We start from the raw sequence: 130,805 nt of genomic DNA on the forward strand, positions 1-130,805 counted from the left end.
CTTGTGCAGCCCAGCAAACACACAGGCCAAGAGTGTGCTCTCCTCCAGTCAACAAAGACGAGCTCACTCCAGTTCTCTGGGCTTGCGGCTGAGGAGACACTAAGCGTGTGAACAGCATGAGGCGTATTAATTAATATGACGGTGTGTGGATGGCAGCGGCTGTTATTAGAAACTCCCCCCTCACTCACCCACCTTGGCTTCGTGGATCAGTCTGGGGCAGTCTGATGCCCTCTCTGGGCCTCGACTTTCCCATCTGAAAAGTGGGCGGGGGTAGAGATTAAGAGTCTAATGTTTGGGCGTGTGGGTCCATAGGAACCTTCCAGCACTGAAGGAGAGAATGTGGAATGGTGCAGCCATGCCAGAGAGGGAGTCGGAATTTCTTAGAGTAGACAGAGACACGCCCTCTGAGACAGCAAGTGTGTTCCAAAGTGTATACCCCCAGTAAATTCTTGCATAAGTCCACGCACACGGATGTTCACGGCACAGCTGCTTGTGGTCAAGGGAACAGGAGGCCCCCCAAGATGGAGGGGTGAAATGCAGACAACGCGTGCCATGGAATACCACGCAGCAGTTGGAAGCGACGATGTGGCAGCTTTGGTCAGGGTCCTGCTGGTTATCCCTCGTCCCCGTGTCTCTGCACGTCAGTGGGCTTCCATCTGCCAGTGCTGCATTTTATTGCCCGTGGGTTTTCTATTCCTGTTGGAGCCTATTTGCCACCCACACATGGCTGCCACCCACTGCCGGGGTCGCCCTCGACCAATGGCCGGCAGGAGTTGGTATGTAACAACCGCAGTTCGGGAGGGATAACTCCGAAGTGCTGGTTGTATCCCATCTCCCCAGTGCGGTAAAGCTCCAAGTGCCCCCCGGGACAGCTGGCTTCATGGCACACTCTTAACTGGCTGCCTCTCCTCCCAGCTCACTTCCTTCCCCCTGTTAAACTACTTACGCCCAAGTCCCCCTCTCAGGATCTGCCTCTAGGGGACTCAAACCAACACAAACGGAATAGGAGTGCACCCAGCAACATGGATTGACCCTAAAAACATTACGCTTAGAGCCCAAAGTGGGAGGAGGCAGAATGCAACTTAGGAAACTACGCCATTTACATAAATGCAAAACACACACATACTGAACAATATCGATTTTGCAAAAATACCTCCAAACAAAAAGATACATGTTAAATAATTAAAATGGTCACAGATTGGGAGGAGTTAGCTAATGGACAGGGTGTTTGTAAGAGACACAGCATCTGTGTGTGATTTAGAAAAAGGTGCCCCCTCTGGGTAGAGGGAGAACTTTTGGATAGTGTAAGGCTTGATGGGCTGAGAGAGTGAATGAATGAATGAATGAATGAAACAAAACATGAGAGGGGCCTTGCGTGGACCAGTGATGATGACGTGCCATGCAGACTGAGAGTGTTAAAGCTCTGTTTAAGCACTAATATTTATTCTAGGGTTTGGGGTTTCTACTTCCAGAACTTGTTAGGGCAACCCCTCCCCACCGGTTATTAGGGTCCCCCATTGCATCACCAGGCTGAAGGGGGTCTGGTGGCCTGGGGTCTGAACACAGGACCGGCTCCCTGGCTGGGGGCGCACCTTCGCCAGCCCGTTTCTCTCCCTCCCGGCAGTCTCCACTAACCTTGCCCGTTGACCCCTAGGTCACCGACGCTCCCTGATGGTGGGCAGCGTGTGGGCGGCTCTGGTGCTCTCCCTGATCTGCATCTTGGCCCTCAGCCTCGTCTCCCCCGCCTGGTTCCAGAGCCCCACCTTCTCCTTTGGCGTCCTCACTGCTCCCGGCCCCAGGGTGACCGCTGGAACCAGAGCTGAGGGATCTTCAGGTCCCTGGACCATCTTCCAGACTTCGCCTGGAAGGTGAGGTCTGGGCTCATCAATTCACTGGGACCTCGGGGACACTATCAAACACACCAGAGCAAAAAAATGCCAAGTTCTGGTCCCCCCCCAGCCCCTGGCCACCACACCGGAGGCTCTGACTCTGTAGGTGTGGGGTGGGGTCTGGCTATCTGCATTTTTGCAAACACCCAGGATGATTCTGAAAGCTGCCAGCCCACACAGTGCCTTTGTACAAATTAGGAAAATGTGCCCCTTCTTCAGGACACCATACTGCCATCTGCTGGAAGATTACTGTAATCAATATGCAAATCTATGACAATCCCAATTCCTTCCTAGAGTCGTGCAGTGTACAACCTGCACACACCTACGCGGCCACCCCTAAGCATTGCTAGGTTTGAAAACCACAGCTAAGGTGTTGAAAGTCTCTGTTACGATGCACATTACCAAATTCAACAACGGGGACAGTGGGTCAGAACTCTCAGTCCAGCACCTCTAAGGAAGATCATACGGCCTTCAAAATGGGTAATTACAAAGGTGCCTCTCCCGGTGATGCTACCATACAGCAGGTACCCAATAAAGGCAGGGTGTGGTGGCCGCAGATCTAGATCCTAATTCTGGCTTCACAGCCTAATCAACCCCTTGGACCTCAGCTTGTTTACAGGTAAAATGGGGATGATAATAGCACAGACCTCATGGGGTTTCTGTTCAATAAGCAGAAGGAGGTGCGCCCGCCCCCACCCCAGTCAGCACCCTCCCTCCTCTCTCTTCCTGGCAGGTCTCGGCTGCGATGCTCCTTGGAGGCTGGCTCCTGCTGGCCTTCACTGCAATTCTCCTCCTGGCCTGGGCCCTGGCCCCTAAAGAGCTGTGCCCAAGGAGGGGCAGTGGCCCAACACCGGAGGTGCAGGCAGCAGCAGGTAAATCCACTGTCACGTAGCAAGCTTTTCAGACATGTTTGTAGAATGAATGAATGAATGAACAAACCTGTGAGCAGAGTCTGCCCTCCTGCATTGAATCTCAGAGATCAACCCTAGGATTGTAGACTATTCCTGGTCCTTTAGCAAGCCAGAAATGGTGGGGGAGGGAATGGCATCCTTAACATCACCTCTCCTGCCCTTAGCTAAACCCAGTGATAATAGTCTGTCCCCCTTTATTTCTCTCTCCTCCATCCACTTTGCATCATCTTTACCAGGACCACCAAACACAGTTGGGCAGGTTGTGCACTGCACAAGGGTGCCCAGCTGTGGGCTAAGAGATGCCGAAATCTAGCCTATGCTACACTTGCTAAGCCCTGAAACTGCAGGGCTGCATCTGCCCAGAGGGGTTGCTTTTCTGTAATTCACACATAGGCTCTGGATGGTCTAGTCCAGCCCTTGACTGCAACCCGCCTCGAATTCATTCTCTACCATCTCTCCCCTGCATTAGAGTAATAACCACCTCACGTGTCCCCCTGCTGCCACCTTTGCCCCCTAGAGCCTGTTTGCCCCACACTGGCCAAACAGGTCTTATTAAAACTGAAATCAGATCACACCACTCAGACCGGCTTATCCACCCTCCAGTGACTTTTTGTCACACTCAGAGTAAAGTTCAAACTCCTTGCCGTGGCCGATGGGGCTCCGCCTGATTAAGCCCTCACTCCCTCACCAGCCTCATCTCTTACCCCTCGGCCAGGCTCAGTGTGCTCCAGCCACGCTGGCTCTGTGTACACAGGCTCGTATACACCAAGCTCATTTCCTCTGCCTGGAATTCACTTTCACGGATCCTCACGCGTCTCGCTCCCCCACTTCCTTAAGAACTCTGCTCAAACGTCACTGCCTCGGTGAGGTCTTCCGTGACCTCGGGGTGAGGGAGCGTCCCTCCCCTTAGATTCGCCTCCCTCCTACCTTGCTTTCTATCTTCCACAGCACTCACTCACCTGAAATATCTTCTCTGCCCGCTTGGTTATTGTCTGTGTCTCTCCACTAGAACGTCAGCTCAGGAGGGCCAGGCAGGTCTGCCTCAACATCCCCAGCACCCAGCACAGTGCTTTGCACACAATGGATGCTCGCTAAATGTTTGCTGAACCAGTGGATGGAGATACAGTCCTTGTTCTAGGCTTGCAGTGTCTGGTGGGGGTGGGGTGCGTCAGGCAGTTACAACTCAATGGATATTTGACACGACAGGGATGAGCACAGCATGCAAGGAAAAACTCCAGGAGGTACCTGACTCAGTGTGTGGAGGGTGTTAAGGAGGGCTTCCTGGAGGAGGCATCACCTGAGCTGAGTCTGGAAGCATGAATGGGAGTTAGCCAAATGTAGAAGGGCATTTCAGATAATGGGAACATCAGGGGCAAGGGCATGGAGACAAGAGAGCAAGGCATGTCCAGGGAACTGCAAGGAGACCAGTGTGGCTGGAGGGTAGCAAGGGGGGCTGGGGGTCATGTGACTCTCCTGCAGTGAGAGTGCCTAAGGTGAGGAGGTGTGCAGTTCATTTCCTTAGTGTCATTAGTGTCCACCACAGCACCTCCAACAGCTTTGATGAATGAATGCACGGATGGATGGGTGGGTTGGTGAATGGACGAATGAGTGGGTGGGTAAGTGAGTGGATGAACTGATGGATGGATCAATGGATATATTAGTGGATGGATGGATGGAGGGATGAAGGGATGGATGGAGGGATGGAGGGATGGAAGGAGGGATGGACGGATGGATGGATAGAGGGATGGATGGATGGATGGATGGATGGATGGATGGATGGACAGAGGGATGGATGGATGGATGCATGCATGGATGGATGGGTAGAAGGATGGATGGATGGATGGATGGGTGGATGGGTGGATGGATGTGTGGATGGGTGGGTGGGTGGGTGGATGGGTGAGTGGGTAGATGGGTGGGTGGGTGGTTGGACAGGAGGGTGGATGGGTGGTTGGACAGGAGGGTGGATGAGTGAGTCCTGGGATGGAAGGTTAGCCCAGAGCCCTTGACTGACACACTGATTCTCCTTCCCGCTGTCTCCAGCCATCGCCACCATTGTGGGCCTGCTGGTTTTCCCAATCAGCCTGGCCTCCCCATTCGCCAAGGAAGCCTGCAGAACCTCCTCCATGTACCGTGGTGGGCAGTGCCACCTGGGCTGGGGCTATGTGACCACCATCCTCAACACAGTCCTGGCCAGCCTCCTGCCTGTGATTGGGCGGCCCCACATGACCAAGGTCCAGGGGAGGACCATCCTCTTCTCCAGCGACACTGAGAGAATCATCCTTGTGCCAGAAATAAGCAAATAGAAATTTCCTAGGAGGAGCAAAAAAAGCCCACAGTAGAGTTGAATGAAATCACCACATACCCAGGTTCAAATCTCATCCCTGCTACTTCCTTGCTGTGTGACCTCAGGCAAGCCACTTCCCCTCTCTGGACCTCAGTGTATTCTTCTGTAAAATGGGGTGAAATAATGCCTTCCTCATAGGGTTGTTAGGAGAATTAACTTGGGATGCTGTATGTAAATACAGCGCTTAGCACAATGATAGGCATACAGTATTCAATAACCTTTAGCTACTCTTATTATAATCCCTGCCTCACAGGACTGTGGTGACAATGAAATCTATTCATGAAAAGTGCCTGGGCAATTCTGAGTCCGTGGCTGTCACTCAAATACTACATCTCTTAATGGGCATGTGCATCTTCTCTCTCTCTTCCCTCCCTTTTTGTAAATCCTTCTCTCTTGGAGAATTCGAAAATGATTCGATATTTAATGAGTGTCCACTGTGTACAAGAGTTTGGCCAGGTTGGGGGGGATGGAGGGACAGGCGTTAAGGACCTGTCTCACCCCTCTATGTAAATAATCCCACTGATGTGGAAACTTCACTGTTACTCGGGGCACACGAGACCCTTTACGATCCAGTCCCAACCTCTCTCTTCGGCCTCTTGCTCGTCACCCGCCCAACCCCTGTGCCTCTCCCTCCAGCCACACTGAATTCTGAGCCGCAGTAGGTCTCTTCATACCTCCACCCCTTTGCACACGCTGCTCCCTCTGCCGGGGATGATTCTGTTGCTCTGCCTATCACGACCCATTGCCCTTCTTCGAGGGCAGCGCCCTAATCTTCCCCTGGGAAATGACCCTAGCAACTCTCTGGCCACCACAGGCTTTAAGATGGACAAATGAGCCCTTCCAGTCAATCGGGCCTGGTTGGAAGGATTGGTTTAGAGATGGGCATGGGACCTGTGTAAGCCAGCGTGGAGGAGAGTGGAACCATTAGATGGACAGAGGTGGAGCTCTAAGGATTTCATTTGAACACCTGGATCCAGCCATGCCTGCTCCTCTACCTATAGAAGACATGGTCACAGGCAGCCCCAGGTGACAACTCTCTAGCTTGGCTGCCCCAGAGGAAAGAGTGAACTTCTCCTTCCTCTCTTGGTATATAGAATCTGATTGGCCAGGACTGAGTCATGTGCCCACCCTGGGGGGAGAGCCATGTCAGCAGTCTCCCTAGAAGGCCACAGTCATAATGTAGGAAATACAGTTCCCTAGAAGATGGGAGAAGGTGTTGGTACTAGAACGGGGGAAGGACGCTGGGCAGGCAAAACCATTCGATACCCAACTCTCTCTTTAAGGGAAGCTTTATTATCCCCATTTCACAGAAGTGAAAACTGAAGCTCAGAGAGGTAAAGTCACTAGCCCAAGGCTGCACAGCCAATCAGCAGCAGAGCTGGAATTTGAACTCAGCTCTGTCAGACGCTAGGGTGGAGGAAAAATAACACCTGGGTTTGCTCCCTCTGCCCCCACCCAGCTCATCTTGATCAAACTCTTTTGGCTTTAAATGTTCAACCACGAATATCCATCAATAACTCCCAGGAGCCATTCTGTTATTTTGAAAACACACAGATCACAGAGAACACAGCTTGCATTCATCTTTCGGAAGGAACAATAATGACAACTTGACGCTATTTTTTTAAAAGTAATAAAATCATGGAATAAAGTAATAGACCACCTCAACGCGTCTGCCTCGTGGGGGAAGATTCCTTGAGCCCCAGTAGTATCCCAATGCAAAAAGCGGATGCCATCAAGTAGAAGTCCACACTCAGCCCGCACGGCACCCACTCGACCTTGAGATGTGCCGTCTCCTCTGTAATCACCTCACAATGGCCCCCAACTCCCTTCAGTTTCTCCTTGGACTGTTTCAGCAGCGCCAAAGGGAGCAATTCTCCAGCCTGTAAAGCAGCCCCATTTACAGAAGAGTCTGTCTTTGACAAGAGACGGCGGGCTCTCTCCATCTTATTTTCTCTCCATCAGAACAAAAGGAGTCCATTGTGTGCACGGAGCCCTGCTCCTACAAAGGCTGGAAATCACTGAGCCCACGAGTCTGAATAACGATAACCAGGAAGATACTGGAGGATTCCTGCACAGCGTCCCAGTGTAATGGAAAGTCCCCAGGGAACCACATGGTCCGGTGGGTCATCTGAATTCTGCCAGGGTTGACTTAGCAATGGACTGGCAAGCTGGCACTTCAGAAAGGATCCAATTGTGCTGCTCTAGAGGCTACTCCCGTCCCGGGCTCAAGCTCTCCATGTGCCCAGCGGCTTAAAAGCTGGAAGTACAGGGACCTGGGAGACCTTTGCTGACTCAGCAGAATCAGACGCAAATTGCCGAGTCAGCGTGGGTTTGCTCCTGCCAAGAGCTGACGGCCTCACCACACCTAACTCCAGTGTTCCTCCGTCACCGCCAAGAGGGCTCGGAGCTCGCCCCTTCCCGAGCCCTCCTCCAGGAGCCATCTCTTAGGTTTCAAAGACTCACCCGAGAACCTGAGCTAGGGAGATGATGGAAACTCAGGGAAACTGAGGTCCCAACCAGGAAATCATCCCCAGTAATGCTGAGGAGCAGAGGGTCCCAGTGAAAGAGGGGCCAGGACTGAATTCACAACCAAGGGAGGCATTATGATCCCCAGTTCACAGAAGTGAAAATGAAGGCTCAGAGAGGTAAAGTCACGTGCCCAAGGCCACACAGCCAGGAAATGGCAGATCTGGGATCCTAAATCATTGCTCCCCAAACATGTGGACGGAGATGTAGGACATGACTTTAATTGGTGCAGTGAGAAAGCCATCCTTGTTTCTATTCTCCTTTAAGTCCTCCAAGAAGAAAGTCTCGTTTGGTGCTAACATGACTTTAACGCCTCCCAAACCCTTGCAACATCCCTTCTTAACAATGAGAGAGCAGGCTTCAGGCTCAAATCCTTCAGCGGGAAATAGTATTTTGGTAAAATAATATTTATTTTTTACAATTATCTTCTGTTTATGCAAATGATGCTAGCTTTCCATAAGTTTGAAGTTTAAAAAGTGCATTGATTTAAAGAAAACTATTACAGATATAATAGTACAGATGGTGCACAGATAAGGTCACAGCCTTTTTTTTTTTTCTTTTTGTGAGGAAGATCAGCCCTGAGCTAACATCCGCGCTAATCCTCCTCTTTTTGCTGAGGAAGACCGGCTCTGAGCTAACATCTATTGCCAATCCTCCTCCTTTTTTTTTTCTCCCCAAAGCCCCAGTAGATAGTTGTATGTCATAGCTGCACATCCTTCTAGTTGCTGTATGTGGGACGCGGCCTCAGCATGGCCAGAGAAGTAGTGCCTCGGTGCGCGCCCGGGATCCGAACCCGGGCCACCAGTAGCAGAGCGCACGCACTTAACCGCTAAGCCGCGGGGCTGGCCCAAGGTCAGTCTTAAAGGTGGACTGCAGGTGACTTGAGTTTGTCAAAGGAGATGCTGTCATAAAACATGGGGAGAAGACTCGCTGGTTGACGGGTCTAATGTCTCTTCATCTTAAGAGTATCTGTTGAAAAGGAAAGAAATCTAAACGGCTTCCTCCCGCTGTTCTTGACTGTATCCTCACCTCCCTTCTCCTGGGCAGCTGGGACCTCAGGCCTGGGAGGGAAGGAGGGACGGGGAAGAAGCAAGACGGAACAAGATGGCATAAACGGCTGCCAGCCCTTCTGAAACGGGATGGTGGGGCCTCCCAAACTCTTCTCACGAGAAGTGCTTCTCACTTGCCCCAGGGCCTCTCCATAAGCCACAGGGAAATCTCTAGATGAAAAGAAAAGGGAGCATGCTTTCCAAGAGACATGGCAGAGCAGCCAGGAGGGCCTTCACACTGCAGTCTTGTTCTGAATAGGAACAGCACGATTCGGGTAGAAAACCTGGACACAGAAAATGCTGGGGGAGGAGGAGGAGTCCATAGCGACGACTGTGTGTTCGATACACACGGAAACAGAGACCACTTCTCCCTCCCCGCACTGAGTCATGAAAATGTGCCTAGGGATCTGAGATCCATCTTGTCACATCCAGGCAAAGTACAAGTGCACGTGTTTAGGAAAGGCTTTACAAAAGCCAAAATAGTCTCTGAGGATTTTTTTCCCCATAAAATACATTGTCAATTACCATAAGTCAATAGTGCATGTAACCAGGCATTTGTGCACACATAACAGGAACGCGGGCATTGCCCAGGTCTGGCGGTGCCAGGTGGCTGCAAGCAATAGCGGGCCCTCTGGGAGGAGAGCCACATGTGCCAAGCTACGGCTGGAGTCGGAGGAATGAGCCTGGGGACTCCAGATGACAGCTGGAACGTCGGAACTGGTCTTTGCTCTCAGAAGCTCCCCCCCGGAAGAAGCAGACCTTCCCACTACGAGAGCCCCCATCTGGGCTGGCAGAAGGCAAATCCCCAAGTGCCCACTGCTGTGTGGCTTCAGACTTACCTCTGCTGGGAATCTTCCAAGAATGCGGTGACCAGGCTCCCCCAGGCCACCAAGGCCACCTGCAAACTCCTCCTCTATTTTGCTGGTTATTTGGAAACTAACTTTTTCTATATAAAACCTGAAGTTCTGATGGCTGCTCATTAGATTAAATCAAGCTTTGCCTCCATAGCAGAAAACCAGAAGCTTCCCTCAGCCCGAGATTAGAGGCTGCTGGGGGTGGAGATGCACGCGAGGCCCCCATTGCCCATTGACTATGCTTCAGAACGGCAGCCATGAGTGGGAACCACGGGTGTTGAGGGAGAAAGCTGGTGGTCTCCGGGAACATTAGGGGTGAGATGGGCTATCTCAGCAGTGAGGACGCAGTGAGGCATCAACTGAGAGGTCTACTCCCAGTCCACTGGCTGACCATCTGGGGACCCCTCTTGTGCACGGACCTCGGGGTACATGGTAGACAGTTTGCAAAAATGGCCTCAATTATTTCCTGCCTGTATCCACATCCCTTTTCAAAGCCTCCCATCAAGTGGTGGAGTCTATTTCCCCATCCTTTGAATCTGAGCTCAGCCATCTGACTTACTCTGACCAACAGAATGGGGCAGAAATGACTTTATGCCAGCTCCCAGCCTGGGTCTCAAGAGCATCGCACACTGCTGCTTGCTTTCTTGGAAACTGCCATCACGGCCATGGAAACAAGCCTGAGCTAGCCTGTTGGAGGACGAGAGCCACGTGGCCCAGTTTCCCCCACTGGCCTAGCCAACAGCCAGCCAACAGTCAGAAGCAGAGTTGTGTAGCTGGCCATCAGCTGACCACAGACACAGGAAGAAGTCTGGTTGAGACCAGAAGAATCTCCCAGCTGAACCCAGCCCATATTGTTGACCCACAGAATCACAAGCTAAATAAATGGCTGTTGAAAGCCACTAAGTTTCAGGTGGTTTGTTACGCAGCATTATTCATGGTAACAGCTAACTGATACACTGGGTGAGAAGTGATTCACCTGCTTTGAACTTTCTGGGGAAAGACCAGGTAGCCATCATGAGACTCTGTCCCCATCTGGGTAAGGGTCAGTGGGGTGGGGTTGGGAGGACACAGTCTTCAGAAGCGAACATTTCTTTCTTTCAAATTAAAAAAATCCCCACAACACAGAAACAAAAAAATAACCCAGATTCACACATTTCTCTGTTTATATATTTTTTCTCTATATATACACACAACTTTTCAGGAAACAATTACAAGATATGTTGGCAACACCGAGAAAAAGAGGGCACTCCACAGACCGAACAACACCTACGCATTCGATTCCAGGACACGAGGACGCACACGATGTACGGGGACCTGGATAAGCACAGGAAGCCACATAAAGAGGAGTTATTCCAAATCACAACCACGGACGCTCTCTGGAACACCACGAGAGGAGGCGGAGAAGAGATCTTGTGCGGTACTGTGTGACTAGTCTGTCAAAAAAATAAATAAGAATCGGAAAGTCTAGGACCTGGGTCTTACTAAAATAACGTCCTCTGTCAGGAACAGCTGAGTGGCAAAATAAACTTTTATCTGGAGGGGGCTTTTGCACGTGTTTCGCCATCTTGGGAAGTTGGGGGACCAGGGCGAGGAGACACACTCTCACGGAGCGCTCTTCGGAAGCAGGAGCCATCTAGGCTTCGTCCATCCCACCCCAGAGGCCCCACCTGGCGGAAGTTGGGGGTTCAGATGCAGCTGAAGGCGCTGTGACTGAGAGAAGAGCCTTCACAAGTATGCAGGGCGGGGATTTCTCCTGAGGACTAACGCGCTCCTTGTGCAAATACTTCAAGGTGCTTCTCCTCCCCTCTCCCGAATCCCACCTGCCATTCTTGGGAAGAGCACGCCTCCCTGACTCTGTTTCTCCCGATTCTGGTGCATTCTCAGAACAGAAGAGTTGGCAGGACTGCTCCACTGGGAGGACAGGTAGGCAGGGTGACTAGCAGACTTAGGGTCTGTCTGTGGACTGGGGACTCTTTGTGTGAAGACGCGGAGGGGACGGTTTCCTCCCCTAGCCGTGACCCTGGCGCCAGTTCATCAGCACACGTTTCTCAAGGAAAACACACACCACGCTCGACCCTGGCTGACCTCTATCCTCCTTTTCCTCCTTTGTCCTGAGTGAGCAAGGGCACTTAGGGAAAGCCAGCCTCCCTGACCAAGTGGCTGTCACCAACACACACCTTCCAAGCTTCTGGAGCACCTGACCCACTGTGTGGAAGGAGAGGCGAGGTCTTCCCCAGGAAGAGAGGAAGGGGATGCGGACTCTCCTTGCCCAGGGGGCTCTGGGCAGGACTGAGGAGAGCCTCAGACTATGGCACCTTCCAGACACTTCTCCAGTTCCATCGTCCATGCAGGGAGATGCCTTTCTTGAAAAGAAGAAAAGAAGTCTCTCCTGGGGTCAGGCGGAGGAGAAAACAATGAGAGAATACGACAGATGGAATCCTGGACCCTAAGAGAGATGTGTGCAGGACTCTCGTGTGCCTTCTCCAAAGGGGGAGAAGCCTCAGGACACAGGTGGCTTAGGTATAAAGAGAGCGGGGCGGGAGATATTTGTAGCCCCCTCTAAGCCAGTGGTTCTCACATGGGGGGCATTTGGCAATGTCTGGAGACATTTTGAGTTGTCAAGACTCGGGTGGGGGATGTGCTGGCATCTAGTGGTCGAGGCCAGGGATGCTGTTCAACATCCTGCAACGCACAGGACAGCCTCTCTCAAAAAAAGAGTTACCCAACCCACATGTCAATAGTGCTGAGGGGCAGAAACCCTGCTCCCAGCCAATCTTCCAGCCATGTTCTGGAACATCTCCGAAGGCCCCTTTCAGTGGACAGAGGTAGCCCCACAGACCTCTCCTACACCAATTTCCAAAAAAATTCCCTCCCGAAGTCTCACCTGACGGGACAGTGTGGAGGGATGGGGGAGAGAAGAAGAGAGAGGAGACCATTCCGGAAGCCACGAACGAAGATGTTTCCTCTGTCCACCAACAACCCCCAACTCCCACAAGGGAGGGATCCAGACTTGGGCGATCTTTGGTCAAACAGGAAAACATAAGGCTGAACTGAAGGGGCAACCCCTCGACCCCACCTGCCTGGCGGCCAAAGTCGGGGCAGTTTCCTTTTGCACAGAAGTCCACGCTCAGGAACAAACGCCAGGAGCTCGCTCCCGGGGCGGCCGGGGGGCAAAGCGGGCAGGACAGGTGGGCGGCGCTCGGCTGACGCTGCCTGGTGAGGTGGCCCTCACTTGTTCTCAATTAGAGTCTGCACCTTGCACACCAGGTCCCGGGCCAGCTTCAGGATCTGCTTGGTGTTGTGTCGCTCGGCCATTTCTGAAAGAGCAGAAGGCAGCATCTCAGGAGCCTTGTTCTGTGTCCCTCTTTGGATCCACATCCAGCTCCAGAGGGGTCTCTGGGGCATCCCCATCATCATCATCTGGCATCATCCCCAGGACGGCTCTGGAAGCGGAGACCTCGGGAAAGGTCTGCCCCTCTAGACCTCAGTTTCCTCATCTGTAAAATGGGAACCATAACAGTACCCACTTCACAAGGTTACTGTGAGATCAAACGAGATGATGTGCTTAAAAAATGTTAGGTCTTCCCAACCTCCTCCTGTAAACACAATGACTGGGAACCTTTTAAGAAAGCAATGCCGGGCATATGGTAGATGCTTAAAGGTATGAAAGGAAGGAAGCAACAGAAGGAGAGAGGAGTGGTGGGGAGGAGAGAAAGCAAAAAGAATAATTTTATCAAGAGCCACACAAAATGATCAGATCTTTAAAGCAGAATAATCCTAAACCTAGACATTTATCATCAAGAAATCATTTAGTAGAGGAAAAGGCACTAAGACCATGGTTTCCAAACTGGGTGCCAAGGTACCCCAGAGTGCCACTGGGAACTCATAGGAATTGGGAGGGAAACACGGGAATACTCCACATCTGTGGAGCACCACACAAACTGCCAGCATGAATGAGTTCACAAATGGCACTCATTTCTATCACTGACTTTATATCTTTGCAACGCTAGGTTTTCAGCAAGCAGCTGCTGTGATACTCAGAAGCAAGTACCACGTGAAAACCACTGCGGAGCAGGAAATGCAGGTGGTGGTGTCCGATCTGACCCAAGGTTTGAGAAGCTGTGCAAAGGTCAACAGGTGCACACCTCCCGTTAGTAATTGCAGTTATTTAAAAACGAAATAAAAATATTATTTTCTTTTGACTTATCTGTATAATTTTTTCAAATGGCACTGTGGAACTTAATAAAAGACACCTTAACTAAATTGGAGTCAGAAGGCCTGTAGGGGGAGCTCTCACACCCCATCACACATCATCAATTACACCAAACAGGAAGGGTGGGACACTTGCATCTTAGGAAGTAAAATTGCTTTACTGCTGAAGGACGATTTCTCTCCCCACCTGGCAACAGCCCAGCCAATGAGAAGCTGTTGCTGCCCTGAACTGTTACTTTCCCCCAATGGACCTTCCTTTAGAACAGCCCCTCCCTACTCCCCTTTTTCTCTATAAAAACAGCTCCTCTCCTTTATTTTCTGGATTTGCCTATGGTTTGCCATAGCACGTAAATCTGAAACTGCAATTCTTTTGGCTATTCTGGAATAAATTTATTTTTAGATAAAATAACAGGTAAATTTGTTTTTTAAGTTGACACTACTATTGTTAGGATACAAATACTTATTAAGTGGTTTGGACCTAACTACTTACTGAATGGAACTTCCCACCTGGGGTGCTGTGAAAATTTTTCAGACACTAGAGGTGCCATGAACTGAGAAAGTTTGAGAACCTCTACACTGAGATGGGAATGGCTCTGGCTTCTCAATCACACCCTCAAACTGAAAACAACCTAGATGCCCACCAATAGGGGATGCTTCAGGAAGTTAGGGATAGTCACTTGAGGTATATTCTGTCTTAAAAAATGATTACAGGGGCCGGCCCCATGGCATAGTGGTTAAGTGCGTGTGCTTCGATGCTGGCGGCCTGGGTTCGGATCCCGGATGCGCACCAATGCACTGCTTGGCAGGCCATGCTGTGGCGGCGTCCCACATAAAGTGGAGGAAGATCGGCATGGATGTTAGCTCAGGGCCAGTCTTCCTCAGGAAAAAGAGGAGGATTGGCATTAGGTTAGCTCAGAGCTGATCTTCCTCACACACACACAAAAAAATGATTACATGGCAGACAGTTTTTAAAATATTAAGTGGAAAAAAAACAATACAACTGGATTCTGTGATGGTAACAACATAAAAATATACACAAATGTGGAAAAGATTGGATGGAAAAAATTTTTTTAATTTAAAGATTTTTAAATTGAATTAAAATTTTTTTCCAGGGTGAGGTCACAGGTGGCTTTTTCTAAAAACCTTCTTTAGTTTTTAACATTCTTTAAATAGTAATAATAGTAGCAATAGTTTCCAGCTGTGGGACTCCTCATATGGGCCAGGTGTCACGTGATGGGCTGAGTCACGTTGGCTCATTTAATCCTCCTGACAGCTCTGTGAGGGTGCTGGTGTTAGCACCATTTTATCCCTAAGGAAGCTGAAGCCCAGAGACATGAAGTCACTTGAAGTGACTTGAAGTCACATGAAGTCAGCTCTCGAGTGGCAGAGCTGGGGTCAGAATCCACATCTGTCTGATTTCAAAAGCTGTGCCTTTTTCATGGCACGTCAACTGCCTTCCTGTGTCTGCTTTTCCCGCGCATGTCAACCCTCGGAAGTAGACACTGTCACCCCGTTTCACAGATGAGGAAGTGGACGTTTAGAGAGAGGGGAAGTGACTTGTCCGTGGGCACAGCCGGTTAGCGGCAGAGCTAGGGTCTGACCTCGACCTTGATTTCAACACCCATGCTCCTTCTGCCAGATCCCCGAGAAAAACGCATCCTCAGCATTACAAGATATCAACTCATCCATCTGGAAATAGCCGCAAGAAGCGGGCAGAACCCCCCTGCACCCCTTCACTGTGCATCCATCTCAGTGAGTCTCCACCCGCCCCTGGGCCCCAGGAAGGACCCTTCCAGAAGCCTGCACCCCTCAGACGAGACCCTGATGATGTGGGTACCATTAAAGAATTTGATGATGTCTGTGAAATCCATGTTGTTCTCCAGGATGATGTCACGGTAGACCTCCACCAGAGCCAGCGCGATGAACAGGACGTAGTGGGCGGACGAGACGTGCTTGGCTGCCCAGATGGTCTCCCAGACGGAGAAGACGTCATCATAGATGAGTTCTGCCGAGACACCAACACACACACGGATGTGGAGGGTTAGCCACAGAGCTCACGGAGCTCTGGGAAAATCCCAGGCCAGCTGTGCTCTGAGCTCGTGTCCTGGTGTGGCGAACAGAGCTCAGGCCAGGAGGCAGGAGACCTGGACTCTGTCACCTCACCATCAGAAGCCTCAGTTTTCCCCATCTGTAGAACAGGCTATGCAAACCAGGTGGGTTCTCAGTTTCCAGCTCTGGCATTCTCGAAAAGTAGAGGAAGTGAACACGTACAGGCTTGGTTTACACTGGCCTGCCCCTGCCCTGCCTCTTAACCAGGGTTCCCCTCCCTCCCTGCACCCTCCAGCTCCTTTAGCACCCAGGGGGGTATCTCCCCTTCCCTCTGCACACAGACAGAGCTGGCTGCCACCTCTGGGTCTAGGAAAGAGATAGAACGGAGCTATGGTTAAGAGCAAGGCTCCTTATGTCCAATAAACCCAGTCTGAATCCAGCTCCATCACTTATCAGCAAGGCGACCCTGGGCTAGCTACTTCCCCTCCATAAGTCTCTCCCTTTCCTCGTCTGTAAGTGGGGTAATGCCGACAGAAGTAAAGAACTAAAGAGACAACACATAGACACAGCCCAGCACAGTGCCTGGCACTTAATAAACACCTCCACACATGTTAGATATTATTATTAGCATCACCCCAAATTTGCACAATAGCAATGTAGTGTGTTGTACGTCATTTCTAAGTGACTGTGAAACACGCTCCATGGGCTTCCGAGTTCTTGCTCTGATAAGCAGCCTAATAGAATGGAAGGGAACTGGGCTTGGGAGGGAGACAGAGGGGGGCTCAGATCCTGGCTCTACTATCCCTAGCTCTGAATTTAATTCTTCTCAGCCTTAGTTTCCTCATCTGTAGAATGGGGACTGTAACAATACCTACTGCATAGTGTCGTTGCAAGGTAAGGTAGGTGAACTGATCGTTAGAACTCAATAAACGGGTGCTACTCTCTTCTGCTGGCTTTGCTCCAACACCCCCCAGCCTCACCTCCATGGTTTCTTTTCCCCTGAGGTTCAGCTGCAAAGAGGCTGGGAACAAGGCCCCAGTTTGAAGTCTGTACCTCGCTTGAAATCCAGCAGGAACCAGCGGTAGCAGAAGTAGAAGTGCGTGTAGTCCCCGTTCTGATGCATCAGCTCAAAGAGCTCCGAGTCCAGGATCTGTCAGGGGGAGGAAAGGTAGGCATCAGCTTCCTGGGAAGGGCCTGACCAGAGGGGACAGCTGAATACATGAGGGCACATCACCACACCAGACACCATACGCACAGCCCTTAACAAGCAGGTGGAGTCAAAAAACGGGCGAGGGATTTGAAGTGGAAATCAGCCTAGCTCAACCCAACTCAGTCGTTTCCCCAAAGAAGATATGCAAATGGCCAACAGGCACAGGAGAGATGCTCAACATCACTAATCATTCGGGAAGTGCAAATCAAAACCACAACGAGAGACCGCTTCCCACCCCCTAGCATGGCTATAACGAAAATGACAGACAACACAGTGTTGGCGAGGATGTAAAGAAACTGGAATCCTCATGTGTTGCTGGTGGGGATGTAAAATTGTGCAGGTGCAATTACACTCCTACTATGTCCCTAAAGAGAAATGAGAACACGTCCACATCAAAACTAGTACATAAATGTGCACAGCAGCATTATCTATAGTAGCCAAAAAGTGGAAAGAACCCAAAGGTCCTTCAACAGATGAATGGATAAACAAAATGTGGTATATCCACGCGATGGAAAATTACTTGGCAACAAAAAGAAATTATGTACTGATACATCCTACAACATGGATGAACCTTGAAAACAATACGCTGAATGAAAGAAGCTAGACACAAAAGGACAAAGATGGCATGATTCCATTTATATGAAATGTCCAGGTAAATCTATAGAGACAGAAGGTAGATTAGTAGTTGTTGAGGGCTGGGGAGAGGGAGTGACGTGAATGGGTATGGGGTTTCACTTTGGGGTGACAAAAACGTTCCGAAATTAGATAGTGATGATGGTCTCACAACTCTGAATATTCTAAAAACCACTGAATTGTACATTTAAAAAGGGTGAATTTTACAGTATGTGAATTATATCTCAATAAAGGTGTGTGTGTGTGAAATATATGCAAACATTACCTTGAGGAAAAGGACCAATACAATCCAACATCCTTTTAAGGGTGAGGGCCATGTCTTGTTCCTTGTTGTAGTCACAGTGCCTGGACTGAGTAAATGCTGAGTGAGAATGAATCTAGTCGAGTTGATTTGAGTTGTTAAGTTTGAGATGAATTGAGTTTTTTTACTTCAATTCAGAGGGTGAGTTGAATTGATTTTTGAGTTGAATTCAGCTGGGCTGAGTTGGGTTGAATGGAGTCAAGCAGGACTGAGTTACTGAGTTTAGTTAAACTAGGTTTGGATACGAAGTTGACTTGACGTCCACTGGGCTGAGCTGGAATAAGTTATATTTTGAGTAGGACTGGGTCATACCTGGATGAGTGACCTCATGTTGGCAAAGTGCGTGTCCATGGCGCCTCCGTGGGGGAAGTTCTGGTTCATCCTCTTCATGAGCTCCGTGAAGCAGCTGAAGGCAAGGGCCTCTGGGGAAAGAGCATGGGAGAAGCAGTCAACTCTGCCACTGCCCAAGGAGCCCGCTCCCAGGGTGATGGGCTAAGGCCTGGAGCTGGTTCACCAAGTCCACAGCCAAATGAGAAACATAAGGACAATGAAGTGCCAGGGCATTCCACTTTGAGGGATGGACTCCAATCAAATTAATTACATACTTCCCACCTTAGAGGTGTTCAAATATCCTTGCTTATAGAAAATGATGGTGACAGCAGATGCTCTTTCTCAAAGACCTCTATTTGCTATAATAACAAGTTGACAATGTTTTCTTGGTCACAAACTTTTTTCTTCTTTTTTGAAATTCTACTGGGTCATGAAATTCTCAAATCTGGGAACCACTGTATTCAAACAGCAATTGTCAATACTGGAAGGGCGCTTATAGGCATTATGCAAAGAAAGGGTCAAATAACATTGGGAAATGCTGTTTAGTGAGTCACTACATATATTAAGAAAGTAAAGGCTCTGAGAAGTCCTGTAATATGAGGTCCTGCTTCATATTATTTAACCCAGTGTTTAAAAAACTTTATTTGAAAATGGTACCTTTTCTTCCCTTAACATCTGGTAACTTTGGGGAACGCTACACAAGACTGGAAGGTTTCCAAGCCACAGTAGGATCTCATTCTCTCTCTTTTTTTTTTTTTTTTGAGATTTTGTTTTTTAGAACAATTTAGATTTACAGAAAAATTGAGAAGAGAGTAGAGAGAGTTTCCACATACCCCACACCCAGTTTCCCCTATTACTAACTTCTTACATTAGTATGGTACAGGTGTTACAATTAATGACCCACGGATGATACATTATTAACTAAGGTCCATAGTTTTCACCTAATGTCTCTTTTCCGTTCCAAGAACCGATCCAGGATAACACAATACACATAACGTGTCATGTTTCTTTCCATATATGTCATACAGTTTCCCCTACTTTCCTTGTTTTTGATGACCTTAACAGTTTTGAAGAGTACTTGTCAGGCATTCTATAGGAAGCCTCTCTACTGGAATTCATCTGATGTTTTTCTCATGGTAAGATTGGGATTATGGGTTATTGGGAGAAAGACCACATAGGTAACGTGCCATTCTAATCACATCAGATCAAGGGTAGATACTACCAACGGGATTTATGGTTGTTGATGTTGACCTTGGTCACGGGGCCGAGCCAGGGTTCGTGAGGTTTCTCCTCTGTATACGTTCTCTCATCCTCCACGTGCTTCTGTCCTGAACTTACGGGAAGGAAGTCATTATGCACAGCCAGGTCTAAAGAGTAGGGAGTTATGCTCCTCATTTTTAACAGCCTTATTGAGATTCACGTACAATAAAATTCATCCCTTTAAATGTACAACTCAGTGATTTTAGTGTATTCACAGTTGTGCAGAAATCATCACTGTTTTATTTCAGAACAGTCTCATCACCCCCAAAAGAAACCCCCGTATACATCAGCAGTATTACCCATTTCCCTCGCCCCAGTCCCGGTCAACCACTAGTCTACTTTCCGTCTCTGCAGAGTTGCCTGTTCTGGACATTTCATATAAATGGAATCACACAATGCGTGGTCTTTTGTGCCCGGCTTCTTTCACTTAGCATAGTGTTTTCAAAGTTCATCCACACTGTAGCTGTATCAGATCATTTTTTTTTTTTGCAAAATAATATTCCATTATATGGATCTACCACATTTTTTATACATTCATCCACTGATGGACATTTGGGTTGTTTCTACTTTTTGGCTATTATGAATAATGCTCTTATGAACATTCATGTACAAGCATTTGTAGGAACACATGTTTTCATTTCTCTTGGGAATATACCTACAAATGGAACTGCTGTGTCATATGGTAACTCCGTGTTTAACATTATGAGGAACTACCAAACTGTTTTCCAAAGTGGCTGAACCATTTTACAATCCCACTAGCAACATATGAGGGCTCTGATTTCTCCATATCCTCACTAACACTTGTTAGTTTCTGTTGTTTTGATTCTAGCCATCTTAGTGGATATGCAGTGCTATCTCACTGTGGTTTTGATTTGCACTTCCCTAATGACTAAAGATGTTGAGCATCTTTTAATGTGCTTATTGGCCACTTGTATATCTTCTATTTGATTGAGAAGTGTCTATTCAAACCTTTTGCCCATTTTTAATTAGATCCTTTATCTTTTAATTGTTGAATTGTGAGAGTTCTTTATATATTGTGGATACAAGTCCCCTATTATATATGTGATTTGCAAATATCTTCTTCCATTCTTTGGGTTCTCTTTATTTTCCTTATGGTGTCTTTTGAAGCACAAAAGTTTTTAATTTTGATGAAGCCTGATTTATCTATTTTTAATTTTGTCACTTTATGCTTTTGATGTCACATCTAAGAAACCATTGTCTAGTCCAAGGTCACAAAGATTTATGCCTACATTTCTTTTCTAATAATTTTATAGTTTTAGCTCTTACATTTAGGTCTATGGTCCATTTTGAGTTAGTATTTTTGTATATAGTGTGAAGTAGGAGCCCAACTTTGATCTTGTATATGTGGTTATCTGGTTGTTTCAGTATCATATGTTGAAAAGACTATTCTTTCCTGAGAGTTGAAATGTCTTGGCATATTGTCAAAGTCAACTGACCATAAATGTAAGGGCTTATTTCTGGACTCTCAATTCTGTTGCATTGATCTACATGTCTATCCTTATGGAAGTACCACGTCTTGATTCCTGTAACTCTGTAGTAGGTTTTGAAATGGGGAAGAGTGTGTCCTTTAACTTTTTTGCTTTTTCAAAATTGATTTGGCTTTTCTTGGTCCCTTGAATTTCCATATAAATTTTAGGGTCAGCTTGTCAATTTTTGCAAAAAAAAAAAGGCAGCTGAGATTTTGATAGGTATTGCATGGAATCTAGGGCAATTTGGAGAGTATTGCCATCTTAACAATACTAGGTCCTCTGACCCAAGAACATGAGATCTTTCCATTTATTTAGATCTTTAATTTCTTTCAATGATGTTTTGTAGTTTTTAGAGTAAAATTCTTGCACTTCTTGGGTTAAATTTATTCATAAGTATTTTCTTCTTTTAGATGCTACTGTCAATGGAATTGCTCTCCTAATTTCATTTTTGGGTTGTTCATTGAAGTTGTATAGAAATACAATGACTTGTACATAGACCTCGTATCCCGCAACCTTGCTGAACTTGTTTATTAGTTCTAATGTATATATATATATATTTTTGTGTGTGTGTGTGAGGAAGATCAGCCCTGAGCTAACATCCGTGCCAATCCTCCTCTTTTTGCTGAGGAAGACCGGCTCTGAGCTAACATCTATTGCCAATCCTCCTCCTTTTATTCCCCCAAAGCCCCAGTAGATAGTTGTATGTCATAGTTGCACATCCTTCTAGTTGCTGTATGTGGGACGTGGCCTCAGCACGGCCGGAGAAGCGGTGCGTCGGTGCGCGCCCGGGATCCGAACCCGGGCCGCCAGTAGCGGAGCGTGCGCACTTAACCGCTAAGCCATGGGGCTGGCTCTCTAATATGTTTTTTTGATTCCTTAGGATTTTCTATTGGCAAGATCATGTCATCTGCAAATAGAGATGGTTTTACTTCCTTTCCAATCTGGATGTCTTTTCTTTCTTTTTCTTCCTTAAGTGCCCTGGCTAGAACCTTCTGTGACAAAGGTGGACATCCTTGTCTTATTCCTGGGCTTAGGGGGAAAGCATTCAGTCTTTCACCGTTGAGTATGAACTAGCTGTAGGTTTCTCATAGATGCCTTTTATCATGTGGAGGAAGTTTACTTCTAGTCCTAGTTTGTTGAGCGTTTTTATCATGAAAGGGTGTTGAATTTTGTGACATGCCATTTCCTTGTCAATTGAGATGATCATGTGGTTTCTATCCTTTATTCTATTAATGTGGTTAATTACACTCACTGATTTTCATACATTGAACCAGCCTTGCATTCCTGGGATAAATCCTATTTGGTCAGGGTATATAATCCTTTTTACATCTTGCTGGATTCAGTTTGCTAGTATTTTGTTGAGGAGTTTTCCCTTTATATTCATAAAGGATATTGGTCTATAGTTCACTTTTCTTGTGATGTCTTTGTCTAGTATTGGTATCAGGGTACCAATGGGTCCTCATATAATGACTGGCCTCACAGAATGAGTTGGGATGTGTTCCCTCCTGTTTTATTTTTGGAAGAGTTTGTAAAGAATTGGTATTAATTCTCCTTCATGTGTTTGGTAGAATTCACCAGTGAAGACCTCAGGATCTGAGTTTTTTTTTGTTCTCATTCATGTTTGTATAATCAGTGGCCAGCAAAGACCTGGCTGGGTGCTGGGCACCTGTAAATAAGTGCTGGCCAACATGGAACATGAGGACTTTCTATTTCACCAAGACCTTGATGTGTTCATCAGACAGGTCTTCTGAGCACCTGCACGGACCCATTCTGAGGAATCACAAAGTAAGGTTGATCCCCCCTCCTCTGCAGTAGGAAGGAAACTGCACCCCCAGCCCTGGTGGGAGGAGGACACACTCACCATCATCCAGAATGACCAGCAGTGGAGCCAGGAGGTCACACATGCCCTGGACATAGCCGATCTCAATGTGTTGCCAGATGTAGCTAAGAGGAGACACAAGGGGTCCAGTGATGGCACCCACGACCTGCCTCTCCCACCCACTTCTCCTTTCCCTCCACCCTGGTTCACTCACTCCCTCAACCTCCTGCCTGTATCGCCATCCCCAGTCTCACTCTTCCATCATCCTACGCTCAGCCACCAGGATGGCCTTCCTAAAGTCCAGCTCAAGGAGGCCACTGCATGTTCAAACACCTTCACAGGCTCCCCACTGTGTGACAGGACAATGTTCAAACTCCTTAACCGGGGGTACACGGCATCCATACTCTCCTCTCAATCCATCTTCACAGCTTTACCCATCACTTCCCAGTACTTCTTCCTCTCCGGCCACACTGAGGTGTTTACCTTTGTACAAATAAAGCAACATTCATGTCCCTGTGTTTTTGCCCTAGCAGTTCCCTCTGTCTGGAATTCCCATCTGCCCCTTAATAATAATAGCTATTATTTACTGAGCATTTACTCTATGCTTAGCCTACTCTACAAGTATTGCATCATTTAATTCTCAAAATATTATTATCCCATTTCACAGATGAAGAGACTGAGGCACAGAGAGATAAGTGACATGCATCAAGTCATATACCTAATAATAAATGGCAGGGGCAGGATTTGAAACCAGGCAGCCTAACCCCAGGGTATGTGCTCCTAACCTGTATGCCAAATGGTTTCTTCACTTTCTCCTAATTTTGCCAAAGTCCAACTTGAAGGTCACCACCTCTGTGAGGCCTTCCATGATTTCTCCTGATGCCATAACCAGGCAAAAGTCAGTCTATCTTTCCTTCTGCCTTAGCATTTTTTCATTTTAGTGTAACATACTATATTAAAGTTAATTGTATTTGTATCTCCTAGACTAAATTTTGAGAGGCAGAGATTGCCTGGGAGACTGTAAGACAGAATAGTAAAGAGATGGTGTTTACTAAGAAGAATGAGGTAGACTGGGGGTTGGCAAACCTTTTCTGGGAGGTCCAGATAATTATTTTCAGCTTTGTAGGCTCTATGTTCTCTGTCTCAAGTACTCAACTCTGCTGCACCAATCGGAGATGATGTGCAAACAAATGGACATGGCTGGGTGCTAATAAAACTTTATTTACAAAAACAGGCCCGTGGGCCGTAGTCGTAGTTTGTGAACCCCCGAGTTAGAGTAGCCTGGAAGGATGCCCAGGATGTATTGCTGAGTGGAAAAAGCTGCTTGTAGAAAAACAGTTTATAGTGTCATCCCACACAGGTAAAAATTAAAAACAATATCAAAACGTGCATTCATATTATATTATGCAATATATATTATATAATATACTATCTATTATGTTTTATATATATATCATATATATACAGATGGCTTGGGAAGATAGTCATTAAATTGTTAGCAGGAGTCTCTTCTTCTGGGTGAGTGGCATTAATGAGTGGATATGGAAGAAGCTTCTCTTTACACCTTATAAACCTCTGATTTCCTTGGTTGATTCAGATTTTTAAGAAGCATGGGTTAGTATCATATTTTAAGAAATAAAATATTTAGCATTTAATGAAAAGTAATACGTAGAACCAGATCTTGGCTTAAAGAAATAAAGCACAGATTCTAGAGCCCGAGAGACGTGGGTATGAGTTCCCCCTTGGCCGCTGCCCAGCTGGGGGACTCTGAGCGAGGCGTGGAACCCCCCGAGCCTCCATTTCCTCACCTGTGAAAGGGGGTGATACTTGCTTCATAGGGGTGTTGTGAGGACAAAGTGGAATGATGTTAGAAAAGGGCTCGGGATAGTGCCTGGTATGCAGTCAGTGCTTAATAAATGTTCTCTACCATTACCATTACTATGATTGCTCTATTCTCGTCAGCGTGGGCTGGAAGAAGATTCACGGTGGGCATGGTGCCAGCTGCAGAGGCTGCAGTCCCAGCTGGCCCCCTGCAGCCCCCAGCTCTGCCGCCTCTGCCATCCCCTCCAGCCCCAGGGCCCCGCCCCGGCCACCTGCACATGACGTTGCGCAGCTTCTCCAGGTTGGCGGGCGTGAAGTACCAGTAGTTGCGATCGCACCTCTGCACGTCCTTCTCGATGCGGTGCAGGTTCACCGTGTACAGGTCCAGCAGCTCCGGCTGTGGGCCCCGGGAGGGGAGGAAAGAACAGTTACACCCCAACGCCTCCAGAAATGCTCTCTCCTCCTCCTCACCCCCTCCTGTCCTCACTGAAAAGAGCGGCCTCTACCCGAACCAGTCGGGTGTTTAATGTTGTCGTCATCATTGTGTTCTGAGAAAACCTCTTTCACTTTGCAGGATGAAAATTCTTTTTATGTTTTTCCTTTATACAACAAAACAATCCTATGAGGTGCACAGAATTATTATCCCCATTTTACAGATGAAGAAAGTAAGAGAGAGTTAAAACTGTGGCTGGAAGGGCATCCTTCTCTGCTGGAAACTGGACGAGAAGAATGGAAGAATTGAACAGAAGTCCAGTTCTGGCAACAGGCTGGACAGGGCGCCTTGACCCAACAGTCCTGATGAAATGGCTCTACGATGGGGCAAGAAAATAAGGAACATTTAAAGGACAAAACTTGACCCAGAAAGGCAAGAAAATACCAAAGCTGGCTTTCGCCTTGAGGGAAGCTGCCAAATAGGGATTTCATGGTTGTGGTGCCCCCCTCCCAAGTAAGGAGTCTAAGAGGACTTTCCCACATTAAGGCAGAGCCCCAAAGAGCCACACCCCAGCAAGGGAAACCTAGAAAAAAAGACTCACATCCTGGGGTCTCAAGAGCAATTGCCCGTCTTGAATACATGTGCCAAATTAAGTGTAAAAGGTATCTCCCTGGATAACTAACAGCCTCAAATCAGGTTTATAACTTACGTAGGTTGATAACCAAAATTCTTACCACCTAGGCAGTCTGAAAGAGCAGAGAATTTATTTTACAGTGATCTCAGGTTGGTTATGCCCTTGGTTACTAGGAAGAAGCAGAAGAAAACTCTCTCTTGAGGAATCTGCCTTCCACCTGGGCCTCAAATAATGCAACAAAGTTCCAAGATATATGAGCTCAAGTTAAAAAATCACAAAACACTCAGAGAAAGACGTGGATAAACACCAGAGAGCAGAATCAGATCCACAAGGGCTTCAGGTATTAGAATGATCAGGAATGGAATATAAAATGTTATGTTTAACATTTTAAAGGAATAAAAAAAGAGATTAAAAATAGAGAGCAAGAGACTATAAAACAATCAAGCAACCATTTTATAGCATATTTGAGGAAAAGCCAAATAAAACTTTAAAAAACATATTGAAAACTTACTAGAGACCTGTGACAGGAAATCAGACACTACCAAAGAGAGAATTAGTGAATTGAAAAGAGACCTAAAGAAACTACCCAGAATCTAGCACAGAGGGACGAAGAGATGACAAAATGAAAGAGAAGCAATATACGTGGAGGATAGCGTGAGAAGATCTAACAAACATTTAACCAGAGCTACAGGAGAGAAAAAATTCGGAAGTAGCAACAGCTGAATAAAGAATACATGGGAATTTTTCAGAACTTACTAAATACACCAGTTTGCAGATGCATAAAGCCCAACAAACCACTAGTCTGAAAATAGAAAAAGAAATCCCCACCTAGACACATAATGACATACAATACCAAAAAGAGAATCTTAAAAGTAGCCAAACAGAAAAGCAGACGTCTTTAAAGGGATGACAATTAGATAGACGCCTGACTTCTTGACAGCAGCAATGAAATTCAGAGGATAATGGAATCCTATTCAAAGTACCGAGAGAAAATAACTAATCTAGAATTGCATATTCAGTGAAAATATCTTTCAAGAATGAAGGCAAAATGGAGGCCTCTCAAGACAGACACAAAATAAGAGAGACCTTGCTAAAGAGAATTCTAAGGAACGTAGTCCACACAGAAAGACAGTTATCTCAGACAAGAGCCTGAGACGTAAGAACGAATGACAAACAAAAAGTGTGAAGGCTACTGAGGTATGTGCTCCATGTAAACAAGGGAGTAAACTAAGAAACAGAGAGACGTGAGATATAGGAAACAGGAGAAAAGCAAAAGTAACCTCAAGATGATGATGGAGAATGACCTACAACAGCTTTCCATCAGGTTACACGGGCTGGGGAAGGCCAGAGGCTCCTGGAGGGAATTCTTTAGACACACAAAATGAGTAGAAAACCCGAGGTGTCTGCGTGTTTCACAAGAGACTTAGAAAACTGGCCAAGAGTTTGCAAGGGGTGAATTCATGATATATTTATAGCAAACTAAGAAAAAGAAAACAGACAAGAAAATGCAAACACATATAGGAAAACAATTGCTTTGCAGGAAAGAAAAAATAAATACAGCTTACTCCACAGTGTATACATTATATCATTATACTAATGTAAACACCGAATAGTCATTTAACTAAAATTATTATAACTATGTAGGATGGACGGAGATTGGGAAGGTTTCACTCGTGTGGTGAGGGCATGGTGGTGGGGGAAGGAAGAAGACTAAACCCTCGTCTCTCATAGTGGGGAGTCAATAGATAATGTCTAAAACTGAAGAAAAACGAAAAAAGATCAAGAAATAGCAATACGAGTATGTTATTTACAGACATGGGGTCAACACCAGATAATCTGGGTAACTGCTGTTGCCTCTGGGGGGCTAAATGGGAGTAGGGGGGGCAGACACCTTCTGGTTTTCGTATCCAGCCTTGTCTGAGTGTTTGACTCATTAAACTGTGGGCATGTTTATCTTCAACAGTAATAGCAAGTTCTTGAAAAGAAAATGGACACACGACACCTGGCTCAGAAAACGTCCCTTTTAGCTGACACCCTTTGGCTTGAATTTTTTGGCAAGAAAGTAAATTCGAATACTTAAAAGATACTGGACCCAAGCGTAAAGCAAGATGCTCTTCATCAAGGCTCCAGTGATCAAGTGCTCACTCTGTGCCAGGCACAGACGATCTGACTCACTAATTCTGAAAACAACACAGGAAGGAAGGTACTAGATGGGTGGAAACTGAGGCTTGGAAACATAGTGACATGCTTAAGCTGGGATTTGAACCCAGGACTGTCTGACTACAAAGCCTGTGTTCTTTAAGTATCATATTATCTTCTCTCCCAAATGGGTTTCTATGGTGTATTCCCCGTGATGGAGAAAACGCCGTGAACCAGAGGTCGTTCTGGGTAACTGAGGTTTATGGGACACCCCCACCCTCCCGCCGCTACAGAAAACTGAGTGGAGGAGAGTCCTGTGACTCACGGAGTAAGTGACGCCGCTAGAAGACACGGGGGATGCTTCGTTGTTGGCAGAAGTGGTCACGGCCAGAGAAGCCAGGGCAGGGAAGAGGCTCTCCATCTCAGGCTCCTCTGAGAGGTCGTCTTCACCATCCACCTGGCTACGCTTCTCCACCTCGCTGCCCGCCCAGCCCTCCATGGCGGCGCCCTCCTTTTCAGGCAGGGCCACGTCCATGCTGCCAGTGACGGACATGAACTCGTCCATGCTCTCGTTGGCGAGCAGGTCGCTCTCCAGGCTGTCCTGCACGGCCAGCTCCTCGCGGTGGGCCTCGTCCCGGGAAGTGGTGGCCTCGCTGCTCTGCCCGTCATCCACGCTGCTGTCCCTCGGTCGAACCATTAGGGGGGCGCTTCGCTGGGCATCCATGACACTGTCTTCCGTGCTCAGGCTGGGCTCCGAGTGCTCTGAGAGGCCCGAGGAGAAGTTGTGGGAGGAAGGATGGCCGGAGTCGGGGGAACAGGTGCCATTCACCAGGTTCCCATTGGGGATCTTGGGCTGTTTCTCCTCCAACCTGCCTTCTGCCTCCACCTGCTCCACCTCGTCCACAGACTCAAACACCTGAAGACAAAGTGCACAAAGACAGATGGACTAGGATGTCCACTGTGGTGCTGTCTCCAGCAGTAACCTAAATATCCATCAACAATGGATTGGTTCAAGCACGGAACACGCATGCAGTGGAATACTATATAGTCAGTAAAAAGAGTGAGGCAGACAAGGTAAAATACATGCTCCCATTTGTGAAAAATAAAAAAGTGACCTATATGCATGGAAAGGCATAGAATAATCCAGAAAGAACCTAAGAAGCACTGCAGTTGGCTCTGAGGAAGGGATACTAGGGAATTGAAGTGGGGGAAGAATATCTTTCATCATACAAAATTATGAGCACGTAATTCTTTTAAAGGAAAAAAATTAGTTAACAACATAAGAAAGAGGCTAAGAAAAGCATCCATGTGGTTGACTCTTATGGATCAATTTTCAAAAGTAGTTAGATGTATATGAAATATTATAGAAAAGCCTCCAGGACACATCTCAAAGATTTATTTGTGGTCCTCTGTGTCTTTAGGCCATATTCCATCAAGGACAGAACGTATAAGACCATATTCCAAGGTCACTTGAAATATTTCTTCTGTATGGTTACATCACCGACCTAATTTACTGTTAGTTTCATGTGTTTCTGGTTTTTATTTAAATTTCTTTTTGATTAAATGGCTTTAAATTATTTAAAAACTTTACCTAACTTAAGTCAAAACTAGAAAACAAAGTATATTCAGGGAAATGTAGCTTCTTTCCCTGCCTGTCTCCTCCCCGCAGGTAACCATTTCAATTAGTTTCTGGTCTGTCCTTCCACTGTTTTTGAAAATAGAGGCAAATATATGCACATATTAGTATTTCCTCTTTTTACACAAAAAGTGACATAGTATGCACATTTTTTGCACTTTGCTTTTTTCTTTAATACTGAGCGAGACAGAGTTAACATTTCTTTTCACTGAATGAAATGGCAAGTTGTTGAACAATACATATGATGGCATTTATTTAAAAAATTTAAAAAGACTATCGAACATTGCAATATATCTTCTACATACTCTCCACATATTTCACTGAATGTAAAGGCATACAGAAGGGTCTGGAAGGATAGACAGCAACTGATGATAGCAGTTATTTCTGGGGAGGGCAAGTGGGGTTTAGGGGTGGTAAAAGCCAAATTTAGCTTTCTCAGCAATATTTTAATATTTTTATGGGGGAATAGATTCATATATTACTTGTGTAACTAAAAACTCCATTTTTGATGCTAGTATAAAGAGCTAAAACAAATAAACCACCAGTGACCAGCAGAGGATGGACTTGCGCTCTCTTTACTCCAGGGTAGAGGTGGGGGGATGGGTGGGGAGGGGTGGGGCCTCCGGAGGGTCACCTGTGTGCCGCTGCTGGAGTCGCTCTGCAGGCGGATGTTCTGGCGGCCCGAACTGCAGCTCTGGGAGGACTGAGAGAAAAGGGCAGGAGGGAGCGGGTGAGGCCGCAGCCCTGCTCAGGGTCCCTGCGCACAGCTCAGGAGGGGCTGCGGGGTGGGAGTCAGCAAGTGTGATCGTAGCTCTCGTCCTGACCTGGGCAAGGCCCCTCTCAGGGCCTCAGCTCCCTATCTGTACAATGAAAGGGGGGGACTCACTCCCCGCTCCCTGGAGCCTCCTCCGAGGCCACCACCCACCGGGCCCCCCACCTCCCACCCATGTAACTAGCGAACCCCCATAAGTGCTCGGTACTTGAGACTTCCTGCTAATATTTTAGTTCAGCTCCGGGTGACTGGTGGCGCTATGGTCCGATTTTTTCTCCCTTCTCTTTTTGCCCTGTAACTTCTAGTTCCTGCCTACGCTGGTGCTAGGCTTACCCATGTGACCCGTTTCATCCAGTGGGATGTGAGCAAACTCAACAGGGCAGAGGCTTAAAAAGCACTTGTGCATTTCCCCTTTCTCTCTTTATGATCTGCTTCCACTACGAGAACACGCCCAGGCTCCCCTGCTGGATGGTGAGAAACATGGAGTGGAGCCGGGTCACCCCAGACGTGTGAGAGAGCCCAGCAAAGACCTACAAACCCTTTAGTCCACCCGCTGCTGACAGCAGGCACAAGAGTGAGCGGAACTGCCCGGGTGACGCACAGACTCATGAGTAACATAAATGTTCATTGTTGGAAGTCATTGACCTTTGGGGTTGTTTGTTACGCAGTATTATTGTGGCAACTGCTGACTGATACATCACTGGGGATGAGAATTAACTTTCTTCTGAGCTCCTGCTGTGGGGTGCTAAACTGGAGGCTCTGTGAGGACAGACATGGCTGACTTGGTCACTGAAGCATTCCTGACATTCCGGGACATTCCTGACAGTACCCGGCACACAGTCCACATATTGAGGACGTGGTTCTCAGCAAGCATTTGTCGCATAAATGAAAGTCTGATGCTGAATGCTTAATACATAGTATCTCGTTTGAGCTGCACACAAATCTCCCCTATACAAATGATTGTTCCCATTTTATAGATGAGGAAACCGAGGCCCAGAAGTAAAGTTGCTGGCTTGAGGCCCCAGAGCTAGGAAACGGTGGGGCTGGAGGTCGAACTCAGGTCTGTCTGACTCCTAAGTCTGGCTCTACTGAAAAGCTAGGGGTGAGATGTTGTCCCAAGGCCCCAGACACCCAGCCTTCACCCAGCAGACCCTGGTCTTCCCGGCCCCCCTTGGCCCCTGGGGTGAGCTGCCCATTACCTCATTGCTGATGGTGGAGTCCCGGTGCATCATGCGGTGCAGGTGGCTGTCCAGGCTGGCCCCCGACGAGCATTTGGCCAGGGCCGCCGCATGCGACTCCCTCTCCCTCTGCCGCACGATCGCCTCGCAGCCCAGCCACTCGGCCATGGTCTGTGCGTAGCAGGCGTGAATCTGCTCGTCCACCTGCCAGGGCAGATGCAAGGTCACCCAAAGTGCCGGGACCCCTGCGGAGGGCCAGCCCAACCCGGAAGAGGGTGGCTGTGACCTGGGACCCTGAGCCCTGGACACTCACCCAACATTCATGGAGTCATATCCAACAAACATTAACTGAGCACCTACTGTGTGCCAGGCACTGGCTAGGCCCTGGGGACACACAAATGTGAGCAAGGCTACTTCTTTTTTTTTTTTTTTGTGAGGAACATCAGCCCTGAGCTAACATCTATTGCCAATCCTCCTCCTTATTTCCCCCAAAGCCCCAGTATATAGTTGTATGTCATAGTTGCACATGCTGCTAGCTGCTGTCTATGGGACATGGCCTCAGCATGGCCGGACAAGCGGTAGGTTGGTGCGCGCCAGGGATCTGAACCCGGGCCACCAGTAGTGGAGCGCGCGCACTTAACCGCTAAGCCACAGGGCCGGCCCCCAAGGCTACTTCTTTCTTTCAATTTTTCCTTCCTTCCTATCTTCTTCTTTTATTCATTCATTCATTCATTCATGCATTCATTCAAATATTTGTTGAGCCTCTACCCTGTGCCAGGCAATGTACTAAACCATAGGGATACTGAAGTGGGAAGACTGATTCCTTCCTTTATTACCTCCCTTTTCCTCTTCCTCATTCATTCATTCATCCACTTGCTCATTTAATTTAATAAGTACCTACTATGTGCTGGGCACCAAGCTAGGCAGATGGGGCACAAGATGAGCAAGATGCTCCATTCGTCCATCCATCACTCACCAAACTGAGGGCCCCCCACATGCCTAACACGGGGCCAGGAGCTGAGGACATGACGATGAATGAAACTGACCCCTTCCTTTACTTACTGCAATGGCTTTACAGAAGAGCCACAGATTTCAAGCTTTTTCCTTGTGGGATATCGGTAGAGAGGTGGGGAGCTCACCTTGTTTCTGTGTGACACAGCCCAGGAAACTGAGGTGCTGAATCTTCCAGACCTCTGGGCACGAGTGGGGCAGACAAGCTGATTGGAGGATGTGGAGGGGCAGGAAGGCGAAGATAGAGGGCAGGGAGCTTGCCCCCGCCAGGGTTGGGAGGGGCGAGGAATCCTTTAGCTACTCAGGGCTTCCAGAGAGAGAGTCTGAGGCCTCCCTGCCCAAGGGCCTGTCCTGAGGGGCTCCCTCCCACCGACCTCCAAAGACCCATCGCAGCCCACCTCCCCATTCCCACTGCCACCTGAGGCAGACGACCCTCCTTCCCGGGGCTTGCTTGTCCCAGCCTGGCCCCTCCTATCCATCCACCACTCAGCAGCCTTCCTCCTTGCTTCCTCTCCAGCCCCACCTCTCACTGCTGCCCCCCAACCCTAGTCCTTTATGTTCTAGCCACCCACATCACCGTGCCCTCCCGCCCCTCCCCAACAAATGCACACACACTGCAGCATGCAAGTGTCTTCTCTAGGGCTTTGCTCCTGCCGTCCCCTCTGCCTGGAAGCCCTTCCTCACCCTCCCCGCCTGGAAAGCAATCCCTTCAAAGAATTCAGGTAGCCTTCTGCCTCCTATGTGCCCTTACAGCCCTGGGTTTGCCTCCATCTGACTTTGCACAACCCCCACTAAACCTCACCTAATGCACCTCTGAGTCCCCAGTCCCTAGCACAGGGCCCGGCACACCAAAATTCTCAGTTACTATCTACCCAGGAGCCCACCAGGTGTGGGGTGGCATGGAGGGGCCTCATGCTGGTACCAAGATGATTTTAGACAGTTCGCTGGCACGAGGCCTCATCATATGGACCCACAGTGTGAGACGCACTTTCAACTCTCCTTCAACTCTTCTGATTACACCAGGGAGGAAGGGCCAGTCTGGTGCTACTGTGTGTGTAACCCCTTCTTAACACTATATATATATATATATACACACACACATATATATACACAATACACTCTCCCTTTTTAGCAAAGAGAGACCAGGCTTCAGGCAGGCTGCAGGATCTAGGCAGAACTGAATTATATCACTCTGTCGTATTCTATTTATTTTTATAGTTTCCTTCTATTATGGCAAGTCATATTGGTTTTCCAGTGATGGCAGGGATATAAAATATCTTTTTAAGGGGCCAGCCCAGGGTGTAGTGGTTAAGTTCACGCACACTGCTTTGGCGGCCCAGGGTTCGCAGGTTCAGATCCTGGGCATGGACCTACACACCACTTATCAAGCCATGCTGTGGCAGGCGTCTCACATATAAAGTGGAGGAAGATGGGCACGGATGTTAGCCCAGGGCCAGTCTTCCTCAGCAAAAAGAGGAGGCTTGGCAACAGCTGTTAGCTCAGGGCTAACCTTCCTCACACACACACACACACAAAATTTAAAAAAAAATCTCTTTTTAAATAAGTTATATACATTTTTACTTAATCAACTTAAGGACAAATATTTAGTAAATAATAGCACAGGTGGTACACAGACATTAAGTGTAAAATACCACCGGATTTTGAAAACTTAGTATGAATAAAAGAATGTAAAATATCTCACTAATAATTTTTATATCGACTACATGCTGAAATGGTAATATGTTGCATATATTGGGCTGAATAAAATATACTATTAAAATTAATTTTACCTTGATTAAATGACATATAACTACACACACACACACATACAAACATACACCCGCACACGAGCAGATGCAAATACTGGCAAAATTCTAGTAAAGTCTGTAGTATAGCTAGTGGTACCATGGCAGTGTTAACGTCCTGGTTTTGGTTATGCACTTTAGTTATATAAGATGTTTCCACAGGGGAAGCTGGGTGACAGGTACACAAGATCTCTGTATTATTTGTGCAACTTCTTGTGAACTTATAATTATTGCAAAATAAAAAATCTAAAAATATTAATTGCTTCTGTTTCTGTTTACTTTTTTTTGTGTGTGAGGAAGATCAGCCCTGAGCTAACATCTGCCATCAATTCTCCTCTTTTTTTGCTAAGGTGCTTGGCCCTGGGCTAACACCCGTGCCCACCTTCCTCCACTTTATATGGGACGCCGCCACAGCATGGCTTGACAAGCGGTGCGTCTGTGCGTGCCCGGGATCCAAACCAGCGAATCTCGGGCCGCTGAAGCAGAGCACGTGAACTTAACCGCTACACCACTGGGCCGGCCCCTCTGTTTACTTTTTAAAATGTGACTACTAACACATTTAAAATTACATATGTACTACAGTCATCAAGACAGTGTGGCACTAGCTGAAGATTACCTATTACAGTGTGGTATTTGATCAAGGGAACAGAACGGAGAACCCAGAAATAGACACATTAATATGCCCAACTGATTTGTAACAAAGAAGCAAAAGCAATTCCATGGGGGAAGGATAGCCTGGAGCAACTAGACGTCCACAGGCAGAAAAATGAACCTGGACCTAAATGACACACTAGATAACAAAAGTGAACTCAAGATGGATCGCAGACTTAAATGTAAAATGTAAAATGGTAACATTTTAGAAAAAAATTGGAGCAAATCTTCAGGATCTAGGGCTAGCCAAAAAGTTCTTAGACTTGACACCAAAAGCATAATCCACGAGGGAAAATTGATAAACTGAACCTCATCAAAAATTTAAAAATTTGGGGGCCGGCTTGGTGGCGCAAGTGGTTGGGTGTGCGCGCTCCGCTGTGGCGGCCTGGGGTTTGCCAGTTGGGATCCCGGGCGTGCACCAATGCACCGCTCGTCGGGCCATGCTGTGGCAGCGTCCCATATAAAGTGGAGGAAGATGGGCACAGATGTTAGCCCAGGGCCAGTCTTCCTCAGCAAAAAAAAAAAAAAAAAAGAGGAGGATTGGCAGACGTTAGCTCAGGGCCGATCTTCCTCACAAAAAAAAAAAAATTAAAAATTTGTTCTGTAGAAGACCCTATTAAGAAGATGACAAGACAAGGAACAGACTGGGAGAAAATATTTGCAAACCACGTATCCAACAAAGAATGAACATCTAGAGTCTATAAAGAACTCTCAAACTCAACAGGAAAAAAACAACCAATGCAGGTAGAAAATGGACAGAAGACGTGAGCTCACATTTCAGTGAAGATACGCAGATGGCAAGTAAGCGCGAGAAAAGACGTTCAATATCACCAGCCCTTTGGGAAATGTAAATTAAAACCACAGTGAAAAGTCAATTACACACCTGTCTGAGTGGTTAACATAAAAAATAGTGACAACATCAAACTCTGGTGAGGATGCAGGAGCGGATCACTCATACATCGCTGGTGGGAATATAAAATGGTACAGCCACCGCAAACGTTTGGCAGTTTCTTATAGAACCAAGCATGTGACCACCATATGACCCAGCAACTGCACCCTCGAGCACTGATCCCAGAGAAATGAGAACTTATGCTCACATGAAAACCTGTACATGAATGTTCACTGCAGCTTTATTTATAAGAGCCAAAAACCTGGAAACAATCCACCTATCCACCAACAACAGGTGAATAGTTAAACAAACCGTGGTGCACCCATACCTTGGAGCACCACTCAGCCATAAAAAGGAATCAAATATTGACAACTTGGATGGATTGCCAGAGATTTATGCAGAGCGGAAAAAGTCCATCCCCAAAGCTGACATATTGTATGATTCCATTTATACAATATTGTCGAAATGATTAAATTATAGGAGTGGAGACTAGATTAGTGGTTGCTAGGAGTTAGGGACAGGGAGGGAGGTGGGCGTGGCTTATAAAAGGCCAACATGAGGACCCTCATAGCACTGGAAATGTTCACTGTGTCAACTGTGGTGATGATATACCAACTTACACCTGTAATAAAATTGTAGCGAACTAAATACACACACACGCACACACACACACGAGTACAAGTAAAACGGGAAGTCTGAATAATATTGGTATATGGCGCCAATGTCAATACCCCCGTTGTGATATTGACCTATAGTTTTGCAAGATCTTACCACTAGGGGAAACTAGATAAAGGAGACATGAGATCTTTCTGCATTACTTTTTATAACTGCATGTGAATCTATAATTATCTTAAAGTAAAAAGCTCATTACAAAAAACGACGCCTGTGGCTTGTGTTGTATTTCTCTTGGACAGCGCTGTCCTCCAACTTCCTGGCTCCCCCACACCTCCCTGCCCACCTTGGTTCACCACGGGACCAGAGCCCAGCCCCGCCAACCTCGAGAGTACTTTGTTGCTTAAGACCCCACTGGCCAGCGAGGGTGACCAACCTCCTTCCTTTCTGTTTCTGTCATCCCGAACTGGTAGTGGCCCAGGAGGAAGGGCCACACGGCCTTGCGGATCTCAGGCTGGATGCCCCCGTAGTAGATGAGGCGCAGCAACTCCTGCTCCTCGTAACTCTGTGGTAGGTGGGAGGAAGCAAAGGGTTTGGTCAACAGAAAATCGGGGGGGCGGGGACTCTGACCCAGCAGTTCTGCTTTTCAGACCTAGCCCTCAGAGATCCTTGAGTGAGTGAGCAAAACCACATATACCTGGATATCCATTGCAGCATCATACGAAACAGAAAAAACCCAGGAACCCCCCAACTGTCCACTGGGGGAACAACGCATCCCTACATGGAAATGCCACACAGAGAGGAAAAATGGTGGGAGGGGCATCGATGAGAACCCACACAAAAAGATGGTCAATGTGTATTAAGTCAAAAAAAAAAGGTTGCAGAGCATGTCTAGCGTGAACTCATTTTTGTAAAAAACAAAGAAAAGAAAGGCCAGGATATATTGAATTAACATTTCAACTTAATTTTTAGTCAATTTTGTGTAGCGTGCTTGTTTGGGAATATTATCTTGAAGTTATTAATCTTGACTCAGCTCTAAGAAAATTGTTTTAAGGCACGTCGATCAAAAATGAACATTTCCAGCTGGTTCTTCATACACTAATAATTTTTGTGCACACGAGGATGACTTTAACAACTGTTTGCTGTATTGCAGAATAGATTTGTCCTCTTTTTTAAAATTCATTTTCAGGTAAAGGCTTTGCAGTTACCATTAGTCAGACTGGGTGTCCTATCTGTACGTACGTATGTGTGTGTGTGCGTGCGTGCGCGGAAAGGGCCAGTGGCTGCTGGACGGCTACTCTGAAGAGCACTGGGGTCCTGTGTGCTCTCCCCTCTTTATTTCACATTCCAGAATTAAAAGCATATTTCACATTTTGATGCTAGTCTTAGATGCACCCAACCACAATGGCAAAATCAGCCATTCTTTCACCCCTATTGGGAATTTTGATTTGCATTATATAGACATCCTCGTCAAAGCTGTTTAAAAATCAGAGAACTCTTTGTGGCTGAGGCTTCAAACTCTGCATCAAAAATCCACTTCCTCTCCTCCCAGAGCCCACAGCTGGACTCCATTTCCCAGCCTCCTTTGCAGTCAGGTGTGGTCATGTGACTGGGTTCTGGCCAATGGGATGTGAGAGGAAGTGATGTAAGCCATTTCCAGGCCAGGTCTTTACAGAAGCAGGTGTACTCCCTTCCCACTCTCCATTTCCCCTCTGCTGGCTGGAAGCAGATGACCACGAGGCCCTGGAGGATGTGGGGCCACAAGACTGAATGACCTTTGAACCTCTGGAGGGAGGAGAGAGGTCCACTCACCAGGAATGCCCGCCCAGGACTGTTAAGTGAGCAAGAAATACATGCCATGGTATCAAGCAACTGAAATAGCGGGGACTATCTGTTACTGCAGCTCAGTCTACCCTAATACAACAAAGCAACCACGAAGGGTGAAAACGTGGCCAAACAGGTTGTGAGAGGGTTGCAAAAGCGTGAGATGAAAAATACTCGTTTTTGACTAATTTATTGTTTCAACCAACTTGTCCTTAGACTAGTACCTCCCAAATTGGGGAGATCACCAGAAGCCCTTGGGGGGACTTGCAAAAAAATGCAAATTGTTGGGTTCCACTCCCAGAGACGCTAAATCAGTAAAGCTGGAGGGAGCCCAGAAGTCTCTGAATCTTTTGAATTCCTCCAGAAACTTGCCCTCTCACAGACCGACAGGATTATGAACACGATGATCTTTTGAGAAAGTGAGCTGGCATATCTACTTAAATTTTAAATGCACATCAATCAATTTTCTTTCTAGGAATCTACCCTCGAAATAAAAGCACTAGTACAGAAAGGCATGTGCTTATAAAGATGTCGACCGCAGCACTGTTTGAATAATTAAAAAAAGAAAAGAGCCCAGATGTCTATCATTAGGGGAAGATTTGAATAAATTATGGTCCACTCATATATGAGATGCTAAGGTTCTTACATTCAATATTTCACCTAGAGATTTGAAAGATGTCCTTGATATAAAAGTAAGTTGGCCACTTAAATTACAAATATAACATAGCCTCATTTAAAAAAATACGAGTTATAGATATAGATATATCTACAACTGTATAGTTGTAGGAAATGTATGGCAGGGTCTACCCCAAACTGATACTATTTTTTATCTCAGGGGATCAGGGAAGCAGAGAGATAATATTAAAAAATTTTTTATTCTATACATTTGCATTCTCCACTCTTTGAATTTTTATAGTAAGTGTTCATTCCTTCTGTAATTTAGAAAAACAACTATTTTTGGCAAAAAACTAAAACAACCCTTCTACTTGGACAGGTTTGGGAACCAGTTTGTTTTACCCACCAAGTCCCTGGTGTTCCCAGATTAATTACAGGATAGCACCTTCCGCCAACGTGGGGAAGTCAGCCCGACCCAGGTGCTCCCCAGTGTGGCCCTCTCCAGGGCCTGGCCAGAAAGGCACCCAGCTGACTGAGCCACTAGATTTAACCAGTATGGAGGGAACAGGTATCTCCTCTGAAGGCCTGCTCTTGGCAGCAGGTAAACTAGTGTTTCTCAAAGTGGGTTCTGCCTTCCACCAGCCATGGGAGGTACTTTTCCAACAAAGGTCCCTGTAGCCAAATACATTGGGGGGAATGGTCCATATGCTCTCCACATTACCCCAATTTCTTGACAGCGACAAGCATATTAGCATAGCCAAGTTTCTGACAAGTCCTGCAGCATACAGAAAGCTATTTAACCTTGTATCCCAAACTATTTGATGATGAAATTTTTATCAAACATAAACATTTTCCTTCCAGGGACATTTGCATTCTTAGAAATCCATCTCCAGGTGAAAAATCTAATGGTAGAATTCTCAGGCCCTACGACAGAGATGGGACAAAGAGTTTTGAACAGTGGTGGGGTTTTCTTGGTCCAGCTGCCCCCCTCTCACTTAGCTTCTCTTGTCATTCTAAGTACATAGTTTCAACTGGACTGTGAATTCCTTCTGGCTGAGGACTCACAGTACCTCCTGCAGGACTGAGCATACAGCTGGTGCCTAATAAATGCTTAGTGACTGCTTCTTTCTTTCCTCCTTCCAGGTGAGCATATGTATTTTCCATCCTCTTTGATCTGCACCCCAATGGGCAGAAGCAGACAGTGGGTTTTGGAACACTCAAGAAGAGGAGGGGGCCTTCAAGGATGTCACAACATCCTTGAGTCCCCACAAGCAGGTGGGTCTGTTCTTCAGATGATAAGATGCCCCCCACCCCCTGCAGCGGGGCCAGGCCAGGCCAAGCCAAGCCTTACCGTGCTGTCCTGAAGGTACTGCTCCCAGATCCCGGCCGTCAGCCCGTGTCCAGCATCGCAGGGCACGTCTGGAGACACGATCATGTGATTGACCAGGGCAGACAGGTGGGTCCTCACGGTGGAGAGGTGTCTGCAGTAGGCAAGCCCTGCCCGCGGAGGGGGGACAGTGTCATCGTCCACCACCCAACACCCCTCGCCCTGTCTCACGGAGGCTCCAAAGTGCTGTCCTGTTTGTGATCTTATTGAAGCCTCAATGACCCAATGAACTCTCGTCATCTCCCTTTTCCAGACATGGAAGGTGAAGCTCCAAGGGTGAAGTCACCTGCTGGCTTATATCCTAATAGCTGTGACCCTGCGGAAGTCCTATCACCTTTCTCAGCCTTGGTCAGGGTGACGCCACCTCCTCTGCTGGAAGCCAAGGCACTAAGTTCACAGGCTGGAGGCAGAGGAGGGGCAGGCAGGGAGGGGCTGGTGACTCTGGGCTCACGTGCCTCTGGCGCCTCCAGTCCACGTGGAGGAAGAGAGCAGGAGAGGTGGATGACTCTTGTTAGCTGCAGCTGGGTAAAGAAGCCCCGCCAAGTCAGGAACCAGGAGATGCACCCGGTCTGCTCTCAAAGATGGCCCTGCACTCTTACAGGAATGCCCGCCTGCCTGCCACCCTTCTCCCGCTCCACTGTCAGCACCTGAGGGCACAGCACCTGGCACACAGGAGGCACTCAGCAAATACCACCTGTGTTTGCCCTGACCATGCCCCTTCCCTCTGGCTCTCCCCTGTCGTCTCATTCACAACTCCCAGAGAGGACTCTGGACCTTGTGGAGCCTGAAGACTCATCCTACCAACCATGGGGATAATGGTGATGATGATGATGACAATGATGGTGATGATGACGACGACAGTGATGATGCTATAATAGCTAACATATCTACAGCACATACTAAGTGGCAGGGAGCTGTTCCCAGAGCTTACAAAACTTAACTCACTTAATTCTCACCACAATCCTATGGAGCAGGGACTCTTATCATACTCTTATCTATAAGATGGGGAAACTGAGGCGCAGACTGCTTTCATCACTTGCCCAGATCACATCGCTGGGAATTATGGAGTTGGGGTTTGAACCTGAGCCACCCGGCTCCAGAACCTGGGCTCTCAACCACCACCAGGGATGAGCCACGTTGCGGGACGACATCACTCAAGACCCATCTTGGTCCCCTCCCCTGCCTCCAAGAGGCTCTCCACTTGCGTTCCAGAAATACTTCCCAATGCCTGCTCCATGCCAGGCCCTGTGTCAGGCACTGAGGATGGGTGGTGACAGAACAGATAAAAACCTGGCTCTTGAGGGGCTCACCCTCTCCCTGCCTCTCCAGGTACTCAGGGAAATGACCTGCACTGTTTCGCAAGCCCATGCAGGATCTATTAACACTTTTCTAGAATCCCTGAAAATACACATGTTATATCTCCCCCATCTAGGCTGAGAGGCTGGGGAAATAAAACCTGTTAAGAATCAGTACAACAAAGTGGAAAAAACAGAGCCTTTGCAGTCAGGCAGGCCTGGGGTTGAGTCCCAGGTCTGCTGGTTATTAGCTGTGTGACCTTGGGCAAGTCACTTCACCTCTCTGTGCCTTAGTTTCCTCATTTGTTAAATGGAAATAGTCAGAGTCCCTGTATGATGAACTTAATTTTTAAGTTCTTGGGAAGGGATCAGCCACTTTATTCTTCTGCTTCTGTCCACGGGAGAAGGGAACTGGCACTTAATGAGCACCTACGACATGCAATGCTAGGGGCTTCATAAATGCTTCTCATTCAATCCTGAAAACAGACCCTCTGTGCTGGGGATGAGATGTTGATTAAATCTCACCCCTGCCACCAAGGAGGCCCATTGTTCACTGCCCTCTCTTAGGGCTGAGGGATACAATTTATCGTCAATCTGTAGATGAGGAAATTGAGGCTCCGAGAAGTTAACATAACTTCACCAAGAGTAGACATCTAGGAAATAGAGCAGCAGGGGTCCAAATGCCAGAGCCAGGCCCCTTCCCCTGATAGTGCTCGCATACAGTAGGCACTCAATAAATGCTCCCTGGAGACCACAATGGCAAATAAGGCCAATACGCACATCCATAGAAGGCTCTGGAGAGGATCTGGTACTTCATATTGTCACAGAGCAGCTTCAGGGGGGCCCTGCGAGTGGGGGAAGAAGCAGACACTTAGAACAGACCCACACGCAGTCCTGGTTTCCTGGAGAGGAGCACAATCCGTTATCTCCAGGGAGGAGACTAAAACCAGCCAGGCAAGGGGACTGGGGAGGTATTGTTTCTACCCATACAGCATCACCGCCCCTTCCGCTATTAGCTTGAGAGTCACCCCCTCCCCAACCCTCTGTCCCTATGGTTTGGGTGGCTTATTCTACCTAGTACCTGACTCAATCATAGTGATTGGGTCAGAGGTGGTCATGTGACCCAACCTGGGCCAATGAGAATCAGCCCTGGGACTTTTGTTGAAACTACTGAGACACATACACTCTTTTTTCTGCTTGAGTTTCTAAGCCGGTGGAATACAGGGCAGTGGCTGCTGGATCCATTTTTGCCACTGCATAGGAAGGGTCTGCCTGAGAATGAAACCATCACAGAGGAAAGCAGAGCCAAGAGCAGAGAAACAGAGACATTCCTGTTTTGAGCATCTGGATCCAGCCATGCCTGAAGCCACTGCACCTCTGGACTTCTCAGTTCTGTCAAGAGATTTTCTTTTTTACTTGAACCAGCTTGAAGTGGGTTTCCCTCGCTTGCAGGAAGAGTTCTGACTTCTAAAGTGACCCAATTGAACCAAACTGAGCCAAACCAGGATTCAGAGTCTGGCTGACTACAAAGTAGGTGATGCCCTAGAACTTCTCCTTGCGTGGGAATTTTGGGGGGCTTTTATGGCTGAAAGAGGAGGGAGGATTAAGGCTCCAGCACTGTTGGAGAAAACAAAGACTGCTGAAGGGAGTGTTGTACATTCTTGCAAAGACCGGGGGCGGGGGGGAATATCTGCATATATATTCTCAAGATGTCCCAGGGGACAGCCAGGAAAATCCAGGGAGACAGAGGAGGAGGCGTGGCTGAAGTCCTCCAGTTATGCACATGGACGCATTAAACATTAAAGTCGCCCTCTTTGTGCCCTCAGATTCGTGAGGCTCAGGCTGGCTCAGATTACATAAGAACAGCATCACAGTGACAGCTGTCCCACTGTGGACTTGGCTATCTGTAAGTGACGGGCTACCTCCTATCGCTACAGGCGTGTAACCAGATGCTATGAGAGGGGGTACTATGTTAGAACAGAATTTTTCAATGGTCTTTGGACCACCAGCCCAAGAATCACTTGGAATTTCTCCAACACGTGGATTCTCCAGCTCTGCACAGACCTGCTCAATCAGGACCCCTAGGAGGTAGTCCAGGAACCAGTAGGGTTTGCTCCCTCCCTCAGGTGATTCTGATGCACATTAAAATACGAGACTCTCCAATTACATCAGTGCTTCTTAAACTTAAAAGTACACGCAGGATCTTGGGATCTTGTTGACTGCAGATTCGCTTCAGTAGGTCTGGGACGAGGGACTCAGGGTCTGCTCAGGTGATGATCTTGCTGGTCCACAGCCCACACGCTGAAAGCCAGGGCTTAGCTGACTTCAAAATTTTGGTGCCAGCCCCCACCCCTTGCACTCCTATGACTGGACCACCCAATGGGACAGAGGCCCAGCAAGTTTAAAAGGACTCCATTCTCCCAGGCCAGGCTGGGCTGCATTAGTGGAAAACAAGCCCAGTCTCATCAATTGTCTCAGTGGTTCTGAAGAGACAAAAGCTCTATGGGCAAGGAGAGAGACGAGCTGGGGATTTAACTTTATACAGTAAAATAATAAGTGTAATCTAGTGAACATTACACATGCTGGCCACTTTAAACCATTCTTTGATTTGTCATTACAGTAGCTATATGAAGTAAGCATTAGTATCCCCATTTGGTGGAGAGGCAAACTGAGGCATGTATATTAAGTAATGTTTCTGGTTTCTGCCTTCCAGGAGCATGGTAGATTGCATTTCCTGGCGCCTTGTGGGTGAGGCCAATGAGTTGTGAGTAGAAATGACATGTGCCATTTTGGGACTGGAGCATTTAATTGTTGGGCCAAGTCCCTCCAGAGCTGCTGTTCTCTCTGTCACTGTGACTGGCAACATTCAAGATGGCAGCCATCAGCTTAATGTGGAGAAAGCAGAGCCCCCAGCTGACCCATGATAGACACATAGCATGCGTGATAAATAACCCTTTGTTGTAATGAGCCACTGAGATTTTAGGCCTGTTTGTTACTGCGACATAACGTTGTTTATCCTGACTGATACATGTAAGGAAGCCCCAACAGCTAGGACTTCACAGGACCTGGATTTAACCCAGACCTGCATGATTCCACAGCCTCTGTTCACTCTTCTGAATTCAGTGCAGGGCAAGAAATGGGTATCTCTAAATCTTTGGTAAATCCTTCAGGTCCCTCCTTCCACAGCTCAAGCCCCTCATACCTCTCATGGTTGCAGCCGTTGGTTGAGCCACCATCGCCTGAGCCGCTCTGTGAACAGGATGAGCAGGAGGATTTCCGGGGGCTGGGTTGCCATAGAGATGGCAGGTTGCTCACGGAGACATCCATCAGGTCCTGGGGGACTGTGGAGGACAGAAGGGGCAGAGGAAGAGCCCTGGTTAGGCCTATGTGGGTCACAGAAACCTCTCCCCAAAGCAAGCAGCTCACTCCCAGGCCAGCACAGGGAGAGAGAAAGACCCCAGATGTCACAGTGGGAAACAGTGACCACAAATCATTGTCCGACCCAGGTCTTTAAACCCACCTGTTCCAATGAAAGCCACCACCAAGATTTGGGACCCCCAGCAGATGGGAAGAGCTGATGACAGCCGAAGAGAGAGGGAGAGAACAGAGAGAAACCAGAGCCAGGAAAACAGGCCCAATCCCAGAGTAGGAGGCCAAGCCTCACCATGTTGTCATTCAGTTGTCCTCCTAGGAGTTTGGCAGGAAAGAAGGGGACTCTTTCTCTGGGTGAGAGAGTCTCTGGTGGTGAGACAGAGGGGAGCCCGACTCCACAGGTGAGGCAGGGAACCCAAGGGCAAGAGACCCAGTGGAGTTCTCCTGATGGGGTCAGGGGACACCTGCACTGTCCGTGGTCCTGAGCCCTACAGCTGCTCCACCAAGCAGGTCTCAAACACATTGGTGAGCCCCCAGAATCATGTTGGGGGCTTGTTAGAAAGCCGTATGCCTGTATCCCACCCCTGACCTACTAAATTAAAACCTCCCGGAGATACAGCCCTTGAGTCTGTATTTCAAAAACAACTTGGAGATAGCAGTCATGTTCAAGAACCAAGAGGATACGACTGATCTCCCAACTCTTGGGCATTGGTGACTCCTGGTCAACTGCCCCCAGGATACAGCATTTATAGTGTCCCTAATTGTTTTCTTGCCCAGCTCCATGGGAAGCACAGCATCTGCCACACTGCAGAACAAACACATTGGTGACATAGGCATTATAATTTTTATAGTGAACTTCCTGGCCTCTTGGCAATTCTAGACAGGTGCAAAAAAATTGTTTCCTCCAGGGCAGGGCTTAGTAAATATTTTCCATAAAGGGCCAGGTAGAAAATATTTCAGGGTTTATGAGCCATTGGGTAGCAATCATAACCACTCAACTCTGCTGTCATAGTGCAAAAGTAGCCATAAACCAAATGCAAACAAATGAGCATGGGTATGTCCTAAGAAAACTTTATTTATGAACACTGGAATGTGAGTTTAATATCATCTTCATGTCACAAAATATTATTCTTCTGATTTTTGCAATCATTTAAAAACATAAAAACCATTCTTAGCTCGTGGGCTGTACAGAATGAGGCTGGATTTGGCTCGTGGGCCATAGTTTGCCAAGCCTTGCTCTAGGACATTAAGAGGGGTGCACATATGCCCCATATGCCATGCCTCCTCAAGGATGATTGGTGATACCTGGCCTCTTCCCTCGGGCTCCAAGGGGAAGGGGAGTTGTGGACCCGGCCCCACTCATCAGAGCTCGGTAGCTGACAGGGTCCACTGCTACCCACTGACAGAGTAGAAAGCTGCCTACAGAATGAGGTTCTAGGGCTGGCCCCGTGGCTTAGCAGTTAAGTGCGTGCGCTCCGCTGCTGGCGGCCAGGGTTCGGATCCCGGGCGCGCACCGACGCACCGCTTCTCCGGCCATGTTGAGGCCGCGTCCCACATACAGCAACTAGAAGGATGTGCAGCTATGACATACAACTGTCTACTGGGGCTTTGGAGGGAAAAAATAAATGAATAAAATCTTTAAAAAAAAAAAAAGAAAAAGAATGAGGTTCTGGGGGCCACCACAAGTGGCTTGTTACACTACTCCTCCTCAGACAGACTCACCAATGAGCTGGCCAAGAAAGGCCAGTAAGCCCCTATAACATGCTCTGGAAAAATGTCCCCAGTTCTTAGCCAATCTCAGGGAAGCACCGATCAGTTGCACCCAGGTATGGCAAACAGGCCCCCACGCCCGGCCCCTCACACCCTGCAGACATCACCAATCAATCCCTTTGCTGCTGAACCCACCACACTCCAAGCTGTGTCCTGCAGGCGGAGGCTGGACAGCGTGAGGACATCAATTTGTCTCCCAAATCCATCTTCCCCGGGACCAACACTCAAATGACAACATGGCAGAGGTGGCCAGCACCCAGCCCCGGGGGTGGGAGGAGCCCAGACATTACTGGGGGGCTGCTGCTTCAGGTTCGGCATGGGGAGGATGGCGTCCCATCTGGCTTGTGCCCACCTACTGCCCCTGGCCACCACCAGCACGGACTGGCCCACAGGAACCACCATCCAGGCAGGGCCCATGGAGACAGCGGAAGTGCTGCCCAAGGGGTCGGGAGCAACTTAAAAGACAAAATAAAAAGCATCAGTGAAATGGAAGGTCTAAGGTGGGTGGAACATTGAAATAGCCAGAAGAACCAATTCCTGGAGGCTTGAACCTTTCCCCTGCCCGCCTCCACACAGCTCCCACGTATTGTGTTTGATTAGAGGGAGAAAGAATGCTGATATTTATCAAGTGCCTAACCATGTCTACCTAGGCAAGATAAACAAAAGAAAAAATAAACAAACGGGACAACATCAAACTAAAAAGCTTCTGCACAGCTAAGGAAACCATCAACAAAACGAAAAGACAACCTAACAATTGGGAGAAAGATATTTGCAAATCATAAATCTGAGACGCAAGTAATATCCACTATATAAAGAACTCACACAACTCAACAACAAAAAAACAAACAACTCAATTAAAAAATGGGCAAAGGATCTGAACAGACATTTTTCCAAAGAAGATATACAGACGGCCAACAGGCACATGAAAAGATGTTCAACATCACTAATTATTAGGGAAATGCAAATCAAAACTACAGTGAGATATTACCTCTCACCCATCAGAATGGTTATTATTAAACAGACAAGAAATAAGTGTTGGAGAGGATGTGGAAAAAAGGGAACCTACATACACCGCTGGTGGGAGTGCAAACTTGGTGCAGCCACTATGGAAAACAGTATGGAGATTCCTCAAAAAATTAAAAATAAAAATACCATATGATCCAGCTATTCCACTGCTGGGTATTTATCCAAAGAACATGAAATCAACAATACAAAGAGATTTATGCATCTCTATGTTCATTGTAGCATTATTCACAATAGCCAAGACGTGGAAACAACCTAAGCACTCATCAATGGATGAATGGATAAAGATGTGGTATATATACAATGGAATACTACTCAGCCACAAAAAAGATGAAATCGTGCCATTTGCAACAACATGGATGGACCTTGAGGGTATTATGCTAAGTGAAATAAGTCAGAGGGAGAAAGTCAAATACCACAGGATCTCACTCATAAGTGGAAGATAAAAACAACACACACACACACACACACACAGATACAGAGATTAGATTGGTGGTTACCAGAGGGGAAGGGGGGAGGGAGGAGGGGGAAAGGGCTGACAGGGCACATGTGTGTGGTGATGGATGGTAATTAGTCTTTGGGGGGTGAACATGATGTACTCTACACAGAAATCAAAACATGATATACACCTGAATTTATATAATGTTATAAACCAATGTGACCTCAATAAAAAATAAAATGTCCAAAAAAAGTGCCTAGTATGTGCTGGGTGCCACACTTTGCAGGGGACTGCCTTATCAGCCTTAATGACCCCGTAAGGGATGCATTTCTTCTCCCATTTTGCAGAAGAGAAAACTGAGGCTCAGACTGATGACACAACTTCATCACCCAAAGCCCCACCAGGTAGGAACTGGCATAGCTGGTCTTCTTGACTGACGTGCCCCCTTCTCTTTCTACCACCAACAGCTATCACTTACTGAACACAAGTACTATCATTATTCCCTTTTACAGATTAGGAAACTGAGGCACAGAGAGTTTAAGCAGCATGTCCAAGACCACCCAGCTAATAAGTGGTGGAGCTGGGATTCCAACCCAGGGGATCGGACCCCCAGATCCTATATTCATACTCAGCTGTTCTCCCCTTGGCTGCTGTCTCTCCATACCATCCTTGCCTTAGACCGCTGGTTTTCTACTTGGGCAATTTTGGCCCCCCAAGGGACATTTGGTGACGTCTGGAGACATATTTCGTTGTCACAACTTGAGGATTAGCCAGATGCTACCAACATCCAGTGGTAGAGGCCAGGGATGCAGCTCAACATCCTAAATTGCACAAGACTCGCCCCCATACACACAACCACTCAGGCCAAAAGTTAACAGCGCTGAGGCTATGCAACCTGCACTAGACCAGCACCGTCCAATACAAATACAAATCAAGTCATCTGCATCATTTAAAATCTAGTAGCCACATCAAAAAGGTAAAACGAAACGGGTGAAATCAATCTCGACAAACTATTCTGTTTAACCCAGTATTTCCAAAATGGTATCATTTTGACATATAATCAACATGAGATTATTAATGAGATATTTTATATTCTTTTTCTTCTGGACCAAGTCTTCAAAATCCAGACTGTATTTTACACTGACAGCACATCTCCATTTGGACCAGACGCATTTCAAGTGCTCAGGAGCCACACGTTGCTCGGACTGTCATCCCAGAGAGTAGAGAGAGAGTCGCAGCCACAGAGGAGTCCAAAGTGCCCTTCTCTGACTGTGAGCCTGTCTGAATGCTCTAGAACTTGTCTTCGCCTCCTCTGGGCACAAGGGGCAGGCAAAGACCCAGGTGGTGGAGACAGAGGTGAGAAGACTCTGAAAGGGAGTTGAGAGCCATCTGTGGCCACATCTTCCCTCCCACGGGGGGAAACTCTTCTCTCTCATTATTTAAAGCAAGCATCTGCAAACTTTTTCTATAAAGGGCCAGATAGCAAATATTTTTGGCTTTGTGGGCCCTACGGTCTCTGTTCCAACTATTCCCCTCTGCTGCTGTGGCGTGAAGGCAGCCACAGACAATATGTAAATGAATGGGTGTGGCCCTGTTCCAATAAAACTTCATTTACAAATACAGCTGCCGAAGGCTGAATTTAGCCCAGAGGAAGGGCTCTGAGGATTTCTGATTTACGCACTTTTTCAGAAAGGACTTCAAAGATGAAAAGCACAAGTGTAAAGATTGTCTTTTGTTAACTCTGTGAGGCTCAGGCCCCTGAGGAAATCAACCAGGGACAGGGAGTCACCATTTCCATGTGGGCTGAATCTGACCTTGACCATGAAGGACGTGGAACCACCATGCCCTCCTCCACTCCGTCAAAACAGTCCGCATGGAGTGGTTGTCGAGGCACCAGCTCTGGAGCCAGAACACCCGGGTTCAAATTCCAGCCATGCCAAGGATTAGCTGTGCAACCCTGGGCCAGTTTCTGAACCTTTCTGTGCCTCAGTTTCCTCCTCTGAAAAATGGAGGATGGCGATGACAATGCACCTGCCTGGGAGGGCTGTGGCGAGGATTAAATGAATTAGGCCACGGAGAGAGCACAGAAGTGGGCGTGGCACACAGTGGCACTTAATACACGATACCTACTACTGCTCATGGAGCATCTGTCCAGTGTCACCTTAGGCGTTTGAAGTATCATCGCCCTGACTCCTCAGAATATGGTCCTGGGAGGGTGTGCTGTAATCCCCATTCTACAGACAGAGGCCTGGAGAGGGCAAGTCACTGGGCCACATTGTGGTGGCAGACTTGAATGCAGGGACATGTTCTTTTCTCTAAACCAGCAGTTCCCAGCCAGGGGCAATTCTGCCTCCAAAGGACATTTGGCAATGCCTAGAGACATTTCTGGTTGCCACAATGTGGTGGGGCATGGGGGTGGGCTTTGCTACTTGGTACCTAGTGGGTGGAGAACAGAGATGCTGTTCAATATCCTACAATGCACAGGACAGCCCCCACCACACAGCATTGTGCCATGTGAAATGTCAGTCGTGCTAAGCTTGAGAAGCCCTGTTCTAAATAAACTGATTTAGCTGGGGTTTCCTCAAAGGCAGACAAGGATTCAAGTGCAAGTAGTTAATATGGGAGGTGTTCCCAAGAAGCATGGCTAGGGGAGACAGGAAGACAGAGTACCAGGTTAGTTATGTGCAAGTTACCACTATGGGCTGTGGGAGACGTGCAGAACACACATTCCAGAGTTTTCTCACCTGAGGGGTGAGGGAGCTGGGGCCTTTATACACCGACTCCTGTCAGTCATTGGCTGAGGAGTGGCCCAGGGAGACACTGGTTCCCTGACACTTCTAATCCACCACACCTTTGGGCAGAAGGACCCTGGCAGCTGGAGAAACCCCCCAGGCAAAGACACAGGAAGGCTGGGAGCTGGCAGTGGAGCGGGGTGCACAGAGGGCTGTGGGTGGGCACAGCTGGCGTCTGTTCCACTGGCACCTGCAGAACCACAACAGGCTAACACAGATATTCTCCAAATCAGCAAGACATCCAGCCCCCAGCCCGGCTTCCAGCAGGAGCCTGCAAATTATTTGTTGGATGTGCCCTGTGGAGAGAGCTGCCTGGGAAGGCAGCCACAGGCATCTGGCCCCTCTGATGAATCAGCTCTCGGGGGGGCTGTGTGAGCCGTGGTACCGCGGACAGGCTGGGATGGCTCCAGACCCTGATCCTAGGCGGGAAGGAACCCGGTAATGGACACCTCAGGACACTCCTCATGACGCAGGAACACAAGGCTGCACTCCTAACTGCCCTTGAAGGAATATAGGTGTGAAAACAGGCTAATCCAAGCAACACGAGAGCTCACCACCAAGCCTGCTCCGCACCTCAGACCCGACTCAGCGATGGGCGAGAGGGGGGGCATTAAGCGGCCTGGCACGATTAGTCCAACCTCGCCAGGGTGGACGTCTGCTTTCAGAGAGCCTCTCACTGCCCAGCTGTGGTCACTGAAGCAAAGGGCAGCTCAGAGCCATTACCCGCCAGGTGGGAACAGCAGAGCCGCAGAGGCTTAGATAAAACGAGGTTAACAGAAGGAACCTATAACTTCATATTGATTTGTTTAACAGACAGCCACGCAGGGCTTAACAGATGCCGGGCCTCCTCCTGAGAACTTTTCAAATATTAATTCATTTAATCCTTGTAATAAGCCCACGGTAATGACAATCTTAACAGTACCCGTTTCCATTAACTAAGCATCTATTTCACGGCAGTTGCCACGCAAATTGTATATCATCTCGTGTGCCAGCACTGCGTGCCTTGCTTCCCCTCTGCTGTTTGACGACCACTTACTTGAGGGCCTACTGTGTGCAAGGCCTTAATTTATGGCTTTACACTGATCACCTCATAATCTTCTTGAATCCATACAATAATGTATTGAGGTACAATAATAATAAGAACAATATAATAGCAGCTAACATTTGAGTGTTCTGTGCCAACTGCTGTATCTTATTTAGTCCTCATAATGACCCTACGAAATAGGTGCTATGAACATGCCCATTTTACAGATGAGAAAACTGAGGCACAGAGAGGTTAAGTGGCTTGCCCAAGTTCCACCAGGATTCCAGGGCCCACGTCACTGCTGCTACCCCACGCCACCTTGCCCCCAGTGGCATCTTTATTAGCTAAGCAAAGAGTGGTTATTGGTTCTCATTTGGGGGAACCCGAGGCCGCCAAGATACTAACTTCCTGATTCCAGGTCCCCCCGCTGGCCCCAGACCTCTTGTCCTCCAGTTCCAAACGCCTGGAGTCGTTTTCAGGATCGGCCCACAGGCGGATCCCTGGGGCCCAGGGACAGGGCAGCTTACCGAATTCCGACTGCGTGCTGGGGTAGATGATCCTGAACACGTAATCCGTGGCCTCATCATCCTCCTTGTCTGAAGACGTGGACTCAGCGGACCCCTGCGGGCTTCGCTTGCGCAGTCTGGGAAATACTTTGCCCTGAAAGTACACGTCCCAGAGCACGGTCCCCGGGACACACCTGTCCCTCCAACCTGCACAGCCTGAGGGTCTCGGTGGGGCGTGCACGAGCTCACAAAGCCACAGAAGGGCCTGTGGGCAAAAATGACACTCCCCGTGGCTGATCCCACCCCGGCCTCCCTGGGCCCCCATGGTCACTCACCTTCCCCCGCTGGGACCAGAGCGGCGGGTCCAGCTGCCCGTGAGGGAGCAGCCCATTCTCCAGGCACGACAGGAACTGCAGGAGGTGGCCTCCCTTGGGGAAGCGGAAGGGCGGCCTCTGGATCCCGTCCTGGCTGACCAACACCACCGTCCCGCCGCTGTCCACTGCCACCGCGAGCCGGCCAGAGGAGACCCAGTGGGAAGTCACTATGAGGCACGGTGACGGGCCCTCCCGGCAAACACATCCCCCAGGCATGCGAGCCAGACCCATGGACCCGCTCCCTCCAAGGCTCTGAGAGAGGCCTGGGCAGAAGGTCAGGGGCAGTTTTGACCTCCCAAGTCCCCCTCATCCCACCTGCCATCATCGTTGACTGGGGAACTACAGGACAAGGTCAAGGAGAGTGTGTGACCTCCCTGAAGTCACCCACCAAAGGAAAATACTGCCCCAAACACTCTATGCCCCTCGGCACCCTCCACAAATCTACCTGACCTATTTTTGTATGGAGGCTTTCCGACCTGCCCCAACTCTGGCAAGTTGACTCTCACTAGCATGTATTGAGCACTTACTGTATATAAGCACAGCACGTTAAAGGCATTGTCTAATTGTAATACTCAAAATAGCCTTCTGAGGCATATCTATTATTGCCTCTTTTATAATTGATGAAACTGAGGCCCAGAGAGGTTATGTAACTCCCCCAGGGTCACACAGCTGGTAAGTGGCAGGGCCTGGACCTGGGTCTCTCTCATTAAATAAGTTTTGTGCCTGGGTGGGGCACAGATCAATGCGTTCTAAAGCAGGGTGGCCCTCTGCTTGTTCAGAATATACCTTCATTGAGCTTTAAAGAACAACTCAGGTTATTAATCCCAGGTCCTCAGAGCACCAGCTTTGGAGTGACAGAGACCTGGGTTCAAGTCCAGGTTCTGGAGCTTACAGGCGGTGTGACCTTGTGCCAAGCTGCTTCTTCACCTGTCAAATGGGAATGACGGCGCCCCCACCACTGGGTGGTTGTGACGATTAAATAACAAGCATGCAAATATTTAGAACCAGGCTTGGTACATCGTAAGCACTCAGTAAGTATCAGCAACTAACACCATGGGTTTGATGGTGAGCCCTTAACATACGTCATCTGATCCTCACAACAACCCCATGAGAGATGCTGTTATGATCCCCATTCTATAGATGGGGAAACTGAGCCTCAGAGAGGTGAGGTCACTTGGTTGAGGTTACACAGATAATAATAAACCCCCAGCCCGAGCTCCCCCCCGCGGTCCCCACCTTGCTGGTGGCAGTGTAGGTAGACGATCTCCTCCAGGCGGATGGTCATGGCGTAGTCCCAGTACACGCTGGAAGGGGAGGGAGGGTTAGGCCTGCGGGATGCCTGCCCACCTCATCATGGGGAGGGCCGAGGAGGCCAGAAGAGGAGGCCCACCTGTTCCCAACATCCAGCTCCCAGTCTTCCCAGACTCAATCTCCCCTTCTGACCCCAGCACCCCAATTTCCCAAGGAACCCCCTCTTTTACCCCCAGTCCTTGTGGCTGAGGCTGACCCCACCCACCCTCCAACCCAGGACTCCAGGAATGGCCATCTGACCCAGGCCTGGCCAAGCAGCCTAGTCCATTGTTCTGGCCACAGTGATTGGTTCAGGGATGGCCCCATGACCCAAGCAGAACCAATGAGATTCAATTATTGGATTTATGTTAGAATTACTGGGGAAGAGATGCTCGTTTCTGCTAGGAGGGTAGTGGTAAGGATGACAGAAGAAAAAGCCTGCCTGAGAACGGAGTCACCAGTCAGGAAAGCAGAGCCAAGAGATGGAAAGAGTTCAGATCTTCATTATTCAAGTCCCTGGATCCAGCCATGCCTGAAGCCACTGCCTCTGGATTTCTCAGTTCATGTGAGCAAATGCTAAGTCAGCTTGAGTTTGGTTTTCTGTCACTGATATCTAAGAGTCTTGACTAACTCAGACCCTAACTCCAGGCCACCACGTGTCCATGTTGGAATAGCCGCTCAACAGCCTTGACTTCACAGGTCCTAGCAGAGTGACTTGAAGGCTTCTATGAGCCTCAGTTTCCTCCTCTGTAAAATGGGGATGATAACAATACCCACTGCATAGTGTTGCTGTGAGGATTAAATGGAATCACATCTTTGAAGGGGTCAACACAGCACTGATATATAAAACAGGACTCAGTTAATGGTCCCTGGATTACTTACCTAAGATTTTCCATTTCCAGCTCAAAGCCCACCTCTGTCTTGAAAGAGATTGCTTTTCCCCTCAGAACACAATGAGAGGTGGGGACCACAGCCATTTGGGTTTTGCAGCAGCCACGGGGATGCACTGCTCTGGTCCCCTTTGGGAGACCTTGCCGTGGGAAGCAGAGTTGACCAAGAGCTTCAGAGGCCACCGCTCTGGATGCCACCATGTTTGTGCCCAGGCCACGCTTCCCTCGGCTGTTCTCAGGCAAGACTGAGCATGTGGGGGAGCCAGTGCAGGCCTATTCCTGGGGACAGGGGACTCCTTCAATGGTCAACTTTAGCCCAGGGACTCTCAAATTATCTGGCCAAACGTTCTCAGAACTGCTCTGTGTCTGAGACTCTTCCTGCCCAACCTCTCTTCCTTCTCGCTTTCCCTTCACAGGGGTCAGACCAGCTTTGTGGTCTGAAGGCTTTCCCTGTCTCCTCACTTCCATCCTTCACAGGAGCCTCCCCCACTAAGTTTCTCTGCACGCCTAATCCTCTCTTGGTGTCTGCTTCTCGGAGGACCCAAACCAACACAGGCTTCAAGGTTAGACAGGCCACCCACATTGAACCAGCCCCTCCCCCTCTCTGGGCCTCAGTTTCCCTAGCTGTGAAATGAGGAAGTTGGAACAGAGGCTCCCAAGGGCCCCTCCTGCACTGGTCTGTACCAGAATCAGCCTCACCAGGGTCCACGGAGTGTATGTCCTAGGAGGATGGTCAAGTACACAACACAAGCGTTTTCAGAGCAGCGGCCTCCGCCGAGCCCTTCACACGCCGACTCTCGGCCAGGAGGTCCTCCCTGGGCACCCACATCGTGCCCATCACACAGGGCTGCAACTGCCTGTGTTCTCCTCTGTCTCCCCAAGGGCTGCTGAACCCCGGAGAGGGACTGGGTTTTGTTCACTTCTGTAAGATGCTCAGAGAATGTTCAAGTGAATGGTGAATGCCGGGCTCCAGGATGCCCAGTAAAGAAGCAACTCTCCAGCCACCACCAGACACCAGCGAAGAGGAGCTCTGTGGCCACAGTCCCTTTGGGTCTGTGTTAACTAACACCAATGGCCCCCATGGCTGAGAGGCCTGTCCAGGCGCCAGGCTCCCTGCTAAGGGCTTTACATGCATTTTCGCATTGAAACCTCCCCACATGTCTATTCAGAGGTTCCATTACTACATCCCCATTTTACAGATGAACAAACTGAGGCTCAGGGAGGTGAAGTAGATTGTCCAAGGAAGGAGCGAGAGCTGAGTTTCTATTTTCCTTTTCCAGGTTTTAACAGCTTCCTAGAGTGGAATTTCTAGGTCATCTGGTGAGGGTCATGTAAAAAACTTCCAAACTGGTTTTTAAAGTGGTTATACCACCAGCAGCGTATGAGGGTTCCAGCTGCTCCGCACGGCAGGGCTGAGATTGGAGCCAAGTCCAACCTGCCTCCAGAGCTCAAATGTCCACCTCTGTGGTGATATTTCCTCTTGAACATTAGGATACCCGGCTGGGAGTTACGGTCCTGGTTGTGTAAGAGGGAGGGCTGGCTGGGAAAAGAGAGAAGGGGTCCTGAGCTGCCTCCAAGGACCACCTCCCTTATCTCCACTGTTCCTTGGTCCTCAAGGGGAGGCTGGAGCCCCTGGGTGCCCCGCCTCGCCGCACACATTTCTGACACCTGGCTGTTCCTCCTCCACTGGGCCCTGGTTCCAGGCACAGGTAACAAGGATAAACGGAGGTTCAGAGCCCAGGGCTAGGAAAGTCCCCGGTCCCACTGGCAGTGACCTTGGAAGTGCAGATTCAGCTGCAACTAAATATGGAAGCTCCTGAGATGAGCCTGCTCACAGAGCAAAAGATGATGCAGAAACAGGGAGTCCCCGACAATCTGAGCTGGAGGAGGGGTGCTGGGCAACCATTCGGTCCAGTGCCGCTCCCAAAACACTAGCATCCAAAGTTCTCTGCCCATACAATCCCGGGCTTAAGTCCAACCAACACACAGGGTCCTCGGGCAGTGGAAAGCTTTTTCATTTTATTTTTGTGTGTGTGTGAGGAAGATTAGCCCTGAGCTAACATCCGTGCTTATCCTCCTCCTTTTGCTGAGGAAGACCGGCCCTGGGCTGACATCTATTGCCAATCCTCCTTTTTTTTTTTTTTTAACCTTTTTTCTCCCCAAAGCCCCAGTAGATAGTTGTATGTCATAGCTGCACATCCTTCTAGTTGCTGTATGTGGGACGCGGCCTCAGCATGGCTGGAGAAGCCGTGCGTCGGTGCGTGCCTGGGATCTGAACTTGGGCCGCCAGCAGCGGAGAGCGTGCACTTAACTGCTAAGCCACGGGGCCGGCCCATGTGGAAAGCTTTGATGGTTGGCCAAAGACAATTCATTGTTTGAGGAGCCCCTGTAGACCCTTGGGAACCCTTGAGTTCTGGGGAGATCATCTTGTCCAAGCCCCTTGACAGAAGGGGGAAACTGAGGCCCAGAGGGGGGGAGTAATGCACCCTAGGTCACCCAGCGAGGTAAGGGCCGAGCAAGAACTTGGTCCTATGACATATACTTACCCATTTACTTGATAATTCATTGTCTCCTCCAGCATAATGTAAATACAACGTAAGCTCTGAGAAGGTAAAGACTCCTCTCCTTCTATTCATCTATGTCTCTTGTATCTAGCACAGGGCCTGGCTTATAGCGGGTGCTCAGTTAATATTCAGTGAATGACTCCAGGTTCCCTGACCTCCATGCTCTGTTTCACAAAGATTATCTGAGCACCTACTACGTGCTCGATCTATGGCAGGTGCTGGGAGAAGATGTGAGCAAGACAGGATCGTGCCTTCATGGAACTGAGGTCCGGAGGGCGAGGCGGTCAGTACACGAGCAGGTACAGATCTATGATGTGACTACGATTTTGCAAATGCCACAAAGGAGATTCAGGGCTCCATGTGGGCCGAACTCAGCCGGGAGGTCAGGGAAGGTCAGACACCAAGGTTTCAGATGAATGAGCGGAGATGAGGTTCCAGCCCAACAGCATCTCCTCGGCCCTCACACTGTTCCTCTGTGAGCGTCTCTTGTTCAGAAACTCCGGAGTCTGGCTGCAGCTGAGTTATCTGGCCCAGACTAGGACCGACTGCACCTCCCACTGACCCTCTCCGAGGACAGATGGCAACCTCTGCACAGGAAGTGACCAGCTCAGAGAATGGTATTCATCGCACCAAGGCCTGGTGTCAATTGCACTGAAGCCATTAACATTAATTTAACATTAAACAGAACACAGTAACAGTGTTCTGGTTACGTTCCTTGGAAAGAGTCTCTCTGCATAGATGAAATCCTATGATGTGTGCACGCTGCTACGGAATAACATGTAGGGCAGAAGGATGGCTGGATGGCTATGAAGGCTGGGTGATGGGTTCTCGAGCCTTGTCTATTTTTATGTTGGAAATTCTTCATGATAAAACGTTTTTAAGAAAGCAAGAGAATGTAAAAGAAAAATAGGATGAGACATAGACTCAGAGCAGCAAAAACCATCGCTTCTCCTCCGCACCGGCTGCTGAGACGCCTCCAGCTGAAATAATCAGGCCGGCCGCACCTCTGCACGGTGGCTTCCATTTGTCCTTCCTAAAGCCTTCCCTAAATGGGCTGGAACACAGGGGATTGCAGCAGGTATCGCTGGTCCCTGTGTTTCTTTGGAGCCTGCCTCCAAAGCCTTTTCTGGGTCTTGTAAATCGCAGGATGTCACAGGAGATGCGGCCCTGGGCCAGACGCCCACCAACCAACAACTCCTGCCTGCCCTTTTCACCAAGTGATGGGAAAGGCGGCAGCAGATGGGGGCATATTTGCCATGGGTGGGCTTACGAGATCTTTGTAAAGCTGTCTCTCTGGGTGGTGTTTTGAGTGGGGCTCTGCCTAACTCTTATATCCTAAGATTCTCCCAGTCGGTTTCCGGATCCTTCTGAGTCCTGAGTTACCCTGAGGCCACAGCGGCAGGGAGGCTGGGCCAAGTGGCTGTACCAACCAGAGCAGCGGGCAGAGGCAGGGCACAAAGGACGGGGCACAAACGTCCCCGTGCCGAGGGGAGGGTCCCGGGGGACGCCCTACCTCTTCTCATAGTCCAGGTCTCCCACAGACCCGTTCATCAGCTGGTTGGGCGTCCACTTCAAGGTCATGACGTCCGCCGTCTGGTGCAGGGACAGGTACCCCGGCACAGCTTCCATGTCATCCCTCTGCAGAGAGAGGAGGACTCAGGCCTGGTTGTAGTCACAGTGGCCAGTCACAGTGGACGGGGGCCCTGGCCCATGTGACTCAAGGACACATAACCAGAAGCAAGAGGTCATTCCCTCCAAGGCCACGGCCATTTGGGAGACCCTGAGCCTCCTTCCAGGTGGCCACGCTAAGCAACGCTGTGTGCAGTCACCCACCCAGGAGGGTTCTATAGAGTCCAGCGGTGGAAGCCACCCACCCCAACCCCTTCCCACTCACACACTCACACCTCCCTCCTGAGGTCCAGGGCCCCCGCTGCAGGGGCCGGGCCGGGGGGTCTTTAGATCCAGGAACAGGCTCTGTCCCTCTCAACCTCACCCTCTCCTTAACAGAAGGCATCGTTTTGGCCAGTCTTAAGGGAAAAAGAAACGGCAGCAGAGCCCCATCTCCCATCCCATGGACATTATCCAGAAGCCCCCTCCCTAGATACCCCCACCACACTCCCCACCCAGCAGCCTGACCCTTTGCCTTCCACAATTTCCCTGCAGAGCGTCTCACCTGCTCTGTCTCATCCCTGGTGGAATGTGGTGGAGGGGGTGTCTCCAAGCCTCACACACAGAAGAGGCAGCCTCTCCACCCACTCCACCTCAACAACATGTGGAGACAGACAACTAACATTTACTGAGCACCTAGTGTGCAATCAGCATGGCTCAACATCACATACATCGTCTCGATTTAACCACACATGCCGGCCACCCCGTGAGGGAGCACCATTGCAGTATCTCATCAATGCTAAGATGCACATTTGTTTTTCGCATTTCAATGCACCTAAAATGGGGATGCATCTTGTAATCAGCAGCATCTCACAACTGTAGCTGTCATTGCCTGATCTCGTGCAAACTCTGTCACAGCTGTTCCTATTGTGATTTCAGTTAAGTTTTGTGCATGGTTGTTACTTCGCATGTGGAGTACAGGTGCTATTTTAAATGCCTTCAAAAAGGTGAGACTGTGATTCAGCTTTGATTTGAAAAGTTGTTGCGTACATAGAAAGGCTGGGAACAGAGCAATGGAGCGCTGACGTGATACTGGTGAAGCAGACACATTATTCACCACTGCAGGAAGCCCACAGCTCCAGATTTTCTCGCAAAGCAACAAGAAGTGCACACGCCTGCAAGAAATGTCGCACCTCCCGAGCTCTTGATCAGAGGTCGGCAAACTTTTCCGTAAAGGCTCAGATAGGGAATAATTTTCCCTTTGTGAGCCACACAGGCTCAGTTGCAACCACTCAACTCTGCCATTGTAGTGTGAAAGCAGCCATACACAATGTAAACGAATGGGCACGGCTGTGTTCCAATAAAACTTTATTTACAAAAACAAGTGGAGGGCCACAGTCGGCCCACGGGCTATGGTTTGTTGACCCTTTCTCTTGATGCAACAGAAAATGATGTTAGGTGGAAAAATAGGGACAGCGATGACTCTAAGTCAAAAAATGATACAGAAGATTGGGCCCTGAAATGTGAAGAAGTTTTAGGACTATCTTAACTAATGTATTTCAATTATTTTTTCCCTTGTGTATACTTATAAGAGTAATGTATGATTTAAAAAAAAACTATATCCAATGAAGTCTCAAAGAGCTCTTCCAAAAAATGTAAAATAAAATTTCCAAGTAGTGAGAAAACACTGTATATAATTTAATAGCACTTTTTATTTCCTGATGGTTTTGTTAAAAATGGTGCATCTTAAATTCGTGGCTTCTTAGGCTGAGGAGAGAGGGTCTTGTACCCATTGTGATGCCGATACTGAGGCTCAGAGGGAGAAGCGACCTTCTCAGGGTCACCCAGTGATTGCAGCTGTGACCAGAGAACTGGAGTGGCCGACAGCTCTCCGCTGCTTCCTTCCAGCTGAGCCCAACACCAGCTGACCTTAATGGTCCCAGGGAGGGGACAGCAAAGGAGATACCCCATGAGGGTAGGGGCTCTGTGTGCCTCACTCACCACCACCCATCCAGGGGCCTGGCCCAGCGCTGGGACAGAGAGGGTGATTGGTAAATGGCACAGACTCTGGCAGTGGTTGGCCTGAATCCAGATCATAACTCTGCCCCTTACTCCCCCGGTCTGGGCCTCAGCGCTATCATCAGTGATAATACTACTTGCCTCAAATGGTTGTTGTGAGGTTTAAATGACTCAGTACAGGTAAAGGGACTTAGCACGGTGCCTGCAACATAGGAAGCGCTCAATAAATATTAGCCGTGAAGATGTTTATCCTGATGCCTTAAGCATCCAGTGTCTAGCAGGTTCAGTAAAAATGTCTGCTGAATGAGTGAGCCATAACAAGAGAGAATGGATAGATGACTAGGTGGACACGTGGATGGATAGATGGACTGGAAAATAAACGGACAAATGGATGGATGGATGGATGGATGGATGGGTGGATGTAAAGATGGGTAGATGGATGAAAGGATGGATGGGTAGGTGGATATAAACACAGGCAGGTGGATAAAGGAATGGTGGGTGGATGCATGGATAGAGGGACGGGTGGATATAGAGACTGGAAGGGAGTTGACTGGCTGGCTGGCTGAGCTATGGATGGATGGAGGGATAGAAGGAAATACTGGCATATAGATGAATGGATGGAGAGATGGAAATATTGGCAGATGAATGAATGATGGGTGAGTGGATGGATGGGTAGATGGATGGATGACTGACTGGATGGGCAACCTGGAGCCAGAGGGAACTCCTCCTCCATAACCTGGAGCCAGACCTCAGCGGAAGATCAGGGCCCCAGATGAACTCTCACCGGCTGAACCAGAACGTTGTTCTTGCCATAGAGCAGGGTCGCCCGGGAGTTCTGGTGCAGGGACTCCACATAGTCGCGTGCAGAGAGGGACGGCCGGTCATCCATGCTGCCACTCGAATGCCTCTTCTGGATCTGGCAGTGTGAGGGGAGGTGGAGGACGAGGCCTGGAGTGACCGTGAAGCTCCCACCCCATTCCCCGCCTCCATGCCAAGTCCAGAACCCAGCCTAACTCCCTCCCGGGGCCCCACCATCCACCCCACTCACACAGAGGGCTGGCCGCTTGGTGGGCGAGTCCTGCCGCAGGTGCGAGCTGTGGATGCGGTGCCTCTGGACAAGCTCGTCGGCCGAGGGGTCAGTCCAGAAGTGATCCGCGGTCTTCATCTTGGTGTACTCCAGGGCACAGGGCCCCACTGTGGGGCAGACGGGGGCTGGGAATCTACAGCCCCGGAAAGTCCGCCCTCCCGTCTACCACCAGATGGGCCACGCATTTCACTGCCCCTCCCGTCCAGCCAGCTAGGATGCCCCAGGGAGAGACCAGAACAAGACCCAGGAGCAAGCGACAGAGAACAGGTAGGTTTTGATGGGGGAATCTGGATGGAGGTGAGAGAGGCCCTCAGGAGGTGCCCCTGTGAGCCAAGACCAGAGATCCAGATGAAGCTCAGAGCACTGGACCACCTACCCAACAATGATGCAAGGATGGGGCCGTCCACAGGGTCCATCAGCAGAGCTTCCTTCTCATAGTATTTACTAGCGAGAGGAAAGGACATGCGGGTTAGGATGGTGACCAGCAGAGGGCACACAATCCACTAGGGCCTGGCCTTAGGAGCAGACAGACTGGGTTCAAGTCCCTCTTGGCACCCAGTTCCCTCTGGGCCCCCGCTGCCCCATCTGTACAGTGGATGATAATCTTATATTCATAGGGCTGTCGGAAGGACTTTTGGGAGAGACCACAGATGTAGGGCACTTAGCACAGTGCCTGGCCTGTAACTCCTCCACACGTGGCTGCGATATAGGCTTCATGAGAGTAACAGGAACGATCATTAGATGGCGGCTGAGGCCTGGCTGGTTCTGTCTGCTTCTCCCACATCTTCCATTTCAGACGGGAAGTCGCTTAGAGGCCCAGATGATGTCTGCGCCCTTCTAATATCATTGAGGCAATAAAATGCTTTTTTAGCTGTGGTGTGTACCGAAAAGCTGTATTAACAGGGCTTCCTGCCCGGATAACTAATGTGGACGATGCTGGCCTGACACGCTCAAAAATGCCCCCTGACTTCCTGCTCTTCAAAATAATGCGTGGGGCCGTCATTATACAATGTTGGTGCTGAGGGTTTTGGAGTTCTGTGTGGTGGTTTCCAATTCCTTGAAAACTCATACAGTCTAGAAACAGGATAAGAATATCAGTTGGAAAGGACCTCATTCTGACCTCCTGAGGGATCTCAGGCCCAGGGAGGGGAAATGACTTGTTAGAGGCCACACAGCAGGCAGATGCAGGCTTGGGCTACAGCCAGCTGGCTGGGCTCTTCCCATCCTACAGCAGGGGGTGAAGAACACAGGATCTGCAGCCAGACAGACTGAGTGGGAGCCCAGCTCGGCCACTCCCTCCGTTGCTGTGTGTCCCTGGGCAGGTGACTACCCTCTCTGAGCTTCGTGTCCTCAGCTGTAAAATCGGAAGAAGGCCAGAACCCGCCTGCCAAGGTCGCTGGGAGGATTAAAGGTTGACCTGCATGGATAGCAACAGCACAGCCTGACACCAGGAAGTTCTCCCTAAACGGCAGCAACATCACTGTAATTTTCCCCCAAGGAAATCTTCCACGAACCAGAATATCGGCCGGAGCAGAACTTACACGCGCTGGACGTGCTCAACATCAAGTTTATGCATTTTGGTGTCAGATCTGAAGATAATACTTTGCGACACTTTCCACTCCACCACTCAGTTTCCATTCCAAAAATCAGCAGTTACCTGATCCTAAAGCTTGGAAAGGCTGTCAAAAAATAGCACGTAGAGGGGCCGGCCCGTGGCGCAGGCGGTTAAGTGCACGCGCTCCTCTGAAGCGGCCCGGGGTTCGCCGGTTCAGATCCCGGGCGCGCACCCACACACTGCTTGGCGAGCCATGCTGTGGCGGCGTCCCATATAAAGCAGAGGAAGATGGGCGTGGATGTTAGCCCAGGGCCAGTCTTCCTCAGCAAAAAGAGGAAGATTGGCAGATGTTAGCTCAGGGCTGATCTTCCTCACCAAAAAAAAAAAAAAAAAAAAAAAGCATGTAGGGTTGGGAGCAAGATGTGACTATGAAGAGCAGCCCAAGGGAGTGTCTCTGGGGTGAAGGGTTCTTTGGAACAGTTCTGTATCCTGAGTGTGGTGTGGGTTACAGGAAACCATCCGTATGTTAAAATTTCATAGAACTATGGAGCAAACAACAATAAAAAAATGAGTGCGTATAAACGCTGTGAAATCCAAACACAGTTTAGTTGACAGTATTATACCAAGGGCAGTTTCCTGGTTTTGAGACTTGAACTATGGTTATGTGGGATGCCCTCATTGAGGGTGGCTGAGAACTCTCTGCACTCACGTGGCAACTTCTGCATGAATCTAAAATTCAAAGTTTAATGAAGAAATAGCAGGTTGGCATTGCTGCCCAAATAGATTACTAATTCCTTTTGGCCGACTTATTCACCAGGAAAACACAGAGCAGCAGCTAGAGAGGCTCTGGACCCATACCAGGGCAGGGGCAGAGACGGGTTACCATTTACTAGCAGGTGAGGAGGTTAACTGGAGCGCCAGAGCCTGGATTTCTTTCAGTTCCTCTCCTGCCTCCGGGCCTTTGCACCTGCTGCTCTCTTCACTGGGAATACTCTTTTCCCCATCCCCTTCACCTGGTTAATGCCTACACGCCCTTCAAATTGAAGGTTAACTGTCACCTCTTCCAGAACACTTTCCCTCATTACCCACCAGTCTTGGAACACATCACAAATTATCACAATTACTATTTGCCTGTTTTCCCTGCTACAACGTGTGCTTCATGAAGGGAAGGACTTTGCTCTGTACTTTCACACATATTTGTCTAGCAAACAGGCAAAGAATAAAAGATAATAATAACACACACTGTGTGTGAAGATGTGGTTAAACAGGCACTTTCATATATTGAAAGATGGGGAAAATCTCAGATATTTCTCTCTCTCTCTGTCTTTGTCTTTCTCTTGGGTTGGAAAGGAGTGCCAGCCATGAGGAATCTCAGACTATAGATTCGCCAGTGGCTCCCCACTGCCCTTGACATAATATCCAAGCTCGTTAACATGACAAATAAGACCAGTGTATCCCTGAAATCTAGGTGAGTTCCTGGAACACAGTAGGTGCTCATTAAATATTTATTGGCTGAATGAATGAATGCATGGATGGATGCTTGCCAGGAGGACTCATATGATAAAACTTTTACACCAGGTTAATCTGAGCTAGGAGAGAAAATGTAATAAGCATCACAATGCATTTCCAAAATGCTGTGTACGTGCTACCTCCCCTTCTCGCCTCTTCTCCAGAGTGGCAGCAATCCCCATCCCGTTTACCAAAAGAGACAACAGAGGCACAGAGAGGCTAAGCGACTCCCCTAGGGCCACACAGCGAGAAGACTGTAGGCTTAGTTCATGGGAAAAGGAAGATTCCTAAGATTGCAAGACTCTTATACCCCACCCCAAATCCAAAGACGCTGCATTGCTATTAAGCACCTGAATCCTCCCAAGGTTCAGAGTCAAACATCCAGAAGGCCTTATTCAATCACTTTCTTTTTTTTTTTTTTTTAATTTTTTTTTTTTATTTTCCCCCCAAAGCCCCAGTAGATAGTTGTATGTCATAGTTGCACATCCTTCTAGTTGCTGCACGTGGGACACAGCCGCAGCATGGTCGGAGAAGCGGTGCGTCAGTGCACGCCCGGGATCCGAACCCAGGCCGCCAGCAGCGGAGCGCGTGCACTCAACCGCTAAGCCACGGGCCGGCCCTCAATCACTTTCAAATCAAGTGCATGTCAGAGGATAAAAGAGAAAGGGGCTTGGTGCAAGAGGGTGCAACTCCCCGGAGGGCCAGCAGGTGGAGGCAAAGCACACCCAGGCCTCCCGTCTTCCCTGCTCACCTGCTGTTTTCCACCAGGTAATGCACGATTTTGTCCAGGACCTTCTCAAACAAGGCTGTGCGGATCCACAGGTGCTTGATGGCGAGCGGGGACAGGCTGGGCAGCTTTGGAAGCTTCCGCACATTCTCCTGGAGGCCCTGGATCTGGTTTCGCCTTCAAGACCAGTAAGGAGGAGAATAGATATTCACAAAAGAGGAGATCCGACAGGACCAATAAGCAAATGGGAAAATGCTCAGCCTCTCTAGGAAACGGAGGAATGGCAACTAAACAACAAGAGCCCATATTGCTCCTGGCAGATGGGTAAGGAGTTGAAAAAATAATGATACCCAGAGAGCATGAAGATATGGTAAAACAGACACTTTCATAGACTGTTGATGGCAAGCCAGATTCTCATACCGATATTTCTCTTTCCCTCTCTCTCTCTCGCCTCCTCTCTCCCCCCAGCCCTTGCTGGAAAGGAGTGCTGGTCGAGAAGAGTCTCGGATTATAGATCCTTCAGTGGCTCCCCAAAGCCTTGAGGAGCAAGTTTTTTTTTTTTTTTTTTTTTTTGGTGAGGAAGAGTGGCTTTGAGCTAACAGCTGTTGCCAATCTTCCTCTTTTTGCTTGAGGAAGATTAGCCCTGAGCTAACATGTGCACCAATCTTCCTCTATTTTGTATGCAGGTCACCGCCACAGCATGGCTTGATGAGCAGTGTGTAGGTCCGTACCCGGGATCCGAACCCGTGAGCCCTGGGCCACTGAAGCCGAGCACACAAACTTAATCACTATGCCAATGGCCGGCTCCGAGCAGCAAGCTTTTTAACTTGATGGGCAGGGCGCTCCATGACCTTGTCCCTGTTCACCTCTCCAGCCATCTCCTTATCACCGCCCCCTCTGATCCCATGATCCTGACAGAGACATCTGCAGATCCCTGAGGCCACCAGGCTCTCCTCTGAGAACCTTCCATGAGCTGCTGCTTCCTGGTTTCCCTCCACACCCCATTCCCAGGCTGACCCCTTCTGACTCCGAGAGGGCATCACCTCTTGGACCAGCCAGAGCTGGGGAGGGGCCCCTCCTCTGTGCTCCCTCAGCCTGTGTGGCTTAATCCCTGCTCACTTTTCTGTTGCCCCTCTAGACTGTGACCTTGAGAGTATGGACTAAGTGATTCAATTATTTTTTATATAAAATACTGAGAGTCCACCACGTGGCAAGCATGGACCCTCTTCATGGCCATGTCTCCAGGGCCTAGCACAGGGCCTGGCATATAGGAGAGGCCCAGTAAATATGTTCGTGAATGAGTGATTGCATGAAGGAATGAATGGTTCCCCCTTACCACTGGCATGGGCACCTCCAATTCCTCCACTAGAAAGTCACTCCCAATATCAAGAAAGGCCTGTGGAAATCCATCCCTCTAAGAAGTGATCAGCAAACACCTGGGAATTAAGCAGATGGCCTGGAAGGCACCTGAAGACCAGGTGGCTCAGAAGACAGATTCCTAAAGGGAGTTGGCAACGCCAAATCCAGAGCCCTGCCCATCATGCCATCTGGCCAGCAGCCCTGGGCAGGCAGGGCCTGAGGACAAGGAAAGCACCATTTCTCCTTCAGTGAAGCGGAGTAATCACCATGGCACAGACGGTAAACGCATGGCACGCGTGTCTCTCTCTCCCTTGCCTCACCTGTGACAGACATGTCTAATCAATCCACGCACTCTTTCCCATGAGGCCCAATCACAGCTCCAGAACCTTTCACAACACAGTCCTCTGGGCAGCCACTGGCACCACCTGGAGCTGAAACCTGTTTGCCATCCCCGACCAGGCTCCAGGTTGAGGGTCTGGCTGTGCAGTCGGGGCTCTAGGGGGTGGCTCTGGCGGGAGGGGCTCATGTACACCCCCTCAGGCCAGGGCCTCCCCCTGAGCACATCCAACCGGAGAGTGGAGAGAGTGTGGTGGGGGGAGCCCCAGCCCTCCCGCTGCTCGGCACTCACGCGCTCTCGATCAGCTGCTCCAGGTCCTGGACCTTGCGGCTCAGCTCCTCGGCCGGCGGGAAGCTCCTGCCCACCTTCATGAAGAGAGCCGCGATCTTGTTGCTGCGCAGGAAGCCGGCCGCCCGCCGCCGCAGCCCGTGCAGGACGCAGGCCTCCACGGCCGCTGCGGGGACACGACGGTCAGCCGGCCTGCCCTGCCCAGGCTCCCCGGCACCCAGCCCAGCTAGAGCTTCGGGGGCCCCAGAACCCCACAATTCCTGAAGGTATCAATGCGAAAAATGTGTACACCTGTCCATCTCCGTCCTTCCCAAGGGAGCAGAGAGCTCAGTGGTTAACCCACGCCCGCAGCCCCAGGTCAGACCGTCTCTGTTCATATTCTCTCCCAGCCACCAACTAGCTATGTGATGTGGGCAATTACGTCCCCTCCCCGTGCCTCAGTTTCCTCATCTATAAAATGGGGACAGTATGAACATTAACCACATAAGGTTGTAGGTAGGATGAGGCGGAAAAATGCACAGACAGCACTTAGCACAGAGCCTGGCACACGTGGGTGCTTTACAAACGCTAGCCAGTACTCCTGTCCAAGTGGGAGGCGGATGGGACCCCAGGGCTGCCGAGCTTTATCTGGCTAAGGAATCACATCCGTGCGATCAGCATTGTGATTCCGGTAACAGCTGACATCATGGATCTCACTCAACCTCCGCCACGGCCAGGCGAGAAAGGAAAACCATGCCCATTTTGCAGATGAGGAAACTGAGGTTCCGAGAGGTGGATTGAATTCCCCCAGGCCACCCAGCAAATAAGTGATGGAGCTGGGATGCAAACCCAGGTGTGAGCCCAGGATGTGCTCACCACACGTAGGCCTCCACGAAAGACCTTCGATGGGAGGATTCAGTGTCATCTGCCCATTTCTGTGTTCCCCTGGAGGCCCTGCCCAGCCGTCCTCAGAGGGGAGGGTTGTAGCCTGGGCTCCACCACTAACATGCTGTGTGACCTCAGGCAAATCGCTTTCCCTCTCTGGGCCTCTCTGTTCCTTTCTGGGAAATAGACCCTGTGCAAGCCATTCTGACGGCCTCTATCTTATTTCTGGTACTTTCAGCAGCCCTCTGGTAAGTCTCTTCTTACCTCCGTCTTACATGGCAGACTGGGTGCTTACTCTGGTAGGCGATAAGAGCATAATCAATGCTTATGGGAAAAGTGAGTATATAAGAGCTACTCCTTATTGGGCACCTGTGGGTTACCTTACCAGGGTTGAGGTTTATCCTTGTGACAAAACCCATGACAAGAGTGTTCTAGGAATCGCCATTTCACAGAAGAGCACACCAGCACCCCGAGGGCCGAGAGCCTGGCCAAGTTACGTTACGGGCAAGGAGAAATACTGAGAAGTTTTGGTTTCACGGCTTGTCTGGGTTTCTTTGTTGGCAACGACTTGGCTTTGCATGAATGTCCACGTCTTGCCTAATCTGCCCACAGATTTAAAATATTCTGGGTGAGGATCTCTTAAATATCCTCATTTTCACTTACAGACACAGTACCTTTCATTTGTTTACATTGAAATAAGTCAATCCCCTATTCCGGCCTTGTGGACATCGTTCGATTCTTTCTGACAATGGCTCATGAGGAACAATGGAGAAAAGAAACTCCCAGGAGATCCTTTGGGCCCCATTTAGTGCCATCAAATTTCTCTCACCCCAAAACTTTGATGAGGGTTAGAGAATTATTATGATTTTTCTCACTTTCGATTCCTCTAAGTCTTTAATTGGTAGGTATGCTGGCAAGTCCTGAAATCGACATGCATATTATTTTATCTGCAAACAAAAATGTCCAGGAGAAAAAAATTGGGCATATATATATATATTCCCATATTCACAGTTATGTGTATATATAATACACATATACATACATACATAGGTGCATGTATACACATACATATATGTACATAAATATATATATATTTTTTAAATGAACATATCTCACTTTAAAAAAATAGGATCTTGCCAAGGTCTCCCAAGAAGAAAGTGGCAGAGGTGGGATTTGAACCCAGGTCTGCCCGGCTGCAAAGGGGTTGAACTGATGGCAGTGGGCTCCCAGCCCACAGCAAGTGCTCCCGTGTTGTGGGCCCACGGGTGGTGCCCTGGCCATCTGGACGGAAGCTGACAGACCTTTCCATGGGGCCAAGACCGTGAGAGGGGAATTATAGCATGTCCTTCATTATGAGACACTCCAACCATGACATAAAAAGGTTTTCAGGGAGAAAGACAGAAACACCTACTCATATGTACACGCTGATTATGAGTTGAATCCTGACTTTAGGACACACAAAACACGTGTCTCTAGCGATTGTGAAAGGACAGTAAGAACCTGGCAGCACGGTTATTTCTGGAAGCCTGTGAGCATAGCTGGTTCAAGGAGAGAAGTCTGAGTCACGCTCCGAGCCTGGGCCTGCTTCCTCTGCTGAGCCAGCTGGACGTGATCCCTCAGGATGTGTCGATGGCTCTTAATTCCCTATTTTTTTTAAGTCCCCATCCATCCTCTCCCTTTATTTGGCAACAGCCGTAGGCAGAGCGAGGAAAGGACATGGAGCCTATTCCTCAGATGCATGACCACTTGTCACCTGGGGGGCAGGGTCATTGTGAACCGAGCCCACGGAGGGGAAGCCAGTCCCGCCAGCGTTATCCATGATCACCTTCTTCTCTAGACTTTCCTGTATTTCCAAACTCTCTAATGAAGGACCTTTGGAATCCGAAAATAACTTCGGAGTTACAAAGGAAAAAAGTGACGTAAGAACCCTTGCTCAAAGACGCTGCCTTCCCGAGACAGCCCGCAGGAAAGGAAGCCACTCTTCAGGCCACGGGCCACGGACTCACCACAGAAGGAGATGATGTGGCTGCTGTCTTCGTGGATAAACTTCCGTGTGACGGCCTCTTCCATGATCTGCTTCACCTGCAAGGCAGAGGCAGCCGGAGGGGGACACCCAAACGCGACCGGGGCTGCAGACGCCCCAGAGGGCCGCGTCACCTCGCCCTGCCTTCTCAGGCCGTTCGGGACATTCTGATAAGTGCTTTCCTCCCACACCCTCCTCACCGCGTCTTCCGTAGGTCTGCGGCCTGGGGCCTGTGACAGCCCCACGCGTCACGTTTTACTGAATTATTCTTTTGGGATCTCTGCACGATGGGCTTCTTCTCAGGTGTCACCTGAAATGTCATCTCCTTCCCTGACCACATTCCCCAAGGTAGCCCTCCCCTCTCTCCATCCATCACCAACTGTAGTTCCTTCGGAGTCCTTACAATTATTCCTGTCCTATGTGTCTACTTGTTCACTGTCTGTCTCCCTCTTCCAGAATATCAGTTCCCTGAGGGCAGGGCCTCGTCTGCCTTGTTCACTGCTGTATCCACGGAGCCCAAAACAGTGCCTAGAAAAAACGTTTTCTAGGGGCCGGCCCGGTGGCGCAAGCAGTTAAGTGTGCGCGCTCTGCTGCGGTGGCCCGGGGTTCACGGGTTTGGATCCTGGGTGCGCACCGACGCATGGCTTGTCAAGCCATGCTGTGGCAGAGTCCCATATAAAGTAGAGGAAGATGGGCACAGATGTTAGCCCAGGGCCAGTCTTCTTCAGCAAAAAAGAGGAGGATTGGTGATGGATATTAGCTCAGGGCTGGTCTTCCTCACAAAAAAAAAAAAATGTTTTCTAAATGAATGAATGAAACAGGTATATAAAACAATCAGGAGGGTGTGGTGTGAAAAACCAGCCCTGGAATCTGGAGACGTGGTTCGAATCCCAGCTCGGGCCCTGACCAGCTGGATTTGGGATCTTGTTTTGGGAAACGGAGGCTCAGGGAGGGGAAGCAACTTGCCCAGAGAGGTAGTGCTGGCCCACAGTAGAGACAGAACCAGCCCAGGTCTGACTCCCCAGGCTGCGTGCTTTTCCAACCACGCTCACTCGCTCAGCAAACATTTCTTGAGCCCCTCTGAGGTGCCAGGCATGGGGGACACGGTGCTGAAAGGGCCATTGTGCCTCTGCTCATGGAGATGACCCTCTGGGGACCTGAACACCCTCCTGTTTTGCTGGATTCTGGGCCTCACTCACTGACTTCAGCAAAGCGTTTCTTCTGTCTGAGCCTCAGTTTCTCCACCTTGAGGTTGAGGAGGTCAGAAGAGATGATCTCAAAGGCTGGTCCCAGCTCTACATCACCGGGGCTGTGACATGGGGGTGAAGGGACCAAAGTCCCGAATCCCCCCCTCAGGGGGCCCCTACTGCCCTCCTGGCCTCCCCATGGTCCCCTCAGACTCAGCCCGGCCAGCACCTCAATGCAGCTGTCCAGAGCAGTCTCAGGCCCTCCGTGCCCCTCTCTCCCTTCCTTCTGGGTGCCTTCTGGAGGGGAAGACAGACTCAAAGCATCCCCGGCCACGTTCTCTGGAAAACACACGGCGGTGCCCACCCCAGAGCTGGCGCACCACCCCCGCCCCACACAACCAAACAGATTGCGAACAGCTGCTCAGCACGCTCCAAGCTGGGCTCTGCCAGCAGCATTTCTAAGCCTGAAAACCACCTAGCCAGGCCCGTGGAATTGGCCCCATTTATGGATGTGGAAACTGAGGCTCAGGGAGGCCAATCAGCCCGCCCAAGGCCACACAGCTAGGAAGCAGCAGAGCTGGAATTCTGACTTACACCAGTTTTTTCCATCTTGGCTCCAGCTGCCATATCCTGGCCCCTCTAGCTACTTGCTGTGTTTCCTCGGGCAAATCACATCACCTCTCTGAACCTTAGCTTTCTCACTGGGTAAAGGGCTTATGGGAATCGCACCTGCCTCAAGGGGCTATGGGAGGACTGGAAAAGGTAATGTACTCCACGTGCTGAGCACAGAGCCTGGTGCACAGTGTGCCTGCAATAAATGTCAGCTGCATGCAGGTCGCCACCCTGCCTGGAACCTCATCTGGCCTTTTTTTTTTTTTTTTTTTTAAAGATTTTTTTTTATTTATTTTATTTTTTTTCCCCCCAAAGCCCCAGTGGATAGTTGTATGTCGTAGCTGCACATCCTTCTAGTTGCTGTATGTGGGACTCGGCCTCAGGATGAACGGAGAAGCGGTGCCTCGATGCGCACCCGGGATCCGAACCCGGGCCACCAGCATCGCAGCGCGCACACTTAACCACCAAGCCACAGGGCCGGCCCTCATCTGGCCTCCTTTTACCGTTATTCCAGTCCTGGTTGAAACACCACCTGTTCAGGAGATTCAACTCCCCTGCTTGGTTCCCACAACGGCAGTTTTATAACACCCATCAGATTTATAAGGAATTTTTTTTTTTTTTTTTTTTGCTGAGGAAGATTGTCCCTGAGCTAACATGTGTGCCAATCTTCCTCTATTTTATATATACGGGATGCCACTATAGCATGGCTTGATGAGCGGTGTGTAGGTCCACGCCTGGGATCCGAACCTGCGAACCCCAGGCCACCAAAGCGGAGCGCGTGAACTTAACCACTACACCACTGGGCCGGCCCCAGATTTATAACGATTTCATCAGCACCTGGCCTCCCAGCCAGGCTGTGGACCTCATGAGGGCGCACGCCCTGTGCCTCCCTGCTTTACAGCCATGGTTCTGGCACACCATGGGTGCGCCATAAAGTTCTGTCTGAGGAATGAATGGGCTGAAGGATCATGATTGACTTCTGCTTTGGTAGAACATTTTAGCTGAAAAAAATGCTTTCTTGTCACCATAATCATGGGTCAATAGAGCAGCAGTATTATTATTCCTGTTTGTCCAGGGAGGAAACAGTCACAGAGAGGTGGTGCAACCTGCCCAGGGTCACACAGCTGGTGAGGAGTGGAGACAAGAGCTTGGACCCAGGTTTATCTGACTCCAGAGGCTGAGTGGCTTCTACAACATGCTACAACATGGTCTCAGAGCGTTTCCCACCCCTCTCCCCTCCCCAGGCACCTGCCTCCCTCTTTCTTTTGCTCCCCTGAGGCAGGACAAAGTGATGCTGATCTATAACCCAGTCTCTGAGAACCAGCCAGGTTCTCAGAGGGGGCTGAGAAGCACCCAGACCTGGACATCTTTTGGGAATAGAGGGGCAGAGGGCGTGAGTTCAGGCTGAGTAGTGGATGGAGGTGGACAGGGAAGGAGGCACTGGGGGGGGTGTCCGGGCAGCTGGCTCAGGCGCTCTTTCGGAGAAGCACAGTGGTTAATTAAGAGCTAAGACTCTGGGGCCTGACAGACCTGTGTTCAAATCCTGGCTCAGCCACTTCCTAGCTGTAGGACCTTGGGCAAATTCCTTTACCTAGTACCAACTTCTAAAGAGTCAGTAAAATCTGTTGGCTGTGCCATCAAAATATACCCAGAGTCCGACCGTTTCTCATCCCCTCCACCTGCCCCTCCCTGGTCCAAGTCACGTCTCTCCTGGATGGACACTGTAACCTCTCACTTGTCTCCCTGCGTCCACCTCCTAGAGGCTCGTCTTAACACAGCCAGAAGGATCTTCTTAAAAGGCAAGCCAATAGAACAACCAGACAGAAGATCAATAAGGAAATAGAGGACTTGAACAACATTATAAACCAATCAGACCTAACAGACATACAGAACCCTCCACCCAACCACAGCAGAATACACATTTTTCTCAAGTGCACATGGAACATTCTTCAGGATAGAGCATACATATGTCAGGATGAAAAACAAGTCTTAATAAATTTTAAAAGACTGAAATAATACAAGGTATCTTTTCTAATCACAATGGAAGGAAACTAGAAATCAATAGCATAAGTAGAAATTAACAACACACTCTTAAACAACCAATGGGTCAAAGAAGAAATCACAAGAGAAATGAGCAGATATCTTGAGACAAATGTAAATGAAAACACAGCATACCAAAATCTATGGGATGCAATGAAAGCTAAGAGGGAAATGTATCGCTGGAAATGCTTATGTTAAAAGGAGAAGAAAGATCCCAAATCAACAATCTAACTTTATGCCTTTAAGGAACTATAAAACAAGAAGAAACTAAACCCAAAGCTAGCAGAAGGAAGGAAACAATAAACAGTAGAGCAGAGATAAAGAAAATAGAAAAAATTAACAAAACCAAGACTTAGTTCTTTGAGAAGTTCAGCAAAATTGACAAACGTTTAAGATAGATTGACTAAGAAAAAAAGAGAGAGGGCTCAAGTAACTCAAATCAGAATTGAAAGAGGAGACATTATAACCAATGCCACAGAAATAAAAAGGATTATAAGAAAATACTATAAACAGTTGCATGCCAATAAATTAGATAATGTAGATAAAATGGATAAATTCCTAAAACACACAATCTACCAAAATCTGAGCAGACTTATAAGGAAGGAGAATGAGTCAGTAATCTAAAATCTCCTAACAAAGAAATGCTCAGGACCAGACTGCTTCAATGGTGAATTTTGCCAAACACCTAAAGAATAATTAACACCGATCCTCCTCAAACTCTTTCCAAAAAAACTGAAGATGAGGGAATACTTTCAAACTCATTCTGTGAGGTCAACATTACCTTGAAACCAAAGCCAGACAAAGGCAGTATACAAAAACTACAGACAAATATCTTCAATGAATATCAACACAAAAATCCTCAACAAAATACTAGCAAACAGAATTCAGCAGCATATTAGGACTGTACACCATGACCAAGTGGGATTTATTGCTAAAATGCAAGGATGGTTCAACATACGAAAATCAATCAATGTCATCCGCCACATCAACATATCGAAGAAAAACACATCACATGATCATCTCAGTTGATGCAGAAAAGCACTTGACAAAATTCAACACCCTTTCATCATAAAAACACTCACCAAACTAGGAACAGAAGGAATTTACCTCAATAAAGGCTCTATATGGAAAATCCAGAGCTACTATCGTTTGTCGTTGTTAGTGCCGTCCAGTCAATTCTGACTCCTAGCGGATTCAGTGTACAGCAGATCAGAAGCCTGCCCAGAATTTTTGCGCCATCCTCTCATCTTCCAGTTCTCTCAGACAATGCTCCATGGCTATTCATAGGGCTTTCATGGCCAATTTTTTCGGAAGTGGGTGTCCAGGTCCTTCTTCCTAGTCTTTCTTGGTCTGGAAGCTCTGCTGAGACCTGTCCACCATGGGTGACCCTGCTGGTATTTGAAATACCGGTGGCGTAGCTTTCAACATCACAGCAACACGCAGACACCACAGCCTGACAACCGACAGATGAGTGGTGTGGTTCCCTGACCGGGAAATGAACCTGGGCCACCAGGTTCATTCAGAGTGTCTGAATCTCAACCACTAGACCACCAGGACTGACTGCTACCATCATATTCAATTTCCTCTAAACTCAGGAACAAGACAAAGATGCCTATCTCACCTCTTTCATTTAATATAATATTGTAAGTCCTAGCCAGATAAATTAGGCAAGAAAAAGAAATAAAAGGCATTGAAATTAGAAAGAAAGAAGTAAAATTATCTCTGTTCCCAGATGACATGATCTCATATATAGAAAACCCCAAAGATTCCACAAAAAATCTGATAGAATAAACAAATTCAGCCAAGTTGCAGGATACAAAATCAACACATGAAAATCAGTTGCGTTTTTAAATGCTAACAATGAACAATCCAAAAAGGAAATCTTAAAAAATACTATTTACAATAGCATCAAAAAGAATAAAATACTTAGGAATAAACTTAAGCAAGGAGGTGAAAGACTTGTATACTGAAGACTACAATACGTTGCTGGAAGAGTTTAAAAAGACACAAATAAAGGGAAATGCATGCCACGTGTTCATGGTTTGGAAGACTTAATATTGTTAAGAGGTCAATTTTACCCAAAGCAATCTACAGATTTAATGCAATTGCTATCAGAATCCCAATGGCATTTTTGTTTTTTGTTTTTTCAGAAACAGAAAACCTATTCTAAAATTTATATGGAATCTCAAGGGACCCCAAATAGGTAAAACAATCTTGAAAAAGAAGAACAAAGTTGGTCTCACCCTTCCCGACTTCAAAACTTATTATAAAACTACAGTAATCAAAATAGGGTGGTACTGGCATAAAGACAGACATGTAACAAATAGAATAGAGAACCCAGAAATAAATCCCTCCATATACGGTCAAATGATTTTGAAAGGGAGCCAAAATCATTCAATGAGGAAAGGACAGTCTTTTCCACAAATGGTGGTGGGAAAACTGGCTATCCACATGCAAAAGAACGAAGTGGGACACTTACTTTATACCACACACAAAAATCAACTCAAAATGGAGCAAAAACCTAAATATAAGAGCTAAAACTATAAAAATCCTAGAATAAAGCATGGCAGAAAAACTTCATGACATTGGATTTGGCAATGATTTCTTGGCTATGACACCAAAAGCACAGGCAACAAAAGTAAAAATAGATAAAGTGGACTTCATCAAAATAAAAAACTCTTATGCATGAAAGGATACAAGAAACAGAGTGAAAAAGGCAACCCATGGAATGGGAGAAGGTATTTGCAAATCATATATCTGATAAGGGGTTCATGTCCAGAATATATGAAGAATTCCCACAACTCAACAACAAAAAACCTGATTAAAAAATGGGCAAAGGACTTGAACAGACATTTCTCTGAAGAAGATACGCAAATGGCCAACAAGCACATGAAAAGATGATTAACATCACTAATCATTAGGGGAATGCAAATCAAAACCACAATGAGATAGCACCTCACATCCATTAGGATGGCTACTCTCAAAAACCAGAAAATAACAAGTGTCGATGGTGATGCGGAGAAATTGGAGCACTTGTGCACCGTTGGTGGGAATGTAAAACAGTACAGCTGCTACGGAAAGTAGGATAGCAGTTCCTCAAAAAATTAAACATAAAATGACCACATGAGCCAGCAACTCCACTTCTGGGTATACCCAAGAGAACTGGAAGCAGGGCCTTGAAGAGATATTTGTACATCCATGTTCATAGCAGCATTATTCACAATTGCCAAAGATGGAAATGACCTAAGTGCCCATCGATGGATGAATGGATAAACAAAATGCAGTATATACACACAATGGAATATTACTGAGCCTTAAAAAGGAAATTCCGACACATGCTACAACATGGATGAACCTTGAGCACATGACACTAAGTGAGATAAGCCAGTCACAAAGAGACAAATACTGTATGATTCCACTTATATGAGGTTCCTAGAGTGGTCAAATCCATACAGACAGAAAGTAGACGGTTGTCAGAGGCTGGGGGAAGCGGGGAATGGAGAGTTAGTGTTTCATGGGTACAGAGTTTCAGTTTTGCAAGATGAAAAGCGTTCTGGAGACTGGCTATATGACAATGTGAATGTCCTTAACACTACTCAACTTAAAAATGGTGAAGAAGGTAAATTTTATGATCTGTCTATTTTACCACAATTTTAAGAAGTCTGTATGTTATACGTTAATGCAGTATAAATAAACGAACATTTTTCAGCTTAAAAAAAAACAGGTAAGTCAGACCATATCTCTCCTCTGCTCAGAACCCTCCCGTGGCTCCCACCTCACCTGGAGGGACAGCCCGACCTCACCACAGCCCACAAGGTCCCACATAACCCGGACCCACCACTGACCTCCTGCCCTCCTCCCCCACGGTTCGTGTCACTCCCTCCACACACCCCTCCTCCTCTCTGTTTGCCCAAATAGTGGACACAGTCCCATCTCACAGCTCTGCACTTACTGTTCCCTTTATGGGAACCCTCCTTCCCTAGAAATCTACACAGTTCAACTCTTTGCTCGAATCTCACCTTTCCTGATCATCCTATTAAAATTGCAGCCCTCGGGCGAGCCTGGTGGCATGGTGGTTAAGTGCCCGAGCTCCACTTTGGCGGCCCGGGGTTCCCAGGCTCAGATCCTGGGCGCGGACCTATGCACTGCTTATCAAGCCATGCTGTGGTGGGATCCCACGTACGACGTAGAGGAAGATGGGCACAGATGTTAGCCCAGGGCCAATCTTCCTCAGCAAAAAGAGGAGGATTGGCAATGGATGTTAGCTCAGGGCTAATCTTCCTCACCAAAAAAAAAATTGCAGCCCTCACCCCACTGACGCTCGACATACCCCTTTTCTGCTTATTTCTCTCCACAGCGTATGGCCCTTAATATGCTATGTATTTTGTTTATTTTGTTCCTAGTATCTCTGATTTCATGAGGTCAGGAATTCCATGTATGTCATTCATTGCCCTACTCTTAAGACCTAGAAGAGCGCCTGGCACATAGTAGGCACTCAATAAGTATCAGTTGGATGAACGCATAACTCCTATGGAGAGGTTTAAATGAGGCAATACTGGTGAATCACACTCAGCATAGTGTCTGATACAGAGCATGTGCTCAATAAATAGCACTTTAATAACGATGAGGAAGACACCCCTGCTGCCCTGGGACAAGTTACATCGGATCTGCACATGCCACTTCCCTGCTTATCAAACACATGAATGCAGGCAAAACCAGATTAAAAAGAAACAACAAAATTAACCTTGCGAGGGAAACACTGCCGCCTGCAGGGGGCGTGGAAACAAGTGGCTCTGGCTGGAAGATGAGGAGGTGGAGGGGTCATCAGCAGGTGGAAGGCAGAGACCAAGAACTAATAATAAGTCCCGAGTGTGTCGCAGTTTGCCTGCCTCTCTCCTGCCTGCCTTGCCTTATTGGATCATCACAACTTCAGGGTAATTCTCTCCCCATTTACAGAGGAGGAAACTGAGACTCTGCGGGGAGGACTCGCCTTGCAATGGACTGAATCTTTGTTCCCCCAAATTTATATGCTGGAATCCTAACTCTCTTTGTGATGGTGTTAGGAGGTCTTTGGGAGGTGATGAGGTCATGATGGCAGGGCCATCATGAATGGGATTGGTGCCCTTCTAAAAGAGACCTCAGAGAGCTCCCTGAGGAGCTCCATGTGAGGACACAGCAAGACGACGGCCATCTATGTATGAAGCAGGAAGCTGGTCCTCAGCAGACACTGAATCTGCTGGCATCTTGATCTTGGACTTTCCAGCCTCCAGAACTGTAAGAAATAAATGTGTGTTGTTTAATCCACCCAGTCTATGGTATTTTTGTTATAGCAGCCCAAACAGACTAAGACACTTCTCCAAGTATGGGAGAAGTGGGCACAACCAGGAAGTTCCAGAGGCAGACCTGGCACCCAGGACTTCGATCCCACAGCACAAGAGTGGGGGTCTGCACGCTGTTTCTGTAAAGATCTAGAGAGTAAATATTTTCAGCTTTGCTGCACCATTTGGTCTCTGTCTCGACTACTCAACTCTGCCCTTGTATCATGAGAGCAGCAGCGATAGGCAATATGTAAATGAATGGGCATGGCTATGTTCCAATAAAACTTTATTTACAAAAACAAGTAGAGGGCCGAGTTTGGCCTTCAGGCAGTAGTTTGCCAACAATGAAATAATAGAAAAATATATCTATATATATAGGTCTCTGCCCCCGGTTCCTGGCACAGAACTCCTAAATCCCTTGTAATTTCCTTAGTGATAAGAGCACTAGGAACATCTTTTGTTCTAATATTTGCTCTTTGATCTCAGTTCCTGACACAGAACTCCTAAACTCCTTGGAATTTCCTGGGTGATAGGAGTGTCTTTTGTTTTAATAAGGTGACTCTTAGCGGGTTCCAGGATAGCTTCAGGATGGGGGCTGGTCACCAAGCCGTGATTAGAAGCTTGGAACTTTCAACGCCACCCTCCATCCTCCGGGAAGGGGGAGAGGGGCTGGAGATTGAGTTAATGATCGATATTGCCTACATGATGAAGCCTCCAAAAAAATCCCAACAGTGTGTGGTTTGGAGAGCTTCCAGGTTGCTGAAGACATGGAGGTGTGGGGAGGGTGGTGCACCTGGAGAGGGCATGGAAGCTCTGTGCCTTTCCCCTATATCTTGCCCTACACATCTTTTCCATCTGGATGTTCATCTGTATCCGTTTATAATAAACTAGTAAACATAAATAAGCATTTCTCTGAGTTCTGTGAGCCATTCTAGCAAATTATTGAACCCACGGAGGGGGTCATGGGAATCCTGATTTATAGCTCGTCAGTTAGAAGTACAGGTGACAACCTGAGACTTGCAATTGGCCTCTGGAGGGGGGACAGTCTCGTGGGACTGAGCCTTTAACCTGTGGGATCTGACGCTGCCTCCAGGTAGACAGTGTCAGAATTGAGTTAAACCGTAGCACACCCAGCTGGTGTTGGAGAATTGCTTGCTGGGCCAAAAACCCACACCTTTGGTGTCAGAAGTATCATGTGGTAATAGTGCGAGAGTAAAGGAGAAACACACAGGAGGAGTGTGTTCTTCAGCTCACCCACCCTGCACAGGAATCTCTGGCACCACCAGGCTGGTCTGCTTCACTAAGAGAACAGCCAAGTGAACTGCTCCTCCCTCATCCCAAGTCACGGCTGGGCTGCCTGCTCCAGTGTCACAGTCTGAGGACAGCTCTCAGGGTGAGTGCTACCAACTCGTAGATGCCCTCAGGCTGGCACACCCCTCAGGGTCTCACTTTACTCCTCTGGCCTCAAAGATCTGCCCATGTCCCACTTTCTAAGATGCTTTAACACCCTTCTATTCCTTTCCTTCATCATTCTTCTGCCCTTCTTTCCGATCCTGCAAACTGTCACCTCCCCCACTGTTATGAGCTGAATTGTGTCCCCCATCCCCAATTCAATTGTTGAAATTTCAACCCTTAGTATCTCAGAAAGTGGTCATATTTAGAGATGAGATCTTTAAGAAGTGATTAAGTTAAAATCAGGTCATTAGGGTGGGCCCTAATCTGATATGACTGGTGTCCTTATAAGACAAGGAAATTCCAACACAGATAGCTACAGAGGGAAGACCATGTGAAGACACAAGAAGAAGAGAGCCATCCTCAAGCCAAGGCGAGAGACCAAGAACAGGTCCTTCCCTCGTGGCCCCAAGTAGGAACCAACCCTGTCGACACCTTGATCTCGGACTTCCAGCCTGTACAACTGTGAGAAAATAAATGTCTGTTGTTTAAGCCACTAAGCGTGTGGCACCTCGTTACGGCAGCCAGAGCAGACTAAACATCCACCATCAGCATCATCACCATCGTCATCCTCCTCAGCCTCAGCCCTCTGACTGAGCACTTACATGCCAGGTGAATGAATGAATGAATTCTAGGTTTACCTGTATATTAACTCATTATACCCTCTCCATAGCCCTGTGAGGATAGGTTTCTATTTCTATATCTATTTCTCAGATGACGAGACTGAGGAACAGAGAGATTAAGTAACATGCCCAAGATCACACAGTGAATAGGAGGCAGAATTGGTATCTAAACCCATGTTCTTGACTGCTAGTCTAGGAGCTTCAGCCAATGGTTGTCTCTGATGATAATAGCAGTAATTTACTATGTGCCCAGCACTATGCTAAGCGTTCATGGTGTTATGAACTGAATGTTTGTATCCCACAAAATTCACAGGTTGAAGCCCTATCTCCCAATATGATGGTGTCTGGAGGTGGGGCCTTTGGGAGGTAATTAGGTTTAGATGAGGTCAGGAGGGTGGAGTCCCCATGATGGGATTAGTGTCCTTAAAAGAAGAGGAAAAGAGATCAGAGTACAGTGAGAAGGCAGCCATCTGAAAGCCAGGAAGAGGGCCCTCACCAGGAGCCGGATCAGCCAGCACCTTGATCTTGGACCTGTCAGCCTCCAAACGGTAAGAAGTTAAGTGTCTGTTTAAGCCGCCCCATCTGTGGTGTGCTGTCATGTCCGCCCGAGCTAAGACACACGACAAGCCCCACGTAATCCTCACAACGTGGCTCCCCGTAGTCACCATCACCCACTTGACAGACAAAGAAACTGAAGTTCAGAGATGTTAGTTACTCCCTGCTCAAGGTCATCAGCAAATGCAAGGTCACCCTGCTGAGGCTTACACCCAGGCCCACCTGACTCCAAAAGGCAGCCTCTTCCCACCACACTCTGCCCCAGACATAGGGGTCGGATGCGCTCACTGGGGCTCCCGGCTTCAGTGACAGAGAAGACACAACTCTTCCTCTTCCTCTCTCTCTCTCCAGAAGGCTGGGAGGATTCCCTACCACCGTGTGTGGCAGATAACAACATGGATGCATTTATTCCTCATCTCAGCACAAGCCAGGATGGGGCCTGGAGAGCTTCTGCCTCTCTGTGTTGCAAGGTGGCCTGGCCAAGCAAAATGAGGATACAGAGGTTGACTGTTGGCAAAACCAGGGGTAGGTGTCTCTACTGGGGTTCTGTGTGCTTGAGGAACAGCAAGAGGTCGTTTTGGTTTGGGGCTGGGGGAGGAAGAGGGAGTTTAGGGTACAGGGGCCATGGGACTCAGGGATGGGGAGGACAGGGCAGTGGGGGCCATGAGAAGGGCTCTGACCCCTCCCTGGCTCCTTGGACAGGTTCTGATGACATGGTGGATGCCGCAATGTGCCACCAGATCCCATCAGGACTGGAGACCACCAGCTGCCAGGACCCTCAGCTGCCAGCCCCTTGGGGGACAGGAATCCACTCGGCTGCAGAGAGAGCCTCCCCCACGGTCTCACTCCCTTCCAGGGTGGCCCACATCCAGTGACTGAAGCATGTGGGATGTAAAGACCCACCAACCTCGCCCCAACTTGGGACAGCTCTGAAGGGCCATCTCAGCTTCCCTTCGAACTCCCCAGAGGGCTGGTGGAGGGTGCCACAGAGACCACATTGTGGCCCCACCTCTCTGCCCACTCGTGCTTGCTTCACTTGGCTTCCCCTGGTGTGGATCCCAAGGGCACGCCCTTACAGACCTCCTGCCTGCTGACCTCCGTCTAATCAAGGGTGGCTAAGCTGCAGCACGGACGTGTCTGGGCTGCCGTCAATAGGGACAAGTGAAAACACCAATGAATTCATCCGGCAGGAGGCAGGAGACCGCTATAATCAGCCCTCGGATACGAGTGCAAGGTGCAGAGCTGCAGGGATGGAGCCCGACAATCCTGCCCTGGGGGGGCTTTCAGTCCAAGGAGCCACAAGGTAGGACAAACTAAGAGAGGCACAGGGAAAGTGCGACACGCCTAGCAGAGCTGCTCGATGCAGGATCCAGAAGTACCAGCACCAGCTGGGAACTGGGTCAAATACAAATGCTAGGGTGTCACCCCAGACCCACTGAGTCAGAAACCCTGGGGCATTTATCAGGCCCCCCAGGTGATCTCATGCATGCTCAGATCGCAGCGGAGGATTCGAGGGGAAGGAAAAGGAGAGGGGAGAGAGGAGGATATAAAACAAGGGGCTGTCCAGAATTCCTTAAGGAAGGGAGAGATGGAGCAGTCACACCTCCTGTCTGGGGACCCTCCCCACACAGCCAGCTCCTTCTGGTAACCTCTCCCTCCCACCGCTGTCAGGCTGAGGGCAGTAATGGCTCCTGGTTCCCCACTGTTACTAGCCACGGGGTGCTGCATCCTTCCTTGCAGTCTCCCAGCATCCTTCCCCCGCCTCAGTCAACAGCTCCTTTGTTAAATTCACCTTAATGTACTCAGTTTGGGGGGAACCATCTGTTTCCCATGGGCACCCTGACTGTACACACTGTCTCAAGTCCAGACTGCAGAGTGGAGAAGGCTGTCTGTTTACAGTTGTGGATCCTGAAACTCAGAAAGGGTAACCCCCCACCTGAGGTCACCCCGGGAAGCCGGCTGCAGGCAGGAGCTGGGGCTGTCTGGCTCCAGGCCTCTCATCCTGGGGATGATCTGGGGCGGGGGAGGTGCTGGAGGGGGAATGCAGCATCAAGATCTTCTCAGCCTGAATGAGGGGTTCTGGCAACTGAGGACCCCTCCCCACCTCCGCTGGCTCCCAGCTGTGGGCTGGAACATCTCCCCAGAAGTTAATAACAGCCTGACAGCCCAAGGCCAGGAGAGGGAATTAAGGAGAGGAAGGTGGTGGGAGCCTTCCCCAGAAGGTCACTGAGAGCCTTGCAGAAGAGGGCACCGTCTCGCTGTAGGAAGAAAGACACGGCTGCCCATTCCTGCCAGGGGGGCCCACCCCGGGGGACAGACCAGACCTGTGGGCAGGGGTAGAGGGCCAGGCAGCAGCAGAAGGCCTCCGAAATTCAGCTCAACCTTCCCCCTCTCAGGCTCCCAGACATGGGCTAAGACTTGGTCCACTTTGGAGGCCAACAGACTTGAGGGACCTCGGGGTGCTCTGGGGATGGTGGCAGTGGCTCATTATGGCCTGTATGATTTTCTAAGCTCCAGCCCAGGAATCATGCCCTATTTAGGTAGCACAGAGGCAGTGGCTGTGGTTGGTGCGACCTTGGAGCCACACAGACCTACATACACATCCCAGCTGGGCCCCTCGTGTCCTATGTGAGCTCAGTCAAGTCTCACTCCTGCCTGTGCCTCAGTTTCCCCTTCTGTAAAGTGGAACCTATCACCCTGAGGGGCTGTGGTGAGGATTAAATGTGCTGTTATTTGCAAAAGGGTGGGCCAGCTAGCACACAGTAGGAGCTTTATGATGCTAAAGCTCACCGCTCATTATTTTGAGTGTTCACTATGTTCTGGGGACTGACTGTAAGCATGACAACCCTAATGAAGTAGGTTCCCAAATTATCCCCGTTTCACAGATGGGGAAACTGAGGCACAGAGAGATTAGATAATCCACCCAAGGCCATGCAGAGGCAGCAGGAGTCAGACCCAGGACCTTTGTTCTAACCAGTACTTTGTCTCACAGCAGAAGCTGGAGGCCACCTTGAACCAAATGCTTTTGTTATTGCCCAGCTTAGGAGTCAGAAAGAATGTTCACTGGACCAGCTACTCTGCGTCAGGTGCTGTGTACAGAATCTCTCAGTTAATCCTCACAAGAGCATTATCACCCCCATTGCAAAGATGGATAAAGTGAGGCTCAGAGCGTTTATGCAATGTGCCTGAAGGTCACACATCCAGGACATGAACCCAGGTCTGTGTGAAGAGCTGACCTAGAGCTCTGCCCCCAGCTCCCCCCAGGACTGGGTCGGGCCCTCTGAAATCCCTAGGCGCTGAGAAACCTACGAGAAGGGATTCCTCAGTCTCACCCAACTTGGGGACCAAAAGAAACACTGCACTGGGCGTCAGGAGACCTGGGTGGCCTGGATGTGACTCTGCCAACCACGTCCTGTGGGGGCCTCTCAGGGGCGGGGGACGTCAAAGGTCCAAGTGGTGAAGCAGCTTTTATCCGTGTCCAGCATCCATGCTAAGGAGTTCTCCAACATCTGCTTGCATTCCTCCAATGATGGGGAGCTCACTCCTTGTGGAACCAGCTTATTAGCTCTAAGGAAAGGATATCAGGAGGCAGCTGGAGAAGTGAAGAGACTAGAATGTGGAGTCACTGACCTGAGGTCGAAACCTCAGCCACTCACTATCTGTATGATGCTGGATGAGGTTCCCCATCTGTAAAGTGGGGTGGATGATAACAGCACCCCTACATCACTGGGGTAATGTGAGGCTTGAATGAGATCATGGACACAGGCCTGGGCACATAGTAGGGATTTTACAAATGGTAGCAACTCTTGAGAGCACAGTGACTGTCCAGTTCCCTGCCTGGCCCACCGTGGATGAGCATTAGTTAGGTGAACGGGCAATTGCTAAGGGGCCCTTCAGCTCTGGTCACCTATCCAGTTTCCCATCGGCAGGCTACTCTAGTCAGGGCCAGCTGGCCTCTGGGCTGTGGCCCAGCCCCGCCCCTCCACGTCAGGCCTCTGGGCACCTGCCCCATCCCACCCCCAGCCCCACCCTGCAACCATTCAGAAACCCGCCCCCCTCCTGCCGTCCCTCCCTCCACCTGCAAATATTTAAACAGCACAAAGGGAGGATTAACCTCTGGAGGGAGTCAGGCAGGGAAGTCCAGGCCAACTGCAAAGCTGGAGGGGGCTCCTGGGGCTCCCTGTCTTCTCCCCTCCTCACACCTGCCACCTGCCCACACCCAGGGACCTTCGTCCTGCCCACCCTGAACCCTGCCAGGTTCCAAATCAACTCACTCCTTCTCCCTGCCTCCCATACTGTGCTGTGTTCACCCTCTCTGAGCCCGAGAGGGGAATAAGGTGGCCCAGTGTGCAGGGCTGTCATAGGATTATGGAAAACATCGGCAGAGGAACTCAAACAGGATCCCGCACACAGTTGGCACCACATAAATGGAGGCACTTTAGTGGAGTAGGAACGTGAACCTGAGCCACAGGTCAAACTTCAGCTCTGCCCTTAGCTGGGTGACCTCAGGCCTCGGTTTCCTTACCTGTGAGATGGGGGCTGCTCTGAGGATTCCATGAACAAAGCACGCACAGTGCTCAGAACGGCGGCGGGGGCGCAGAACCGCCCTGTCTAAACTAGAGCCTCATGCACATCCCTCTCTACCCACTTCCCCTGCCGCATGTTCCTCCTTAGAACTGATCATGGCCTGACTGTCACTATACATCTGTGCGTTTATCCGTTCAGTGTCCGTCTCTCCCACGCAGACCTTGAGCCCCTAAGACAATGTCCGGGCAAACAGTAGGTGCTCCATATATGCTGGTGGCCCCTCTGATTATATTAATAACACGAATACCAGCAGCTAATGCTTATCCAGCTCCGCTCCGGGCAGTGTCCTAAGCCCTTCTGACACTGGATCTCGTTTGCTATGTGCGGAAGGCTGGGGTCGGCAAACTTGCTCTGTGAAGAGTCAGACAGCAAATATTTCAGCCTTTGGGGTGGGGCTGCCAGATAAAATACAGGCCACCCAGTGAAATCTAAATTCCAGGTAAATAAGGAATACTTTTTTTTTGGTATCAGTATGTTTTAAATATTGCACGGCGCGTACTTATACTAAAAAATTACTTGTTGTTTCTCTGAAATTCAAATTTAACCAAGCATTCTGAATTTTTATTTGCTAAATCTGGCCAGCCTATTTTCAGGCCACATACAGTCTATGTTGCAGAGTCTCTGTTGTTTTTATAACCCTTTAAGGATGACAAAAGCATTCTTAGCTCAAGGGTGTACACAAACGGGCGGAATTTGGCCCACAGGGTCCCCTGGTTTAAAGCACCCAGCACTGCGCCCGTGGCACACAGTGGACACAAATAAACATCCCCCAAGCTGCCACCTGCTCCTCAGTCCTGACTCAGACTGCCCACCCACCTGGGCTCCCAGGTGGCAGGTGCCTGGTCTGCAGGTGGGTGAGAGAGGCTGAGCCAGCAGCAGCGTAGGAGACGGAGGCCCCCAGCCACCCTGCACTTACATCTGTAAGAAACTGGCAGTGGAGGGGACGGTTAAATTAGGATGCCTGGAGGGCCTTCTGGGCGGCTTTAAAAATAACTCTCAGCATGTGGGGAAAATGGGGAGAAGGGGGGGTGACTCAAAGGCCCCTCGATAACCACTGGGGCGAGGGGGGGTGAGCGGAGAACAGGCTGTGCCACTCTGCAGGTACCCCGGATGCTAAGAACCCTGCCTTGGACCACTGACCCTCGGACACAGGTCCCCAAAGGCGGCGCCACGGGCTCACCTCCGTGCCTTTGCTCATGCGGTGCCTTCTGCCAGGTGCCCCTCCGTGCATGCTCCAGCTGGCTAACTGCAAGTCAGGCATCAGCCCAGGTGTCGCCTCCTTCTGGGAGCCTTGCTGGACTCGCCATCCACCCAAGCAGGGGAAGTGTGCTTCTTCTATGTTTCCTTAACACCTGCCTTCCCAGCACTTAGCACATGAACCAAAACTCTCAGTCATTCACTCAACATCTATCAGGTGACTGCTATGTGTCTGGCACCAGGTGGCAGGCAGATAGAGTCCCTGTCCTCATGGAGGTCACAGTCCAGCAAGATGGAAAGACACTAACGAAATCACACAAAGGGGTAAATTGTGACAAAGTGAGACCAGTTCTCTGCAGCAAAAGAACTTGGTTGTACAAGAACTAAGAAAGAAACCGGACCTGATGGGGTAGGTCGGGAGGTCAGGGAGGGCTTCCTGGAGGAGGTGATGCACACGATCTGAAGCACAGGTAGAAAAGAACTCTCTGGGCCTCAGTTTCTCCAAGTCTAAAGCAGAGGGAAAAAACTCCTCTCCTGCAACTGCCCCCCCGCCCCCCAGAGCTGCCTTGGAGCTCCAAGGAAGGAACAGATGTAAAGACAATGTGGCAGAGAAAAGCTCTACACAGAAATAGCTGGCGGCTTTTTATTTTTTAATTTGTTATGGGTGAGGCACACAGGAGGTGAGAGCTGGGAGGGGCTGGAACAGGGCTGACGGGGGTGGGGGGGAGGTACTGGGATATTTCGATATGCTCCAAAATGCAGCCACAAACAGACATGGCGGGGATGGTGCCACCCTGCGAGCTGTGACTGTTTCATGGTGTGGCCCTACCTTCCTGTTCTGCCGAATCCCGTCCCTTCCCCTTCCCATACCCCAAGCTCTGGTCACATGGGTCGTCCCTTCTGGGTGACCACATGATTCCCACCCCCGGCCTCTGCGCAGTCTCCTGCACTTGACACCTCCACCCATTCTGACCTCCATCTCCAGCCCTGGAAAAACCACCCATCCTCCAGGACCAGGGGAGGTGCCCTTCCCATTCCCTCCTGAGAACCCCACAAAGTTAACGTGATCCCCCTCTTCCCAGCTCCTAGAGTAATGCCCACTACACGGCTACGAGCACTGGGGTCTGGAGTCAAACTGCCAGAATTCAAACCCAGGCTCTTACACCTATGATCTTAGGCACATCATGTCCCTTCTCTGAGCCTCAGCATTCCTATCAGTAAAATGGGTGGTAACAGTATTTGCCTCACAGGCATAAGAGAATACATCAGAAGCATTTAACACAATAGCAGCCACACAGGGAGTGCTGTATACATTCGTTTTATGTAACAACAACCAGCATTTACTGATAAAGCGTTCACTGTGTCCCTGGCACTGTACTTAGGAGCATTATTTCACCTAATCCTCAGGGTAGTTAGGTATGATGGGTACAATTGCCAAGTCCATTTTACAGACGAGGAAACTGAGTCTCAGTGAGGTTAAGTGACTCGCCCAAGAGCACATGGGTTGTAAACAGCAGGGCATGTGGGCCGGCCCCGTGGCGTAGTGGTTAAGTGCGCACGCTCTGCTGCGGCGGCCCGGGGTTCGGATCCCGGGAGCGCACCAATGCACCGCTTGTCAGGCCATGCTCTGGCGGTGTCCCATATAAAGTGGAGGAAGATGGGCACGAATGTCAGCCCAGGGCCAGTCTTCCTCAGGAAAAAGAGAAGGATTGGCTTTGGATATTAGCTCAGGGCTAATCTTCCTCACATACACACACAAAAACAGCAGGGCATGGGCTCAAACCCATGATGTCTGCCCTGCACCAAGCCTGGCACACAGTAGGTTCATTCATTCATTCAACAGACACCTCCGGGTGCTCCCCACAAGCCGAGTGGGCGCATTACATAACATGAGCCCAAAGATTCACAACCACCGCGCAATACAGGAGTCATTGCTATTATTCCCATTTTCCCAACGAGGCGGCTGACCTGGGAGGGGCAAAGGCCCGTGAAGACGCTGGGATTTAAATCACTGTCTCCCTTGTGGGAGTCTCAGGTGGCGGTGGGGACCCCAGCAGCCAGGTGGCCTGGGAGTACCTGCTCCCTCGGGCCAGTGCAGCCGAGTGTCACAGTCACAGCCAGCTCCCTGACCTGGAGCCAGGGTCCAGCAGCACCTGCCAGCTCCAGCTCTGCCCCCAGCCATCATCTTTCATCGGTCACCTCTTCCAGCAGGCCGAGGGCCGCCTAGCCCCCTCTCTCTGCCACACGTCGGTTCCCGAAGGAGAATCGTGGTAACGAAAAGAAACGTTCGACCTGAAATGCTTATTACTAAGTGAAATGGCTACATACTGAAAAGGCTACATACTGTACGACTCCAATTGTATGACATTCTGGAAAAGGCAAAACTATGGAGACCGTAAAAACATCAGTGGTTGCCAGGGGTTGGGGGGGAAGGAGGGATGAGTAGGCGGAGCACAGAGGGTGTTTAGGGCAGTGAAAGTATTCTGTATGATACTATAGTGATGGATATACGTCATTCATTACGCATTTATCAAAACCTACAGAACGTACAACACCCAGAGCTAACTCGAACATAAACTGCGGACTCTGCGTGACGACGATGTGTTAACGAGGGTTCATCAATTGTAACAAATGTCCCCCCTGGTGCAGGGTTCTGATAATGGGGGAGACTATGCACATGTGGGGGCAGGGGGTGTATGGAAAACCTTTGTACTTTCTGCTCAATTTTTACTGTCAATGTAAAACTCCCCTAAAGAATAAAGTCTCTTGGGCCGGCCCCGTGGCTTAGTGGTTAAGTGCACGTGCTCCGCTACTGGCGGCCCGGGTTCGGATCCCGGGCGCGCACCGACGCACCGCTTGTCCGGCCATGCTGAGGCCGCGTCCCACATACAGCAACTAGAAGGATGTGCAACTATGACATACAACTATCTACTGGGGCTTTGGGGGACAAAAAGGAGGAGGATTGGCAACAGATGTTAGCTCAGAGCCGGTCTTCCTCAACAAAAAGAGGAGGATTGGCACGGATGTTAGCTCAGGGCTGATCTTCCTCACAAAAGAAAAAAAAAGAATAAAGTCTCTTAAAAAAAAGAAAGAAAGACATGTCCTTTCCTCACGCTGCCACTAATGGAGGATGTCGGCAGGGATCTTGACCTTCCGACAAACAGGCTAAGGGCCTCCTCGAAGATTAGCTCCTTCATACCCTCAGCCCGTCTGGCCTGCAATGGGCTTTGGGGCCTCCACCGAGGAGTCTGAAGGTGTTTGGCACACAGGAGGAGCTCAGCAAACAATGGTGAGTGGATCAAAGCTTCCTCTTCCGGACTCTCTCTGTCACACGCAGTTCCAGGACAGACTCTCCCCACCCTCCCGCCCTCACACTTGCATCCTGCCCTCTGTATCCACGCAGCGAGATGAGGACAGCAAAGCCACAGCAGTGTCCTTCTGCAGTCCCATCTGTGAGACGGGAGGCAGTGGGGAGGAGAGGGGACATCCATGATAGAGCAGTGGCAGGTGGATCTTCAGGGTGTTGGAGAAATCCTCCCACCAGCCCCTCCCTCTTAGCCTGCCCTACACGTGGCTGTTCCACTTGCAGGAGCAGCAAATGCTTCTGACTGGGCTCTGCCAGCCCGGCCCCAGAGCCCCAGTTAATTGTTTACTGGCATGCTGTTAAGAGACGCCAGCATTGTTCCCTAACAGTACGAGGACAGCTGGCCTGCTATGACCTGGAAGGAGGGGTCTTGTGGGGCTGAGGATGGGGTTCCCCCAAACAGGCCTCCCATCGCCGCCCTGCACAGGTGCCTCAGACACCCCTTAACAGGGAGGTTCCCCCAATGCCTGACTCTGGAGCATTCACCTGGGGCATGCTGGCAAACAGGTCCCTCTGGCCAGCACTCCCACGCACAGCCACTGATGGAGGCGACGGAGCCGTGGTGAAAATCCTCCAGCCGCCCCCCTTCCCAGAGAAAACAGCCTGCGTGTTTCTCACTCCCAGCCCACACCCTGGAGACCGGCCATCTTTCTCCCGGGGGCTCTGGCCACTGCGTGTGGCGGCTCACCTGGCAACACGCCCCACTTCCAGACCCTCGGGCCTCCTGGACGAGGGAGGGGCACACAGACTCCAGGGTGTGCCTCCATTCTCTGGAAGGCTGCCCAAACTTTGGGGGTCTGGGCAGCTGCGGGAAAGTAAGAAATGGAATTCCCAGATGGTTGCTTCAAATATATACGGGGTGAACCAGAGAATGGACTAACCATCTGAGCAAGCTTGGGAGGAAAAGCAGTCAAATATCATGTCCAAGGGCCAGGTTAGAATCCTGCCTCCACTCATCACCAGCTGTGTGACCTTGGGCAAGTCACCCCACTTCTCTGAGCTTTAATGTACTCATCTGTAAAATGGGATAATAAATAGGACCCACCCCTCTGAGGGCTTTTTTTTTTAAAGGTTAAATATGTTAATGCATGTAAAGCACTTAGCACAATGTCTAGAACATGATAGAACTTTCTGGAAATGCTCTATCCCTGTGCTGTCCAATACGGTATGGTATTACTAGCCACGTGTGGCTACTGAGGCACTGTATTTTTAATTTAATTTAATCCTACCTCATTTAAATGTAAATAGGCACATGTGACTAGTGGCTCACATACTAGACGTACAGGTCTGGAACACAGTAGGTGCCCAATAAATGCTGATTATGGTCGTTACTAGGGGTTGTTATTATTATTAGAGGGCTCACCGAGTTAGAAATTAAGAGGCACCATTTCATTTCCGAGCCCACCCAGGCTGGGAAACTGTATTGTATTCATCTTTGTATCCCAGCATCCGGTGGTTCTAAACCGTATTTGGGTATCTGGGTTGTAGACTCCTTAGGGGTACCGATGATACCTGAGGATATTCTTTCCATACAGCAAGAACAAAGTCTGTACAATTTCAGGGTTTGCACACACCCTGAGTAGAAACCCCTGATCAGGCACACACGCAGCACACAGTAGGTCCCCAGGCAGCACTTGGGATCACAGCCAGGCACAGAGCACAGGGTGGACACTTCCACTCTTAGGGGCTGAGCTCCAAATGCAGGCGCCCCCATCCCCTTGTCTGCGGCTTGTCTGCCTGGTTTCCACGCCCCTGTCTGGTCATTTCACCTCGGCCCTCCTCTAGGTCCTCCTCCCTTACTCTCACAGAGCAGACTCCATACTTCGCCCCTCCAGGACTGACCAACCAGAGCACTCCCCCCCACAGTGATTGGTGCAAAAGGAGGATGTGACTCAGGCTGGTCCAATGAGACCTAATCCTCAGGCTTTTGCTAGAACCATGGGGAAAGGGAGGCTCTCTTTCTGTGGTGATGCCAAGCTGGCAGACTGTGGCCTGAGAGCAGCTGGGCACCACTCTACCTCCCCACAGAGAGAGGCAGAGCATAAAGCCAACACAGAGAAAGGCAGCACAGAAAGATGCAGAGAGACAGGGTCCTGATGACATCATTGGAACCCCTGGATATAGCTGTACCTGAAGCTGGACTCACTCCAAACTTCCCAAACCCTTGAACCAATAAATCCATTTTTCAGCCTCTCTTTCCCTTTTGGCTTTATGTTTATATATTTATTGTTCTAGCTAGGTTTTTTTTTTTTTTGTGAGGAAGATCAGCCCTGAGCTAACATTCATGCCAATCTTCCTCTTTTTGCTGAGGAAGACTAGCCCTGAGCTAACATCTGTGCCCATCTTTCTCCACTTTACGCGGGACACCACCACAGCATGGCCGGAGAAGCGGTGCGTTGGTGTGCGCCCGGGATCCGAACCCGGGCCGCCAGCAGCGGAGCGTGCACACTTAACCGCTATGCCAGGGGCCCGCCCTCTAGCTAGTTTTATTAGCAAGTTATTATCCAACTCGAAATGGACGGAGCTGGCTAAAATACCCCACTCTGCTGTTTCTCAGCTGTGTGACCTTGGTCCAGTTTCTTAATCTCTCTGAGCTTCAATTTCTTCATCAGTAAAGAGGAGTTGCTATTTGTACCTACTCTATAGGACGATTGTTTTGTGGATAAACGAGATAAAGTAAAGCCTGTAGAACAGTGTCTGATAAATAGTAGTTGCTATAATTCAAACTTACTAATTAAACATAATTTACTAAATCGTAACAATTAAAGTAGAATTCATTCAATGCCCCAAGTATCACCAAGTCTCTTAAACTCTTGGGGCTGCAGTTATATGATTTTTAAATGGGGCATCGCTGCAAAAGCACCTGTTACTGTCATTTATAAACACCCACAATCTGAGTTCCTTCAGAATTTTGCATAGAAAAAGCACAAAAATGTATTCATCTCCCGTCTCCTTGTACTACTAAAAGAAAGAAAAATACCCTGCCTCCCACTGGAGCTCAGCACACTTACCCGCCTCACCCAGGGGCTCATAGTGGCTAAGGGGCAGGGCCAGCAGGCTCGAGAAGGTTTCTGACCTCCTCAGGCTGAGGGATTACCTTCATGCGGCCAATGAGCAACCAGACGCAGAGGGAAGAGACAGCTGCCCACCACAGGATGGCAAAGCAGCCACTCATGATCAGCTTTCCCGACTCCCTCTCCAGGGCCCTTCCCTTTGGACCCCAAGAAATAGCTCAGAACCACAGGTAGGCCCTTGGTTTTGGCTCCAGAGTAACACAGAGCAGGGCTCTGAGGTCAGCCCCCCGAGCTGTGACAATGACAATCTCCGTGACCTTACACAAGTTATTTGCCATCTCTGTGCCTCAATTTCCTCCTCTATAAGGGAGAGTGTTTCATCTACTTCACCGGGATAATTAAATGAAGTCATCCACATGAAATGATCTGTAAATGCTGTTTTACAAAAAAGTTTTATCCCATTAGAATTGACTAAGCCCTTGTTTTCCTTGAGTGGAGTGAAGGCTCCCAAAAGTCTTATTGGCTCCTGAGTTTTAATAAGTCTTAATCGGGCTTGGCAAATTCAGAGAAGAGACAACACGGGGGAGACCTGGCTCCCGGAAAGTGAGGCTGGCCAAGTTAGATGACTCGGTTCTTAGAAACCTGGAGGTGTCCAATCTCCTCCACTTAGAAAGCAGGAAGATGAGGCAGGGAGGAGGGACCTGCTAGGAGGCCACAGATTGTTAGGGGCAGAGTTGGGACAAGGACTCGGGTGCCCTCACATCCCATCCTGGGGGTCTGCAGCCCCAGGCAGGCCCACTGTGGTGACATCAATGCCCTTTCCCCTCTGTCAACCAGCAAAAAATGCCACCACCATCACTTGAAGTCCCTCGTGAGGTTACTACAGGGGAGACCCAACCAGGACTGCACGGGAGACACAACTAATCAGGAGCGCCAGGGCCCCTCCTGCCACCCTCGTCACGTGGAACCAGGGCACAGAAGCCCAAGCCCATCACTATCAGAAGCTTCCAGAAACCACATTGCCAGAGACCCGAAAAAAGCATCAAAATGCATATGGCTGCACCATTCATGAGAACTTCTGCCAAATTAAGTCCGAAAACACAACACACATGAACTGATTTGAGCCCACCCTGCAAGTATCAGAGACCCCCAAAATATCCCAGCCAGCATTCCCGCATTCAATCCATCGGCAAGCATCTTTGGAACCCCTACTTGGCCCAGCGGGGGAGGCTGGGAGCGTGGGGGCTGTGATTTCCAGCCCAAGAATCAAAAGCTCAGCGAAGAACAAGGTAGAAGTTTCCTCTCTTGCTTAATGACTTTCCACACCCCCCCATTTGTCCCCTACACTTTATCGCTCACCCTGCAGCCTGAGCAGCCCACAAGAAGACCCTGCGTGGTCGGCCTCCTGTTCCTTCTCTGACCTCATCTCCCCCCTATTCTTGCTCACTCCACTCCAGCCTCACTGGTTCCTCACTATTCACTGTTCCTGACTCAGGGCCTTTGCATACGCTGTCTCCTCTGTCCAGAACACCCTTCCAGCAGATGTCTTCACGGTTCCCTCCTTTCCTTCAGGTCTCTGCTCAAATGTCACCCCACCAGAGAGGCCACCCCTGACCACCTCCTCTGGAGAGCCCTTCCCACCACTCTTCACCCCCTTTCCAGCTTTATTTTCCCCATAGCACTTGTTACATCTAATAAATAATTGTTTATCTATCTGTCCCCACCCCCCCAACTGTACGCTTCATGAGACATGTGAGCAGGGATGTTGTTTTGCTCACTTCTCAATCCCCAGTTCCTGGAACAGTGCCTGTGTGATACTGTGAATTATAATAAATATATATTTGGTCTTCATCACAGTTTCTAGCACAGAGCTTCTAAAACCATTGGGATTTCCTAAGTGGTGAGAGATATGAAAATGTGCCTTTTGTTATGTTAATGAGGTGACTTTTGGACCCCACCTAAGGATGGGGGCTGGTTGCCAGGAGAACCAACCATGTGATTAGAGGGTTGAAATTTTCAGTCCCCCCCACCTCCGTGGACGGAAAAAGGGGCTGGAGGTAGAATCAATCCATCGCCAATGGCCAACGACTTAATCAGTTGTGCCTATGTAGCGAAGCCTCCATAAAAACCCAAAAGGAAAAGGTTTGGAGAGCTTCCGGGTTGGTGTACACATGGAGATGTGGGGAGAATGGCATGCTTGGAGAGGGCATGGAAGCTTCGTGCCCTTTCCCCATACCCTGCCCTATGCATCTCTTTCATCTGGCTGTTCCTGAGTTATATCCTTTTATAATAAACTAGTGCTCTAGAAAGTACAATGTTTCTCTGAGTTCTGTGAGCTGCTCTAACAAACTAATCGAACCCAAGGAGGAGGTTGTGGGAACCTCCGATCTATAGCTGGTCAGTCGGAAGCCCAGGTGACACCCTCGATTTGAGATTGGCATGTGACTGGGGAGAGCTGGGCAGTCTTGTTGGACTGAGCCCTTAACCTGTGGGATCTGACGCTGTCTCCAGGTGGACAGTGTCAGAACTGAGTTGAATTGTAGGACACCCAGCTGGTGCCGGAGCATTGCGGGTTGGTGTGGGAAACACCTGCCCCCACCCAGGGTGGAGTTGGGTGCACAGAACCCTTAGACTGGCATATAGTAGATGCTTCATAAATATTTGTGGAAAGAAAGAAGGATTGGAGGAAGGGAGAGAGGGGAGGAGGAGGAGGAAGGAAGGAGGGAGAGAGGGGAAGTTTTCTTCTAAGAACTGGCAGAAAGGGTCCATCCTGGACCCTGCTATCAGCTGATACTTCCCGAAGTTCAACTCTAGGCAAGACCCTCCCTTGCTCTTAAATCTTCTATAGCTCCCCACTATCCGATGCAGCAAGTCCAACCGCCGCAGCCCCGCACTCACAACCCGGCACACGCTGGGACTCATGGAGACTTCCTGCCTCATCGCCTTCCCCCACACACACCTGACCCCAAGCCGTGTTTCCAGGGCCTGTGCTGAAGCTCATAGCTCCCTACCTCTGCCCTCTGGGAGCCAGGTTCCCAAGGCCACCCTTCAAATCCTGACAAAGCGGGCTCTGAATCCTGGCTTCTCCACTGGCTGTGTGACCCTAAATGGAGCTATTTAATGTCTCTGCACCTCTGGTTCCACCTCTTAGGGCTGTTGTGAAGAGTGGCACAGTCCCCTGTGTCCCCCGTCCCCATCCCCGTCCCCCCTCACCCCGCACAGAGGTCACAGAGGTTTCTCACCCTCAACAGGACTGCCGTTCTGAGCTGCTGGGGTGGCAGGGGTGGGGGGGCAGTCCTGTGCATTGCAGGCAGGTGAGCAGCATCCCTGGCCTCTTCCCACCAGATGCCAGTGGCAGCCCCAGTTGCGACAACCAAATATGTCTCCTGCCACACGTCCCCTGGGGTAGGGCTGCCAGATGTAGCCATACATACTTAACACTAAAAAAAGATTCATTGTTTATCTGAAATTCGGATTTGACTGTGTGACCTGTATGTTATCTGGTCACCCCACCTGGGGGGCAAAATTGCCCCCCCTCCTTCATTAAGAACCACTGGGTTAGAGTCAAACCACCACGGGGTCCCAGGAGTAACATCAGCGTTTCCCTCTCCTTCCTCCGAACTTCTCAGCATGTGCCGCCCTCCCCCCCCATCGCCCCCCACCCAGGGGCTCAGAGGCTCAGCTCCGCCAACAGGCCCAGCTCAGCCTCAGTGATGACGGCTCCCGGTGACAGCCCTGACATCAGCTCCAGTTTGCGGAGCTAAACGTAGCTTCCTTGCCACACCCGCCGCTTCCCCCTGCCTCCTTCCTGGGGTCTCTCCTCCCGCCCACAAGCCCCTGCCTTCTTCCCTCCAATTAAGAGGCCTCCCAGACCCAGCCCAGAGGCAGGAAAACAAGGCAGTTAGTCACTTCGCTTCTGTTATCAACTCCTGTCACGTGGCTGCCTCCCTTAATGGCAGTCGTCATGGCAACGGGAAGCCAGTCCCCGCTCGCTCTGGGAACCAAAACAAAATTAAGGGGTGGCGGCGGGGAGGGAAAGGAAGAGGGCGGGGGTGAAGCGAGCCAGGAAGGAGTCAGGATCGAGCTGGCTGGGTTTAACTGGAGGACATCATGCTGAGCGCACCGTGTCTCCAACGTCCCCTTGGTGGCACTGGGGAAGACAGAAAAAATGATTTGCCTGCCCTGGAGAAGCTCAGGCTACCACAGTGGGTGTTGTCACACGGTTTCTCCCGACAGGGGGGTAATTTTCACCCCCCTATGAATAAACTGAAACCCAGACACTTGTGAAGGTAAAGACAGATGCTTGTCAGCGAGTGCGCAATTTACAAGCAATCCACTGCAGCGCCACACTCCTCTTTCCACATTCTTCACTCCTCCCCACTCCTTTCCCCTGGCTCTTACGATAGGACCGTGTGATCTGTCCCCTCTGCATCCAGCACCCTTCTTTCTCTCCGCACTCCAGCCACTTCCAAATCCTCCCATTCCCCAAGTTCATGGTGCTCCCTCCAGCCACCAAGTCTTTGCATATGCGGTTCCCTCTGCCAGGAATGGTTTTCCTCTGTCTCTTACCACCTCATACCTTCACCTGAAAGGCCTACTCATCCTTCACATATCTTCTTGAACATCACTTCCTCCAGGAAGCCTTCCTGGGCCACCTGCATGCCGTTACTTCTCCCCGTTACGTGTTCTTGTGAGGCCAAGTGCCTCTCCCTCAGAGCTCGGTGCACAGCCTGTAATTATCCTTTTAATTAAGCTCGGGATGGCTGTCAGGCTCTGTCTACTGTTCTGGAAAGTAAGCCCCCAGAGAACAGGGCCTATCTTGTTCGCTGATGTATCCACAGAGGCCAGCCCAGTGTCTGGCACACAGACGCCCCTCAGTAAATAAACGCACAGGGATTTGAACCCAGCTCTGGCTGAGCCCAAAGCTCCTTCCTGATCCGCTTCGTGGTGCCAGGTCACACCGGCTCCCCCAGCCCCACAGTCTCTGCCGGCCTTTGTGGCTTCAGCGGCTCAGGCAAAGCTTGCAGACCTGCCTGGCTTATCTACAGAAACTGACTCTCAGGCCACCCCTTCCAGAAAGGACGGGAGGCACCCCCGGGCGAGGCTGTGACAGGCAGGGACGTAGTTCCTCTGAACCCAGAAGGTGGGGAGAAAGAAGAGGCCTCCCAGATTTCTAGGCAAAGAGCTTCCCTTCACCACTCCACTGCAGACTGGCTCTCTGATATTGGGAGAGATGCTCCCCAAAGAGGTGGGCAGAGGAAGAGCGGAGAGAGGAGGTCTGCTCTGGGGGACACGGACTTGTTGCCATCCTCTTAGGGGCAGCCATGCTAAACAGGAGGCTCACAGACAGAAGACTTGAACCTGTTCCCCTTCACTGTGCCCTCACTTACACTCCCCGGGCCGGTTTTCTCATCTATACAATGGAAATTATACGACCCACACAAACCAAGATTGTGCGCTATGTAGACGTGGATAGGCATGTAAGAGCCTGGTTCTGAAGTCAGACAGACCCGGGGGTAAGTCCCTGGTTCCGCGCCTTCTTGGCTGCGTGCTCTTGAGCAACTCACTCCTCCCCTCCGAACCTCAGTTTCCTTGTCTGAAAATGGGTACAACCTCACTCACCTCATAAAGTTACTGCACACACAGGGTAGGGCACAGAGTACCCCCCAGTAAATGGAAGCTCTGATTACTAAAATGATGTGCCCCAAGAAATGGAGAATTGAGAAATAGCCACCAACGTGTGACTGTATGTCCTGCCTTCTGATTGCAGATCCAGGGTCAATGGGCACTTGAGGCCCCCCGCCTCCCTCAGGCACCAAGCAGGATGCCAAGAGGTCCCTCTCATCAAGAGATGGCCTCGGCTCATTCCAAGTCCCAAACTCGGCTGCTCCCAGGAGAGGGGATGCAGGCCCAGACCACTGGCCACCAGGGGCAAAGTGTCCCCCACGGCCTGGCCAATAACCCAAACCAGACTGACATGAACGGGACCTCCAAGGACACTGAACCAATGCTTCCTTCTCCAGATGTGGAAACTGTGTCCTTGAGAGGGGAAGGGACTTGTCCAGGGCGCCAAGGGACCCAGAACCCTGCCCAGAGGTGGGAAGCACTGCCCTCCCCAGACACCTTGGTCACACACTCTTCTGCCTGAAGCCCCCCTCCCAATTGAATGGGCCAACCATGTCCTTAAAAACACAGCCATTTCAGGTGAAAACATCTGGGGAGCACGTATTACACCTGGGCTCAGTTAAACAATGAATAAAGAGACTGCAGGTTTTTAACCTGAAGGCTTTTGGGGGAATCTCCCCCAGAACAGTCATCAGAATGTTGTGCGTCTGTAGGTTTTGTTGGAAAAAGGGTCTAGACAGAGCTTTCTTCAGGTCCCCACAGGGGTCTCTTCCCAGGCTGAGCTAGAAAGTTCTGGGCCTTTCTGTATCCTGTATGTCTCCTTATTCAGAAATGCTAGAATGTGCAAGCAGTCCTGGAGCTGTTTCTTTAAACAACGTGGGACACACAGAGACATACACACAGACACACACCCACGATCCCGGAGGAGGAAGAGGCAGCAACAGGCTGCCCTTGGTGGCTGCCTGCCATCATGCAGGGAGGGGCTTCTCGTGTGCTAACACCCCCAACACACACAGAGGCACGGGAATCAAGCCAGCCTCCAAGGTCTGCAGCCATGTGAGGTCTCGGGCTGAGGACTCAAGATACAGAGGTGATGCGGGCTCGGCAGCAATGGGGTCCGGGGTTGAGGGATGTGGGGTAACGTGAGGAGGGCGATGCACACACACACAGACACACACACACACACAGTCACAGCCTCACTCATTCATGCACATTCCTGCATCACACAGATACACATCATCCTCACAAAAACAGGTGAACACACAGACACATGTACACACAATACACAGAGATACACTTAGATATCTCCAGACAGAGGCACAGACAATGTCAGATACACATGCTCACAGCCACATGTCCTCACCCACACAGGCGTGTGCACGCTCGTACACACACTTGCCCACATACAGTCCAGGCATCTAAATGCTTCCCCCAGCCCCCATCAATATAGATGCTCCCCCTCTGTGGGAAGTCATAGGCAATGAACTCTAAAGCTAGACTGGGCTCCCGGCTGCCCCTGGGGAGAGTGAAGGGGCAGAGGGGCAGCTGGACCCTGTCTGATTCTCACCCTCCTGCGTGTGTGGGGTGGGGGTGGGGGGTGAAGGGACCCTGCTTGCCAGGAGAGCGTGGGCACATGCCCGCAAATGGAGTAACCCGCTGACCAGGGACTCTCTGGGAGGGAGTCTCCTGGCTCCTGGGGGGCGTCCAAGGACTGAGAATTTGGGGGTGGGGTAGGGGGATGGGGGGAGACTTGATTTTCCCAAAGTGAATCTTCTCCCTCTTCTGAACTCTGGTCCTCCTTCTGCAGCCTTCCCCCCAACACGCCTGTCTGCCCCCCAGGTGCCTGTCTCCCCTTAGTGAGACCCACCCACCCGCTCCTCCACAGGAGGGAGTCCTACCCAGACACGGCCAGGTGTGCCGCACACCTGGAGGGGCCGCAGCTGCACGTGCCCCGGCTCACAGCACAAAAACATCCAGAGCCCCCCGTACCTGAGGCCCCCACCCCCAAACTCATCCGTCTCCAGCCCTGCGGGAGGTAAATGCCCACCCCGGTGAGCCCCACCCCCGAGGCGGCCGCCCCCCGCCGCCAGGGGCCGCCCCTCCCCGGGAGACCTCTCCCCCTCCCCCGGGGGTCGCGCCCCCGCCGCCGCCCCGGCACCCACCTCCTTCTTGACGGTGCGCAGCAGCCTCTGCCGGGTCTCCGCCTCTGTGGACAAGACGGGAGGGCGGCCGGTCAGCGGGGGCTGCGGCCGGGGCCCGGGGCTGCCCTCCCGCCTCCCCGCCCCGCGCCCGCGCCCGCGCGCGCTCACCCGCGGGGCCCGCAGCCATGGCCGGGCCGTGCGATCCGAGCCCCGGGCGGCGGCTCCGCTCGCCGGCTCCGCAGCTGCGGCCGCGGGGCGGGGCCGAGCGCCGAGTGACGTCAGGGCCCGCCGCGCGGGGCCCCGCCCTCCGGACGGCCGCCGCGGGCCCCCGGGGACCGCGCGAGCATCCTCCCGCCGGACGCGCGCCCTCCCTCCCGCACGCCCGGCGCCCGGGCCTCCCGGGGAACCCCCACCTCCATGCCCAGCGCCCCACGTCCCGCCCTTATCTGGGGCAGGGAGGGACAGCATCATTTCTCCAATGTCTGTTCTGTGCCAGGCTCCAGAAAGTGGCGGGAGATGGCGGGGCGGCCACTGACACGCTCCCAGCCTCGGTTTTCTGTTCTTTAAAATGGGTATAATATGATTACCCTCGTAGGAATGTTATGAGACTTAAATGAGGTATTGAATGTAAAGTGCTTAGCACAGACCTGAGAAAAAAAGGCCAGTCACCATAAAAGATAGCTGCTGCTATTACCACTAATTTATTATTATTATTATTACTATCATTATTATTATTATTATTATTACTGAGAGTTTCCCAAGGCATACTGCCTCTTCATCCAAGAGAGGCCAGTCCTTAAGTGGCTCCCTCCCTCCCCGATATGCAGGTCATTGGGAGAGTGAGGGCCTCCCAGACCCCAGTAGGGGCACCTGTCAGCCAGGATCTCCAGGGCTGGGCAGGCAATGGGCGCTTTGGGACCGAGGCTTGTTCCGCCAAGTTCATGATTGCGTCCACCCAGAATGCAACGCAGGTCTACAAATATTTATTGATCACCTACTATGTGCCACATTACTGTGTTGGAGATACTGAATTGAGCAAGACAGACAAAAAGCCTGCCTTCATGAGGCTTGGCAGGTAGACAACAAAATAAATAAGCAGATGCTATCGTGTGTTGGAAGTTTCTGGAGAGAAATGAAGTAGGCAAAGAAGACAGGGAGGGCCCAGAGGGGTGGGGTTTGTATTTTGAAGTAGGGCAGTTGAGGGAGGCCCCACTGAGGAGGTGACATTGGGGCAAAGAGGAAAAGGAGTGGGCTGTGGGGATTTCTGGAGGAAGAGCATTCCAGACAAAGGGAACAGCAAGTGCAAAGGCCCTGAGGTGGAGGTGTGCCCCCTGCCTGTGACAAACAGCTAGGAGGCCAGTGGGGCTGGAGTGGCATGTACAGGGAGGACAGTGGTGGGCCAAGGTCCTGTAAGGCCTTGAAGTCCACTTTAAGGATTTGCATCCTGCCCCCAAAGGCCTCGCAGTATTCAGTCCTCCCTTCAGAAGGACTGAGGACAGCTCAGAGTGTGCCCTATCCCTGCAGTGGTGGATCCAGAGTCCCCTCTTTTCCATTTGTCAGTCTCAGGGGTCTCTGGCCATAGGCCACAGAAGCCAACTTTGTCTAACTTAGGCAAAAGGGCATAAACTGGAAGGATAATGGGCATTCCCCGAGTCCAGGGGAGCCTCGAGAACTCAGAAATGGGATGAAACCAAGGCCTCTCCAGAAGACAGGAGAGACTCTTGGGAATAGTCACTGACAGAGACAGTGTGGTTAGGGCACCACCACTCAGGTGAAAGGAGCTCCATCTGTTTAGGGTTCCCCTTCCAGGGAGGGAGCGTCTGATTGGCCCGGGCTGGGACACATCCCTGCCCCCGCTGGGGGAGGGGAGTCTCCCTCACAATCCTACCACCCCACTATCTCCAGTGAGGGTGTGGTGAGTCCCCCAGGAGCCCTGAGAATGCAAAATGGTTGCTTGGTAGCAAGTCTCCCACCCCTCCGCCCCCCATATATTATAACCATATATTGAGGACCTGCTATGTGCCAGCCACTACATTAAGGACTTCAGGCTTTGCTTGGATGATCTTATTGTCCACGTCCCCCCCCCCCCCCAGGATTTTTATTTCATGGAGAAAAAAGCCAAGCCTACAGAGGGTTTTGTCCCAGCTCACACAGCAAATGAGCAGCAGCCAGAATTCTAACCTCAAGGCCCAAGAGATTGATCCAGTGTTGTTTCCCCCCCGACTGCACCCCTAAGTTAACTGGGGTACTTGAGAAAAGCAGGCTGCCTAAGCCTCATTCTGGGGAGCCATTTTTCGAAACCCACGTGTTTCCTTTCCCTGCCAAGCACTAAGCCCGGGAAGTTGACCTGTGCCGGTCCTTCCCTGAAAACCTGGAGTTTTTCTTTCAAGATAAAGGACCTGACGGTGTTCGGCTTAACAGCCACAGGAAGGTGGGCACGGACGGGATCAGGGCTTGCTCAGGTGTCTGAGCTCGGTTCTCTCCGCTGCAGTTGGACCGCTCACCACCAGGGGCGCCATCACCGAAGATCAGCTTGGGAAGAGTTGGACTCTCCCTCGAGGCCTGAGCGCAAAAATGTTCAAGGGTCCCAAAGCCTTCTGCCCCAGGGCCTGAGAATCCCATCTTCTGACCCATGCTGCCCCGGCTACGCCTCATACCCGCGCCGCTGGCCGCCCGTGCGGCCGCCAGAACGAATGAGACAGGCTTCTCCTGCAGTGTCCCTTAGCGCCCTCTACCGAGAAGGCTCCGCATCGTGCTCAGCATAAATGCTTGCGAAGTCCTGCCTCTTACGGAGGAGTCAGAGCTGAAGAAGGAATCTGGACCTGAGAGGCAATACGTTGGTAACTGGCGCAACGCAGGACCTCACAATTCATAGCGTGACAATGATAATAACGGCTGTGATTTATTGAGCACTTAAATGTGTCGTGCACTGTGCTCTGAACTTCCCACGTATTATCTCATTTAATTCACCAAACCACCCCACCATGTAGGTTCCTCCCATTATCTACATTTTATAGTGAAGGCCAGAGACGTTAAATAGCTTAACCAAAGATATGTAGCTAGAACATCAGAGCTGGATTCAAACGAAGGCACTCTTAACCAGCTTACTATGCAGAGAAATTTCTGGTTAGTGCTGTATTGCATGCCCTAAGCAGCAGATGCGTTTCATTGCTGTGATGGTTAATTTTATGCATCAGCTTGACTGGGCCACAGGGTGCCCAAATATTTGGTGACATATTATTCTGGGTGTGTCTGTGAGGATGTTTCTGGATGAGATTAACATTTGAGTAAACCAGATTGTCCTCCCTAATGTGGGTGGGCCTCGTCTAATCAATTGATGATCTCAATAGAACAAAGAAGCCTGAGTAAGAGGGAACACTTCCAGCCTGAATGATCGAGCTGGAGCGTTGGTCTTTTCCCGCCTTCAGACCCCAACTGAAATCTCAGCTTTCTTAGGTCTCAGGGGTTCAGACGTGGACTAGAACTACACCATGAGCTCTCTTGGGTCTCCAGCTTGCTAACTGCAGCTCTGGGGACTTCTCAGCCTCCAGAATTGCATGAGCCAATTCATTACAATAAATCTCTTTATATATCTATCTATATCTTTATATATGGGTACATATATAGGATATATATATATATCCTGACGGTTCTGTTTCTCTAGAGAACCCTGACTAATACAGTTGCCACCTCAGCATCCATCTCCCTCCCCCTCTTCCTAATGAAACTGAACTTGTCCAGGCATCCACCGTCCTCTCTTGGCCACAAGCCTTGGGAGAGGTGCCCCCTTCCCCTCCTGGGTAGGTCATGACTGGTCTAAGTCAATCACGGCGCTCCCGTTCCCTTTGTCAGTGATTGGTTTAGACGTGAACGTGTGACCCAGCTCTGGGTCACATGAGACAGGAGGAGAAGTCTGCAGGATGCCTTCTGGGCCAGATCGCCGTGCCCTTTAGGAGGGAGAGACCCACAGAACACACAGCCCCCTTCTGGGCATTAGCGCTTTAGTGCTGCCGTCACCTGATGGCCTGAGGGCACGGCCAACGCAGGGAGGTGGGCAGAGCCAGGAGCATGACATGGAACTGGAGCCGGAGCTCCCCACCTCTGGATTTCTTGCTATTTTGGAAAATACACTGCCACACTGTGAAGTCACCGGCTTAAGAGTTTTCTCTTACTTGTGGTTGAAATCATCTTGTTGATACAATTGTTCTATGTCACGTGTTCATCTGTTTGCATGAACATGAATAGAAAAAAAATTTAACCTGCTTTTTCACTTAAAAAAATGAACATCTCTCTAGGTCAATAAATACAGATCTAGATCATTAATTTTCACATCTACAAAAGGGTTTCACAAGTATGGAAGCTTCGTAACTTATACTGCCTTCTGTTATTGAATATTTGGATGGATTCAATTTTTGCTCTCGTGAACAATTTGGTAATTGGAGAGCACCCTTAATTATTTCCTCGGGACATAATCTCAAAGGTGGGAAGCAGGTTTAAATTTGTAACAGGTAGGGTTTAGAGTAAATAGTGATGCAGCAAAGCGTTAGATTGGTTAGTTGGGGGCCCAGCTACCGTGAAGGAAGGGCAGACCCCTCATCTCTAAACTAGACACCACTGCCCACTGGCATCCACGGACATTCCTTGGGGAGGATGGAGGAATGTGGGTGGTGAGGGCATGAAGGAGGGGAGGGATAAAGAGGAGATGGTTTGGCGGCTGCTTCCTGGAGGACTCTGGGCTGGATTTGTGTCCCAGGAGGTAAAAATAGGTCAGAAGTTGAGAAAACTCTTAGTTAATGTCCCCCTGTCCTAAACAGAGCGGCTGCTGGACACTGGCAGTGGGACGTGGCCCAGAGAGGGGAAGGAAGCCCTTCTTACCCGCATCAGGTAGGAATGCTTGGGCTCAAATACAGAGACCGAGCTTGAAGGTAGGGCATTGTTGTCACAAATTAATAAGGAATATGGAGATTGCTGGCATTGGAAGGGCTTTATGACTTTTGTGAGCCTTGGACTCTTTTGCCTTCAGTGGTTCTTCCTTCATCGAAAAATATTAAAAGTTACATTTATGGTTGTATTTTCATAAATAAATATATAATATTCCTACAAGTATATATAATATAATAAGTAATATATTAATGTTACATATTAAAACATTTTCCTTGACCTGAAAGTTGATTTTTTTCCGATTTTTTAAAGAAATGAAAACATTTTCACGAGCCCCTGAAAGTGTTGTGGGCCCTAGGCACTGGGCCGACTGTGTCTAATGGATAAGGCACCCCATTTATTGATTCATTGGCTGATTGAGGGCAATGATGACGCAGGCTCTTCGGGTCTTTATGTCATCATTTTTGGTTTGTGGCTTGATGCCTCATCACCTCAAAATGGCTGCTGCAAATCCAGGCATCATATTTAGTTTCAGTGGAGGAAGAAAAGAGCAATGTTAGCTGCATCTGTTCCTTTTATCAGGAAAGAAAAAGCATTCCTAGAGACCCCCAAACATATTTCCCTTTAAGTCTGTTGGTTCACAAACTGGCCCCCGTACATGGAGGGCATGGAGAGACTGAAGAAAGAGGCAGACCACTCCAGATTGGTAGGTGGCAAGTTTAATAAGCAAGGGAACTTACATACGAGGCTTGTCTTGGGTGGCCAAAAGATGAGTAGATCTCCACACCCACCCACCATAATCTTAAAAGTTTAGGGGCCGGCCCGGTGTGTAGTGGTTTAGTTCCCACGCTCTGCTTCGGCGGCCCGGGGTTCACGGGTTCGGATCCCCAGTGCAGACCCATGAACCACTTGTCAGGCCATGCTGTGGCAGGCGTCCCACATACAAAGTAGAGGAAGATGGGCACAGATGTTAGCCCAGGGCCAATCTTCCTCAGCAAAAAGAGGAGGATTGGCAACAGATGTTACCTCAGGGCTAATCTTCCTCACCAAAAAAAAAAAATAAAAAGTTTATATGGAAGACTTAACGGGGTTCAGTCACATATACTGTCCAGATGGTCTCAACAACACCTTACTCTCTCAAGGCTATATCCTTGAAACAGCTCCCATTGTGGGAACAGTGTGGGCGGGATGTACATTCCAAGGACGGGGAGGAGTGAGGAGCCTCCGACAGCCCAGGTCCAGCTTGAACGTCAACGGGCGGTCACACGCTTGCTCTCTCGATGACAGCCTCCAACAAAGTCTCATTGGCCTGAACTGGGTTACATGGTCATTTTCTCTGCAAGGAATGCTGGACAACTGAGTATCTGCCAAAGAGGGACAAGATGATCCTGATTAGATTCGACCGATCTCTGTTCAGCAGGTGGGGGTGCATAGAACACAGAGATGGAAATTTGGGGAGCATCCAGAGACCTCGTGCCAGGCCAGGCACCTACTTCATCAACATTGGCTCTGCACCCATAACAGGGACTTAGGGGTATTAGACATTTCCTGAGTTCCTAGGGGAAGCCAGAGCAGAGCAAAGTCAACACAGCGGACGGTGAGTGGTGACTGTAGCCACAGGTAGGTTTAGGAGTCCCCTCTTCAGGTTCTCCCCGGTTTGGAGCAAGGAGCTTCTTACAGGATGGGTGCAGATGCTGTGTGAGCAGACGAAGGAAAGAACAGCAATGGTGGGTTAATGTGAATGTCACCTCACAGGCTGCCGAGACCTGGTAACATCTGGGTCCTGGTGGGTAGGATCTGTGGACCCTGAGGTTGTGAAGCCAGGGAGCTGAGGGATGAAGGTGGGAGGATCCAGGGAGTTTTAAGAGGAAGACCCCCAGTTTCCTTTGATGGCCCTGGTGGGTAGCAGGCTGATGGGTGAGATGACCTCACCATAATAAATTTCCAAGTCTACAATTGAGGCCAAAAAAAATCTCACTTCCTCCTATAGATAAATAGTAGCTGCTAATCTCAACTTTGCTTTACTTTATTTCACTTAAACAAGGCTAGATTTTTTTTTCTGATTTTCCTAGGCAAGTTTCATTCATTTATTCATTCGTTCAACAAGTCTTATTGAGAGCACACTATGTGCCCAGCGTTGGGGATATGGTGTGGATTAGTCATATGATGTTATTTTTCTCGTGGAACTGGGGGAGACAGATAATAAGCAAGTGAGCAAGTCAATGAAATAACAATTGTGATCAATGCCATGAAGCATGTGAACTGGATGGCGTGACATTGAGGGTCCATGGGGGTGGGGACTCTGAAGAGATGAGGAGGAGCCAGTCAGGCTTGTGGAAAAGTGTTTGAGGAGGTGACAGCATGGCTGAGACACGAGTGTAGAAGGTGGTAGCTGGGCCAAGAGTTGGAGGAAGATCATTCCAGGCACATAGAAGAGCAGGTGCAAAGGCCCTGGGGTGGGAATGAGTATGCTAGATAAAGAAGAGAAAGGAAGCAGTGGAGACTGAAACACAGTGAATGCTTAAGGCTCCTCCAGTCCATAACTCCTAAAGGAAACGAGGAGAGTCATCATTTCCCTCTTATGTTCTCATTCCACATGCTATCCACCAGCAAGCCGTTTTTATTTATTGTGATAACATTCACCATTTTAAGGTGGACAATTCAGTGGCATTTAGTACATTCACAATGTTGTGAAACCATCACCACTATCTAGTTCCAGAACATTCCTTCACCGCAAAAGGAAACTCTGTACCTGTTAAGCAGTCACTCCCCACTTCCCCCTCCTCCTGGCCCCTGGCAACCACTAATCTGCTTTCTGTCTCTATGAGTTTGCCTCTTCTGGAAATTTCATGTAAATAGAATGATACAATATGTAGCCTTCGTGTCTGGCTTCTTTCACATACCATAATATTTTTGAGGTTCATCCAAGTTGTAGCATGTATCGGTATTTCATTCCTTTTTTATGGCTGAATAATCTTCCATTGTATGGATAGACCACAGTTTGTTTATCTATTCATCAGTTGATGGACAGTTGGGTTGTTTCTCCACCTTTGGCTGTTGTGAATAGTGCTGCTGTGAACATCTGTGTAGAAGTTCTTGTGTGGACATATATTTTTATTTAACGTGGGTATACACCTGGGAGTGTAATTGCAGGGTGCTATAGACTGAATGTTTGTATTCCCCTCAAATTCGTATGTTGACAACTAATCCCCAATGTGATGGTATTAGGAGATGGGACCTTTGGGAGGTGATTAGGACAGGAGAGTGGAGCCCTCATGAATAGGATTAGTGCTCTTATAAAAGAGACCCCAGAGAACTCTCTTGCCCCCCCCCCCGCCACGTAAAGATGCAGTGAGAAGACAGCCATCTATGACACAGGAAGCAGGCCCTCACCAGACACTGAATTTACCAGTGCTTTAATCTTGGACTTCCAGACTCCAGAACTGTAAGAAAGAAATTTCTGTTGTTTATAAGCCACCCAGTCTGTGGTACTTTGTTATAGCAGTCCAAACTGACTAAAACACAGATCACGTGGTAATTCTACGTTTAACATTTTGAGGAACCTCCAGATTATCTTCCACAGTGACTGCACTGTTTTGCATTCCTACTCGCAATATACAAGGATTTCAATTTCTCCACATCCTTGCCAAACTTATTTTCCTTTTTTTTTGCGTTATAGTCATCCTAGTGGGTGTGAAGTGGTATCTCATTGTGGGTTTGATTTGCATTTCCCTAATGACTAATAATGTTGCACATCTTTCATATGTTTGTGAGCCATTTGAGTAAATTCTTTGGAGAAGTTCTGTTCAAGTCCTTTGCTCGTTTTTAAATTGGATTGTCTTTTTGTTAGTGAGCTGTATGAATTCTTCCTGTGTTCTGGATACTACACTTTTATTACGTATATGGTTTGCAAATATTTTCTCCTATTCTGTGGGTTGCCTTTTCTCTTTCTTTTTTTTTTTCCAAGGAAGATTGGCCCTGAGCTAACATCTGTTGCCAATCTTCCTCTATTTCGTATGTGGGTCACAACCACAGCATGGCTGACGAGTGGTGTAGGTCTGCGCCTGGGAACTGAACCTGGGCTGCCGAAGCAGAGCACACTGAACTTAACCACTAGGCCATGGGGCTGGCGCTCTTTTCTCTTTCTTGATAGTGGCCTATTAAGATAGTGCACAAAAGTTTTAAAATTTTATGACGTCCAATTTATCTATTTTTTCTTTTGTTGCTTGTGCTTTTGGCGTCATATCTAAGAAACCATGTCCAAACCCAAGGTCGTGACTGTGCCCCTTGTTTTCCTCTAAGAGTTTTATAGTTATAGCTTTTATATTTAGGTCTCTAATCCATTTTGAGTTAATCTTTGTATATGGTGTGAGGTAAGGGTCCAACTTGATTTGCATCTGGGTATTCAAGTGTCCCAGCACCATTTGTTGAAGAGAATATTGTTTCCCTTTTGAACAGTCTTGGCAGCCTCTTAAAAACCAATTGATCATAAATGTACGGATTTATGTCTGAACTCTCAATTTTATTCAGTTGGTCTATATAGCTATCCTATTCCAGTACCACAATTTTCATTACTGCAGGGAAGCGTGAATCTTGCAATTTTGTTCTTCTTTTTCCAGATCATTTTGGCTGTCTGGGGACTTTTGGAATTCCATATGAATTTTAGGATCAGATTTTCCATTTCTGCAAATATAGCTATTGGATTTTCATAGGGATTTCACTGAATCTGTAGTTAGTTTGGGGGAGTATCATCATCTTAACAATATTACATCTTCCAAGCCATGAACACACCATGTCTTTCCATTTATTTGTATCTTTAATTTCTTTCAGCAACATTTTGTAGATTTCAGCGTACAAGGCTTGCACCTCCTTGGTGAAATTTATTCCTAGTTACTTTATTCTTGTTGATGCTATTGTAAATGGAATTGTTTTCTTAATTTCCTTTTCAAATTGTTCATTGTTAGTGTATAGAAATACTACTGATTTTTGTACATTGATCTCATATCCTATAACTTTGCTAAATATGGGTATTAGCTTTAATAGTTCGTGTGTGTGAATATTCTTTAGGATTTCCGCAAATAGAGGTAGTTTTACTTCTTTCTTTCCAATTTGGATGCCTTTTATTTCTTATGTATATATAAAATATTGCCTAACTGTGGCTAGTATTTTCAGTGCAATGTTAATAGAAGTGGTGCCAGTGGACATCCATGTCTTGTTTCTGATCTTAAGGGAGAGCTTTCAGTCTTTCACCACTGAGTATGATTCAGTAAGCCTTTTGGGCCTTGAACCCATCCACTTCTTTCTACCCCCATTCCCACTCCTTCTTCTCTCTAGCCCATACCATCACCTCTTGCCTGGATGACTGCAACCACCTTCTAAAGTGAGTCTCCACTCTTCCCCTCCCCGGAAACCCATTCTGTCTGTTCTTGCACAAGTCAGTCTCTTTCCTCTCTCCAGAGTTCAGAGGACCCAACATCATCCAAGTCTCCCCTTCCCAATTGGCTTCTTTCGTAGCCCTTATCCCAATTTTGCCTAATTTTTAATTTGTGCTTTTATAAAGCTTATTTCTATCCCTAGAATATAGATCAACTCTGCATTGACCAATGCAACACAGCACCTGTTTCTATCTTTTCAGTTCCCTTCTCATCTTAGCCCCCAGGCATCCATTGTTTGGTACTGCATTTGCTGACATTGGCACAGGACTTTAAAGTTTATCAATTGCATTCACAGTTATCACTTGATCTTCACGTTGACCTTGTGAGGTAAATGTTACAATCAGTGTGTTTCCCATCCTACACACAAGGAAACTGAGGTCAGTGAGATGGAATGACATGCCCAAGGACTGGCTGCTAGGAAGTGGCAGATCCAGGGAGGACATGGAAGGCAGAAGGAATAACACATGAAGGGCTCAGAGGTGACAACCAGTATGATCCATTGGGAGAACTGCATGTTGTTCAGTAAAGACTTAAATAGCGGGGTGGCTGAGGGAGAAGTGGTGTCTACTAAGTGAGGCAGCACCACATAGTGATTAAGACCACAGTCTCTGGTCAGACGTATACACAATTGAATTTCAATTCTGCTACTTAATAGCTGTGTAACCTTGATCACGACCTTGAACCTTCCTGAACTTCATTTCTTCATCTATAAAATGGGGCAATAATTATCAATCTTAGCTTATTATGAGATGAAATGGATGCCGAGTACTCTCTGCTATTCCTGGCACATAGAAAATGCTCAAGAAATAATTGTCTCTGGTTTCCAGACTTCAAAATCTGATTGGCTTAGCCCAGCCAATGAAATTGATTTTCTCCTGGGTCGGGTGACCGTATCTGCACCAATCAGCTGTAGCCAGAAGTCTGAACTATTTGGTGTGAACATTGTTATTGAAGGGATTGGAGAAGGCAAGCTGAATGAAGAGTATAGAGCTCAGGGCGTGTGCCTATGGGTGAGGCTTAGAGAAGGTGGGAGAGAAACATGTTCCTTCCAGATGATATATGAGAGCTCCAGGATGTCCCTGCTAAGGTTGTCCTGGTTCCCGTTCCACAGCCATTGCTCTCTGAACATCATTCCTTATTCTCTAAGCCTCAGTTTTCTCATCTGTAAAATGGGAGAAGTGTTAATACTACTTATCTATCTTCCAGTGCAGCTATGAGGATAAGAGTCAAATGACATCGTGTTTATGGAGAATCTTGGTGTAAACACCATAAAAGTGCATAGGATTGTTAATTTACCAAGGAAGAGAGAAAACTGTTTTATCAAGCTGCTAACGCAGGTCTTAGTCAAGGCTCTTGGGACAGAAAAGACACTCACTCTGAGTCACTCAAGTTGATGGAAAGATATGGGGGGAATCTGATAGGAAAAAAGGGCAAATCTAACAACATCCTGCAGCTTCTCTCTCTGGGCTGTGGGAGGACTATTGATTTTGTCTCTTGCTGTGGGTGGCTCCTTGCTGTTTGCCGATGGGTCTCTCTCCCTTTACGGTATGGAAGGGAGACATACTTTTAATTGAGCTCTCTTCACAGGGTGCTTTTTTTTATTATGAACACACGTTACCTTTTCACAAAATATAAAATAATAATAACAATAATAAAGATTGGGGTGGGGTCTCAGCAGGAGTTGGAAGTAGTGGCCTATTGTGTGAATCTCACCTCCTTGTGAATCAGCTATTTCTCCAGGTTTCTTAATTCAGGGAGTGGTATTAGAAACCAAGGCCTGGATACTAGGTGTGGTTGTGGCTATGGGGGTATCGTTGCTTCTAGGTCCTGTCAGGTGACAGAGCCAGGAAATCAATGTGTGTGTTAACCTATGTGTATATACATATCTACAAATGTTTGTATATGTAACCATCTGTATCTTCACTAAGGCAAACATGAGTCTATACTGATGTCTCCAACTCTAACCCATCACCACATGGATCATTCTAGCCTCCTCCCTTTGCTCACCCCAACAGTGAGAGACTGGCTCTGCCCATCTGCCATACGTCTACTTGATACAAGTCAATACTTTCTCCACACTTGAGTTACTGAACAAAGACACGTGAGGATTGTGTGAAGGAACACTAATAAGGCTTTATTTATGAAACATGTAGAAGACAGGCAAGGATTGCAGAAGAGAAGTGGGAGGGGGAGGAAGGAACCAGAAATAGCAGTGGGCACCTGCCTGCTCCAAGTCTGGAGGAAAATGGGCCAAGAACTGGGGACCACTGGCATCTAACTGCCTCAAACCAGCCAAACATGGGGCAAAACTGCATGGAAGGCAGTGGGCTTGGAATGCTGTGTCTCTGGAGAGTTGACATACTTGGTTGGGGGGGCAGATCCAAGGGAGCAGCACCCTGGGCTCCCCAAGGGATGTTCCCAAAGCTAAGCTGGACTTCTGAGCATCTCCCCAATGCTCATCCAAGGACCCAGTGAGGAACATGCACCAAACCTGAAGAAACAGACCCTGGGGCCAGAGCAAGGGAACCTCTTCTATATTTAGGCCAAGTAAGGTGGAGGCTTAGGGAGACTCATGCCCCACTGCAATGATGCCAGGGCAAGAGTGCTGCCCCTCCAGCCCCCCAACCAGGTTGGCTTCCAGTGAAAACCAGTAAGTGATGCTCTGATGCTCCCATAGGAATGAGGGTCAGAGCAGGATAGGCCAGGGTGACGATAAGGACACATTGCTCCCCTGGCTCCACAGTGGACCTCACACTGCAAAGGCAGAGTTCTGTCTGGCCTTATTCTGTCTCCTTCTCCTCACACTCCCTTCGAGGACTTGGGTCTCAAGTTTCCTGGAGGAATGCAGACATCAGAGATAAATTTGTGTTAGGAACCAAGACAAAGCAGAAACAAGGTCCAGGATGCAGGTACCTGAGGGCTGGCTACTTCTCTAGGGAGCTGTTCTTTCGCCAGATTGACCCCAGGATTGTGGATCTTGAACCAGAGGAAAGTGAGCTGGTTGATGGCCCAACACTTCTGTGTCCAATCAAGCTTCTCCTCGCTGTGCCCCGTGCAGAGGCAGGGCTGCTAGGAGGAGAGGCTGGGACAGACACGCCCCTAAAGGCAGCCTTGCTGGCAGTGGTGCTGGGCCCTTGGCTGGAGGTGAGGGGGCTCTGCCTGGGTGGGCCCCTGGGGATATGACTTAAGGAAGGGGCAGTAGAGCCTCCAAACCCAGGGCTCTTCTTAGTGCTGTGTCCTGTGGACACCGTGGGGGCGCTTTGGTGAGGGGGCCCTAGGTGTTCAGGCCCAAGCTTCCCCCATAGTGGTGTGTGGTTCTCGAGGCCCCACTCTTTTGTGCTGTGATGCTGAGAGCTCCAAAGGAACAGCTCATATCTGGGGCAGTTCTACAAAACGAACAAAAGGAACTATCCCCTAAACAATAATCTCATCACCAAGGGACCTGCATCATTGACATTTGGGTGTACTTCCTTCATGGCTTCTTTCTAGATGAGCCCCCATCCCCGTTATCCCAGAGGAAAGACGGAGTCCTCAAGAATTCTTGGGATGGGGGGGGTTCCCTCAACAACTGAATTTTGAAGAGCAAAGGACAGTTTTGGAAGACACAGGGGCCATAACAGATCTCAATTAGGGCTGGTCCTGTGGCCTAGTGGTTAAATTCAGTGCGCTCTGCTTCGGTGGCCCGGGTTTGGTTCCCAGGTGCAGACCTACACCACTCGTCAGCCATGCTGTGGTCACAACCCACATACAAACTAGAGGAAGATTGGCACAGATGTTAGCTCAGGGCCAATCTTCCTGACCGAAAAAAAAAAAAAGATCTCAATTAATGTGAATTTTGGAGGCTTAAAGAAGTGACCTCATGAAATCAGGAAAACACATGGTAAAGAAATTAAACTCAGACTGAGCAATTATTCTTGCACATATGGGTGGTATACACAAGAGGTTTTACAGTTATTCAAAAGAGGAATCCCACGGTGATAATGTGGAGGTCACAGTTATACACCTACAGGATTAATTTTTAAAATGTCCTAATGCCACATGAATGCCTCGCTGTGGTTAGTTAAGAACTCGATTCAGAAAGGTCTGTCTCTCATCCCACATAGAAGGAAGAAAAGGTGATGGTCCCTGGAAAACTGGGTTAAAAGATTAAAAAATTGCTTTGAAGATGAGAAAGAAAAACACTGATGTTAGAGATACCTATAAAGAATTTGAGTAAATGGAATTGTTTTCTAAATGTGAAATGGAAATACTTTCAGCAAGTAATACAGCAATACTTATATATTACTTACACAACATGTAATGTGATCATATAATTGCATCTAAACTAATAAATATCATAAGTACACATTTGATTTCCCTAAAAATTTATATCATCGAGAAAACTCCCAAATTTTTATTCTCTCACTGGAAAACATATTTTATGACAGCGTTAGAAAATTGTCTTAGAATTGGGTTCAGCTTACATTTGGGCATTAAAAAAATCTTGAGTATCTCGTACATACCCTTTAATAATCTACCTTTTTTTACTTCATATATTTTAAAGGTATTACTGTTTATTTCCACCTATATACTTAAAATTGACTGGAAATGATAAACACAACAAAGGAATTTCCATGAACATGCCAATGCTGCTCTTAGAAAGAGTGGGCTCTTGCTTCTCCCATCAGATGATGAAGATGCGGTCATGGCTTCCAGTTCTTGAGGACTTGCTGGGGCTGCGCGCGTGCTTCCTGCTCCACACAACTTCTCTCAGTCACCCCCACAGCCCTAGGAGGTGGTCCTGCCCGAATCTCCACTGCAGACAAGGACAGAGGAGAAGACCCGGTTTCTTCTGAATCTTTTGGACAGAAGGAGGAGGGAGGAGGGCAGTGGGCAGGGACATGAGAGAAGGCAGGAGGATGGGAGAGGGGTAGGGGACAGTGTAGTGACTGTCCCTCCCCAGCCATATGCTGGGGTTGGAGCCTCAGAACAGAGACCGACAGAGCCAGAAACCCACGGTCCTGATGTCAGAGGGATGCAGGCCCGGCTGCTGACCTGTGGTCCAGAGCTGGGGAGGACACCTTGGCTGTGCCCTGGCACAGAGCCGTCCACTGCCCTGGCATCCTGAGCACTGGGGACTTGGGAGCTGCGGAGGCAGTGCCCTTAGCTGACACAGAGGAGATGGAGCAGAACACGGAAGATGTGCCTCTGAGTCCAAGGACCCGGACACCCAGCACCCCGGGAGCCTGGGGGAGGGAGGGGCCTCCTCCTCCAGTAGCACTGGGGCTCAGGCACACGGGAGTCTTGGTCCTGGTAAGGGACCTCGTCTGACCTTCCCTGCTGGGGACACCAGCACATGCAGGTCACCTTCCTGGCTTCTCTGCTAACCTTTGTCCCACCTTTAAAGCTTTCTCCTCCAAACTTCATATGACACTTTGTTCATTTTCCTTCTCCTCTGTGAGGGGCTACTCTACACCCACCAACACAACCACCATTTCTGATTCCTAGAGTCCTAGTGTGGAAGAGACAGGTGATCTGGTCAGTCCTCCTCACTTTCCAGAAGGTGAGTGGAGACTGGCGTGTTTACCAGGCTCGTTGACATCATGGTGACAATATTAACTCCAACAGCTGTGACTTGTTGAGCACTCAGCATGTGCCAGGCTGTTTTCGTGGATTAGCTCCCCACAGGCCCCTGTGATGTGAGTTCCCGTCCTGCACACGAGGAAACTGAGTCTCAGAGAGGGGATGTGACCTGCCCAGAGTCACACAGCACAGCAGTGGACAAGCCATGATTCGAACCCAGATTCCAAATGCCAGAGACGTGACCACCACACTGTCCTGCTGCCCAAGTTGCTAATTATTGAGCTCCTGCTGTGTGCTGGGCCCTGGGCGGGGCTTGGAGATACAGAGATGGATAGGAGAGCCCCCTTCGCGCTGAGATTCTCGCAGCCACACAGACGAAGAGGAAGAGGACAGGGGTAGATCCGGAGTCACTTCTCATCGAACTGTTTCCTCAGATACTCCAGCCTGGTAATCATCTGCAGACCGACATCAACAGGGATTCCCCTGCAGACCCGTCACTATCAGGTCCTTCAGCATTTACTAAGCACTTACGTGAATTAAGCACTGTGCACGGCCCCTAGGGAATACGAAGGGGAGAAAGACACAGTCCCCTGGGAGGGCAGCAAGGCTGGATGGAACAGGCGTTGCGTCAGACAATCTGGGGATCTGTTCCCAGCTCCAACATGTACTAGAAGTGAGACTTTTGGCAAATGACAATCTCTGAATCTTCATGTTCTCATCTGTAAAATGGGGAGTTAATATGCAAGTGTATATAAGTACTTACAACAACACTCAACGCCTGGTAATACTCAACAGATAATTTTTGTTATTTTTACCAATAAATTTGCAGTCTAAAAATACTTGTAAATATGAATCATAATTATGGTGATATAAATCAATAATCAAACAAAAGCAATTATCCATCTGGGTATAAATTTAAATGATCATAATTGCCTCTGGCCACCACCATCTACTTTCTGTCTCTATGGATTTAACTACTCTAGGTACCTCATATAAGTGGAATCATACCATATTGGGGTCTTTTTGTGACTGGCTTATTTCACTTATCTTAATGTCCTCAAGGTTCATCTATCTTGTAGCATTCGTCAGAATTTTCTTCTCTTTTAAGGCTGAATAATATTCCATTATACGTATATACAACATTTTGCTTATCCATCCATCCATCAATGGACACTTGGGTTGCTTCCACCCTTTGGCTATTGTGACAATGTTGCTGTGAACATGGGTGTACAAATATCTCTTTGAGACCACTCTTCTTTTCCAGAAGTGGAGTTGCTAGATTATATGGTGATTCTAATTTTGATTTTTTGAGGAACTGCCACACTGTTTTCCATCGTGGTTGCACCATTTTACGATCCTACCAATAGTGCCCAAGAATTCCAATTTCTTCACATTCTCACCAACACTTGTTATTTTCTGTTGTTTTTTGATAGTAGCCATCCTAATGAATGTGAGGTCATATCTCATTATGGTTTTGATATGCATTTCCTTAATGATTAGTGATATTGAGCATCTTTTCGTGTGCTTATTGGCTATTTGTAGCCAATTTAGGGGCTATTTGTAGTCTTTTGTTTTTCTTTGTGAGGAGGACTAGCCCTGTGCTAACATCTGTTGCCAATCCTCCTGTTTTTTGCTGAGGAAGACTGGCCTTGGGCTAACATCTTCCTCTACTTTATGTGGGACACCGCCACAGCATGGCTTGACAAGTGGTGCATACGTCCGCTCCCAGGATCCGAACCGGTGAACCCCGGGCTGCCGAAGTGGAGCACACGAACTTAACCACTACGCCACCGGGCCAGCCCCTGTGGTCTCTTTTTAAAGACTGTTTTTTTTTTGAGCCATTTTAGGCAAAATTGAGATGAAGGTAGAGAAAAGCGTGTCTCTCCAGCCTCATCCCACACAACCGGGGTAGTCAGACACTCACCCCTCTGCTTTACTCCATGGGAGAGGTCGCCCCTGCTGGGTAGATGAGCCCCTTGCAGTGTTTTTTGGAGGGTGGGACATGCTGGGAAAGTTTCTCTTACTGCCTCCTCCACGTGACCAAACTCATATTTCTTTTCTTTTCTTTTTTTTTCACTCCAGTGGCGTGCTGGAATCTCTCCTAGGGAAGGCTGGACTTCTGCAAATTCTGTCTCTTGTGTGGAAATCTGCCCAGGGCAGCATTCTCCAGGACTTTTGCTTGACCAGGGTGAGAGGAGTCTGACATCTTCGCTGCCCTGCTGGTTCTGCAGCCAGTGCCGAGGTCTATCTATTACCGGATGCACAGGTGGGCGAGATCCTCCCGGGTCCCTTAGCATATGGTGCTATATCCCACAACACCCACAAAGGCATTTTTGTTCACGGATGGATGTCTAATTAGTTATTAAAGAGGAGGATAAAAAGGAGGAACATCTTATGCAGTCATGACATGCTGATGTCACTCCCAGACACTGCTCTTATCTCTTGCAGGAAAGTTGGTGCCATCATGGTGCATCATGGAAGCTTTAGAAGAAATGCACCAAAATCTCGTCTATAACAGTGAAAACCTCTGGGCACAAGATCTGGGGGGCACAGTCCTCGGGCTCCACTCCAGGGTGGTGCGGCCACTGCCCTCTCCTTGGCACATATGGGAGACTCCAGGGAAAGGCGGGCAGTAGCCCCGGCCTAGGGCAAGTGCATCTGCTGGGAGCACTGCAGGTGTGCTGAAGAGTTCCCTACTCCCCTGTCTTCCCTGATGTCACCTTCCATTAGGTTTTAGGGCTTGATAATAATTACCTGTGGCTCAGTGCTCTGTCCTCTGGACCCTTACCCCCTTGGCCTTGTGGGTAGTGGTCCTGCCCTCTGGAACTGAGAAGGTCCCATTAGCCCAGACCTCTGCATCTGTGGCTCTGCCCTGGGAGTCATTCTTCCTTCATTTTATCCCATTTCTGTCCCTTTCAGTCCAGGCTATTAGTGATTTTGCTGGTATAATATTCTCAAAAACCTTCTCAGTCTTCCATGTATATGTCAAGGGGATCCATCCATTAGATTTGAGGCTTCTCACAGATTGTCCAGGATTCTCCCTGGATAACCACATCTCTATTGCTGCAGACAGGACTGATTGGATCTATGAATCAGAGGCCTAATATCTTTAGGAAATGGGTGTCCAGCCACACCCCTGGCCTGTTTTCAGAGGATGCTATCTTGGTTGCAGGAGAATTTTCCAAATCAACCAGTGCTGGTTTCTTGTTGCTTAGCAATTCCTGGTTCAATTTATCTCCTTGCTCTCATATTTTACTATGAGCAGCAGGAAGAAACTGGCCATGTCTTCAACACTTGGAAATCACCTCAGCTAAATACCCAAGTTCATTGCTTTCAAGTCCCATTTTCCACCCAACAGAGCACAATTCTTCCAAGTTGTCTGCCATTTTATAATAAGTATTGCCTTTCCTCCAGGATCCAATAGGCTGTTCCTCATTCCTGTTGGAGGCTTCACCAGAATCACCTTTAACATTCATATTTCTAGCAACATTCTGTTCATGACAATACATGTATTCTCTAAGATGATAGAAGTTTTCTGTGTAGCTCTCTCACTTCTTTCTGAGCTCTCACCAGAATCTCCTTTAATGTACATTTTTCTACCAACAGTCTCTTCATCCAGACTTTTTCTATCAAGTGCTTCAAATCTCTTCTAGCCTTTTTCCATTACCCTATTCCAAAGCCACTTCCACATTTTTAGGTATTTGTTACAGATACACCCCATTTTCCAACACCAAAATCTGTATTAGCTGCTAGGGCTGCCATAACAAAGTACCACAAACTGAGTGGCTTGAGACAACAGAAATTTATTCTCTCACATTCTGGAGGCTAGTAGTCTGGAATCAAGTTGTCGGCAGGGCCATGCTCCTTCTGAAATCTCTGAAATCTGAAATCCTTCCTTATCTCTCTCTAGCTTCTGGTGTTTTATTGGTGGTCCTTGGTGGCTTACGGCTACAGCACTTCAGTCTCTGCTGCCGTTGTCATGTGGGGTTCTCCCTGTGCCTCTGCGTCCAAATTTCCCTCTTCTTATAAGGACACCAGTCATGTTGGAGTAGGGCCCCGCCCTACTCCATTATGACCTTGTGGAAATTTATTAATAAAAGAAATCTTAACTAAATTGGAGTCGGGAAGGCCTGTAGGGGGAGCTCTCACACTCTATCACAGGTCATCAATTACACCAAACAGTAACAGATGGACACTTGCAGCTTCCACAGGAAGTAAAACTGCTTTACTATTGAAGGAAGATTTCTCTCCCCACCCTGCAACAGCCCAGCCAATGAGAAATGCCACAGCTCAGCCAATGAGAAATGCCACAGCTCAGCCAATGAGAAACGCCACAGCTCAGCCAATGAGAAATGCCACAGCTCAGCCAATGAGAAACGCCACAGCTCAGCCAATGAGAAATGCCACAGCTCAGCCAATGAGAAATGTCTCAGCTCAGCCAATGAGAAGCTGTTCCTGCCCTGAACTGTTACTTTCCCCCAATGGATTTCCACTTAGAACAGCCCCTCCCTACTCCTCCTTTTTCTCTATAGAGGCGGCTCCCTTCCTCCATAGGATGCATATCCCAAATTGCAATTCTTTTGGCTATTCCCCAATAAACTCATTTAGAGATAAAATAGAGGTGAATTTGCTTTTTAAGTTGACAACCATGAGTCAGTGGATCTGTTAATGAGGCACTTTTGAAGCATCACTGCATACCCCACCCAATGCTGCCACTCTATGGGTGGCCCTGATGCTACGGGAGGCCAGGAGGAAGCGAAACATCAAATCCCAATGTACATCAGAAATTGTCATCATTCTCTATTTCCTTTATTCACTCTTACACACACAGAGGAAATACATTTCCAGGAAACTCTGACCCACTCACTGGCCACCAGGCCAGATCTCCACCAGCCAGGAAGAAGCCTCCAACAGTGCTCTGGTTGGTCCTCAGCATCGCTGAGCAGAAGGGAAGATGTGAGAGTCAAGCCACAGCAGATATGCCTAAGATGCCCCGGAGGATCTAGCCAGGGTGCTGACATTGGGGATGTTTTCAACACTACTGCTGAGAGGAATATTTTCCTAGAAACTGTAGCATCTTTTTAAAAAAGACTTCAAAAATCATAGTTTCATACAAACAGGAGCTAGAAGGAACTTGAGAAATCATGTTCTTCAACCTCTGTCCTAACTGCTCTGTTTATTTTAATTGACTCAAAAAATCTGAGGTATGGGTAAAGCTGTGCTTAGAAGAGAATTTGCAGCCTCAAACTCGTTACTAAAAGAAAGAATGAATGTAATAGATTAAGCGTCCAACTCACTAAATCAGAAAGTGAGCAAACAACAAAGGAATGTAAAAGAAATGAGACAATAGAACTAAAGTCTTTTCATTCATGCCGGTGCTGGAGATGTGGAGCAGAGGAAGTGAAGTTCCCACTGCTGGCTCTGTGCACACGTTGGGGTTGTTAGGAGAATCAGTTAAATCACTATAAGCATTATTTATGTCACACACAAGAAAATCATTCTGATGGACAATGAATTTTGTGAAAGTTGTAATTTGTTCTCAGCTTTGTCACGCCACACTTCTCCCTCCCTACGACACCTTCACCCACAAGCCTTGTGCCCATCCTGAAAGCCCCCTTGGGCTTTCACATACCCACAGCCTGACAGCCATCACCATCACAATATAGATGACAGTGACAGAGATGACAGCAGCATTTTGGATGCACTCTGACATCGCAGGTGGCTCTGGGGTCCCAGTCGTGGTGCTGAGGCTTAACGTGCTGGCTATGGCTGCAGGCGGTGCCTTCCCCATCCCAGGATGGCTCTGACTTTATATAAGCTCTGGGTTAGTGATCAGCCTGAGGCAGGTGGGGCTATATCAGAGTCAGCTCCTGAGTGTGAGGACCTTTAAACCCCTCCTCTGAACACAAGCTTTGAGACCCTGGTCCTCCAGTGGTCAGTATTGGCCGAAGTAGAGTGTGAAAGTGAGGGCTAAGAGGCCAGAAATGGGATGAGAATTGGAAGTGGAGAGTGGAAAGTTCTGAGTGAAAAGACAGGGTCTTTAAGATTTGCCCAGCTCAAACGAGGATTCGGGAGAGTTGGGGGGAAAAATAGGAGAGAAGGTCAGAGGTGAAGGGGCCAGAAAAGAGTCGGGAAGGACAGGGGTGAGGGTACCTCAGAGAACAGATAAGATTCTTGACCAAGGAACTATATCCATTGAAAACAAAATTAATTATGCATTTCATAGATTCCAAAGCTCCATATTTCTCTGGAACAAGTAATCTAATTTGAGCTTCATGTGACACATCAGGACCATGGTGGCTCCTGTAAGTGAAGTGGCTCTACAAGCAGGGCTTTCAGGAGCCTGGGTCAGAGGTTTTGACAATGAGTGACACAACCTAAAAGTGTGTGATGGTGATTCTGATGACTCAGGGCCCATGACACTTAGACCACAGCCTACAAAAAGTTAGAAGTAAACCCTGGACACACTTGATTTGCACTTGTGGCCAATCTGAATTATCTGGTGTTTATGTTAACCATTTGGTCTTGGAGAATGCCCAGGGGTCCAGGGTCATTCTGGAGGCTTCTTACTCGGCCTGAGAGTACACCAGAGCCAAGATACCTCATTAACTAAGTGCTAGGAGTCCTCAGATAGCCTACTTGGAAGAGAAGGCAAGACAGAGCAGCAGGCAAGACAGTCTTGTCCTCCATTTCCTCACAAAGAAAGGCTCTCTATCCTAGTGCAGAAGTCACCTAGAGCAAGACCATTACCACCCCCTGAATCTTACATTTTTCATCTGTCGATGGAGGCAGCAATGCACTCCTGGATGGTGACAACCCACTCTACCCTTATCTTTATGAATTAATGATCCCCAATCAAGATGCCTAAAAATTTAAGGTGTGTGGTCACATGACCTCATGGGGCGGTAGATCTCAGGCTAATTCTTACAATGTTTGTGTAGAGGGCTGCTGATTTGAGATGGTGTCCTGGTCTCCTGGACTCCAGGAGATACCTTTTCTCCCACCACGAGACAGAATCAAATTCTGCAGCTAGGGGTGGAAGTCAACACTGTGAGGAAGGGTGGCCTTGACAAATACATTCCAATTTGGTTCTTCTCCGCAAGCCATGATGTAGCTCCTGTAGTCACACTATGAGAGTCAGAATTCAAATGGGAGGAATAAATGCTAAGAAAAGGCCACGTAAGTAGAAGAAGAGAAGGTAATTATGAACTATAATTCCATCTTTCATTCAATCAACTGATGTTAATGAGTGCCTAAAACATTGCTGGTACTGGGAATGCCAAAATGGGCGAATCCCAAACACGGGAAACACATACTGTAGTTTTTGAAGAATGTCATAAATCCTCTGGGATCAAAATTATCTAATTCCCCACTAGTCTGAGGCTGGTACCTGGGTCCCTCCCTTTGGGGTAAGTACTCCTATTTTCAGGCTTCTACTTTAAAGAGCAAAAGTCCAGAGGTCATGGGCCCTCAGTCTTGAGAATCACTATCACATGCTGTCAGATTGATTCACTCATTGTCAAAACCTCTGACCCTGCCCCGTCCCCAGCCCTGCTTGCAGAACCAAAGAACATGTACAAATGACCAATAATCATGTGAAAAATGGCTAACATCTCTAAGAATCAGGCAAAATGCAAATCAAAACCAGAACGAGATATCACATCGTAACCATCAGGATGGCCATATTGTATGTATATACCACTTTTTTTATCCATTTACCTGTTGATGGACATTTAGGTTGCTTCCACCTCTTGACTATTATGAATAATGTTGCAATGAATATGGTTGTGCAACTATCTCTTTGGGATCCTGGTTTCAATTCTTTTGGATATATACCCATAAGTGGGATTGCTAGGTCATATGATAATTCTATTTTTAATTTCTTGGGGAACCTCCGTACTATTTTCCATAGTGGCTGCACCGCTTCACGTCCCCACCAACAGCATGTAAGGGTGCCAATTTCTCCACGTCCTTGCCAATACTTATTTTCCAGTTCTCATGGTAGACCCCCTCCATCTTAGAGATCTCGTCATGACTTGGACCCCATTCTGCCCACTCATCTCAGGTACCCAAGTGGCCACCTCCAGGGGCTGAGCAAAGGTGTCCACCTTGGCATCCTAGTCTCCAGCAGTTGGATTATTTTGGTGGGCAATTACACAGCCCACATTCATTGTCCTTCAGAACTCTCACGGGGCCTTTCATAATTGAATTCCCGACACCACACCAGGGTATTCTTAATTGTACATTTATCAAGAGCCCATATGGTGTGGCCCTTAGTTATGGATGAGGAATCTTTGAATACCCAGATGTTACCCTTTGGGAGAGAACCAAGCTCTTCCTCTCCCTGTACTTCCATATATACTGCTCTTCATTTAGCCCATTGTGAGGACTCATCTTAATGTTCATCAACTAATTTTACCATCCACGGGGCAAATAGCAGTGAACTTGGATATGGCGTCCTGCCACTCGATATGAGAACTCCCCAGAGAGAACTAAGCAGTTTGCTTCAACTCAGTGGGGAGAGAGACAAGGCTCAGAACATTCAGCTCTACAGTGGGCAGCTCCTCAGGTAGCTCTACCACCAGCCCTGGAGGCAGAGACGTGACCTGCTTGCTCTCCCCCTCAAGTACCCCCACTCCTAGCGTATGTCATGTTATAGAGTAATTTTGTTGCACAGGTCTTTCTTTATTAGAATGGCCTTTTGATCTCACTCAAGACATAATGGGTTCTCTAGGCCTCAGTATGATCTGAGGTCCTTCATCCCAACAGCATGCATGTCTAAGAGGTTGAATCTAGCCCTGGAATCAGAGAGTGCTCTAGTCTAAAATCCCAGTGGTCATCTCTATGTGGCTGCATAGAATTCACTCAGAAACTTCAGCCTGCCTGTGTTTTAGTTGCAGACACATCCACAGCATTTGATTCAGGGCTGGGGTTTGCCATTGTCCTCTCAGAATAGAAAACTCTTTAATATTTACTGAAAAGGTGGGTTCAAGCAATTCAAAGAGCTCCCATTTAGTATGGGCGATTAGACTTGGCAAAGGATGGGCTTGCCCAGCATTCAGCTGTAAGGCAGAGATAACAGGTTCTCCATTTATGAATCATGTGAATTTCATTTACACTTTGAGGTCCAGGTGATGGCAGTGGTGAATATATCTCTTCTCACTTTCCTCTTTGGAGTTTTAATGTGACTTTGGTGCTTTTGAACACAACTTTGACATAAGCCCAGGCTTCCGTTTTGGCCTCTTAATATTATCTTCTCCAGTATCTTGTAATGTATTGTGCATTGCTATCCAGTAATACACAAAAGCCTCACTCACCACTCCCAGGCCATTTAAAAATTTTAACTAACTTAATTTTGATACAATTTCAAGCTTGCAGAAAAGTTTCAAGTGTAACACAAGTATCCCAGTATATCCTTCACTGAGATTCATCAACTGTTAACGTTTACTGTATTAACTTTATTCTCTCTCTCTTTTTTTTTTTTTTAAATTGCACACATTTCATGTAGACATCTTGATGTGTTTGGACAGAAGCATATGTTGGGGCCCAGGGCAGGCCACTCCAAAATATCCCACAATAACATACTGATTATTTTGAACTAAAGGTACTCGAGAAGGAAAAAGGGCATTCCAACCCTCCTGTCTCTTTTTCTCCCAAAAGCAGAAAATAAATCTCCTGATTGAAAGGTGCTCTCCCTTCATCCTTATCACCAGAGCTAGGGAATTCAGGGCCGAGAAGCCTACATAAACAAACCTTGTTAATTTACTATGTCAAACCTAAACTCTGTTGAAATTCCTCACTAATTACATACCTCAAATCTAAGTTTCTTTGTCTTGTTATTCCTCACAAATTTATTGTTTCTTCTTGTAAAAGATATATATACTGCCTGCTTTATTCACTCTCTGAGAACCAGTTGTCTATGATCTCCAGTACGGACATATTAAACTAGGTTTTTCTCTTGTTAATCTGGTCTTGTGTCAATTTTATTATTAGTCCAGCCATAAGAACACAAGAAGGGTAGAAAGGAGATTTCCCCCTCCTTGACACATACACCTGTGATACCAACATTACAACCAAGGTACCAAACATATCTATCACCTCCAAAAATGTCCTTGTAGTCTTTTGTGTTTTTTTTTTTTGTAAGACCATTTAACATGAGATTTATCCTCAAACTCATGGAAGCGGAGAGGTGGGGGTACATGGCGGAGGGGGAGCATGAAGCAGGGAGGGAGAGGTTGACCAATGTGATTGTATGTAGAGTGGTCAAGGCAGGCCTCTTTGTAGCCTATTTTTGTAGAATACTGTTCATTTTGCCCAGGTTTCTCCATCAATTTGCAGGGGTGTGCTAATTATTCTCTTAGAATTCTTTCCATCTCCCCTCCCTTTGATCATTTCTTCATTCTCTTTTCAAAGATTCTCTGTGATTTCTCCTCTTTGTCTTAATTAGGCTGCAAGGTAGTTTAGCTATTATATTGGTTTCTTAAAGAACCACCTCTTCATTTTCTTTACTAGTTCTGTGTATTTTTTCACCTTTAATTTCATCATCTTTTTCCATTGGTCGGCTTTTATTTATCTTATTTTGGTGTATGTGTTTTCTCATTGTAGGTATAAACAAATAAATACAAGAATAAAGGTGTGTATATCCAATATATTTACAATATATATATCCAAATTGTATTTAGTTATCTACTGCTTTTTTGCCTATGTATCTCCATTTTTCCAGCTTAAATACCACTTTCTCTCCCACTGCTCTCCCTGCCTTTTTTTTTCCCCAGAAAGAACATCAGCAATTTTTTACATGTCATCCCTTCAGAACTAATGATAATCAGAACTCTGTGGCCTTTGGGGTCACTTATAAGAGTTATAAGGTAGTCATATTTCCCATTGAATTCATTAGTAAATTTAATCATTTATCCATCCATTTAGTCTCTCTTGACACATTAATTGAGCACCTATTCTTTGCCAGGTACTATTATATCTATTGGAGAAGGATCAGAGAAAGAACAGGCTGAGTCCCTTCCTTTATGGCCCTTACATTCTACTGGTGAAGGACCAACAATAAACAGACATGTAAACCATTTGGTGATCAAGAATAAACCTATCACATAACCCATAATAGCAGTGGGCAGAAAAACTACGAGTTTTCTGGAGGCATTAAAGAAGACCTACTGGAAGGAGTCCCAAGGACCATGAAGAGGTAGGTACCCACTGAAAGATGCAGTCCAGCTGTGCTGAATGCAGGTTCAGGAAATATTTACTTGGAATCTGTTACACCTGAGGACTGGGCTGGACCCGGGACAGAACATTGAGTCTATAAGCGATGTCTGGGAGTGTCTCATCCAATCCAGCGCTCCAGAGTTGTCTCCTCTGATCCCCTTTGCTCCCACAGCCTCTCTTGTGGGTTACCCTCCACCAGACAAACCAGAATCTTAAACAAACCACACACAATAGGCACGGCCACTACCCAGAATGCACTCGGGGCCCATTTCTACAGCGAAATCTAAGCAGTAACCTGGACACCCACGGGCATCTTCCTCGGAAGCACTTATGAGCACAAAGATTTTCCGGGAAAATCTTAGCAAGGACTCTGTAACTTGGAAGAACTAAATCAATGTCTAAGTTCAGTACAACCCCAAATTAACAGGATAATAGAATTTGCTGTGCTCTGGAACTCAATGCAATGATTCTAAAGTTCATTTGAAAGAATAGCCAGGAATTTTTGAGTGCTTAGCAGATTTAGGCTTTTCTAGTCTTTGGGCTATTTTCAAGATACAGCAATGAAAACCTTGTGTTACTGGTGCACCATGGACAGTGCAGAATTGAGTTTAGAATTAGAGCTGACGGTGCACACAGGTTTCTATAGGATGATGGTGGCATTTCCAAGTACTGAGTAAGGTTAGGATTCTTCAGGAAAAAGTGCCAGATAACGACCTCTCGCTTCCTTAAAATAGGTATTCAGTGTGTGTATCAAGGATTTAAATGCAAAACAATGCAACTATAAAAATATCAAAAGAAAGAATTGGTGATTTAAAAAATTATTTTAATTGGCAAGGTCAAAGAATGACAGAAACCTGGAAGAAATTAACAAAAAGACTGATACAACAAATATCATTTTTAAGAAATGACCCAAATACTTAAAAGCTTACAAATCACTGCGAATCCGCTCTTAGGGATCTGTGCCAAGGAGACGATTACGGATAAGCCTAGGTTTGA

General features: G+C 48.7%; 2 protein-coding genes across 2 annotated transcripts; one reads left to right on the forward strand and one right to left on the reverse strand.

The window, feature by feature from the left end:
- Window positions 1-1,671: 1,671 nt before the first annotated feature.
- On the forward strand, window positions 1,672-5,103 carry LHFPL7 (LHFPL tetraspan subfamily member 7). Its single transcript, XM_004429853.3, has 3 exons — window positions 1,672-1,868; window positions 2,623-2,761; window positions 4,841-5,103. Exons 2-3 carry the CDS (start codon window positions 2,635-2,637, stop codon window positions 5,101-5,103), a joined length of 390 nt encoding a protein of 129 aa, XP_004429910.3. The 5' UTR covers window positions 1,672-1,868; window positions 2,623-2,634.
- Window positions 5,104-10,718: 5,615 nt separating this feature from the next.
- SGSM1 (small G protein signaling modulator 1) lies at window positions 10,719-103,185 on the reverse strand. The gene is made up of 25 exons (XM_087423594.1): window positions 102,736-103,185; window positions 70,983-71,058; window positions 68,116-68,278; window positions 66,153-66,305; window positions 62,714-62,781; window positions 62,299-62,444; window positions 62,035-62,166; window positions 59,137-59,261; window positions 54,116-54,183; window positions 52,841-53,004; window positions 52,527-52,659; window positions 47,012-47,176; window positions 44,782-44,920; window positions 42,360-42,424; window positions 40,249-40,394; window positions 36,895-37,023; window positions 31,512-31,694; window positions 30,175-30,243; window positions 28,230-28,820; window positions 24,971-25,095; window positions 22,920-23,002; window positions 18,291-18,400; window positions 16,888-16,984; window positions 15,623-15,790; window positions 10,719-12,890 (listed from the first exon to the last, which is right to left on the reverse strand). Exons 1-25 carry the CDS (start codon window positions 103,183-103,185, stop codon window positions 12,802-12,804), a joined length of 3,837 nt encoding a protein of 1,278 aa, XP_087279720.1. The 3' UTR covers window positions 10,719-12,801.
- Between the last annotated feature and the right edge of the window lie 27,620 nt (window positions 103,186-130,805).

The sequence above is a fragment of the Ceratotherium simum genome, chromosome 35 (assembly GCF_057802395.1).
Source record: "Ceratotherium simum simum isolate JZ-2026a chromosome 35, ASM5780239v1, whole genome shotgun sequence".
NCBI classification, from domain to species: Eukaryota; Metazoa; Chordata; class Mammalia; order Perissodactyla; family Rhinocerotidae; genus Ceratotherium; species Ceratotherium simum.

What these genes read in the sequence shown, in the direction of transcription:
- LHFPL7 (XM_004429853.3), top strand. Translation starts at nt 2,635, where the DNA reads ATGCTCCTTGGAGGCTGGCTCCTGCTGGCCTTCACTGCAATTCTCCTC. An exon ending in GGAGGTGCAGGCAGCAGCAG is followed by an intron (nt 2,762 to 4,840) that starts GTAAATCCACTG and finishes CGCTGTCTCCAG; the next exon opens with CCATCGCCACCATTGTGGGC.
- SGSM1 (XM_087423594.1), bottom strand. Translation starts at nt 103,185, where the DNA reads ATGATGCTGTCCCTCCCTGCCCCAGATAAGGGCGGGACGTGGGGCGCT. An exon ending in CCTACACTGCCACCAGCAAG is followed by an intron (nt 53,005 to 54,115) that starts GTGGGGACCGCG and finishes TCGCGGTGGCAG; the next exon opens with TGGACAGCGGCGGGACGGTG. An exon ending in TCTGGTCCCAGCGGGGGAAG is followed by an intron (nt 52,660 to 52,840) that starts GTGAGTGACCAT and finishes GTGTACTTTCAG; the next exon opens with GGCAAAGTATTTCCCAGACT.